Source organism: Cebidichthys violaceus, unplaced genomic scaffold, assembly GCF_023349555.1.
Source record: "Cebidichthys violaceus isolate CVI_PGR_0920_01 unplaced genomic scaffold, fCebVio1.0.p SCAF_9, whole genome shotgun sequence".
Classification (NCBI taxonomy): Eukaryota; Metazoa; Chordata; class Actinopteri; order Perciformes; family Stichaeidae; genus Cebidichthys; species Cebidichthys violaceus.
In genome coordinates this window covers 4,859,725-4,979,035 of record NW_027176975.1, presented here as the reverse complement: position 1 = coordinate 4,979,035, position 119,311 = coordinate 4,859,725, and the positions used below count along the sequence as shown (strand labels likewise).

At 41.3% G+C, this 119,311-nt stretch overlaps 9 protein-coding genes and 1 long non-coding RNA gene across 13 annotated transcripts; 6 read left to right on the top strand and 4 right to left on the bottom strand.

Moving 5' to 3' along the window:
* Positions 1-18,288: 18,288 nt before the first annotated feature.
* smarcad1a (SWI/SNF-related, matrix-associated actin-dependent regulator of chromatin, subfamily a, containing DEAD/H box 1 a) lies at positions 18,289-31,191 on the top strand. The gene is made up of 23 exons (XM_068703961.1): positions 18,289-18,747; positions 19,595-19,733; positions 19,818-19,962; positions 20,177-20,246; positions 20,554-20,648; positions 21,130-21,222; positions 21,663-21,741; positions 21,863-22,551; positions 23,080-23,276; positions 23,487-23,577; positions 24,047-24,146; positions 24,971-25,030; positions 25,471-25,546; positions 25,689-25,824; positions 26,251-26,382; positions 26,662-26,757; positions 28,122-28,239; positions 28,339-28,454; positions 28,808-28,996; positions 29,091-29,209; positions 29,468-29,650; positions 29,790-29,896; positions 30,075-31,191. Exons 1-23 carry the CDS (start codon positions 18,639-18,641, stop codon positions 30,134-30,136), a joined length of 3,201 nt encoding a protein of 1,066 aa, XP_068560062.1. The 5' UTR covers positions 18,289-18,638; the 3' UTR covers positions 30,137-31,191.
* Positions 31,192-31,763: 572 nt separating this feature from the next.
* On the bottom strand, positions 31,764-35,323 carry prf1.5 (perforin 1.5). Its single transcript, XM_068703516.1, has 5 exons — positions 35,029-35,323; positions 34,420-34,695; positions 33,945-34,216; positions 33,060-33,201; positions 31,764-32,956 (listed from the first exon to the last, which is right to left on the bottom strand). Exons 2-5 carry the CDS (start codon positions 34,687-34,689, stop codon positions 32,069-32,071), a joined length of 1,572 nt encoding a protein of 523 aa, XP_068559617.1. The 5' UTR covers positions 34,690-34,695; positions 35,029-35,323; the 3' UTR covers positions 31,764-32,068.
* A 948-nt stretch (positions 35,324-36,271) lies between these two features.
* mpeg1.1 (macrophage expressed 1, tandem duplicate 1) lies at positions 36,272-39,692 on the bottom strand. The gene is made up of 2 exons (XM_068704040.1): positions 39,218-39,692; positions 36,272-38,827 (listed from the first exon to the last, which is right to left on the bottom strand). Exons 1-2 carry the CDS (start codon positions 39,665-39,667, stop codon positions 37,151-37,153), a joined length of 2,127 nt encoding a protein of 708 aa, XP_068560141.1. The 5' UTR covers positions 39,668-39,692; the 3' UTR covers positions 36,272-37,150.
* Positions 39,693-43,911: 4,219 nt separating this feature from the next.
* LOC137867469 (uncharacterized) lies at positions 43,912-44,447 on the top strand. Its single transcript, XR_011102177.1, has 2 exons — positions 43,912-44,122; positions 44,305-44,447. It is a non-coding gene; the product is annotated as an uncharacterized lncRNA (long non-coding RNA).
* Positions 44,448-46,255: 1,808 nt separating this feature from the next.
* On the bottom strand, positions 46,256-47,108 carry si:ch211-103n10.5 (histone H1/H5 family protein). Its single transcript, XM_068703490.1, has one exon. The coding sequence runs from the start codon at positions 47,036-47,038 to the stop codon at positions 46,490-46,492; it is 549 nt and encodes a 182-aa protein (XP_068559591.1). The 5' UTR covers positions 47,039-47,108; the 3' UTR covers positions 46,256-46,489.
* Positions 47,109-49,813: 2,705 nt separating this feature from the next.
* tspan36 (tetraspanin 36) lies at positions 49,814-56,807 on the top strand. Its single transcript, XM_068704133.1, has 7 exons — positions 49,814-50,033; positions 52,904-53,095; positions 53,282-53,356; positions 54,311-54,406; positions 55,010-55,156; positions 55,289-55,372; positions 56,134-56,807. The coding sequence occupies exons 1-7, from the start codon at positions 49,974-49,976 to the stop codon at positions 56,212-56,214; spliced, it is 735 nt and encodes a 244-aa protein (XP_068560234.1). The 5' UTR covers positions 49,814-49,973; the 3' UTR covers positions 56,215-56,807.
* Positions 56,808-63,204: 6,397 nt separating this feature from the next.
* Positions 63,205-79,782, top strand: mapk4 (mitogen-activated protein kinase 4). 3 transcript variants are annotated; one of them, XM_068703970.1, is made up of 9 exons: positions 63,205-63,334; positions 64,735-66,270; positions 66,824-66,999; positions 72,786-72,930; positions 74,516-74,598; positions 74,903-75,005; positions 75,271-75,490; positions 75,660-75,825; positions 76,021-79,782. In XM_068703970.1, the coding sequence occupies exons 2-9, from the start codon at positions 65,904-65,906 to the stop codon at positions 76,975-76,977; spliced, it is 2,217 nt and encodes a 738-aa protein (XP_068560071.1). In that variant the 5' UTR covers positions 63,205-63,334; positions 64,735-65,903; the 3' UTR covers positions 76,978-79,782. The 3 variants fall into 3 exon arrangements, with proteins under 3 accessions (XP_068560071.1, XP_068560072.1, XP_068560070.1); XM_068703971.1 differs by having other exon boundaries at positions 64,732-66,270; positions 74,903-74,981; XM_068703969.1 differs by having other exon boundaries at positions 64,732-66,270.
* A 1,090-nt stretch (positions 79,783-80,872) lies between these two features.
* me2 (malic enzyme 2, NAD(+)-dependent, mitochondrial) lies at positions 80,873-96,574 on the top strand. Its single transcript, XM_068703240.1, has 15 exons — positions 80,873-81,029; positions 84,824-84,977; positions 88,017-88,150; positions 88,317-88,466; positions 89,335-89,410; positions 89,701-89,862; positions 89,949-90,162; positions 90,631-90,728; positions 91,084-91,197; positions 91,324-91,435; positions 91,627-91,769; positions 91,929-92,031; positions 92,305-92,375; positions 92,944-93,042; positions 93,370-96,574. Exons 2-15 carry the CDS (start codon positions 84,864-84,866, stop codon positions 93,529-93,531), a joined length of 1,752 nt encoding a protein of 583 aa, XP_068559341.1. The 5' UTR covers positions 80,873-81,029; positions 84,824-84,863; the 3' UTR covers positions 93,532-96,574.
* A 2,393-nt stretch (positions 96,575-98,967) lies between these two features.
* Positions 98,968-106,738, top strand: elac1 (elaC ribonuclease Z 1). Its single transcript, XM_068703241.1, has 5 exons — positions 98,968-99,186; positions 99,628-99,831; positions 100,421-100,479; positions 104,409-104,619; positions 105,587-106,738. The coding sequence occupies exons 1-5, from the start codon at positions 99,030-99,032 to the stop codon at positions 106,060-106,062; spliced, it is 1,107 nt and encodes a 368-aa protein (XP_068559342.1). The 5' UTR covers positions 98,968-99,029; the 3' UTR covers positions 106,063-106,738.
* Positions 106,739-108,380: 1,642 nt separating this feature from the next.
* mier3b (mesoderm induction early response 1, family member 3 b) lies at positions 108,381-119,027 on the bottom strand. 2 transcript variants are annotated; one of them, XM_068703918.1, is made up of 13 exons: positions 119,023-119,027; positions 118,167-118,191; positions 117,756-117,901; positions 117,214-117,336; positions 115,612-115,735; positions 114,678-114,751; positions 114,496-114,568; positions 113,907-114,055; positions 112,847-112,928; positions 112,353-112,447; positions 112,133-112,260; positions 111,843-111,997; positions 108,381-110,838 (listed from the first exon to the last, which is right to left on the bottom strand). In XM_068703918.1, the coding sequence occupies exons 3-13, from the start codon at positions 117,852-117,854 to the stop codon at positions 110,363-110,365; spliced, it is 1,578 nt and encodes a 525-aa protein (XP_068560019.1). In that variant the 5' UTR covers positions 117,855-117,901; positions 118,167-118,191; positions 119,023-119,027; the 3' UTR covers positions 108,381-110,362. The 2 variants fall into 2 exon arrangements, with proteins under 2 accessions (XP_068560019.1, XP_068560018.1); XM_068703917.1 differs by lacking the exon at positions 119,023-119,027 and adding an exon at positions 118,354-118,413.
* Between the last annotated feature and the right edge of the window lie 284 nt (positions 119,028-119,311).

The window sequence follows — 119,311 nt, the reverse complement described above, 5'->3', positions numbered from 1 at the left end:
TGAGTTCAAATAGCCCAGAACTGCAGTTACTGAAGTACGCAAGTTATGTGACAGAAACATCAACATTGACTTCTCGTTTTACATGTGGATCAAACAGTGGCCTCTTGGCCGAACGAACGCCGTTCGTTGGACCCATCCGCCACCCCTTCTGGAAACCAGTGTGTGTGCCGTAGCGGTCTTTATATTTGCTCGTTCGTCATTACGTGGATGACATACGAAATCATTTCGTGGGGGATCTACAGATTACGGCGCATTCTTTTTCGGGAGCTTTTGCTCCGAATGCTGGATGAGACCAGCCTGTCGTGTGCTATGTGTTGCATTTGCAACATGAGCCACAGGAAAAGAGTTAAAATGACAATAACAACATTAACAAGCAAGACCACGCCAGTGTCACTTCCCTTGACAAAATGTGCTTTGGAGACCTCGTCTGGGATTTCCCCCCAGTGAAGGATCTCGTAGTGTGTGACCCCGTGTTTCCGGTCGGTCATGTAGTGTGAAAAACACAACGACTTGAAGACTCACGATTACAAGACAGCAAGTTGTGTAGTGTCAACCGTACAGCGATCTGATGACTTTGAAAGTTGTGTAGTGTGAACTTGGCTTAAGACGAATAAGAGGATGATTGATGTTCAACCCCCAAAACAACACAAATACGTCACTGTCTGATTGCCTCTATTCTCTTTTTCACTACACCTTGCTATTCTTGCCCCCCACTCACCTGTTGAATTAACTACATCTCTCCTCTCCTCTCCTCTCCTCTCCTCTCTTGTCCTCCCTGGACCCATTGTACAGTTGCCCTCGCGGATCTCCTTTCAGCTCGCTGCTCTACTCAGATGAGGGATACAGTATATTGAAGGAGATTTTGCTTGTATTTGATTCCGCTCCTTTTCATAGTGGCTGAAAGCCTGGCCTCCATGCTGCCCCCACCTCTCCCTCCCTGTCCTGTCCAGTTCCCAGGGGACCCCCACTCTCTCCCGGGCTGGCCTGGGTGGAGCGGCCTCAGAGTGGGGCAAGTAGGGAACAGACAAGGGTATCGTTTACAGCCTCCCTCCCGCACTCACACAGCACACAGACAGCCACAGCGCACCCCCTCACCTTGCCTGTCTTCCTCTCTATAAGCTGCACATAGACACACAGTGCTGTCTGTGCGCACTCACACGTACCTGCACACGCACATCTTTTCCTCCATCTTACCAATTAGAGATACATGTCCTATCGTTTTCACCCCCCCCTCTCTTTTCAATCTGTCCATTCAGCCACCGATCCAGGAAGGAGGCAGACCACAATGGAGTTGTGGAAAGCCATTTCTCTGCACTGAAAAGCAAGCAATTGAGATTTGGTGACTAAGAGTGACAGAGGAGTTTAGATGGAGAATGGCACAAGTGCATTTGCGGGGACAATAACTTGATGTAGAGGCACTCGTGCACACACACACACACACACACACACACACACACACACACTCATGCACACTCACATGCACACAATCACATAGAGAATGAGCTCCGTCTGGGCTCCCTTCTTGTCAACACGCCATGTACTCACACACCTTTGGCCTACTGCATAAACCAGCCAGGCATATCAGATAACACCCTTTTCAATGCTACAGCATTAAGCTTTAAACAACACCAATGTGTTTAACTGTCCTGCTTCAAATCCAGAATCAAAGTTCAACTGGTTAACTGTTAGATATTATTCCACAAGACTCAGGACTTTCACTTACGTCTAAAGTTAAGACATGGACTGTTTGTGCATTACTTTCAGTGAAAATGCAGTTTAAACAATACTTATTTCTGAATAAATAGGTCGCATCATGTTATGTAACATTTTGATACAATCATGCTTACAGTCAAATTTTAGTTCAGTTGGACTTTTTTTTTTGCATTATTAAGTGCCCAATCTGTTAAACAGGTGTTAAAATATTCCCTGAATGATGTAGTTAAACTCTATAGCCACTACCGTCCCACTGTCACAACTATAATACAGCCACTTGAAATGATGACACCGTGTATTTAGGGTTACTTAAGAAATAATGATTGGTTAAGTGTTGCTCGTGAACCGGTGCCCTCAGTAACCAGAGAAAAAGCCCACCCAACTGCTCACATCACTCACCCAACAGAGGAGCAGTGCTATCGTGTATTCCTTGAGTGGTCTCTTTACGCACAACAAAAGCTGCAGGGCACATTCGCCAACAACAGGCCCCCTGCTAGATTAAAACAACAGCACACCAGTTCCCACAGCGATGGAATTGGATTAACACGGATCTTTTTAACTAGACAGGAAATGGAAACAGTGGGTCGATGAACCTCAACCCTCACGGAAATAGCTTAGATACCTCCACTCAAGAGCTGCTTTAAAAATATATGTATATATATTAAATCTTTATAATATTAAAATATAAACATCTCCAAATCATCACATCACTATGCATTACAGGGCTGTTTTTTTTAATTAAAATGTAAGCCATACAGTTCCTTTAGAAGATCTTAACTCTATCCATTTCTCAGTATATGTGTTGTCTGTTGGTAATACTGCCTGTAGGGCATATTTAAGAGCAAAGTACCCTTACTGGGATCAACATCCCAGCAGGATAACACAGCTAATACAGCTAGACATTTCCTACTGCTGTAATGGATTAGCAAGCCTCTCTGTAGGGGAACACACACACAAACACATAAGATAAAATAAGATAAGGTAATCCTTTATTAGTCCCACAGAGGGAAATGTGCAAGGTTAAAGCAGCATAGAGGCTAGTGCAAACAAACAAACAAGAGACATAAGCAGAAAAACAAGATCAAGACAAGTAAAATAAATACATAATCACACATAATAAACAACACACATAATAAATAAGTAAAACACGTTTAAAAAACAACAAAAACTAAAATATGGTTATTAATATTGCACAGTGGATTGAACATATTATTTATATTGCACAGTGGATACATTGGATTTATATTGCACATGACTAAACAATGGCTGTTTGACTGACTGTGAGAACAGGCTCATCTATCACCTCTCACTATATCTTTTAGGGAGACATTTTACCTTTCCTCTTTTAATTAATAATTAATAATAATAAATTAATCTTGTTCCCCAATTGACGTTATTCTTGTTTCATCATCATTAAAAAGCTAGGTTATTGATCCCTTATCCCAGGGTGGTGCCCCGTTATTATCGATATATGTTAATAGTCTGATTGATATTTATAATAGTAATAACATCAATAATTACATTTTCGTACTTGTTAATAACCAAAGACGCTTCTGCCAGATCCCGACACTCTTGGTTGTTTTTGGCTGATCTGGCCGTCCTTATCTTCCTCCTACTCCCAGATTAGTGCTGCCGTCTGCCTGTTTCACACCATTAGGGCCAATCCACATCCACTTCATTTTTTTTGGGGGGGGCTCCCCTGGAGATCAGTGACGCCTCACTGCCCACATCAATCAATCATTCTCTCTCTGACTACCTCACTCTCGCTTCCTTTTGTCTCTCTCTGTATGTCTCTGTCTCTATATCTCTCTGTCTCGCCTATAGCTTTAATATCTGTCTCATCCCTCTTTCCCACACATGACATGGGAACTACTTATCATAAAAAAAACACAGACGAATGTTGCTGTCACAAGGAATTCATCGACAGGACCTATCTTCGAAGATGTTTTGGTTAATAGATCAATAGATAATTCATATTTTTTAAAATGAATTGCCTGCAGAAACTGCTGTATTCATCTTCTCTATTCATTCGCTGATGTTCTGATATTTTTCAAATTTTTTTAGAAAAAAATAAATAACCCCCCCACTCTCCCCCAAGAAAGTGGCATGACGTAACTTGTCTTCATCATGGGGTCAACTACGTAAGATCTGTAAGAGGACTGAGGCCACAATAGAGATCAGTTCAACTTGTGCTCCTTGTATAGCAAAGACTTTTTGTTCCTACATTGGCCTCATGGGAAGTCATGTACTGTGACACAAAGTTCAGGCCACATATGTGTCACTTTTATTGTGATAATAGTATGGGCCCTTTCAGTGCTTCTGGGCAATCCTAGTCTTGGATGAGATGAAAATCACCATAGAAAGCTCACGTCAAGGCTAAGGTTTTAGTTGTTTTAAGTTATTGAGGTTGGCATTAGGATGAGGATTAACAAAGCCTCTGCCTTTCCTTCACTTTCCTATGTGCCTGTCTGCCTCTCTGTATGAAATGTTAAGTATTGTATTAGTCTGTATAGTCCAATAGAAAGACTGAAAAGAACAATGCAGAATCCCATGTGCGAATCCCAGGTTGCTAGTTCGAATATGCCAACCTACCTATCTATCTGCACACCCATTTTTCCGCAGTTTTGCAAACTGCTGTTGTTCTGTTGACCTAGTTATCTGCAGCCCTGCAAAAACCTGTCATGCTGTCTCTCACATGTCTGTCCGCATACCAACCTGTCTGCTACCCAGTGTGTCTTTTTACCTCTCAGTCTGTATGTCTGCCAGCTATGAAAGGTCAGTACTAAATGGGCTGAGTGTAAACAATGCCCTCGGGTACCTAGGACAGGGACAGCCAGTGTCCCACAGCGGACATGTTGCATGTGATGTGTGGCCAGCCCTCCCTATTCATCTCTACTCCTCTCCTCTTCCTCCTCGCTACATTTACTGCATCAGCTTCTGTTTTTTGCCGCCCACTTCTACTCTTCTCTGCTTTTGGCCACTTTTCACTTTTTTTTTACTCTCCTCCGCCTTCCACATCGGTGACCGTCCTTCTCTGCCTTTCTCTCCTTCCCTCCTCTCCCCATCGGTCCCCATCAGGAGGAACCTAATAGGAAATCAAAGTTTCCAGGGGAAGAATGGAGTGGGGCTTAGCGTTACCATCCCCTGGGTCCTCCCTGCTGAAAGAGGAGTGCAGAAAAGACTCTATACTGGCACTGTGGAGGCGAAGGTTAATGCAGCAGATAGTCTTTCCCTTACTCTCTTTCCGTGTCTCTTTATCCATTCTTTTTCTCTCAGACACACACACACACACACACACACACACACACACACACACGCTCTCTCTATCTTTGAGTTATTTTCCCTTTTCATTCTCTCTCACCCACACACATAGAAACACTCACACACACACACTCAACGCACACTTTTTCCTCTCAAAGAGTGAATAGCAAAGCAGGTGAACTCAGATGCCCCTTGCCGGATGGTGTTTGGCGAGGTCCGATTTGCAGCCCGCCGCTACACGATGCGTCCTTTGGGATGTGGTGTGTATGTGGATTGGATTGTGTGTGTGTGTGCGTGCGTTTGTGTGTGTGTGTGTGTGTGTGTGTGTGTGTGTGTGTGTGTGCCACCCCCAGCACGGCACAGCACGCACCCCTGCCCTTCAAAGCACTGCCTATGTGTAGCAATTGACTCCATGGCCCCTGTGAGCTCAGGTACTGCTGCCCTGTCAAGCATGTCAAGGAGCATTTACAAAGGCTACCCCTGTGCATTGCTACATATGGAATGATGTTTCCCATTAAAGTCATGAACTGATTATTGAATATAAATCATTAGAACCCTTACATTTCTAGTTTTTTCACAAATTGAGAGTGTAGGGTAGAAACCTTAATCCTACATTTTTCTTTTAAAAAAAATCTAAAAGTTAATGTTTATTAGGAGTAGTAGACTAGAACAGAATGTAAAGCTATATTTTGAAACTACGTTATTTTTTAGCATTTTTTTCAGTCTTTATAAATCAATCGAGGACTTTTATATATTTAAATAACTTGACTGATTGCATTTAGTTGTTTGAATAACATTGGCCTCCTGCAGTAGCCCTAACAATCAAGCGGTGTCCCCGTGGCCGAGAGGCTGGGTTTGCACTAAATATCTCTCCCCTTATTATCTAATAGCATGAGATGCAAAAAAAAACCATTAACACATGGAAAAACCTCCTCCCAATAGATACCCTTTGAAAGCAACTGAACAAAGCAATTCATCAATTTGTTAAAGGTGAAAAGATCACCTTTTTTCCCAGAGTTGAAGGGGTTTAGAATTAATTGCCGCACAAAAGTGTGTTGGAGTGTGTATTTGTATCATTCATGCTGTATAGACTGGCAGAAAGTGCCATGTAAAATGGAGAGCTAAGCCTAGCATTAGTCTTGTATTAGCTGTCAAGCATCAGCCTATACTCTGGGCTGAGCAGTCCAGATCCTGCGGTGTTAAGCCGCTTAAAGACTCAGAGGTGGGAAAGATTAAACAGCGTGAATGCCTTGGGGCGCGAGGGAGCGCTGGAGGAGATGGTAGGGGAGAGAGACCTATGGAACAGTGTGGGGTGAAGGAGCCAGAACTGGAGGTGGTGTGCAAAAGAAAAAAACACACACAGTAAGGAGTCAGGACAGAAAACCATCTGAGGCAGACAGAGAGAGAGATGGTGATGCTGTAGCTGATTTCAACCCCTTAGAATTCTGTCCTCTCTGGTCCCTTCATACCTCCCCACCGCTGCCTCTTCACCCCTCCTCAACCCTCACGCCTGCACACCACCCACCTGCCCTCTGTACTCCCCCACAGAAGAGTTCGGATTCTTGGAAGGTGTTGGGTGTCTACAGTGTCACAACTAAACAAAACCATTTGAAAACAAAGTGGGCCGGTGAATGTGCCGTCGCAATCCGACCCCTCTCCCTTTGTGGCCGTAGAGAAAAACGGCCTCTCAGAATCAAGGGGATGGAGGGCGGGCAAGAGGGAGGCACACCATTTCAATCCGCAGGTTTCCCCCCTGTCCACCCACCCAGACCGCTTTTACCGCTTCCTCTCCACCCCACACACACCCATACTTTTAAGTGCACCCTTCAAAGGTGAACATGCTATCTGAAACAGAGCTGTCTGTGTTACAGTACTTTCAAGAACAAGATACTCCCTCTCTTTTCCTCTCCCTGATTTCTTTCTTTTTTAAGTCACTTTTTCTTTGCTCTTTTCTTGCAATTTGTTTGATTACATGTTGAATGAGAATTAGATGATATCAGAATATGTAATCAGAGTTTGGTCAACCTGTAATTCACCTTTTCAGAAGTGGATAATACAAAATTTAGCCATAATTTATATCAAATGTGACAGTTTGACAAGAAACTATCACAAGAACGAGTAGGATGAAAATATACACCTATGAGTAAGTGACTATAGACCTACATGTGACATTAGTACAACAGGGTGATGATGAGCTAGTGAGTCATTCCATTATATGTTATATGAGACATTTTGAGATGAACACACAAATGCCAAAACAGAAGTGATTACTCATAGTCATGTGGCTACACAATGTACGTATTGTTTAATTATGTGAATAGCATTCTGTTATGTCAGGAGAGCATGGGAAGAAGAAAATAGATGTTTTTGCACATCATGAACTGCAGAGGTAGAGGGGACGACAACTGCAAGCTGAGCATGTGGTCAGAGAAGATAAACCACAACTGTTATTCATAGTGAGTATGGACTAAACATCTTTTACCTTTATATTTGTGGTTTCGATATTTGTCTTACTATGACAATGTTGACATGCATCATTATATGTATTATTTTACAGTCATTTATTTTACTCTTTGGAATGCTTTTCTTCATTTTAAACTATGAGCAAACACAAAGAAGTACACAGGTCATCGGTCTCGTCTGCGCTGCTGATTATGGGAAAGTAATGCCCCCTGTTTGTGTGTGTGTGTCAGTGTGATGAACTGTCTGTCAATCATAGTCAGAGTTAATTATTTTGTCGCCCCGTTGGGTGTGGAGTGTGTGTCAGGAACTCTGACCCGGAGACCCGGGGTTCGGTCACAACACACACACACACACACACACACACACACACACACACACACACACATTCTTCCCCCAGAGAGTGAAGAGGTCCACCCATGTCCTTCCAAGGATGGTCCATTGGCCACCTGCCTAATCGCTTAGCTGACCAGGTAGTAAGTGAACTAAGTATGTGTTTGTGTGCACACACACTTAGCAGGCTAAAACAGGAAACTGTGTTACCCTCAGTGGAGAATCTTAAATCTTTTTTTAATCCTTTCTCAACATGTCTTTCGTGTTATTTGTGTCACTGCACACTTCAAGAGCAAGACTTTTTAGCAACTATAAACATAACATATTTATATGTGTGTGTGTGTGCGTGTGTGTGTGTGTGTGCGCGAGTGGGTGTGTGGGACAGTGACGAGTGGAGACGGAGAGGGGCAGGACCCCTGGGAGATCAAGTAACCCTGCAGGCAGCACAATGGACACCCCTGGCTAGGGTCCTTTCTGTCAGACCATTGGAGGCAGGGGGCAGACAATCACGCATGCAGTGTAACAAACTGCCATGTTTCAGTGGCTGGTTAAGTCAGCCTGTGTGTTTGTCTGTTGTTAGTCACAGGATTGATTGCAGAAGCAGCTTGGATGAATTTAGCAAATGAGATTGAGGGCTTTGACGAGAGACGAGACATTTCTGAATGTTCCTTCAAATAGAAGATCACATGTTAAAAAGTCCCTTCACCTACAGTGACCAGATGTTTGCTCTGTGCCTGGTTACCACTGTATACAGATATGTTCTTATTTTAAAAGGAACTGATCAGTTTCATGCTTTGATTTTCTATTGCTTCCTTCAAAATAGTTGTTATATCCCTCACTGTGTTTGTTGCCCTATTTCCCTTCCCGGATAACAGAGGCCGGTTATCTTTCCCACCACAGTGGAGTAGCATGGTTTTCTGAAAAGCATTTATTGTACACTGACCCCACTGACCGACATCAATTGTCAGCACCGATCCGCCAGGCTTGAACAAATCTCACCAGTATGATCCAATAGACACTGCCTCTGTGAATAAACAATAACAGAAAGCTCCTATTTTAATCACATCTAAACCAAAAACGCTGCTCTTCATTCTCCCACAGGAGAGAAATACAAGCTTGTACAACAACGTGCACCTCCACGTGTCTCGCTCCATAAACTCCACCACGCGCTGCGAGCTAAATTGATGGAGAGTAACCCGAGAAGGAAAATTAAAACGCTGTCACCTTGTTTTTGAAGATGAAAGATGCCGAGTAAAAGAGAAGTGAGCAGGGTCTTATTGGATTAGCAGCCGACACAATCGCATCTGTGCAGATTTGCCTCTGTGCTGTAAATGTGATTGTGGGCAATAACATGTCGATTAAGGGGCCGCGGCTGGACTATTGGAGGCTTTGTGTGAGTCTGCAGAGGAGGTGATTGGATTAGTGAGGGCCGGAGTGGGAAGCCTGAGGGAGTGAATACTGATGAGAAGGTCCAGAAGTAACCACTCGGAAAGTAACACTTTTTTTGCACATTGGCTTCACTTCTCCTCAAGAAAGCACGGGGAGCAACGATTTGTGTTGTTTTGATGCCAGATATGCCCTTTCACCGCTAAGTTAAAACATCCATCTGACCTCTGCAGCACCAATCAAGGATAGACACTCAGTTCAGGAAGATTACAAGGACCGACGTCATAGTTTCTAATATTTTTTTTTCCTCTTGTCCTCTAGCAGCAAACACCATTCTGCAGAGAGGCCAGAAGAGATCCTGATCAGAGTGAAACGTTTGCTCCTGTCCTGCAGAAAGTTCACATATTCATACTCTTTGGTACGTGATGGCACATTGAGTTCAACGTGGGGCAATAATCTCCCATTGAAACAGTAAACTGCTAGATCCAACAATGCAATTTAATTAACAAGATGTGTAAAATGGTTGCTGCAACCTTCACAGTATCGACTAAAAATGTTGGACAGCCAAGTCAAACTGACATTGAGCAAAACAAGTAGCTTGACAATTCATTTTGCTGTTTACACTACAAGCATGAAAGTTACCTTGACAAGCGACACAAAGGTTTTGTTAGAATTATTCTTAAATATGTTGTACTGTTGGTACAATATAGGTTTCATTAATTAACCTCAACTTTGATTTTGCTTTGCTAGTAGACTCTGGGGCCGGTTACACCACCTCCCAAGGTGTGTCTGTCAGTCATAAAAGTGGCTTATTCCAACTTAACTTGCTAAGTTGGTTGATGATATAAGTACTGTGAATAACAGACTTACACTTAAGACATCAATATTCCCTTTTGGCAGTGATAAAAACATCTACCTTTCTCTCTACGTGCTACCTTGTGTTACTTCTTCCCCGTCTCCATCTCCCGATCTCCTTCCTCCATCTGTCTCCCCCAGACAACCAAGAAAGGGCCTCTCTGATTTCCACCTGACAAATTGTCTTATCGGTCAGCGAGCCGGTTGGACCGAATGAAAACATGACCTTCTCAGACGGGGTCCCTAACAGAGAACTCCGGGTACACTGATCGGGACTGATAAAAGCTCAAGGAAGAGGATACTGCGCACTCACACAGAGACTTATCTCCAGGTACACTGATCAACGGAGATAAAGCCATGGGAGGATAAGGGAGAGCAGTGGAGTGGCAAACAAGCACCATTAGGGTTATTCTATTCATACTTGGAGAGAGAGTAGGGTAGGCAGTTAAGTGGCTAACAAGACCCATTAGTACTACTCAGACGTTCAGAGTGATGGTCGGCAGACTGACTGACTGACTAACTTGCTGATTGACAGCAGTGGATGGGGGCTGAAAGGGAGGGGGGGGGGGGGGGGGACAAGGAAAGACTTGAAAGTAGAGCGAGTGAGAGAGAGAGAGAGAGAGAGAGAGAGAGAGAGAGAATGTCATTCACCTATTCTTTCCCCACATTTCCGGTCCCTCTTCACTATCAATGAAGTACACACTTAACTCGACTTCACCTGGTTAAGATGTTAATGTGACTAAAAGAGAAAATGAAGCTCTTAGGAATAAAGGATCCAGGATGGAGAAGAAAGGCAGGTGTAGGCGGAGAAGGATCGGTGGAGGGAGGAGAATGCATGGATGCGGCGCAAAGGGCTGGCTAACTGTTCAGATCCGTCCCATTGTCCCACATTAAAAGCAATGCAGCGTCCATTGTGAGAGCATGTTAGCATGGTCTAGTTAAACAAAGAAGAGAGAGGACAGAAATAGCGAACGACAGAAAGTTGAGCAGAAAATCGGGTGGAAACAAAAAGTATGATGGGGAGAAAGAGAGAGGGGGGGTGAAGGTAAAACAAGTTTGGGGTGTGTGCATAAGATAAACGTCCCCTCCTCTTTACCTCATGCTTGGCTGCTCCAGGATGGAGAGAGAAGGAGAGAGGGAAAGAGGGGATGGGGGAAGAATAGAGGGTCACACTAGACAGTGGGGGCTTTGTGGGCACTTATCAGAGACTCATGGCGAAGCAGTGGACACGGAGTGGAGCCACAGTGAATAGAAAGGGATGCAGGTGTGTGTGTGTGTGTGTGTGTGTGTGTGTGTGTGTGTGTGTGTTCCTGTGCGTGCGTGTTGGACTGGGTATGGGGAAGATAAGTGAGGAAAGAAAGAATAGAAGGATGACGCAAAGAGAGATGAGACAAGGAACTTGTGAAGCGCAAAAAAAAAAAAATGGTGAAAGAGAGGAAAAGTGGCGAGCGCAACAAGCAGCAGCAGAGCACCCTGTAGATCACTTTACCGACCTGAATGCACCTTTAGGAGAGACTGAGGCAGAGAGGGAAGGAGGGAGCACAAGGACAGCAACAAAGAGTGAGAAGGTCAAGAAGAGGTATATGATATGGAGGGAGAGAAAATGGAAAGCGGAGGAGGTAAAGGGCCAGAGAAGATTGGGTTGCACATCCATCAAGGTGGTGTTTCACAGAAAGTCGCTCTGCTGTGAGTGTCAGAAGAATCAGAATTATTTTTGAGAAGAAACTTCGATTGAGAAGAGAAGTTTGTTTTTACACTCTCACGATTCCTGTTTACTTTTCTTGTTGCTTACTTTCCAACTCCATCGCTCACTTTCACTTTCCCACCTACACACACACACACACACACACACACACACACACACACGTAGACACACAAACACACTCAGTCAGCGGCAGCTCCCAGCTCCCCGCGGTGCGCCCGCTGAGAGGGGTCATGTCAGACATCAACTCCCGTCGCGTCAGCTCTTTTTCTCCCACAATTCAACACAGCTGAGGCTGTCACCGCAATAACCTCCCTTCCCCCCGAAAAAGGCCCAGACACTGGCCCCTAACATTCACGGAGACACGCACATATTTATGATATATACACACATAAGTCAAAATGCACACACACACACACACACACACACACACACACACACTTAAACATGCTCATTCACACGCCTTATCAAACACACACACACACACACACACACATTTCATGTGTTTAGGCGTCCCAGAGGAGACAGACCCCCAACTGGTGTTCACCAGCAGGGTTGCTGGTCCTGTGCTGACATTCCCATCTCAGTCGTCTCAACCTCCCTGCCAGCTTACAGAATAGAGACACCGGAACACACACACACACACACACACACACACACACACACACACACACACACACACACACAGCTAGTCTGACAGCTAAAAGAAAAGCTTTTCCAGTTTTTCACTCTCTTCCTGTCCTTCTCTTCTCTTCTCTTCTCTTCTCCGCTTCTCTTGAGATATTAACTTTGTAAATGAGTAGGTGAATGTTTTGTTATCTCCATTTGCAATTATTAAAATGGAAGTGACCCCCCCAAGAAATGGTTATACACGTTATTTGCAAACTCTCACAAACTGCTGTCAAATATGACGACATGTCGTTATAGTCACTGTGATATCCATATATTTTTGCTATCACCAAAAATGAGACTATTTCAGACAAATAGTAATTGGTGAACAACTAACAAAGCTGTGAAAAGAGTTTATCTGCAGTGATCAAAGCCAAATATTGCAATATGTTTGCCTGTGTTTCAAATTTGCTTTTGAAATTCTGAAAAAACAAATTCAATATTCAGTCAAATCTAAGGCCGCCATTAACTTCATGTTTGTCATGCATTTCTACATCTCAAGGCCAGTCTAAACTGGAATGAAGACAATTAGAAATCAATCAAAATGAGAGTGAACATGGGTGTAATTTTGTAGTTGTAGATATCATGACTCTCCATATTTTGAGCATGATTACCAAGCAATCCAGACCGCTGTTAGGCACTTTTAATTTTATATATATATATTTTTACAAACCTTCCTGACAAAGTGGAATAATGAATCATATAGCTCACAATATATTATGTGTCTAAATGACAGAGACATAATTGGCATCATTTGGCTCAAACACTTGTAGACAGGAAGACAATGCAAAGGCATGCAGAGCCAACAAAGCTCTGTCTGAATAAAGTTCTGTTAGGCAGCCTGGGGATCGGTCATTGTCCTCCTGTCTTTCTGCACGTCTCCTTCTGTTTAATTAAAACACTGTGATAATGTGACAGACTCAACAAAGTTGACTGCGGCCACTGATCTCTGCTGCCATGGAAAAGACTGGATAACAAAGGGCAACCTCTTAGTTATACCAAACTTTTTTCTTTTCTTTTCTGCCACGATTGTAAATAATAATAATCCACAATCATAGCTAAGGACGCTGTCATGATAAATGAAATGAGCAGTGTACAGCATCAAAACATGAATGCATGACAGAAATGTATGACATAGATGAAATTAACGTTGTTTGATGAAGAGAGCAAACAGGAGGACAATACGGAGGAATGCTGCGCTAACAAAGCTCAGTTTGACTGATGTTCTGTAAGGCGGCCAGGAGGATCAGTCATTGTCTGTCTGTGATTGGTGGGTTGTCTCGACTTCTCCGCAGCATCATCTCCAGCAACATGGGAATTCTCCCCCGCTGCTGTTTCTCTTCGCCTGCAGAGAGAGAGGGGTTACATGAGTGACGACTAAACAAAAGCAGTACAATAGAAGTCAAATGAGTGTGTGATAAGTAATCTGACTGCAGATATCGAAGAGGATTTGAGGGTGTTTCGATGGTATCAACACGGAACTGTACAAATTATGAAGCTATCCAAAGGAAATAGTGCTGCTTCTATCGACTATACTGTGTATGTGCGCTACATTGCTACATGCCCCAAACTCTCTATTAAACAGGCCACAATCACTTCGGCCAACTTTCTGCACCAAAAGTAAAATCATATTGGTTGTTCTTGCAATAGTTTTGCCTACTCAGCTAGTGTGCAGCAATGTCAACAACATGTATCTAAAGTATAGTTAACTCTGAGTTAATGAACAGAAACTGACGTTCATGTTAGTAGACTAGTTTTTGCATTAATTCATCATGAGTCGTGAATTGGCTATGCATAAGCTGGGCTTATGTTATGTTCTGTTATGATATTGTATGCCAAAAGTGAAAGTGGCGAGGTAAGACTCTTTATTATCTCTATCATTATCAAACACTCACTTCTTTATGCTTGAAAGTTGGTTGGTGAAAGTTAGTCGTTCCCTGCTTCAGTTGAAAGAACAGCAGTTGGGCTCAGCTTGATTTTGTCAGCTACAATGGATTGCATTGGTGAAAAGTTTTCCCTGCAGAACAAAGAGTCGCCACATCTGTAAAAATGAGAAAAATCTTGCAGCTCCTGCAGCATCTATCTATCTATCTATCTATCTATCTATCTATCTATCTATCTATCTATCTATCTATCTATCTATCTATCTATCTATCTAGCTGTCTGTCTGTCTGTCTGTCTGTCTATCTATCTATCTATCGCTCTATCTCTCTATCTATTTATCTATCTATCTATCTATCTATCTATCTATCTATCTATCTATCTATCTATCTATCTATCTGTCTGTCTGTCTGTCTGTCTGTCTGTCTATCTATTGAAGACATTTTTCCGTTGTCTCTGCTCTCCGTCTGTCTCTCACCTCGTCTCACCATATCAGTTATTTTTTTTAAGATGAAATGTCCTCTGCCCTTAATAAGAGCCTTCATATGGGTTGGTGTGTATTTGTCTCTCTGTGTATTTCTCGGTGGCTGGGGGTGGTTACATCCCAGACGTGTTACCACGGTGACAAGGTGCTCCCTGCCGCCGTCGGGTCTCGGCCAAGTTGGGCGCCATGGTGACTGGGTGGTGACAGACTTTGTGACGAGTCCGCTGGGACACCATGGTTGGGTCAACCTTAAAAACGCACACATAAGCAGACACTCATGCAAGGCATGCACGTACACATGCACTTGACTCGGGCATGTCAGAAACGTTACGCAGACAGAATTAACACACGGGATATGCAGATGCAAAGCTTTTGCATATTACATGCATGTACAGTATAGTATGAGAAGTACTCACACATACAGTATGCACGCTGAACGCCAACCCGCTGGAACTGGCTGTGCAAGTGTGTGTGTGTGTGTGTGTGTGTGTGTGTGTGTGTGTGTGTGTGTGTGTGTGTGTGTCTGTGTGTGCATACTGATGTGGTTGCATGCATTTCATGTGACTGCTGACATTAAATTGAACATTTGTTTTCAAAAGCAGCAGTGTGTCACGCCACCTGCTTCCCTTTTGCAGTGTAAATGATTTCAGGCTTTTATCTCAGTTACCGCCTCTAGCCAAAACATCCATTAAAACATCCACAGTGTTCATCACTGCGTGTGTGTGTGTGTGTGTGTGTGTGTGTGTACATGCTAATGACTTGCCTCTATATTGGGACAGCCTGGTAATTTATATTTCTTTGCATGTACGCCTGCTTCTCTGTGTGTGTGTGTGTGTGGGTGTGTGTGCGTTTCACATAGACATCCATGTCAGCATACACACATGCCACAACCCTGACAAAACAAAACAAAGGCAAAAAAAAAAAAACGACAAAAAAAAAAAACGTGCATCCTAATGCAGATGTAAGACGCGCACATACATACGCACACACAAAAACCTTGACCAGGAGGACAGGAGAAGGCAAGGAGCCACAGTTTGAGCCTCCTGCTGTGAGGGGTCATGACCCCTATCAGACTCTGTGTCAGTCTGCCTATTGTGCCCCGGGTAGAGCACAAACACACACACACACATACACACACACACACACACACACACACACACACACACACACACACACATACACACACGCATTAACTTACATGGTCTCCATGACGATGGTAGGGGGCGACAGTAAGGCGGCACGATGGCGCTTTGGTGTTCTGATGAGAGGACCCAACCTCATCATCATAATACATTCACTGTATCTGGCAAAGTCTACAGGTGTAAGTACATAAGAGGGGTTTAGGACAGGGGGCTCATGCAAGCAGTGTGATGTGTACTGTACATTGTGTATACATGTATATTAGAGTTTGATATTTCCTTTTGATCAGCGACCAAACCCTAAATGTAAAGACTGTTGTTGTTTTTTATTTATTTTGTGAATTTTCAATAAAAATGAGGAGTAAATTGTACAAGACAGTGAAGCTGAAGATGTGTGAGTGAGTGTGTGTGAGTGTGTGTGAGTGTGTGTGTGTGTGTGTGTGTGTGTGTGTGTGTGTGTGTGTGTGTGTGTGTGTGTGTGTGAGTGGCTGGGAAGGGGGGTAGCTGCCATTGACTTTGACCATCAAGAGATACAATGGCCGTGGTGGCTCCTGGGGGAAGTCACGCGTTATTGTGAGTCTGTTTAAAATTAAAATGTACACGTTTTCTCTGATGCAATCCTGTTTAAAAATGCCATTCATTTGAAAATGTGGTAATTTTTAGCAACTTTGACAGACTAATCTGTGTCAGTGGACATGCACAACTCTTTCCGAAAGCCAAGAGGCAAGAGAGCCAAGACCACGTGGCGGGTGAGGATGCTGTTTTGTTTTGTTTTCAAGAAGACATGAAATTTGAGTCTTTCACTAAAACTTTAAAATAGCCTTTGAACAACTCTCATTAGACCTTTTCCAGATTAAGTGGCAGTGACTTCAATTGCATATCTAGTTCTTGTCTTAATCCTAATAATCATGTTCTATTCTTTTCTGTCCTGCTATATTCTCATCTACTCCAATCAATATTTTGTGACTCATCATCATTGTTTGAATTAGGAAGGACAAAACTTGCAATGAGACGCAGAGACCCAGCACAAGAGCTTGTTATTAGAGGAATAGAAGGACCTCAGACGCAGCATTAAAGTATAGTTGTTCTAGTCGGTAAAAGCTGTATTTGTCCACACAAAACACACCCACACACAGATGAAGAACTTACAAAGGGGCAGTATTCAATACTTGCAGGTGGACCTCTTCACATACCCTTATTCCATCCCAGAGAATATGTATTTGCTGCCCCCTTTTGATCAATAAATGTATGACAGTCTCTGACTCACTAGAAAAATAGTGGAATAGTGAATATTGAATAGTGTCTAGTGGACAACACACAGAAACAGATGATTTTGACTAAAATAACAAGGAAGAAGAAGTCCGTAGCTTTGTTAAAGAACGTTCTATTTTACTTTCCATAAACTGACCTGTCAAACAGGTGGAACTACATAACATTGATAATGTCTGAATTCCATTCAAGGTTTGCTATCGGTATTATAGTTTGCGGGCACACCTAAATGGAATGCAGCCATTAGTTAATGCCTTTGCTTTCCCTGGTTTGACAAGTCAACTGTCAGAGTGTAGGCACTGTGCATGATGTCCACAAGTCGCCTGGTTACATCGGAGGTTATCCAGTCCAACAAGCTGTGTTTAGCTTCATGTATTGTTAGGGTCTCAACTCTGACGCAGACAAAGGGAGGCCGCATGTCTCCTACTGCTGCGTCTTTTGTCAGCAGAGCAGAGCCAAAAAAATCAGCTCGTCCAAGTTAAAATGAAATCAAACGATATTTAATAAGTACAGAAGCTAAACAATTACAAACTGAAGTACACTATTGATAACAAAACAAACATTAATTTCGTGAAAGAGAGGCCACGTCCAGGCCACGAGACAGATACGTATATCTGCATCATGGCCAGGAGAAGGTCTGATTCTCTCTTGGGATTTACAGTTCTTTGTCTCCCAAGAGTCATATTCCTCAGCCCATCGATCTGCTCCACGATTGGCTGAAGTCCAATGAGCTCCTCCTTGGCTCTTGACCCATTGTCCTGTTTCTTCCCCCGCTCCCGGCACATTCCTCAAGCCCCCCCTCATACTCAATATACATACAATTCCTCACAGTATAACCTCTCATCCATTGAATGTATAAAAGAAGATTTCATAAGCGATGTTGGACCGACTGGCAAGATAGTTCCCCTTCCATTCTAATCCCCGCTGGTGGAATACACCCTTTAGCACAGTGTAACACCATAAGACCATAAAACCTCATCAGAGGCCTCGGAGGAACAATAAATCAATGAATGTATCGCTTTTTACTATTGAGCCTGTAAAACCGAATTTGAGCAAAACCGGAAGTAGGCTACACTACATTATCTTGACTCATCCGTGCGTTTCCGCCAACCCTTCACTCCGACCAATGAGTGGAACCGGCGTAGCATCCTCCAGGGCCGATGGAGTTCGCGGGAAACCGGTTGTAGTCGAGATACAAAAGCGTAATTTGACCTCAGATTACACAACCTCCTTTTATACTAAATCAGTGTGTAGTTAATCGACCCATTTCAAACTGTCACGGTTAAAAACCGAGTAGTGACACAGCTCAGAATCGCCATCTTTCAAGAAGTGCTGCCCTGTGTGCTATGCTAACGTCGGACGTTGTTAGCTAGGTAGTCTCATTGGCTAACCGGAACATTGTGCTTCATGCGACAAGACACAGAAGATACTGCTGACTAGAAAGAGACAAAGGGCTGCCGCTGCCAGACACGAACAGACTGTTGACATGTTCAACTTAGACCGTTTTCGTTTTGACAAGAAGGCAGCGACGACAACGAATAAAGACCAGGATAACGGGTCTGAAAGTCCCGAGTCTGAGAAGGAGAACAAGCCAGGTAACTAGCAGATGCTAAGCTATTTTGCGATGCTGTTAGCCAGATGTTTCAAGTATGCTATCATTAGCAGTAGTTAAGTAGCATGGCTTTTTTATCAACATGCCGTCATTTGCTGCAGGACAGAATGACTATTTCTCACAGATATATTTGGGTGACCCCCCCATGGAACCAAAACTCAAGTAGTTTCTGATGTAAATTGAGTTTCAACTTCTTAATCATTACAGTGAGATTGTGTGCCTTTGTTGTAGCTGGGCAATATTGGCAAATTCAAATATCACAGCTTTTTGAAGTCAGTGTGTCGGTGTCAATAATGTGAAGGTATTTTAGAAATGGCCTTTGAATCTTTGAGACAATGTCATTCTACTCTGTATCATTTAAGACCAGAAAAAAATATACTCTCGTCGTATATACGTTTACAATATTATGATGAGATCACAAATGTCAATATATCCCCCACCTGTAGTCCAAATAGGTCAAAAATAGAGGTGTCTGTGGGCATGGCACAATTTAGCATTTGCTACATGGTCCTAAAGCCTACCAGAGTTCTGGTCATTATCCTCAGGTGTTACTCTCCTTGCCCCCACTTGTAACATAGACACTTGCATAAAAATTGTAAGTAAGGCTAGCTTAAAGTCTACAGCATTTGGATGTCATGATAAGGACATATTTTCATATGTCGTGCAAGCAGCAGGACATGGACACATGCCCTAACCAAAGTAGCTGCACACATTGCAAATGACAAGACAGCATACTTGTATGAACACATTTTGAAATGCATTCCCCTCATTTGCATCCGATACTGCAGCGAATGCATCGGCTAACTTGTTTTTAACATTTGGCTGTCCAGCTCAAATGAAACCGGTCAAAGCCACACCAAAGTCCCATGCCCGAGGAGTGGTTTTTGAGGAAGTCATTACAATAGACCTGGAGGAAGATGAGCTCCTCTCTGAAACAAAGACCAAAACAGCATTAACCAGGAAGTCCAAGTGAGTGTAAACTGAAATACACACGTTTTTTCACATTCATACTGAATCGCACTGCTTGACAATATTGTTGTCTGTCTCCTATAGGCACCCCATAGGGAAGTCATCCAAAAATGTGACATCGGATCACACAGAGGAGGAGGAGGATTACGACGACGACGACGAAATGGATGAGAAAATGAACACAATTCTGGAGATGTTTCCTCAGTTGACGAGGACGGAGATGCTGGAGGTGAGTCGAGATAAGAGGCGTTGCGACTTCTCACTATGGAACACTTCAGTGTGACTGCATGGAAATCCCAAGACAGCTTGCAGGATCCGTATTGATCCGTTAGTTGCTGTCTGACAGCCAGCTATAATTTGGATACTGTTCATAAAACACAATCCCTTTTTTTAAATCTCCTGTTTTTCTCTGTTTAAAGCACCTTGTTCTGTTCCATTTTCAGGTCATTGGGAGCACAAGCACATTGGAAGATGCTGTTGCTGTATGCCTTATAAAGTTTGGTAATACAGAAGGTAAGTAACAACTTTCTTATTAGCACATTAGCTTAGCTGATAATCTGAGAAAAGTCATCAGCTTCCCTTTAAAAAAACCTATATAGTAAGTAATGAGGAAAAGTTTGCTTTTTTTGTGTTCAATCATGTTCGGCTCATTCTCAGTACCATGAAGCAAATTCAAAACTAGATACAAGAAATTATTAACGAATTTAATAATTCGATTCAAATATGGGAAAATGTTGCAGCAAAAGCCCAGTGCTGTGAATTACAGATGTATTGCTACCTAGTCGGCTACCTTTGACAGCACTGTCTTCTGTCTTCTCAGCCCCAGACCAAGGCAGGAAGAGAAAGCAGGATGGATCCAGCTGTTCTCAGGACAGCGGTGAGCTTCAAACCAGCAAGAGGACCAAGACAACCGTGGTGAGAGTACTAATGATAACTTCATGGTTTAAAACAGCGGCTTAACATGTGCTTATGTTCAAGAGCCTGACGTTTTAGCTTAGAGTACAACTAAAGCCATTTTAAGTGTTTGATCTGCAATTTGGCATTTTTCATCAGTAGATTTTACACTCATCCTGCACTGCACACATGCTACTGTTGGGTTTGTTGCTTCTTTATGTCCAAAAAACTTTGGACAATACAATTTACACAGACCAAAAACACAGATAAATGTTTTGAAATTATTATTTGATGAGGGCCGATGCATAATAAAGACACAGCACATTCCAAATAAGGATTATAATAAGAATCATATGTTGAGGGCTATGAGGTAAATAACCAGTATGAATATTTTGTCTTTCCCTTCAACACCAATTGCAAATCTCAGTAAGTTTTGATTGAATTTATTTGGAAGGTGTTCCCCTCAGCTGTGTATTCACCTCGCTTGTCTTAAAACCAAAAGGTTTCCGTTGAGGACGACACAGAGCCAAGCTGGGAGAAGCAGGAAGGAATGGTCCGAAAACTACAGAAAAAGTTTCCTGACCAGGACAAGGAGGTGAGGACGCACAGACATGTGTCCCTGTCTGATTCTACCCTCTCAAACGGGTTATACTCTGATAACACAACACTGGGTTTGTGATTTCACATGATACAGTATAATGTGATGTTACACAAGTCCAGCACCAGAAGCCTTGCAGCTTCAAAAAAACTCTTGAGCACTCTCAGCTCTCTCTAGCTTTACGACAAATCATGCGGTACTTAAGCCATATTTCCATTTAATAGTGTCCAAAGTATAACTAAGCTCATTTCCTAAATTCATCAGAACTGTTTAAAGCAAAAACCAATGATGTCCCAAGTCGTGTATTTGTCCACTAATAATCAAAACGGAGTGTCTATCATCTGTTCAAGACAACACCAGCTCTAAGCAGCTTATAATACATCATTAGAGCTACTAGTGCGTCCTGTGTTTTAGTTCTGATGTCTGTCTTGTTGCAGGAGCTGAGGCTGGTGCTGCTGGAACACGACTGGAACGTCGAGGATGCTCTGCAGGTTCTACAAATGTTCTCAGACCCAGGTACAAACACAACGGCCGACTCTAGCCACCTTTTCGCTGACCTCGTGTATGTGTGTTCTTAACTGATTCTGACACAGACTCAGGCTCAAGTTGTTTTTCTTTTCTTTTTTTCTGTTGTCAGATGATACCAGTGTCAGCTCACCTGACACAGAAGAAAAGAAATCGAGTAAATCGAAGAGTAAAAACAAGTCAAGCCAGGACCACAGGAAGTTGAAGCACCACAAAGATCACAGAGAGCGTAAAAGCAGGAGAAATGAAAAGGACCACAGAGATATTAGTGAAACAGAGGAGGAAAATGAAGATGACTCAGACGCTACAAAGGACAGTGAAGAATCAGACTCGGGCCACACTGAAGATGCAAAAAAAAAAAGTAGCACTTCCACTTTGTCTACATGGCTTGAAAAAAGTTCTGAACCGGTATCCTCATCCTCCTCTGTCAAGAAAACAACTACCTCTTCCTCCCTCAAGCCGTCCTCCTCTTCCTCCACTGCTCAGATGCTGTCCAGATTCGCCAGTGGGACCAGTATAGCTAAGAAGCAGGCGGCCGAGAGAAAGAGGAAGGCGCGTGCCTCAAACGAACACGTCAGCTCTGAGGAGGAAAATGACGTTGGAGAGGACGCAGTGAGCAGCGAGTTTGAGGACTCTGACGAAGAGCTGGATCCTAAAGGCGCCATGACGGATCTGAAGAAAGAGATGCTCAGTTTCTTCCGGGATTCATCGATCGATGACCTGACGCTAATCGCCGGGTGCTCTGTTAAAAAGGCCCAGAAGATTGTGCAACTGAGGCCCTTTAATGGCTGGCAAAGCCTGGTGAGTGTGAGACAAAAAACATGAAATAGCCATCACGCAGGTGATTCCTTCATGTCAAATAAAACAGTTTGCACAAGTTATCAATGGGAAAAGTTGTAAAAACAAAGAGCGAGAGTCAGTCAATCCTGCTACTGAACACCTGGAGGTGACCTGTTCTCTTTTAATCACACACTATTTACTTATTGAGCGCCCTACACCGCTGTCCTCCGTGTAGACGAGACATTCTTGACAAGCTATTGAATAGCAGAACTCCTGACATATATAATCTCATCACATCTATTTGTCAACAGTCATTTGTATCTGTTATGGTGCATAATAATTATGACAGGGTGTCATGTTGCAATAATAGGGCACTGAAATATTTATTATCTTTTGTATAAACCAAACTCGACGACAGTGAAGTAATCCAGTGATCCACTGTCATTCAATGACTCTACTACTAATATAGATTGTGCAGAAGTAGTCAATGGATTCTGTCCAGGTCCTCAACATTTCGTGTGAATTCTAACCGTGTTCTTTCCTCTTCAGCTCAATGTCTTCATTAAGGACAATGGATTGTCAGAATCTTTACTGCTGGGCTGCAAAGTTGTTCTCAGAGAGCGGAAGGTCGTCCTGGGGCTGATGTCCAAATGTAATACCATTTCCTCTAAGATGGTCAAGCAGGTCACTGAGGTGATGGGGAGGGGCACAAAGACCATGAAACAGCCCGCCTTACTCAACAGCCAGTGAGTAAAATGTACTTTAACACTTTGCACCCGGTAGAGTTCAGATCTCTGCCAGGTGAGTCTGTGATGACCACTGCTTTAATGATTGAATGCATACAAACCACAATTTTGTAACCCCCCATTTAGACTTATTGGTTACCTACAGTATGTGCTTTCATATAAATGAAGGATCCGATTCTTTTTCTCAGTCTGTTATTGGTTGTCTTTCAGGTTGCAGCTGAAATCCTATCAGCTGATTGGTCTAAAGTGGCTGCAGCTTCTGAATGAGCACAAACTCAGTGGTATCCTCGCCGATGAAATGGTAAGACAGCAAGCCTATGACGTGTGGGGAGTGACGAGGCTCACCACCAACATTCATGAGGCGTCAAAAACAAACAAAACGTTCATTCAGCCAAGCAGGCGCTTACAGCTTGTTTAAGTCCCCACTTGAGGAATGTTGCTCTGCCTCTATCAAAGAGGGTTTTGTGCGGCTATGTAGCCATCCTGCAGGTGAATAAACAATCAGACAGTACAGGGAAGAAGGAAGTGTACAAGCAGCAGAGAGCTAGAATTGTTGTCGTAGCCCCAAGACGGTGAGAGAAGTGTGAACTTTGGTTTGTATGGTTTAGTAAAGCTGCTGTGATGTCGAAGTTTGGGTTATTGCTGTTTATACTTGTCATATGAAACACAGATGTTCAAATATCTTCTTTTTTTTTTGTTTGATATCTGACTGACTCTGTATCTCTCTGACTCTGTATCTCTCTGACTCTCTTTTTCTTCCCTCCTCTCAGGGTTTGGGGAAAACTATCCAGGCTATAGCGTTTCTGGCCCAGCTTTACGAGAACGGAATAGAAGGTCCTCACCTCATCACTGTTCCGTCCTCTACTTTGGGTAATGATTGCTTTCTCTAACAGAAATTCTCTTATCACCTCACCTGTTTCTCTGGTGTATATAAACTAATTGCTTCAAATTTGCTATAGATAATACCGCATGTCTATTCAGGCTAGGCCTGAGCAGCGGCTATTTTTTCCACACCTTCCTGACATTTCACCGGGTCACTGACCCTTTCACAGCCGACCCCATGATTACGTCTTGGTGTTAGCTGGAGGCAAAACAAACGAAAGACTGTTGGCAAATGTATAACACTGGAGTAGTGGGCCAAAGTTACACATCGAAAATGTCATCTTTCTGTGTTGTTTGGTCCCAGAATCGATATCCCTTACATTTGACATGACGTATGTGATTCGAGGCTCTAGCGAGCTTTTTAGAGATGGAGATAAAATGTTGCTAACAGATTAGCTGAGCCTTCTGCTAACCTCCACAGCCGCCACAGCGAGGAGCTCACCGCTCATGCTTCAGGCTGAACTATAGAGAACATGTTAATAGTTAAGTCTTCTGCTTATCCAGACTGGCAGTTGAATATGATCATGTGGCTATAAACTGCTTTTGTTGTTGGATGAAGGTTGAACCCAAAATACCTCCAAAAAGTAGAGACAGTAGAGATTGACCTCTGGTGGCGCATGCTGTGCCCCACAATACATCCATCAATACAGCATCACAGACAGCAGAGCGTCGGTATGATTTTCAATACGGTCATATTTACAGTCGGACTGCAGTATTCAAGTGTGTTGAACTTCTTGAAGCTCATTTTTCCTTTGTAATATGAATACTAAATCAGACATTCATCTGATTTTTCTGCTCATTCCGTCTTGCAGATAACTGGGTCAGAGAGCTGAAGCTGTGGTGTCCAACCCTCAAAGTCCTCGTCTATTGTGGTACGACTCCTTTTTCTTCTTTTCCACATTGGAACCTCACGTGTTGTTTTCCTAACCTGAACCCTGTAGTTGATGTAGGAACCTTTAAAGGGTAACGTTGCTATTTTTTTCTACCTGGACCCTTTGTTACCCACAGTTTTTTATATCGGTCCAGTATTGAGGGATAACTCACTGTTAACCGTAAAACGAGCACCTAAAAGTGTTTGCTTTAGTAAGTGACAGACTCAGATTATTGTGTGTCTGACAACATTATGAAAAGGACCCTTCAGAGAAATGAACCACCCACAGGAACACTACCAGTGTCCCCAGCTTTCCAGCCTTGCAGTAGCTGGTCCCCCCTCCTCTGCCTGTGGCCCCTAGACACAAAGTAACCCCTTTTTAGTGTTCAGTGTGATCAAGCATGTTTTTATGATGCTGTGATTATGATATGTTCTACGCAGGATCTGTGGAGGACCGCCGCTACCTCAGACACGACCTCCTCAATGATGATGTTGACTGCAACGTCATCGTGACCACGTGAGCGAACGCACACTCCGCCTGCATTATTTTTGAGTGCTTGTGACTACAGGGGGCATCGAGAGCCTGAAGCGACTTGTCACTCCCGCCTAAACGCAAGCTTTTGTTTTATTCCCTTTTGCTTGTGTGATTTGTTTTGCAGGTATAACATGGCCATAGGAAACGATAGCGACCGCGGCCTTTTCCGCAAGCTGCGTCTGAATTATGCTGTGTTTGATGAAGGTCACATGCTGAAGAACATGAACTCTCTGCGCTACCGCCACCTCATGGCTATTAACGTTAGTTCACTGACATTTTGTAATGTATTTTCCTCCACCATCATGCGCCTATTTCTGTGGTTTCTTCATATCTCTTATCATTATTTTTTCTCTCTCTCTCTCTCTCTCTCTCTCTCTCTCTCTCTCTCTCTCTCTCTCTCTCTCTCTCTCTCTTCCCCCCTCTCTCTCTCTTCCTCCCTCTCTCTCTCTTCCTCCCTCTCTCTCTTCTCTCTCTCTCTCTCTCTCTCTCTCTGTCTCTTCCTCCCTCTCTCTCTCTCTCTCTCTTCCCCCCTCTCTCTCTCTCTCTTCCCCCCTCTCTCTCTCTTTCCCCTCTCTCTCTCTCTCTCTTCCCCCCTCTCTCTCTTTCCTCTCTCCCCCCCTCTCTCTCTCTCCCCCCCCCACCCCTCTCTCTCTCTCTCGCTTCCCCCCCCCCCTCCCTCCCTGTAGGCAGAGCATCGCTTGCTGCTGACAGGAACTCCTTTACAGAACAACCTCTTAGAGCTGATGTCTCTCCTGAACTTCATCATGCCTTCCATGTTCTCCAGCTCCACTACACAGCTCTCCAAAATGTTTTCTATGGTGAGTTAAGACAACTATGCTTTTCAAAGCTGGATAGACGGAGACCTCCGATTACAGCAACACTCCTTGTACTTCATTAAAGCAGGCTGTGAGAAGACATCTTCACTTTGACATCTTATATTGATTGTATCTTGTGGACTTCCACTAACTTTTTGTCCCTTTTTTAGAATCATTTCTTTCCCAAGTATAGAAACGACAACAACAAATGTTTTACCTTGTAATTTAATTTAAAAAAAAAATGTTTTGCTCATCTGACCTAAGTTTTCTGTCGTGTCTCAGAATTCCCGTGAGGAGCAGAGCCGCTTTGTGAGGGATCGTATTTCTCAGGCCAAACTCATCATGAAACCTTTTATTCTCAGAAGAGTCAAGAGCGATGTGAGTTGATGACGTTCAAGTTACAGATCTGTATTGTGTAAATACTATGTATATGGAAAGTAAGTGTGTTCTGTAAGGAAATGTGGCGTAATAAGGATTTTCCAGCTATGTTACAATATAGAATATGGAATATTTGGATTCATTCTGTTAATTAGAGAAGTCACTCGTGGTTAAAAAAAACATACAGACATTTGTTCCAATGTTTCCAAGTTATTCATTCGACATTTCAATTTGTAGATAAAATTCCTCAACACAGCACGGAAGGTGGGAACATTACGAGTCACAAACATGTTACTCGCACTTGTCCATCTTGGAAGCTTGAGCAAGATTCTAAAAGCATCATTAAAATCCACCTGAATCTTTTTCATGTTTGCTTTACTATAGCTGCACCACAAGAGGGCTGTATAGAGCGGAGTACAGTAGGCTCTGAAGAGAGCTGGTAAACATCTTCTGTACACATGTGAAATGTACGTGTCAGCATATATAGCTTCTGATCCTCCTTGGTTTTAGACTCTGAGCTGTAAACCAGCACTATAAGGAGACAGGACCACTAAGTCATCAGCGTACATCACATGGTTAATAAGACTTTTCCCCCACCATACATCCTGTCTTACACTCTTTTAACTTTTTAGAAAGATCATCCATATATAGATTAAAAAGAGCAGGTGACAGTATTCCACCTTGTCGGACGCCATTGGTCACTAGGAAGGGTGCGGATACACTCTTACCCCATTAAGCTCGCATGGTTTGATGTGAATACCAAAAGAGCAGAATCCTAATCAAATATGGAGGGACCCCTCGCTCTTGTAGTCTGACAAACAATTTACCGTGATTAATTTGGTCAAAAGCTTTAGACGCATCCAGGAAACTTATAAATATTGAAGTGTTATCTCTCCTGTACTTACTAACAACTTCCTTCAGTGCATATATACACAAGTCTGTACTATGTTTACTTTTAAAACCAAATTGATTATCAGTGGTTATTGTGTATTCTTGAAGCCGATCTAAAAGAATTTGTTCTAATACTTTAGAAAGTACGCTAGCCAGAGCAATTGGTCTGTAATTTTCAATGCTGGATATTTTACCGGTTTTGTCTTTGATTACTGGCACTAATAGAACAGCCAGCATGGAGTCAGGAAGTACGCCGTGCGTTAACAATCCAGAAAAACACACAGCGAGTAACACTGCCAATTTCCCAATGGCATACAACACTTCATCAGGTCTAATGCACACACCAGCATCATTAGGAACATCACCAATATTAAATCCATCACTCTTCACACTGTTGAAAATATTCCAATAATGTTTACTCCACAGATCTGCATTATGAGTAACTTATGGTCTTTCCCTTTTTCTTTTTCCAGGTCCTTAAGCAGCTGCCAGCCAAGGAAGATAAAATTGAGTCGTGCCCAATGAGTGAGAAACAGCAGCTTCTCTACCAGAACCTCTTTAGCAAATGCAAGGCTTCTACTAATGGCGAGAGTAAGGCTGATATACTGCTCCTCGTTGTACGTTACAATCATGCTTTGTGCAAATCACAGAAATAAGCAATTCCCCTCATGCTTTTTTTTTTTTTTGCAGAACGTGAGCTGTGTAATGTGATGATGCAATTGAGGAAGATGGCCAACCACCCGCTGCTTCATAGACAGTACTACACCACAGAAAAGCTCAAAGCCATGAGCGAACTCATGCTCAAGGTCGGTCTTACTCCCATCTTTTCTGCTGTTTCAAGGCTTAGCTTGCTGGAGACACCAAGCACTCAAATGACTCTTTGCCGTCTCAAAGTATTTGGATCGTGGGGAATTGTATTATCCAAACAAGTCGAATAAAAATGACCACGGAACATATTCAGTCTAGTGAATTAGTGGCATCTTTATTGTACCACAACAAGATGTTTGTGTTAACACTATACTGCATTTTCATTGTGTATAATCTGTTTATTTCACACTAGTGTCCCTCCTTTTACTCTCCCCTCTGTACCATATTTGAGGTATTTCTCTGTGTCCTCTTGTTAAACGTTTCCTCCTTTCTTCTTTCTCTCCCTCCACAGGAGCCGACTCACGTGGATGCAAACGCCGCTCTGATCCAGGAGGACATGGAAGTGATGTCAGACTTTGAGCTGAATCGTCTGTGCCAGCAGTACTCCTCCATCAGCTCCTACCAGCTAGAAAACAATCTCCTGCTGGACTCTGGGAAATTCCACCACCTCACGGAGCTGCTGGCCTCGCATAAAAACAAGGTAAATACAAAATGTGCAGTGTCTGTGGTTCATGCAACAGGAGTGCAGACTGCACGTACTGAGGAGGTCAACTTTCCTTTTTTTTATCTTCCAGGAAGACCGAGTGGTGTTGTTCAGTCAGTTCACCATGATGCTGGACATTGTGGAGGTGCTGCTGAAACATCTTAAGCATCGTTACATCAGACTGGATGGATCCACGCCCATAGCAGACAGGTCAGCGTTGTGCAGTACATTGAAGGCAGTATCATGAAGCATAACTGCATTAACTCTCAACTCTATTTAGTCATCCCTTCTGCAAACAGCTAGAATAAAAGATGCTAAATATTAGCTCAGCATCAAACTATGCAGTTACTTTGGGGTGAAAAGTACAAATTTCAGGTTCAAGCAATGTTTGGTATTGAACTCCGGCAACATAACATGAATTGTGTCGCATGTAATTGCAAAAAAAAAAATGTTTTCTTTGTCCTGCAGGATTGGGTTGATTGATGAGTACAACACAGATCCTGACATATTTGTGTTCCTGTTGTCGACTCGTGCTGGTGGCCTGGGCATCAACCTCACGTCAGCCAACGTTGTCATCCTACACGACATCGACTGCAATCCCTACAACGACAAACAGGCGGAGGACCGATGTCACCGCGTAGGCCAGACCAAGTAAGACACGATTCTGAGGGAATTCAAATCTCACAATAATCCCGTGGGTGTTCGTTGCAATTACAGAACCTCCTTTTCAGAGCGGTACTTATTGTAATAAAAACCTGTAGTGACTAATGTACCTCACTGTGGCTATCAGGACTGTAAAGGTGATTAAGCTGATCAGTAAAGGCAGCATAGAGGACTGCATGCTGCAGCTGAGCAAGAAGAAGCTAAGGCTGGAGCAGGACATGACTGCTGCTGAAGGTAAAGACATGTTGCACTCACACATACGCTTTCTTAACTGCGTGGACACAAGTTACATGATATGTCTAAAAGTCAAAAGTATAGAAAACTTGTGTTTGAACCAGCTAACCTGCGTTTACCTTAACCGTCTGAATCCTTTTCAAATGAACAAATGAATAAAGCATCATGTGTTCTTTAGATGGCGAGGGGTCCATACCTGAAGATATGGCATCTTTGCTCAAAGCCTCACTGGGACTGTGATCCGCCAACATGAAACTTGAGACCGTAGAAATACATTTATGATGGCATTCCTTTTTGATTCTGGCTAGACTTCAGTGTTGTGACTCACGCACACTGTTGTGTCTATTCTGGAAAAAACTACTGAGAACCATACGCTGCCATGAAAAAAAAGTTCTGTAGCTGTGCCTAAAACACTATTTTTTACATGCGCACAGTTTTTGCTCCTACATTGACGAGATCAATATATAAAGGCAGAACAATAATTGTTGCCTTTTTCAATGTAATGCATTTGACATGTTAACACAAGGACTCCCTGTAGAAACTTGAAAGAAAGTGTTTAGAAGTTCAGATTAAGCCGTCGGTAATGCAGCATGCGTTGGGAGTACACCAAGGCGCGTGTTTGAACAAAAGTCAAATCATTTCAGTTCACATAACCCATGCAGTCGTATTTTAGTCACATTCAGATAATGTATGCTGGCATGGACATTTGTGCAAAGCGATGGAGCGGTGGATTTCTATACCATCCTTCGTACCTGACGGCGTTGCATCGTTCCAAATGACATCGTTGACAAATGTTGCGATTCCTCTGATACCATACCTGATCAAACGTTGTCGACAGCTGTGGTTGCATCAGAGAGTCGGCCAAGTATCTGACAAATTGTATTCTCTGGTAGTGTGTCGACTTTCATCCTGATGTCATATATTTTTTTTTTTGCAAAGGCAGACCGATTGACCTTTCTAGACAGAAACATACATGGTTGTGTGGGTATAGTTAATACATTTAGTACACAAAAATACCAGTTTTAATTGGGTTTAAAACAACAAAAAACTCAAAGATAAAATAGAATGTCTTGAATTGGTTTCTTTGCTGTTTCTACTCCTTTAAATATGTTGAGCTAAGCCACACAGAGAGGTTGGTGAAGCAGCTGCTGCATCCGTACTGTAGAAGTGGCTTATGTGTTGTAAGTGTTACGTGTAAAAGCTTTTACTAGGTCATTTGTATGTTTCTAAGGTTCCCGTTTGAACTGAATAATAAAAATTGGAATAAAAGTTTGCGTGGTCGTGCCTACAGTGATTCAGCAGGAGGAGCTGCCAATAAGAAAATCATCTCTTAATCTTTCATCAGGTAGGAGTTATTGATATGATTACACTGGCAGCAGATGAAAGACCTGCAGCTTTCTTACACCAGGTTTAGCATCAACACAGTCTGTGGTTTAGACTAATCTTTTTAAGAAATATGAAATGGAACATTACCCCCTTTTGAGTTGTGTTGTTGAACAGCAGTCTACTAAGAGCATTATTTAATGGTAATTTAAAGAACAATGTTCTGAATAATGTAAAATGTGAAGAACTACAAATATTAACCTTTTTAATAAGGTTTAATGATATTTAGATGGAGACTGTAAGATACAAAATAGTTGGACTTAATCCAATTGTTTTGAGTTACATGAGCGTTCATATTTAATTTTTTCTTGAATTATTAAGTGTGTTGCTTTTGTTTCTGTATATGGCACATCTGCCACTTCAAAGAAAAGAGTAAGTTTGTAGGAATGGTGTGTTTGTGTTTCCCTTGTGGTTGTCAATGCATTATTTATGTATGCTGCTGAGTCAGACTTCTTCAAGGGGACATACAACAGTAGCCTAAATGTCCTACATCAGAATCACTTTATTTTGTTATGTGTAGCGGATGCACAAAGACTTAAACTTTGGTTAGTTAATGCTGAAATATTAAAAGTCATTTACATAAAAAAGCAACTGACCGACAACTACAGACGCATGTGAGAAAAGGGGGAGTTTGTTTGGCATCCAAAATGTTGACAAATGATTCCAGTTTAAATAAATGGGAAATGACAGTTTACTGGTTTTTAGCCCTTAAATCTGTTACTTGAAAGTTTTAACATTATGTGCGAAGAAAAAGCTGAAATCTACATTAACATGTTGTGATCTAATAATCTACTCGGCATTGGGGGAGTACCGTCCACACCTGAAGCCTGTCAAGTGAGCATCGCATTTGATGGTGTAGGAGAAATAGAGCACTCCTTTGCTCAGCTGACAGCTTAGCGCGTGAGTTCCTCGCTCGGGGAACACCACACATCTACCCGCTACGTCATTGTAAAACACGTCTCTATCCCAGACTTCAAACCTCAACACCTGACCCAGTTCCACGGATCCAAAGTCATAAGTCGCATTCCACACTGGGTTGTTGTTGTCCATCACCGTCTCGGTCTCCTCGTACATGCCGTTGTAGAAGATCTTCACATAGGCGTCTGTTTTCGTGAAGGTGTCTGCCCTCAGACCTGCTCCTCTGTGGATCTCCAGTCTGAGAGTTCCTCTGCCGGCCCGTAGAGGACAGCAGTTGTGGTCTAGGTTGGGAGTCGGTGAGCAGTTCTTGGAACCGACCTGGTCCTCCTGCAGCTGGTTCTCTTTAATATAGTCCGTGACGATGCTTTTCAGATTAGCACTGATCTGGGAGTCCTCCACCAGGTGGTGCAGAGGGAAGATGGCGTAAGAAACCACGTCGGGGTTGTTGTGGAGGCTGCTCATCCACCTCTGGTACGCTTCAGATGGGTCCTCCTGGTAGAGGATGTCGGGGAAATACCTCTCCCCTCCGATGACCTCAATCTTATGGGTCATGAAGCCTTGGTAGAAGCCCATGCTCATGTTACCCTTCAGGAGGTCATCGCACTTGTTGGAAAAGGAGGCATTGCCGGGGAGGAAACCGAGGGCCATTCGGAGTTCAACATTCAGGCAGTTTTTGATTTCTGACTCGGAGAAACCCTTCAGTGTGGCCAGGCAGGTCCTGAAGGCAGTGATTCGCTTCACCTTACCACCTAGCTGGACCTAGGAGACGCAAACAAATCATGTCATTATTTTCAGAAAAAAGCCTACAGTATATCAAAAAGACAAGGAAGGCAGGAAAAGAACACTGTGTTAAACCACTGACCTGGTGTATGTAGTGCGTTCCATATGTGTCTATCAGCCGTCTGTATAGGGCTCTGTTCTGGCTTGTGTTCAAGCTCTGTGGGAGTCTGTTTAGATGCTTCGTGAACTCTGCACTCAGCTGGGGATGGTCAGCCAGTCTGTAGCTGAAAAAACAAAAGGCATGTGGAGTTCAACCATAACACTGTGAAAATGTATTCTTCACTTTTAAACAAATAAACAGTCAAGTTCACCATACCGTAAAGATGTTTTAACTGCAAAACTAATTCATTTGATGTGCTGTTTATTCCTAAGGTCAAGCCCTTTTCTTAAATGATGCTCTTTTCAAAGTTTAGACCGTAGGAACACCTGCACACATCTGTGACCTATAGATGTCAGTGATACATTTAGTTTCTTTACATGCAGGGGACGTCAGCAATAAACAGAACTAGTATCAGCAGATAGCAATCTACGTAATATTAATTTTGTAACTGGCATTTCCACAATAATATCCATGTTGTCAACATGAATTAGATAGATAGATAGAAATTTGTTTGTAGCAGCAGCAAATGAAGTTACACAGTAAAATAAAATTATTAAATACGGAAAATGCACAATATATACAATAAATAAAGTAACAGAGCAGAATTACATTTAAAGAAAATAAAGTAATAAACAAATGCATAGTATATACAATAAAATAAAATGGTATTAAATGAACTACTCGGATGTTCCTCTGCTATGCTCTACTACGTATATACTAGATGGAACAACAATTTATTCAAAGCCTTTTACCTCATTATACGAATATATTTTGTAGTCTAATTAATATTATAATCCCGGTATGCATCAATCAGCAAATTACATATTGCTGCAAAGGTCCATTTTATCCAACCCCACTCCTCTTTACCTGTAGTAGGTGCAGCTGATTTCATGGATGGCAAAAGTGGCTTTGTCCACGCTGTGCTGCGAACGGGCAAACTTTGCCAGGTCTGAGCGGCTTCCTCCCACCACTGCCCTGCCAATATTTTCTAAACTCAAGCCCAGGCCCCAGTTGTTGTTAACCAGGGAGCTGGAGCTCCGCAGCAGGGAGTCCACAGAGTGGTGGAGGGCACTAGAGAGCTGCTTGCTGCAGCGGCTGAAGGGACGCCAGTCGAGCACTGCGGCTGGGAGCCTCTGAATCTGAGGAGGAGAGAAAAAGGGCAGGATGTTGAGTGGGATGAATATAGTTAAAGCAAGTGTGGAATACAGAGGGAGGAAAAAACACATGGAAAAAAAAGAAGAAAAAAAAGCTGGTTTGGATGGAATTAAGTGAAGTGAGTTTAGACTGATTGAAGACACCATGGAAAGAGTGAACAGAGAAGGCTGAGTTTCATAGTTTTCACCTGTCCTCCTTGGAAGCGGTTTGGACACAGTGTACAGGTGTGGTTGTCGGCCAGATGTGCTTTGACATTTATGACATAGGCCCCTGTGCGACGCATCCGCACCACATCGAAACCCTCTCCTGCCAGGTTGTGACCCGGGACAAAAGGGGCTTTCTCACACTCGGACCCTGAGCCAACCCGACAGCCCTGGACCCTGCAGACCTCCAACAGGACCAGTAAAGTCAACGTGAACACAACGACGTTGCTCCGTTGGCATCCTTTAGCTTCCATTGTTGCCTAAATGTAACAACGAACAAGGGATGAGAAAATGGTCGGTTAAGTCTACTTCTTGGCTATAAAACAAGTGGAGTGTCTCATATGGAGCCCATTGTATAGGCAGTCACATTTCTCACCTATAGTTGTGATGAATTTCCACAGATTTACCAGTGAGCAGACCACAGAGTGGTTGCTCATAATTAATTCATGATCATAGACAAATTATGTCTGTTACACAGTAAATATAGATGATCTTTTAATCCTCCCTGCTTTATAAACTGGAGTAATCCTACCACAGTGGTGTCAACCCTAAAAACGTGAGACATACACCACAGCATGGACATGCACTCTTACCTTGGACTGTAATCCGTGTATCGTTCTTCAGATTGTGTCCTCGTCTTTTTTTGGGGGGGGGGAGTTGTCAGGCTGTAGATTTCTCTGCCTGCAGAAATTCCTCTCCAGATTTTAACAGCCAAGACAAACACATTGGTTGTGCCTCCCTCTTTTTACGAACCCCATCGATGGCGCAGCTCACTGTAAAAGATGAACTGCAAACGGACTAGACTGTTGATCCTGCTGGAAATCAAATCACGGTGGAGAAAGCTTTGGCTTTACTGGCAAGCTGTGCTGAAAGCTCGCTGGGTGCACACTTTTGTCCGTCCTATAAAAAAGACCAAGGGAGGGAGTTCCCCTCCTTCAGGGCTGTATATCTGCCTCTCTCTCTCTCTCTCTCTCTCTCTCTCTCTCTCTCTCTCTCTCTCTCTCTCTCTCTCTCTCTCTCTCTCTCTCTCTCTCTCTCGCCCCAGGCCTTAATTTCCTCAGCATGAGTGGGTTTGTTTTCATGTTCATGACCCAGCTCTATGAATCCCTCACAGCTGTGTGTGTGTGTGTGTGTGTGTGTGTGTGTGTGTGTGTGTGTGTGTGTGTGTGTGTGTGTGTGTGTGTGTGTGTGTGTGTGTTCGCATGCATGTGTGGGGGAGGGAGATTCCTTTATAGTCACGAGAGAAAAGATGCACATTGGTATGAGCACTCTTTACAGGAAATGGCTATGTGCATGTGAGCGTACAGTACGTGTGTGTCTGTCTGTTGGAGTGAGTGTGTGTGTGTGTGTTTTGGTGTATATAATGTCTGAGCCAGCCTGTCTGTGTACTGGTAACCTTACCAACGCCATGAGGTGAACTTGGCCGCTGTCTATTTATGAAAGTGGCTGGAATGTTGGTGGTTTTCTCAGAAAGGTTAGGGAGGAGAGGTGTCCCTTTGTGCAAGAGGTTTCATTCAGCGTTGTTTTATTTAGAGGACCAGTATGTGCTTTGGTGCCACGTTTACAGATTTATGCAACCTTAACGTTTGTATTCACGTCAGCTGTAACTTTTGCTTATTGTGCAAACCTCAACACTGTGCGGTATAGATACAATTTCAGTCATCATGTGTTTGGATTTAGCGAAAAAGATTTAACTCCATTTATTTAGTTTGCAAGTTAAAAAACACTCATAACTCCGTTACAATGGCGATTATTTTTGTTTAATTGACCGCTGACGGAGGTATGTGTAAGACATGCAAAGCATAAATACAATATAAATATGAAGACATAGATCCATTAAATTGTTGTACACAACTTTAATTAGTAGTTAAGAGCCATGCGGAAGAGTTTAATTGACATACAGTACATTTATAAATCCTTTCAATTTTAGCAGCATAAGACAAAACGTTATATACAAAACATAGAAAATCATTAATCTGATGCTTCTTTTATTCATATATTGTAGGAAAAAAGGCTTCACTAAATGTTAATCAATTATCTGTAAAAAATGATTTATGAAACATTACATGTTTTATGAATGGTTCTAAGAACAAAACATACAGGTTTTTAAACGGGGTGCACAATGTTGATGTACTACATGACATTATGCATCTTGACCTCATGAGGGCAGTATTGATTCACCGGCCTTCGGAAAGCACTTCTGTGTTCAGCTCTTTGCTCATTTCAAAGGCACATGGCTCTGGAGTCACATTTGTTAGAGCTAACATAGTATGATGAAGTTTTTAATGTGGAAACTACAAATTCTACTTATGCTAAGTACACATCATGATAACTGGAAAAAAAAATGTCTCCCAATACATGTGTTGTTATAACTATTATATCCATAGCAGTTGTTAAAATGTGAATTACTAATTGGTTTCATATACATTTCAAAAGAATAAGGATAATTAGTGCAAAGTCCAACTGATTCACTCTAGGAGCCCCTAAACAACATATTCTGCTCCTGTGAGATTCATGATAGTGATTTCTAGTTAAAAGCCAACTCTGTCACACCAAAATTGACCTCCATCTCTTGGGGTCAAGCCTTTAAACTATGTGCGGACTCTCGAAAGCCTTTAATCAGACGCTTATTTCTTTGTGAAACACTAAAAACATACAACCCAACTGAGCGGCACAAGCAGCCGTCCTCAAAGTGTGTCTCATCTGTGTTTTTTCTCAAGCCTCATCTTGGTGTCTCTCTCCTTCATCACGTTCAACCTCACCACGTATTTCCTCATAGCCCCTAGCTGTCCTAAACCCAGACAGCCTCCTCCTTCTCTTCACCAGGACTACTGCCACTATGACCACCAGCGCCATCATGCCCATCACACCAAAGGCTACCCCTGCCTTTTCACCACTAGACATCTGATTCATTTCTGGGTTAAGCTTCTGAAACATTTCCTTGATTTCCTCTGGTTTGGCCCGTTTCCACGCCTTGGTCTGCCCCACTCTGATCCAGCTCATATCTCCCTCAGTCATCACCATGACTGTATTTGTGGCTTGCATGCTGACAAGTGGAGGTTTAGTGAAAGGTGGCAGATGGACCGGAAGCAGCTCCCCACCTGTGAACAGTCCTGACTGGACACAGTAAAGAATTTCACAGCCGTCGCTCACTGTGGCGAGGTGCTGACTGAAATTAGGAGGGCAGCGACGCTGATTTACTGCCAGCGGGTTGTTTGACTGACAACTGAAGAGGCCTCCGAATGGCACTGAGTATCTGCTGCCAATTTCATAGTCCTTGCTCACACAGATCACTTGGCCATCTGAGAGAAACTTTACTGGAATGAAGCTCTGGGGACAGCTTTTTGCATTGGTGACGGGGTTTTGGAGGGAGGGGCTGTATATGCCTCCAAACAGATACCCTGAGTTGTCTGGGGCCTTCCCGCTCACAGAGCACCAGTAGGTGGTGACGTGAGCAGAGCGAACGTGGTAGTTGTCCTGACACACTTGACGATTGCAACGGAAAAGGCCCAAAAACCCACACGAATAGCGTTGGTCATAACAATCGTAAGTAGTGTAACCCATCTGTCTCACCTCCGATCTCAGTAAAGTGGCAAAGTAAGGCGAACGACAGGAGAAGTCCCCTGTTTCAGGGTTTTTCTGGGCCAGGGCATCACACAGTGGACCTGCATCTGAGCTGATAGGAATACACTCTTGGTACACACCACCAAAACTGAGGTTTGTAGCGGGGCCCTCGCAGGAGGAGTCATCAATGTTGGCTTGGAAGTTAAAGTTCTTGGATTTGACGTCGACGCATCCAGGCCGAGTGTTGATCTTGTAGTATCGCTCTACGGCCTGACTCACCGCGACGGCCATTTTGCCAACCGTAGGCTGGGGAAGATCAGGGAAGGTGTTGATGTTTATGAAGTAGTGCAGGGGAAATCCTGAGCGGTCAATAGCAACCAGGTTGTTCCTGGTACTTTCCTGCCACTTCTGCAGGGTGATGCCAGGATAGAAAGGCATGCCGCCGCCATGGCTTTGGATAATAGAGTACTGAATGTTGGACTGATATGTTTTAAGGGATGAGCTCTTTTGGGCACTTTCACTACTTATGTCAAACTTAATTTTGTCAAAAAAGTTTAAGCCTGCCTGCACCTTGACAGAGGAACTCTGCGACGCACTGTCCGACACATATGAAGAACTGAGGTAGTCTTCCCCCACCAACGTGGCCCCAGCATCGACACTAGTGATAACATGGGTTCCATAGTCCAGCACCATCTTCTCTGAGAGATATTCTACGTTCCTTGTTTGGTTGTTTTCAATTGCATCGGCTATCTCTTTGGCTTGTTGAGCAAAGCGTGCGTCCAGAGTGAAGTCTGGATAAGCCTTGACTGTGTAGATGAAGTTACGAACCTTTGAAGAAAAAACATTACATATCATGTTATAGTTCATTTGTTATTCCAGCTCATTCATTTTGTTTTATTTTGCTTATTTTACTTTTTAACGTGACATCTGTAACATCTGTCCAGGAACTACAGAGAAGGAAATAGGCTTCTGGCTTACTTTGGCACATGTACGGCAATGTTGTTTAATGTTGAATATACACTGTTTAAGGGGCATTCAACATTTTTATCAACCAAATCCATCCATCCAAATAAGCCACCATAGAGTAGTACCTTTATATTTATATATATATACACACAAACTATTTATGAGATTAATTTAACTCATGATCCACAATCACTGCCACAACTACATGTGGGTTTTATTTTGTTATTTTAACTATGGAAAATAGAAACTTACTTGTACTCTGGCTGTGGATGAAGAGTCTTTAACCTGATGAGTTTTCATCCTCTGGTTCTCTTTCGAAAATTTGCCATTCAGCACCGAGTAGAAGGAAACGTCTGCATTTATGGAGTGAGATGTAGAGCTTTTCTGCTCCAGCCAGGAGCTGATTATCTCCGAGCTCATCTCCACACCCGTCTCCTTGTGGGGGATGACGAACACCTCATCTGGGATGAGGTAGAGTCCGTCCTCGGAGGTCTGGCACTGGGAGTAGCTGAGGTTCATGACTCGACCCGTATCAATGTTGCGGAGGTTGTCCCAGCCTCCGCCCGGCAGAACCTCCAGTGCTGTGATGGAGAGGTTGGTGGAGGCACGACATTGCCTGAGCCAGTTGATGGGGCGGCTGATAGGGGCCGCGGAGCAGACATGAAGGAGAGAGAGAGACAGGAGGGTCACTGCTACCTTCATGATGACTGTGTCAGAGAGGGCTGAGACCAACGACTATAAGGTGCAAACCAAGTTCCTCCTCCTCTTATGCAGTTGATCATATGACAAACAGGAACATCCAGTTTAATAACTGGTGGGGGAGGATGAGGTTTTACTTTCATTTGCAAGTCTGCTTCTTTTAACCACAAAATATATACATCAGGCTACTTATTAACAGAAAAAAAATAACTCAGCTGGGCAAAATGTGATTTAACCTGAATACTCTTCTTAAATTATGACTGAGCTTATATTCTGTCAGAGGAAAACAACTCGACAGAAACCATATTTGAAGGCAATATCATAAAACCTCCAATTAGTTATTAACATAGTTTTATTGCTGTGATTCGTGTTATCTAATCGTTCAAGTGGTTTTCCAGTCAGTGCTTCCTTGGTTTGACATGTAAAACCATAGTGTGCTGAACTGAACTATTGACTAAAGGGTGCAGAAGTCATGAAAACAAACATGTCCACTTGTACTGTAAGTAAAGGAGACCACCATGCAGTCTGAGGATGAACACCTCAGCAATGATTTATTTATTATGATTTATATACTATAAATAAATAATAACACACTTGTCAAGAGTTATCCCAGGTCGGTAGAGCAGTGCACACACCGGAAGAGTTTGAATACACTTACCTGTCATCTACAGTATGTTAATGTTCAGTTTTGCACTTTCTCTTTTATTTTTCCCCTACCCAACACAAAATCACAAACTTCAACAATTTGAAAGTAAAGTGACAAAGAAAAAGAAAGAGAGTTGAAGGATGGTTGGGAAAAGGGTGGAAACTAAACATAAGCTCAACGTAAACGCAGCAAACCAAAGGTTCACCGCTTCGGGCGGTAAACGCTGTCTTTCACATAGTTTTTCTACTTTTAAGGTAATGGTAAAATGATCTGACGACTTCCTCCTGTCAAAGGGAACAGAAAGTAGATATGAAAACAAGATATATTTAAAAGGAAGTTGTGGTGTTTTCACGTGATTGAGAACAATCACATGAGTGTGTGTGACACTGGGAATGTACTGAGAATTTCTGACTCTGAGTCACCGCCGAACCTCAACACCTGTAATCAAGCCTTGGCTTGAACGAATGGCACTACAAAAGTGAAAAACAATGCATGTAGAGATAAACTTAGAATCAGAATTCAGAAAAATGCAATATGAATTTCGAGCAATATCAGGAACATCAGAAAATGTTTTGTCTCTTATCACCAATGGGGAACTTCCTTATTACTACTCATTGTTTATTTGTGGGTTAATATGTAACATGGCAAAGGATAATGTTGACTTAGGTTCACCTTTGGAAAAAAAACACTGTAAGGCTGACAGGATCTTGGGTGGTAACACTTTGTAAAGTAAGCAGGAGGAAACTGATTTTGGGCTGATTTTCATCTTCCAAGTGACTGAATTACTGATGTAGAAATACATGAATACCAATCAAAAATACCAGCAAAGAGTTGCTGTTTTTAAAAGCAGTAAAACATATTTAAATGCACTTCTTATTTACATGTTCTATTAGTTCATATGAATTACCCTTTTTACTACATACTTTATTTTTAGTGGAATCAACCAATAACTGTAACTGTAATTAACAGTTTAACTATCCTCAATACGCTATTTTCATTTGTGTTACTTGTTTTCTATTCAAAACAATATTTCACCACATATAAAGGATTCTGTGTATTACAGTTGTGTGGAAATGACAAGTTCAATTTGGGCTGCATACAAGGAGAGCATCATGTTATCAAAGTAGCTCCACGGTTCTCCACAACTCTACTTGATGACGTAAAGTACAACCTTAATGAAAAGTGACCCGAGCCGTCCATCTTCTGAGTTGTTTTGACAGTGTGGATTTTAGACTCACCTGGAGGGGATGCAGTTATTGGCAGGTAATAAAACATAAGCTATCTGCTGCATCGATATTGTAACTTTATTTTTAGAGATCTGTGAATCACATAAGCTGAAATAACTGGGGTTGCGTTACTGCGTAGCTACAATCAGGTCCACCTAAGAATGCATTATTCTCTTAACACCCAGTAAGGACACTTCAGATCAAACTGTGGTGCGAATCAGATGGTTTTATCAGCACTTCCTGTATTTGATCGACCTTAACCGAGTCACTTTGACATGACTTGTTCTGCATTTTTACAAACTCATTTTAGAAAAACAGTTTCTGTCTGAAGTGCTTTAAAACACAGCGAAAAGAAGAACATCAAAGAGCTCGCGCCTCAGAAACATCGGAAGATGAATCGAGGAAACGTTGCACATTTCAGACCTATGGTTTCAAGGAAATGCTTCCTCTAGTCTATCGCCGTTGATGAACCCCACAAAGAAGATTGTATCGCATTTAAACAGTGCGTCCACGTAGAAATCATTACAACGTCTGGTAGTTTTCGCTTTCTGCTGTGCGCGCTCCCGCGAGTTGCATGCGCGTCTCAGCGGCCAGATGCAACTCGGCACAACACCATCCTACAGTGCTCGAGTCTGCGGTTGATTCTCCAGCGATCTGATTATTACTGAATCTGGCCAGTAGATGGCAACACGAAGCCATACAACTGATGAACTCTACACAAACCACACTGTATAGAACTTCAGCATTAAGTATCAAAGGGCTCTTGAATCGTGTAGAATAGCCTGTAAAGTGTGTGTGTGTGTGTGTGTGTGTGTGTGTGTGTGTGTGTGTGTGTGTGTGTGTGTGTGTGTGTGTGTGTGTGTGTGTGTGTGTGTGTGTCAATATGTGATTGTATGTACCAGTATCAACTTTCATCATCTGTGTTAATTCCACTTTATTCCCATGATACCTTGAGTGAATTATGCACCCACTTTGTGAGGGTTAGTGGTACGCTACAGGTGTCTTCCCTCTTATTAGAGATTTTAGGGAACAATGTTTGTGGGAACACAACCTGCATGTCTTTAATGGGATAATGTGATCATACAGTATATCTGTCTTCTACCACTGAGGGATGCAAATACAAGTGTGTTTCCACCCATTCTCCCAGAACCAAGACACACACTTCTCAATGAATCACCAAATAAACTGAATTGAGCGGGGACATTTTTTTTTCTTCTTCAAAGGAAGTTATCCGTCAGATCGAACAGTACAATATAATACGTCTCACGTTTTGGAACATTTCCAATATCACCAGCCATGGCAAGAGGAGAGAGCGGAGCCAGCAGAGTAAAATGTTCAAACCTCCAGACACTTCACACAATGTATCCATCACTGCACTTATAGACGAGTGTACTTTTGTTTTTGAATGTGCTCATATTGCTTGCCAAAAGCTTCAACAATTACAATTGATTTGATTGAATATATAGCGATGTTATAGTCCCTACCAGTTATGAGTTATATCTCACATTTTGTCAGATGGATGGATACCTGTGAGGGAATGACTGGATACATATCTCAGATATTAATATTACAATACAATAAATTAAGGTTCATTTAAAGTATGTTTAGGTTAAAGAAGGGTTTTCCATTTCGGTGTGTTTATGTATTTATTGTATTGATTTTGCACAGGGCTATAAAAGGGAGATGGAGGACATGAGGAAAAATATGGATGCTGAGATGAAAAATATGGAAGAAAAAAAACAAACTGATTGTCAGGGCCAATGAAAAAAATGACAAGCTCGTACCAACGCTCACATGGACACCTTGGCCCGGCTGAATGAGACACAGTCAACTCTGACACAGCCCAGTGAGCACTAACCCATATTTCAACGTTGATTTCTGGTTGAAAACGCGTTGAAATGGGGTCTGAACGTCTAAGACCTATTTTCACCGTCTTTTCAACCGGCTAAATTGCGGTTACAATATCAACGTGTCACAAAACACCAATTTGTTTTAAAATATTGATGGTCTGTTCATTTGTAGGTTGAAAGAGACACGATATTGGTTACTTTTAACGTATTTCTCCAAAGTCATATTACGCTGGCCGGTGAAATGTGGTCTACGCGAAGACGTGATTTCAACGCATTTAATGTTTCATATAAAACGTGATAAATATGTAACTATAGACTGTGTGCTGTCAACAAGAAGCTCCCAGGACATCGTAATGAGAGCAGAGTACATTCTTTCTGTATGTTCACGTAAAATACGAGTGTCGCGTTTACTGCTGGAACACGCATGCGCAGGGACATACGCTGTAAGTACTTGAACTACTGGACTCCAATATTGCAAACCGAAATATGCACCATTTGTATCATTTTATGCTCACCATGCGGCCGAGGCTGATAGCTTGTAGCGTTAGCTTGTAGGCACGTTAGCTTGTAGCGTTAGCTTGCAGCTACAGCACTACGAACAGTAAACATAAACACGTGTGTTAGTTAATGTTGAAGACTCTTCATGGACTGTCGCTGTAGAGTTTTTAGGACAGTTTACATGTGAAATACACGACGGAGAGCGCGTGGGGCTGTACACAGTTTAAATGTGGAGGAAGTGAGTAAAACAAAGTAATGTACACATAAGAAGACGGTCAAGACATTGTTGTTTGGCTTATAGCAATATACAAAGAACATAAAGTATTATACTGTGTAATATCCAAGTCGCATCTTTACGTTGAAAAGACGTTCAAAACTGGTCTAAAAGTGAAAATGTTTTTCTAATACTTTTATTTACAGATGTCCACCTTGAAAATATGGCAGATCTTCTGAAACCGGCTCCTGTGTGACAACGACATTTAAAGGACAGAGAGACTATGGTTGTATATGAAGAATATTGTTTGATATTTATATTGTTGCTTAATAAACACAAATTAATTGTTGCCTGTGTCACTTGGTCTTTGTCCTGTAAGTGGAAACTGCTGATGTGTTATGAGTATTTATTTAGTTGCTACATATTGAACTGTGAGCATTTCGACGTTTAAAACACGTTTAAAACACGGTGGCGTTGAAAAGACGTTGAGAATTGGTTCAAAAGTGAAAGTTTTTCAACGTTCATGTTTAGACCAGATTTCACCGGGATTTGCAAAATTGTCTTTCAACTGATAAATGTGGATGTAGTTTCTTATTAAGCCTCTGAAATGATGATTTACTACTATTAGCTCAATGTAGAGGACGAACATTGTAGTATTGCAAATCCCGGTGAAATCTGGTCTAAACGTGAACATTGAATCAACGTCTATGAATAGTCGGCGAAAAAACGTTCACTTTTGAACCAATTTTGAACCTCTTTTCAACGGTGGACGTAGACGTCTTTTAAACGTCCTTTCAACGGAAAAATGCTCACTGAGAGAGCAAACTAAGATGTGATGCTCTTGAGGCAACACTCCAAAAGCAGCTGGCTGAAAAAGAGGAGAGCCACCGCAAAGAGCTCACAGAGAACAATTTGAGCTTCAGGAAGGAGCTCTCTAAGAGGGAGAGAGAGAGGAAAGCTGCAGGAAGCAGCTGGCAAAAACCGAGAAGGTCTACCAGAAAGAGCTCTCTCAGGACAAAAAAAGAGAGCTTACAGAAAGAACTCTGTGATAAACTAAAACAGTCCAAAAAGGAGCTTTCCAAAACTCTGTGAGAGTTGGGAGAGGAGAGCACGACAATAGGAAAAATTAAAGGAGCGACCTGGAGGAGACTTCAGGTACGCTGCCTCAACTCATCGTTTTAACTTCTGAAGTTAAAATGAAAAAATAAATATTTTTATTTTCAGGAGCTCACAACGGAAACCTCATAGGGAGGATCTCTGCCCCGAATGCCCCCAAATCCTAGAAACGCCCCTGATGCGGATGGTGCACCTATATTCTCATCAGCCGGGCATGTGGGGTTTTTTGTGTGTTGGAGATAAGAGGAACCCCAACGAACACGGCTGGTCACGCCCATCAAGCCTCACTGTTTTCAGTGATGATTAGCAGTATTTGGCAAGGCACCAGCTGCTGTGTTGTGACCGGCTGGTTTCACCCGGTATTCTGTTGATATAAATCTTCACTTGTGTAAGGCAAATTCTGATAGCGTTTTCTCTTTCATATAAGTGCAGACCCACACAGAACACGCTTTGTCCTAAAATATGTGTGACCTCATTCGCTGATTGTGTTGAAATGTGTGTGAATAAGACTGCTGAAGGCAGTGGTCCCCGTGCGTAACGGTGCGTAACGGTGCGTAAAAGCGCCACTTAACAACGTTCCGCGCGTTCTACTGCGTCAAAGCTGTATCGGAAAATTCCCCCCTTGTCCACTCAGTCGTTGATCCGCATGGAAACGCAAAAGTGAGCAGTAAATTCAGATTTCTTACAGTGATCATTTTGCGTCATTACTGACAGTCGAGACGCACAACATTGCATTGTGGAATTGTGAGCAGGACACGCCATGGACACTCACCCACAGTGTTCGGTTATTCTGAGACACTGAAGTCAGTAGTGCTAAATGACAACATCCTATTTTCGACGTAAATAATGCACTTAGTCACGTGGTGTATAGCTGACAACAGTAAAGGCCCAATGAAGTTGTATTTTCCTCATTTCATATTGTCTAACAGACCCGTTGTAGACATTAAGAGAGAATATCTCAAATGCTATGTGCTATATCCAATTTGTCAAAGACATGTTTGTTGCTCGAAACTGAGCTAAAAATCATACAGACACGCGATATAAATTAATATAGGTTTATTATTTCGAATCAATTGCAATTCAGTCCTTTACAGACCACAGCAGGTGGAAGGGGTGTATAATAAAACAGCAGGCTCAGTGTTTTCTATTATGGAAAAAATAGTAAAAGCAGACTCAAGTTCTTGGAATGAATGCGGCATGTTGGTCCACTCCTTAGCGGAATTAAACGCAACCACAAAGGCGTTTAGTCGCATTCAGGTTTAATTAAAGAAGTTGTCACTTCTTGCCAGCAGCTCTGGTCCTGGTAGACTTAGCGACCCTGCGTTTGGCCTTTTTAGGACTCCTGGGCTTCTTGGCCGCAGCGGGCCTCTTGGCAGGACTCTTTGACTTCCTCTTTTTCTTCGGTGACTTCTTGGCTGCCGGAGTGAAACCTCCAGCTGCTTTCTTCGGGCTGGCCCTCTTGACCCTTTTTGCCTTTGGCTTCTTCTTTTTCACCGCCTTCTTCCGAGGAGTAGGGGGGTTCTTGTTCAGCTTGAAGGAGCCCGAGGCCCCGGTGCCCTTGGTTTGGACAAGGGATTTGCTGGCCACCAAGCGTTTGATGGCGGTGAGGATTCTGGCTTTGTTCTTCACCACGTCGTATCCTCCGGCCTTCAAAGCCTTCTTCAGGGCTGCCAGGGACACGCAGCCGCGCTCTGAGGACGCGGACGCGGCCTTCAGTATCAGGTCGGACACTGTGGGACCCGTCTTCTCCCTCTGAGACTTGGCTCTCTTCTTGGGAGATTTGGCTGGAGCCGCAGATGGTAAAAAACTCACAGCAGACGACATTGTAACAGCGCTATAGCCAGGATCAAGTGAGTGAGATTGACAGAGAGAAAAGGACAGAGTGATGTCTCTGCTTGCCCTATTGACAGGTTCACGCTTGATAACGCCCCGATGAGAACCGTGGAGAGTGAGTCGCGCCAACGCAGTGCGCCTCTTCTCTCCTCAAACTTGATGAAGTCTGTGTTTTCTCCAGCTGGATTATTCTACAAAAGTCCTGTGTAAAATGTTGAACATCCGTATAAAAAGTACAGAATAACAATCTGCGTAATTTAAACTGTCTATAGCTATATTTGTATTTCGTGATATAATAAAATATGTTAAAGTTTTTTGTGTAATTATATGTTGGCAGTTGTAAAGTGTCATTTGAGGCGTGCAATATTTTGAACATTTTAACATAGTTTCACTCTTTTAACAGTCAAGTATCGATTTTTATTACTGAATAAATGTAAATAGAAATGTGTCTGAAACAATGGCTCCAAAACCTGGTTTTATTACAAAGGTTTGTGTTAAATAAATTAATTTAAAGATGACCAAAGAAGCACATTTGCATTGCAAAACCCGCAAGTGAACTCAGCATAAATATAAACTCATGAAACGCAGAGGCAGGACAGGTGTATTGAGAATGTGGGATCAAAAAAACGTTAAAAAAGCAGGAATATAAGTTTTATGTCATCGTATGTTATAGGGTGATAGATCATATTACTGTAGACTAATGTGTGTCTGCTCTGTGTGGAGGGAGATGGACATCAGCCAGAATGAGAGTTATCAGTTTGTAAGGAGCGGCCGAAGAAACGAATTTAAGATTCATTTCCCGGGTCTTTTTAAACTGTTTCACTCTTCATCAAATGACCAGTCACATTAATACGCACGCATTTATATTTAACTTTAACTTAAAAAAAACATTTCATAGGACATGAAGCCATAAATAAAACGCAGTAATTACATTATGAGCTTTTAACAGCATTATCCTCTGCATATAAGTATATATTACACCAAGCGCAAATTAATCAATGAAGCAAACGCATATAGTCATCTGACTCACTCTGTAGCGCTTTTGGTAAATTAACAACAGTATAGTGTTAAAAAAGAAAATTAAAGTTATATTATCTGTCACGAAATTACTTGTTTTTTCGTGAAAACAATAAGTAATTTCACTTGGTATATTCCCAAAGATGATGTGATTAAGTTTGACTTATTGATGACATTTCCATATTTTTGGGGGATTCTACAATCATTGGAATTATTATTGTTACTATAAATGTACGTTTGATGAAAAACACCTCAAATTAATTAGTTGTGTTAGTCCTTAAAGTTCAGGTTATGCCTTTAAAGCCCTCTGAATTGCAGGACATTGAGAAAAAGAAACTTTAAATCTTGACCTTAAAATGTGACCCAACACCTGTGTTTACTCTTTGATATTATGTGTTTGTTAACTTTTCTATTCAATCCAGAGACAAATTGTACTTCATCCATTTTCTTTTAAGAGCAATAATGTGTGTGTGTGTGTGTGTGTGTGTGTGTGTGTGTGTGTGTGTGTGTGTGTGTGTGGGAGGAGATTGGCAAATGTAGTCCTGCCTTCTGTAGTGCACTGATAGCGCCACCTCCTGTTACACACACACACACACACACACACACACACACACACACACACACACACACACACATAACAAATATACAACAGAGTGAATACAATTAACTTCAATACGCGTTTAGATGGATGTCCATGGTAAGTTGCCTACATTTAAAAATGTCCACTGAAGGGCAGAGGTGTCAATCAGGAACTTGAACAGAAGAGCCTTTTAACCTTCTGTATCACTACATCAAGCTTGCATCGGATTCTGTTGTGACTGTCAAATCAATCAAAACTTTTACTTTCTTGAGCAAAGAGTTTCTGAAACTGTTAAAGGATTCTTGTGTTTCTTCCCCTCCGTTTGTCTAGTCTACATCAACCGGGACTTGCAAGTTCCTCCTTTTAGATTATCTGCTGTTGTGGTTTGAAAAGTATAAGGTGCGTTCACATGTGTCACGATCAGAAGAGCAGTTGTTACCTTATTGCGCTCCCTCAAACTTCCTTATAACTTGAGTCAAATGAGTCAGCACAAATATCTTCCAGTGCCACTTTGAGACAACCAAGGCCTTCACTTCAGCAGATAACAGGTCTCTAACCCTACAGAAGAAGTGTTAATACAAACAATTGTTTAGTAGCAGTGAATGTCCCCTGTGATTTATTCCCATAGTCCTCTTTTGTCTGTGCCAAAGGAGATCATGGAGATTTTTGTTATTTACTGCTGAGGAGCAGAAGAGGGGACTGTTGTCAGCCGGTAACCTTTTTTTAATGAATCCACAGATTCATGACAGCCTCACAATTCCTGTGAATTGCAGTCATTCCTGGATCTTGATAAGATACCGCAGGATTGTAAGTACAATTGTTGGGTCATGGGTAACTTCAGATAAAGTTGCACACCAAAGATGCAATGTAATTCATTTTGAAAAACTGACCAAACAAGGTCATATTTTCAAAATCAAAGCGGATCCTAAAGCACATTGAATTAAGTCAAAAGTATTTTCATAGCTCAATGTTAAAACGTTTAGAGTTAAAGTCCTTGGATTGAAGATGAATTCGCCTGTGTGTGACTGTTTCCCCTCCCCTCGGAGGAAGTGGTGTGTGATGTGATTCAGTGTGTGTGTGTGTGTGTGTGTGTGTGTGTGTGTGTGTGTGTGTGGGCGCTGAGAGGTTGTAGGACTTCTGCTACGTCTCCTCCCCAAAGCATGTGACCATGTGATCACAGTCACTGCAGCCAGACAGACCGAGAAAACTTGTGACCAAAGCCAGCAGGAGAAGCAGCAGCGCGGCTTCCTGCGACATAAAGACTCTGTACCGCATCGCAGACCCAACGGTCCCCCCTTTCATTCAACCTCTTCATCTCCGCCAGACAACATGGACTGCGGGATTTTCACGTCCAAGACCGTCCTCCTCTTCCTCAGCTTGGTGTTTTGGGTAAGGCGCGGTGTTATTCCTCCACCTGCAGGGAATTGAATTCATACCGATGGCTCTTTTGGAAGGAGAACTGAAAACGGCGCAATCCTCGCCTTTATTTCTGTCGCTCGTCGCTATTTGTTGTTATTCTGTAGTGTAAGTTTACACTCTGCAAATCACGCAATGTTATGTCCTGATAAACATCTTCGCCTGCCCCAGTTTTCTGACTGGTGGACTCGTTATCACTTCACCGTACTTCCTCATTTTGACTTTATCTTGGCCATCAAAAGATTCCTTACAGGCTATGAGTAACACATGTTCCAATCATGTGCATTTACGTCCAGCTGAGTCAGAGTTCAGGCTGATAGTGTGACAGCTAAACCCTGTCAGTCACGGATCACCCTGAACTCTGACTCATTAGCGAGGTTTGACCAGAGTTCATTATGTGGTTTTGTTTTATTGTTTTGCTCCTGTCAGTCGATTCACCACGACTCTCCCCAGCTGTCAGCCACCCCATCAGAGGAAAAATGGGTTTTAAAGGACCTAAACTGTTCTGCTGTGCGGTGGCTCATGTCTGTGTAATTTGATTACTGTGAGAGAGAGAAAACATGGAGCTGGCTTATCCACTTTTTACTTCCACATTCTCAGACTTCTCTCCAACCTGCAGCTTATTTCTTTCTCGTAGTCTGACCCTTCTGGTTTCCTCACCTCGAACAGGTACATTGATTTGATTGAAGGTGTCTTTTCTTGTTTTTCTCACCAGTCAGGCATTTAACACACAGCATATCCGTACAACAACATTATGTGACACACATTGAAGCGTTCTTGTTGCAAAGCAGTACAAATGTATTGAGAGACCTCCAAGCAAATATCTCAAAGCTTCACACACACACACACACCTGGATTGGTCCTGTTTTCTCAAACGGCCCAGTTATGTAGCCCGCTAATCTAAACAAGCTAAATCCATGTATTAGAATCTAACAGTAAGCAGGCTCAGAGTAACCAGTACGGTAATTTCTTTAGTCAGCTTCACCATCATTATGGAATCAAGGATATCAAGCAACAGTGCTGGTCTATGCTGTGAGAGAAAGTGCACATTTTGAACAAGGTCAACTGTAATTTGGGCATAGGAGAGAGTTATTGGGAATTATTTATTGTTTTATCTTAATTCAAACAAAATATCAAATTATTCTTTCACTGTAAAGCCTCCCTTCCTTACTAAATCATATTATGCAGCTTAACGTTGTTAAAACCCCCCAAAAAGGTTATTTTACATTCAGAATTTTCAAAAGATTGCAGATATTTCATCGGGAAAATGTGTTCAAAAGCTCCACTGAACAATTAGAATATTTTCATATGATGGGATTGTGTAAGAAAAATTTCTTTTTTTTGTTCTATTCAAATTGGGTGATTTAAGGCGAAGATCACAAGTTCAAAGGTCAATGTGCTATGAATGTTTGGAAGCACATGAGCAGAAATATCCTGCTTTCTCCCCCAAAACTACCATCAAGTCCTCCTCTTGGAATTTGGCCCAAGATACAGTACTAGTACATCTGTCATGTGGGTCCTGCTAACATCATCGAGAGACATCGCCTCAGAGGTTTCTCACATTCCAGAGAGGTGGCACCGTGCATGGGCGCTGTCTGATGTGTAAACCTCTTTGTGCTGCTTCTTAGGCACAGGATCAGAATTTCTGGAAAGATTAGGGGTGAGCGGTGGGGGGGGGGGGGGGGGGGGTGTAGCGTAACAACCCCACAGGGATCCCGTGACTTTGGAGTGATTAACAGAAGTGAGTCATGTGGCTGTAGTGGAGGATGAATGATTGTTAGGCCGCACATAACACAAATGGAAACAAAAGACAAGCACACAATCTATAACTCCCACCATTACGGGGGAAGTGATACTGACACTGACGCCGATCCGCAGACGCCATGAAGGGGGATTTCTGACTTTAAGTAAGAAAGGATAGCGGCGTGGCTTTTGCCACACATTTACCGTCCATCGTGCAGATTTGCCTGACGACATATTTTCATATTCTAGCTGAATATGATTGCAGGATTCACACAAACAGTTACAGTATATAGTAAAATCTCATTTGCTGTTTCGATTCTAAAGTGTTATTTATCTAGTTTTCTTTACTCAGCAGTTGATTTAGTTATTTTTCCCCACCCTACTGGGCTTCTTTTATCACAGACTTTAGTTTCAATACAGTGAGTTTGAAAGTGGAACGAGTCAAAAGCACTGTTGATGGGATAAATACTGAAGAGCCATTGTTTTCTTAGCAGTCATCTCTGTTCTTGAACTTTCTGTAGCTGTGACTGTCGACAGACTTTGGGGTTTTTAGAAGCAGAATTGCGTCATTTTACAATTACAGGAATTATCCGTTTCAAAGCGGCCGCCGTGATTCCAGTCTGTACTGTGTGCGTGTCAAATTGGCCAACCAACACGCAGTCTTGTGATTGTTGAGCTCACTGCTGAAGTATGAAAAGTATAACTTAATGCCTCACATATCTGAAAACACATCGGTGACCTTCACAGCCTGTGTTCATCACATGAGATCACAGCAGATGATGGAGGGAGAACAAACCGCTTTGTGATTTATGGTTATTTTCCTAAATCTATGTCATGTCAGCCGAACAAGACCAAACTGACTCAAATCTAACATCAGTATTCATGAATGGAAGATTTAAAAACTTTTCTCTCAGACGTTGGCTATTTGATGTACAGAATATGTTCTTCTTCAGCTCTTAACTGATTATACATGTAATAGAAAAGCATTCTGATCTGTATGCAGGCATGTTAAATCTTTATTCTCACCATAACCATATGGCTAAATTGTCAATTGTGAGTTAACACCTTGATGTGCAACATGTCGTTTCTCCTCTCGGCAGGTTGCAGGAGCGGCGTTGGCCTACGTCGGCGCCTACGTCATCAAGAGCTATGACAACTTTGACAGTTTCATTCAGGACAAGTACACCTTGGTCCCAGCTGTTATCATCATTGGCGTCAGCGTGGTGATGTTCATTTTTGGTCTGGTGGGATGCTGCGCCACACTGCGGGAGTCCAAAGTCGGGCTTAGCTTCGTAAGTGTGTGTGTGTGTGTGTGTGTGTGTGTGTGTGTGTGTGTGTGTGTGTGTGTGTGTGTGTGTGTGTGTGTGTGTGTGTGTGTGTGTGTGTGTGTGTGTGTGTGAGAGAGCGTTCATGAGCTGTTGTTTACCTTTTTCAGTTTATTTCCCGCACTAACTTTCTCCTGTTTTCTCCCACTGCAGTTCTTTCTGATCATCGTGGGGATCTTTGCAGCGGAAGTGGCTGCTCTGGTATTTAGCTTCATCTACCAAGGCAAGGTGAGTCACAGATGTGTGTGTGTTCTGTCACACAATGGGCCTCATTCACCAAATCTCTTTTTGAAACACATTCACACGGTTTTCACTGTGATCATGACATTCACCAATGTTTTTCTTATTTTGTTTAAGTTTGTGCCAAATTAATGGTTATTGAATTTGATCATTTTTATCATTTATAATATTTTTAATAATTATTTTCATTACTGCCTATAATGATTACGGTTACAGATCAAAAAGCTTGGGACAGAATTTTGTTTAAATAATTTACTTATAGTAATAAAGTAGCCGCTTACAGTGTTCATTTGGGGTCTTTTCATACATTGACAGGATATAGTAAAAAATTATACTGTGACTCTATTTTTATATTAAGCAATGATGGCTGGATGATTATATTCAGGCTTGTTAAGAATTTAGAAATGCACTAAAACATCCGCCAGGCTGTGGCTTAGTCGACTATTTGCACTACTGATGTAACTGTACAGTATATGTAAACAGCACAATACTGTGTTAGGCTATAGCTTGATTATAATTTTAAATACAATCATTTCAAATAATTATATATAAACATCAAATGTAGATATTTGAATAATGTACAGTAATTTATTGGTTACAGTCATTTAAAAAGCTTTTGAAACAGTCAATACAATTCATTAAATAGCAAAGATGTCCATTTCATTACTTCATAGAATAAATGTCAGTTAGGTGGTAATCTGCATGAGAAATAAAGAAAAAGAAATGAATCATTATAATAATCATCTGCTTATAGTAATCAATTCGACCCGGACAATCATGATCACTACAAGAGGTTTACACTGTATTTTACAAAGCATTATGGTCTATTACAATATAAAAAACCACTACACTGACACGTATGAATTCAATTTAGTTTAAATTCTGTTGCGGCACATTTGTACGCGGCTGCCAACATTGTGTTTTATTCTTATGTCTGTCCAGATAAACGCAGACCTGGAGCGCTCCATGAATGACGTCTTCATGAAGTACGATGGACAGGGAGCTGAGACCAAAGCTGTGGACTACCTGCAGACTCAGGTCGGTGTCACATCCTACTGTCTATACATAGCTTTGGTTTCTCAGTATTTGCATTCTCTCTCGCATGCTTTCATTTCCTACTCTTGTGCTTTCATTTTACTCCTCAGTCTATCTTTCTCTTGCCTTTTTAAGACACAGATACTAAAACACAGTATACTGTTCATTTTGTTGGTGATAACTGTATTTCGATATCCCGGTATATGGTAAAAAAAAAAGATAATGTTCTGTTGCTCATGCTGGCCTGTGAGAGAAAAGTCTTCAACAATACATACAAATAAAACAAAGAAGTCCATAAGCAACTTCTGCGCTCTCCACCTACGTGTTCTTAATGCACCAACTTGACAGCTCTGGGTCTGTCAGATGTCATTCTGGGAAATGCAGTAGTAGTAGAAGATTAAGCAGGTCCATTGAAAGTGTGAGGGTCAGAAAATAACCAAGACGTCACACATTCCCAAATATCTTTCTGCACCGTACCTCTCTTAACAGTATTGATGACGTAACCTTTTCATAAAGTGTCAGTCTTTCCTTTTCTCTTTTTGACTCATTTAGTTGTCTTTTAGTTCTATATTCACTCCCGTCTGTCCCCTCTTCGTCTTTGTGCAGCTGCAGTGCTGTGGTGTCATGAATTACACCAGCTGGTCCAACACCACCTGGTTTAGCAACAACAACAACACCGTACCTGCGTCCTGCTGTAAAAACAGCACTCAGTGCACTCGCAGACTGGACCAACCGGACCAACTTAACACACAGGTAAACATTCCTCTATTTGACATAAATGCTGTGTGTACATGCGGTTACATTGAGCTGTTTATTTGGTATTGATGATTAATATAATAATGATATACACTGTGTGCACTCACTGTACTTGTGCATGTATTTTAGGGCTGTGAGGTGAAGCTGGATCACCTCCTACAGGGTGTGTTGGGTTACGCCATGATGGTCATTCTGGGCTTCGCCATCATCAAGGTAAAGACGGTCACATCCAGTTGAGCAGCTGTGAATGAGCGTTACTGTAATTCCCACTTTCTGTTATCAGTGTGCAGTGAGCGGCGCGTCGATCGGTGCAATAGATGGTGTATCTACGAGGAATACCCGGCTGCATGTTCTCCTCACTGTGCCAACCGATACTAATTGCAGATCATCAATGATCCATATTGTTGTTTGATTATAGAACCTGGTCTACAAGGTTTCGGATAAAACATTTTTGCCACCGTCCCGTAAATATTTTCAACCACTCTGAAGTCTGTAAACCATAAAAAAATTCAAAATGTTTACTTTACTTATAGTTTTTTTTCCCCACTCATGAAAACAAACAATGAAAATAAGGAAATTAAAGATTGTAATTTTAATTGATTAAAACAAGTCTTGTCATTAGTAGTTTTAATGATGCATTATAAGCTGCTTTGAGCTAGTGTTAGGAAGTTAAACAGCTCATAATTTATCTCTTAATATCTATTTCATATTGCTGTGAAAACATTTCCTTCAAACAACTGGATTTATTCAAGTTTCTCACCAAAGCTACATTTTATGGTTAATATTAAACAGTGTAATGAATCGAACCGTACGGATCATGGATCAACAGTGGTCCGTTACACCACTACCTACTAAATGTGTAATATGTTGGAAAAATGAAAGTACATGACCTGGTCCCGTCACATATCATATGAACCTCCAGAAAATAGATTTTAAGAGCTTGAGTCTGACTTCCTTTATCTTTTCTGTTGCAGTTCTTCGGGATGCTGAGCGTTTGTGTGATCACCTGTAAAACCAGCAGCCGGAGGACCGGCTACCAGCCTCTGTATGCCTAAACCAATCACCGACCACCTCTTCATTTTGCTTGACTAGGTTTAGCTGACCACTCACTCAGCAGTAACACATCCAAGCCGAGTTTCATTTAAATAATGGCATGTATAGTACACACAAATGGCAGACAGTGTCTCAATATTAAGGGGATCTTGCCAGAGCATTCCTCCACATATGAACGCAGCACGAATGTTCCTCTGCCTTGTTATATCACTTTGCTGAATGTGGTTTTCAATTTTGAGTTATTATCGTCTAAATTTTCCACTTTGGATATTTTCCATAAGGTTAAGTGGCCCAAGGTCTCTGTGCTGTTTCAGCCCAGCTACTGTATTATTCTTTGATGAAGGACTTCAAACTATATTTGAAGCTTTTTGTGATTGTGAACAAAAGGACAGCGATTTTATGTTTTATTTACGGTTGCAATATTTATAGCCAACTGAATTTAATATTCAAAATAATATATACACACACACACACACACACACACACACGTTTTATGGTCAGTTAACTGTATTGAGTTATGTGACAATTAAAATAGCTGGACTTTGGTTGTGTTTATTATGTTTCTAAATTAAAATGGGTGAACATTTCACAATAATTTGGAGTTTGGAGCAGTTCATATCACATCATTGTGTTGTTGCCTTGCCTTCAGTGTTTTTTTTGTGTTTTTACAATCTATCCATCAGCCTATAGAGATGGGTCATACTGGCAGTTGAACACATGTATTATGTGTAATTATGAAATTAGGGGGAAACAGCTGTGTTTAACAGCAGACCAGTGTTGCAGAGCATCACATGAAACGTGTCCCATAGTGCAGTGGTTCTCAACAGGTCTGGCTGCGGGACCCACCATCACCCCTTAATGAGAAGCCACGACCCAAATTTTTAACTTCTCAAATGTATTTAGTGAAAAGATAGTGCAAATCCATATCTCATGTAGTCGGTGTCCTACTTGCGTTTCGCTCAATTAGCACATGAAAACAAACTTTGTCGGTGTTCTTCTATACTGTGAAATCGGTGTATATTAGCATTAAAAGCATTAACACCGAATACTGTTAAGGAGTGTGAATTACTCTTAAAAATCCCCTTCAAAATAAAAGCACAGGATTATTATTTATTTATTAGTTTTTTTCTTCTTTTTTTTCATTTTTATTTTTTATTCAGGCAAAGGCCCGCGACCCACTGAAAACGGGTCCGCGACCCACTTTTGGGTCGCGACCCACCAGTTGAGAATCACTGCCATAGTGGGTATTGCTCTTCTCTTTCCTCTTGACTCTGCTGATAAAGAGGCCCTCAGTGCTGTACCTACAGAAGACAGTAGTGTTCATCTTGCATAAACCTTGTCAGTGTTCAGAAAGATTAATGAGAGTATATGTCCATGCTCATTATAGTCATCAATCATCGCAGAGCTCAGATTACAGGATAGGTCACCTGTTGATGAGGCTGTGGATTCAACTCATTTAAACCATTAGTTTAATTCAAATCTAAAGTGTTTCTTTACCGTTTTAATTTGCGATGCATTCAAACCAGCTATGTATCAACCCTATTGTCTCTCCATTTGCCATTCCTAATCCCTGTAATAGATAGATATCCATTAGCATCAACTGCCACACTTATACTTATCATGCGTTATAGCCTGAGTTGCTGTTGTATGTGTAGTGGCAGTAACAAAGAAAACCCTGCAGGTGGTGTTAAAGAACCTGCTCTGAGTTTAGAGTCAAAACCAGCATTTGTGGTGGTGGAGGGGCCTAAAAGACAGCTACTCTTGTCGGAGGTAGTAGAAGATAAATTAGTTATTGTTTTTGTATATTTAAGGACAAATGCATGCAGGAAGTTTTTTTTTCAAACAATGGTACACATGTAATTTGTAGATGTTTCAAAACTTGACAAGCCACACAATTATTTATCTGCTTCATATTGACAAAACTTTTCACGTGTGTGTGTGTGTGTGTGTGTGTGTGTGTGTGTGTGTGTGTGTGTGTGTGTGTGTGTGTGTGTGTGTGTGTGTGCGTGCGTGCGTGCATGCGTACGTGCTGCTGTATTAATGACCTCCACTGAGGTCTCTGTAAACGGCCTCGCTGCCCTGCCTCAGTCTGTGTCCCGCTCGTATCTCTCGACTGCATGTCTTATTCAGTGCATATCGTTGCTGCTCCGGCCTGTGTTGACATTTAGACAGGCCCGTCCTTTTCAGAGAGGACTGTTGGCACACACAGGACAAGATAACCTTGTCAGCTCCCTCCTTCCTTAAGCTGTCTGTTCCGTCTGTCTGTCTTTCACTCTCATGTGTGTTTATCTCTGTGTGTCTGTTTCTCAGCTCACCTTTTCTCTCTTGTCATGCATCTTTCTCTACCTTTTTTTCTAATTTGGGGTATATTTGCATCCTTATCTCCTACCGAGACCACCTATCTGTTTTGTCTTCTGTGCTTTTTTTTTTTTAAAAGAACAAAAACCAAGAAGATTTTTATTGATTATTAGTCTATTTTTCTTGCTCTATATGGGCCAGTAAGATGAATGCTTACTTGGGGGTTCTTGTTCTTGATTGTGTTGTGTTGTGATGTTTCCCTTGGTTTAATATATTATTAAATAAGTTATAAATAAGGTTGCCAAAAAAAAAATAGACAGAAGAAAGTAAACCAAGCCTGCTAGAGGAAGCTCATACACCTTGATGTCTTCTTCCCCTTCAGTTAAAGGGGTGTTCCAGTGATTTCGTTTTAGACCTCTATAAAGTTGGGGGACCCTTCCTCCCAAATGCTCATCTTTTTTAAACCCCACATGACCAGTTTGTAATGCTGGCTTTCTGTCAAAAATGTAAAGTTTCAAGCCAACTCTGAAATAACACTGATGATACAATCAGGTTTATGCTTTACACTTTTAAACATATTCAACAGGCCTAGTAGTAGCTTTCTTGTAGCAAGTAAACTGGACTTCATATGTAAAATCAATGGAGTGTATCTTTAAATATCAGATTTTTTAGTCCTTCAGATAAAATAATGGGATATCATGAGGTGTAAATCCTATGTTAAGCCTCCACTGTCTGTCACCTTAAAGGTAAAAACAAACAGCTGAAAGGTGGTAAATTCACTGGGCTTAGAGCTACTTGTGCGTATGATTTTCTCTTGTAGCATTTACTATTCCCTTATGAGTTATCATTGCACACCTACAGATGTGCCCTCGTCTGTTTGTCCGTCTCCTGTTTGGGCTGTCACATCTCTGGAAAAGTATTCCTCACGCACCCATTGTGAGTGGACTAAGCCAGATGTTGTCACATGGAAATTTCAGCCTGACCTCTAATTTATTTATTTCCTTTCCTACTTAGACAGGGGTCTGTTTGAGGAAGGTAATCTGAGGAGGACGCATACACAATACTGCTGCTCACTCTGTGCTGAAGGTAGATCAACAGGCAGTTTCTCTGTGACCGTGTCCAGTGAATTCCTTCATGACTGTAACATTTCTAAACTAAGTGTATTTTCTGGATTTGTTTAGTTCCAAATCTGCCAGATTTTACATCAAACAAGTAACAAAGAACCCGGCTTACAGTTCCAGTTTGTTTTGGAACTGTAGCACACAGTGGATAATGTGGACTTTTCCTCCTTTTTATGAGGCAGTGATGCAAACAAACAGGGAACAAGTGCGGTTTCAAGGTTTTATTTTGATTCCACCTTTCTTTTCAGGGCAGACTCACAAAAAGTAATATCACACATTGTCTCGATCAGGAGCAGGTCCAGTTGACAACATACTGTGTGTGTGTGTGTGTGTGTGTGTGTGTGTGTGTGTGTGTGTGTGTGTGTGTGTGTGTGTGTGTGTGTGTGTGTGTGTGTGTGTGTGTGTGTGTGTGTGTGTGTGTGTGTGTGTGTGTGTGTAAATAGACACCCACCACTGACACTGTGATGTCTCCATTCGTCAGATGGTATCATTGTTAATTAGAGAGGGCAGAAATGCAGCATAAGTAGCTTGTCTACTGCTGCCTCTTCTTTTCTTCCTGTACTTGTATTTTTCCTTTCATCATTTTTTTCTGGTTCTTTTCAGTGTTTCTCGTGAGCAGAGTTATTTAAAAGATGCCAGTGATTTGTATCTAGTTTTTGGCTAACCTCCAGTGGCTAATGACTTCCCCTCTGTCTCCAGCTACTATTCCATTTGAAGTACTTATAAAAGAACCTGTGTTACTGCTCCCCTGGAAATAGTTTAAGGAATTTAAATCACAGATGTCTCAAATTACTTAAAAATGCCAACAACAAGTTATTTTTGTAACTTTCACCTTGGCTGGTACATCATAGCACAGTTTTATTTGCTGCCATCTCATCTTTTAGTTGGAAATAACAGCAGGTTGTGATGTTGCAGTGCTTCAGAAGCTGTGCCAGTGCAGTAAAATCAAAAATGCACACATAAGACAGTAGAAAGTATTGTTTCGTGCCTTTGTGTGGCACCACTGTAAGTCCCAGTGATGACTAAAGCATATCAAAACCCTGACATAGAGACAGGAAGACTGATCGGTCAAAGGCGATACTTTGATGTGAGCTGGTTGGGATGTAAATAGGACGATGAAATAGCTTTAAGCCAGTGGTATGTGATTTCAAGATCACTGTGCGATTTTGAAAGGGAAATAAAGGATTATTATCTTTTTTAATGCAAAATGGTCTTCCATACGTTTTCTGACAGCTTTCCTTGTCACCAAAAAAAAACGTAAAAAAAAAAAAAGACTTCTCTGATGCAACTGCAACAAAAGTATTTGACAATTTCCTCTTCTCTACATTCCATTTAGTAAGCCCGTCTTATCTGGCCGACTCACAGGAAAAGGTGTAGATACACACCTGGAAGACGTCAAGTCTCTTTGAGAGCTTCACAGTTGTTGTTTGGTAACGGGTGAGCATTTGTCTGTCACTTTCCTTTTACTAACAGCACCAGCTCTCTGATTACAACCTGCCCTCTGTAGTTACAAAGGGATCACTGACCCATCGTTTGATGGCTTGCATTTAGTAAATTATTCATCAGATTTCTGCATAACTTTTGAAAATTGAACTAAAAGTTTCCAATGAAATAACAAAAGTAAAAAGACAGTGCCGTCTCCAGGTCGGTGAGTGGACATCTTTAACTCTGCTGTCAAGGTGACAGGATGCTGTGGATTCCCGTGACCTGAGATGTCTTCCACACAATATAATTTAAATAAGCCGAAATAGCACGCCAGAGCCATCCCTGTAACTCTCCTCTGCTCTACTCATTGATGGAGCCATAAGATCAAGGTGTCACTTTACACTGATTCATTACATTAGGTGCCTCGTGGGTCTCTGTTAAGTCGACAGTCTCACTCCTCTCTATTACTGTAGCACCTCTGCATAATCGTTATTACGTCCTCCATGACCTGCCTTCTCTATCTTTCTGTTTCCCTCATTGCCCTGACTCTCATGATAACCCTACAAATAGCTCATCAGGATTGAGCCTGGTCACAACCTTCCCCCAACCCTAAAGCCTAACCGGCATCCTTTTAATATCTTTTTATATTAAGATATATTTGTATGTTCATAAGCTAAACCTTTGGGATGTAGACCGCCTCTCTTTTAAACTAATCACCTTCTACTAACCACAGGCTGTGTGATTTTGTAAATCAACAGACTATTATACAATACAGCCATACGAAATCAGCAAACATTGGAGAAACTTCTGTTTCTGCTATGCTCCTGTTATGCCCTCTCCATCTTCACCTCCCACCCACGCAGTGCATCATTTTTTTGGGGGGGGGGTTGTAAGACGTTTCTGGAAAAGTAGGAAATCACAAACTCAACTGAAACACTTCATCACAAAATTAGTCTTCAAACTTAATATAGAATGAGACAAACCAGGGATGTATCAAAACACAAACTGCAGCTGTGAGGTACACAGCAGTGTGTGCATAAGTAACAGTTAGCAAACACAAACACACAGCAAACTGTCTCCCACTGTGAGCACAGAGCAGCAGATGGGGGGGTCGGGGATGCGCTTAGCTTTGACCCTACTGGTCAAGGGGCCGGTTACGAGTCATGAGTGAGGAGTCAGCAGGCTGTATGAAACGGGCGATGAAAGGTGTTTTGAGAAAGCGTGAGTCACCGCAACCTCGAGAGGTCCTTGAGCATGCAGCCGTTACTGGCCACGAAAGTATTGTGCAGTTTGCTTCAGCAGAATGCGAGATTAGCCGAGGACAGACGCCGAGGTGAACAGTCACTCACTAACGGACACACACATGGACCCTTCGTGACAATTCTACCAGAGAGAACAATAACCTCAGACAACGCACAATAATTGTTGTTTTAATTTTTGCTTTATTTGAATGGTAATAAATGAATTTCCAGTGTAATCAAGCTGTTTTTAAGTAACTTTCTACATATCTTTTGTACAACTTGAACAAACCTTTATTTCTCATTGGGGGTCCTTGACATGTCCCCTCACATGCCATCCTTGCTGCTGTAAAAAAAAACATTATTTCTCTATGAACAAAGGATCCTCTCTTGGTTTCTCTCTGGGGGAATCTCAAACACAAATGCTGCATGTGCATGTCAGGATGGTAGATGACTAATGATCACACTTATTATAATCCAGCTAGAATAAGATGGAGGCTGATTTGGACTGTCCTTAAATAGAGTTAAAATGACCCCTTTAACTTTCATATATTGTTACTTTATTTCATCGGTGGGTTTGGAGAGGTTAAGGGTGAGGGGGAGAGAGAGAGACAGAGAGAGACAGAGAGAGAGAGCGAGAGAGAGAGAGAGGGAGAGAGGGAGAGAGGGAGGAGGGGTGGGGGGGGATTGGTACTTAATCATCTATGGTGCAATGTGATAGTGTGTGAAGCCACTGAGGTCTGGCAGATGTATCTGTATCGGGGTGATCCCTCTCTCCTCCCTCCCTCTGATCACTCCTCTGACAGAGAGCGGACAGAGTCGCCCACAATAACCGGCTCTACAGCAGCAGCCTCTGGCTTATCTCATCTCGACGGATCGCCCCCGGTGTATCATCCAAATCACACAGACATAAGAGGGAGAGAGAGAGAGGGAGGGAGAGAGAGATGCGGCCGTGTTTCACTTTTCTTTCCGTTTCTCTCTCCTATCTTTTCCCCGGATCTTTGTTTCTGGACGGCAGGCTGCGGCTGCCTGATGTTCCGGTGAGTAGCTACTGACGGTCGCTGCTGTTATCTTTCTTTCTTCTTCCTCTTGTTATTCCACACCGAACATAGACTGACATGGATAAGACAACGTGAAGCTGGTTGAGAGCGAAAAGCAGCACGGATCTGTTTGTCGTTGGTATACTTTTTTCTTTCTTTCTTTAAAGAAATGGGGCTTTGTGTTTTAGTAGACTCTCTCCCTCTCTGTTTTTGTTCTGTCAGATGGGGCGTCACTGTATGTAGACACAAAGGCAGCCGCATGAAGCCAGTGTGCAGAGAGGATGCAGCGGTTCCCATCTTAACCAAAACTGCTTGAACGCCTGTTGGGAAGTAAATTAAATTACAAAGGAGAAAGAGAACAGAAAAGGGACGCAGAAGCAGATTCACACAGCCAGAGTACAACAGGATGGACCCTTCTCTGTTCCCATCGACTGTCATTGGTTCAGTGTAGAAAACAGTTACAATTTAAAAAGGATATTTAAAAAAAAAAAATTGACAATTGGCTTCACATTTGAAAATTAATACATTTTACTGCACTGCATCGAAGAAATGCAAATTATTATTATTTGTAACATGTATTCTAATTGCATAACCTAAAGAAATATGGAAAACAAATGCACAGAGCGAACACCGAGCACCATCTCCAGTGGTTATGCATTATATATAAAGTTAGCCCGGTGCTGCGCCTCCCACCCAGCAACACTGTCAGCGCTTCCTCTCTGTCTCTCTGTTCTCACCTCACACTCTTTCAGCCTCCGACAGTCAGCCCGACGGAGGTTAACGGTAACGTGGAGTGTGTTTGTAAGTATTTTGAAGGCTGTTAAAGACTAGTTATTGTGAGCGGGAGAGAGCTAATACTCAAGCCTGCCCTCAGGCCTTTGACAGCAAAGGGATTTGTTTTATGGATTGATGGACTGTTTGAGTTCTTACAGCCCAGGGATGTAAGGCTGAAAGTGAATGCGTTTGTTTTCTACCACTATATGACCCTTTCAAGGGGTTGACAATAGAACTAAAATATCAGGTAGGTTTATTAACCTTTAATCAGACAAAATTAAAGTTACGTTGTGTGATGCGAACGGGAAATGCAACAAGAAAAGTGTTTTTCATTGAAAACATTGCTGCCCTGATAAACTACTCCGTCCTGTCAAATTGTCCCCCATGCTTGGAAATGTCAGAAGTGTCATACAGCAGATCATAAAGTGCAGATATTAAAAGCATCATTGAATTGAGGTGATTATGCATTAAGTTGCTGGTGTAGATTAGGTTTCACTGCCGTTCAGTGTTATGTAACGGTAACCCTTCTGGGACAGACTCTGTTAACACACTGGCTCTGTTGCTGTGTCACTTTCATCTTTGTCTTCTCTCCTGTTCACCCCAGTTCCTCTTTTCCTCTCCAGCAGCGGCGGCGGCAGATGCGTTGAGCGACTCACCTAATGGCAGCATCTTTCCACGGTGACCGGCACCTGATGCTGAAATCCCTACATTCACGAGAAGGCAACAGGAAAAGCAGATTACTGAGGGATTAAAGGCATGCACACTTATTCACATGCACACACAGAGAGTACCACAGTCCCGGGATTTGCCCGCTGTCCAACTGTGGATCTCACACTGAATGAACTTGTCTGACTGACTGACTCATGGAAGAAGAAGAGGATGAGTCTCATTGAATATAGCTCATATAACATCCACCTCCTTTCTTCTGCCTCACCATCGAAGGCTTTAACTGGTCGATGATGATTACAGGTTTATAAAAAGAGAGAGAGAGAGAGAGAGAGAGATAGAGAGAGAGAGAGAGGAGTTCAGAGCCGGCCGTCCGCCTGCTGCTGTCCCATGATGCATCTACACATGTAAGAGCAGGATCAGCCACACGGAGGGCTGTTTCTATGGATACCCCAGCCCTGGGTAGTATTACAGTAATAAGACTCACTGATAATCTGACTATCTCTTGCGCATGAAGAAAATACGGTGAGGCATCAAATAACATCTTTGGAGCAGAGAAAGATATCATCATCAAGTGTCAAGAGGAAAATGTTGGAGGAAAAACCTGTTATTTTTAAACATGTTCCGTGGATGCTCTACACTCCTTGTCCTAAACACCCCAAATGTTGTTATGTGAGTCCCAGTGGATTCTCCTCAGCTGGTTCAGTGAAAGGCTTAATAAGCTTTAGTAAGAATCTACCCACGCCCACGGAGGACAGGAGGAGGAGGTGAAGATGATGCACAAAGACACTACCCTGGCTTGAAGGAAATACCTTCTTTTTTTAACCTGCTTGCAAGTACAGCTCGAACTCCTCGGCCCCAAATCTTGATAAAATAATCCTACTGCAATATTTGCGGGTCCCTAAAACTGCCACCACCTCTCACCGGATAAGTTGTGAAACTGAATTTGGGTCTTGTCTACATGAAAAATCAGGTCTTAAGTTAGTTCTGGACTCACCAGAAAGATGTAACATCATGCGCATTAGACAATAACAAAGCATGTTTAATCTAGATATTGTGGGGATCCATCAAGCTTGAGGTACCTAGAATCTCTCTCATCTGTTCACTAACACTTTCAGACTGAGCTATCATGGCCAGACAGGACACCCCCCTCTTCCTCCATGGATTTGACCTGGGTGGTCACTTTGTTGACCTTCGACCTCTTGGCACGGGTGTTACAGGCCTGGTTCTCTCAGCTGTGGACCAGCGCACCGGACTGCGTGTGGCAATCAAAAAGCTGGTGATGCGGGATGCTGTGACGGTGAAGCACGCTCTACGCGAGGTCAAAATCACCCGGCGGCTGCACCATGAAAATGTGGTGAGGGTCCATGAGGTTTTGGCGCCGTTTGGACGACCACTGCCCAGAGACCCGACCCAGCTGAGTGCCCTGTACATCGTCCAGGAATGCATGGAGACGGACCTGGCTCGGCTGCTGGAGCAAGGTCCGCTAACCACAGGTACGGGAAACAAAAGGGACAAAATGTAAGCTATAAACAAACACACAGTATTATTTTTCTTAAATTTGGACAGTTAAAGTCCTTTTATATTTACACTACAGTGTGGGCACTTCATGTTGAAACACTATTGTTTTGTTGCTGCACTGCTGCCTTTGTTTACTCTGGGATTTATTGGATTTCATGGCAGTCCTTTTGAGACACTCTCTTACTGAGACTACTTTATTCACAATTCACACATTTGAAAATCACATCACGATTTTTTTTGCCCAAAATGTGTTGATTCATTCATTCAGCTTGTTGGCTTCCTTTTCATAAACATGCTTGGTAAGTATTGGAATGATGCAAACCATCATTTTGACATATGTGCCATAACAGCTTTGCCCAAATCCACAAGTCACTACCCAAAACGTGCTCTTGCACCGACTCCTTCCTTCACTCGTTCATGTTGTGTGACAAATTACTGAGTTAGGAATAGGCATCGTTCTGGTAATTACACGAGTGAGAATAGAAGCGCTGCTGTGTGTCCTGACATCTCATTTTTGTCCTTCAACAGGTCACGCTACTCTGCTCTTCTACCAGCTGCTGAGGGGACTGAAGTTCATCCACTCAGCTAATGTCTTGCACAGAGATCTGAAGCCTGCCAACATATTCATCAACACAGATCAACTGCTGCTCCAGATTGGAGACTTCGGGCTGGCCAGGATAGTCGACCCTCATTATTCTCATAAGGTAAGAGGGGAAGGAAACCCACCACACAAACACATACCGCAAGCAGATTCACACTCACGCATACAGAAATGATGATGGTTGCCTTGGTTATAAGCATTATGCTGGATGTTGGATGTCTTATTTCTCAAAGTGAAAAGACTTTGACTGATTACCAAACATGAAATACACATTTAAAATAATTAGCAACACTTGTACAAATATTTCCAGCCTTTACCCAAAATACTCTTTGTGATCTTTTTGGGGGCATCTGTGTGTCCCAAATGTGCCAAGTGTTCTTTTGACCAGAGGCCAATAAAGGCCTGTGATCATTATTTTCTTTTGGCTCATGCTGTCTTAACAAGTTTTATATAAATTGAATTTAATTCATAATCGTCAGAGGACAAGCATAAAAGATTTCTGTCCACGTGACATTGGCTGCATTATCTTGTTTTGGTACTTTTTGATACTTGTTTTGCAAAAATGTATTATATTTTCAATATTCAAGCCAGGAAAGTTGATTCGGCAGTCTAAAGCAGTGTGGGCCGTTCTTCTGCTGAAGGATGAATCTATGGGTATTGTCATATAATCATTATCTCTGCTGCCTCTCATTGAGGTAGAGCTGTTATTAAGAGGGAGAACTCCTTGCACTCCGGTCCTGTGTGGTTATCAGACAGCAGTGCACAAATCCTTGTCTTTGTGTAGCGATGGAAACACTGTAGGATGGCTATTACTATTGCGAAAGAATCCACCTATAGAAAATCAGTAAGTTTGCACACATGTTTTGTCCCCGTCACAATTGAAATGTGGAATAATTGATGTCAGCCTGGTGTCCTCTCACTGTGAGCTCAGGTGACATCTAAGACATCATCAGCCTGATTCTGACAAAGATCCAGATTCTAAAAAGTCCACCGCCTCACCAAATACTGCCAGAATAACAAAATCTCAAACTGAAAACTGAAAACTGTTTTAGGTGTAACTCTTTCACCTCGATTGCAGTACAGCCAGGCGTCTTTTTTTTTGTTGCATTGCATCTCTGATTGCACACCCCCATGTCTGATGTTGCCGACCTGTCTTTCACACAAGGCCTCCTCTCCATCCCCAAACCCTGCTATTACAGTAACATCTTCACAAACCTGGTGTCGAGTTTTGAGCTAATCAAACCCAGTGATTAGCCTGTCTATTGTACATAAAGGCTTCTGAGAGATTAATGTGACAATTTACTGCTCCATTGTTCTGCTTTATTATGCACGAAGATCCCACAGAAATACTGTAACACTAGCAGGGCAGGATGTGTGTGTGTGTGTGTGTGTGTGTGTGTGTGTGTGTGTGTGTGTCTGTGTTTGTGTGTTTTTTGGGTCTGTGCATGTGAGAGGAGCTCTTGCGAAAGGCGATCATTGTCAGCTCAGAACACGGGACCGGGGATCAGCTGGATGCAGACACAGGGGGTGCGTCTAGAGGGAAGGAGGAGGGGGGAGGACAGATGAGGAGCAAGGGTGATAAATATTGAGTCACGGAAGGGTGAAAGGAGGGGAGGTTAAAAGTACAAAGGCAGGGAGAGAAGGAGGCTGAGCAAAAGACAAGACAAGAAAGAGATCTAACAGAGAAAAAGTGAGAGAGACGAAGGTAGTTTGGGTCATGCAGGAACACGGTTTACTTCTATCTCACTCTGCTCCCCTGTGTGTGTGTGTGTGTGTGTGTGTGTGTGTGTGTGTGTGTGTGTGTGTCTGTGTGTGTTTGGGTGCATTTTTTGTTAGTTAGTCACATTGTGTACAGAAACTGCTCTGCCTGTCATAGAACACAATGTTCAGACTACTGCACTGTCACAAGGTAGGTATGTCAAGAGATAGATGGATGGATGGATAGATAGATAGATAGATAGATAGATAGATAGATAGATAGATAGATAGATAGATAGATAGATAGATAGATAGATAGATAGATAAATGGATAGATAGATAGATAGATGGATGGATGGATGGATGGATGGATGGATGGATGGATGGATGGATAGATGGATGGATGGATAGATAGATAGATAGATAGATAGATGGATGGATGGATAGATAGATAGATAGATAGATAGATAGATAGATAGATAGATAGATAGATAGATAGATAGATAGATAGATAGATAGATAGATAGATAAATGGATAGATAGATAGATAGATGGATGGATGGATGGATGGATGGATGGATGGATGGATGGATGGATAGATGGATGGATGGATAGATAGATAGATAGATAGATAGATAGATAGATAGATAGATAGATAGATAGATAGATAGATAGATAGATAGATAGATAGATAGATAGATAGATAGATAGACGGATAGATGGATAGATGAATAGATGGATAAATAAATAGTAAAGTAGTAAGTCCTATGCTTAAATGTTCAAATGTGTCTGTCGTGTGCATATTTTATGCCTATAAACATTTATAAGTCACTTGAAGCTGTTGTTGATTTATTGAAGATGTAATGCCACAACAAGTACTGCGTCTCAGCTCATTCAGATAGTATTTCTCTCTTGTCTGGTGCTGCAGTATCAGCCTCTTCCTTTGCAGACGTCAGCCTCAAAGCTTTGATAATGGGGATGCATTAATAACCAATAAGACTGCTGGCTGCACATTACATTCTAATTTTAAACTGCTGACATGGTTTGAATTGTTCTGTCGTGGACATTGGAAGTTAGTTAGGAGTCTGGCAGCTGATGTGTTCGTAAGACATCAGTTTGTCATTGGTCATTAGCGTTAAGATTGTATTACCGGAGTGTGTGTGTGTGTGTGTGTGTGTGTGTATGATGATGAATGTGTAAGATGATGCTGGCCTATTTGTGATGCAGTGTTGACACCAAAGCAGATGCCTGCAGTGAATGTGCTAGCATCCTCTCTCTAATTTAATAATGCAGAACCAAAGCGCTGCTTTTTCAAAAAGAAATGTGGTAATTGGCGTGGGTAGTATCGACTTCAGCTGTGATGGGAAACTCACAGATAGTGCTAACTTTCATATTTGGCCATAAAACAAGATTGATGTCTCGTTGCTATTGCTTTCAAATAGGGTTCTTGCACCACTGTTGAACTTTATGAGGTTTTATATTGTCATATTTGGATGATTGCTTATAAACTGCATATATATGTGTGTATGTTTGTGTTTATGAGATAAAGTTTACAAATTCATTGATGAGAAGGAATAGGAAGAAATAAGTGTATATATATATCCTACTCCTTTTCAAACTTATTTATTGAATTTATGTATAGGTTTATTGTTCATGTAATTTCAAATATTAGAAATAAGTAAATAAAATAACAAATAAAACAGTAACATTGGCTAATTTTGATTGAACGACTTCTTTTCAATGAATTATAATCACTCCAAAGAAATCACTCTTACCTTTTCTCATTGCTCTAACAGTGTCTTACATGGTCTGTGTTTTCTCACAGTGACTCTGCAGTTAGAGACGAGCTGTCTAGATGAGCGCCTCTGACTACACAGACATTTACTCGGGGAAAAAGAGATGACAGAAAGGTTGAAAGGAGAGAGAAGGGAAACATCGGCCGAAAAAACATTATTTGTGATGCTGTTTTCTGTCAACGGCAGTAGGAACTTAGAGTGTGTGTGTCAATGTCACCTGCTGAGGCAGCGCTGGATCTGCACAGAAATTATTCATGACCTGGATGAAGGAGAGGAAAGGGGAGGTAAGGTGAATGAGGAAAGATTATTGGAAAATAGAGAGAAAAGAAGGGAAGCAAGTGAGGGGGAAGGGAGTAGGAGCAGACAGGTATAAATAAGCAGAGTGGAGCTGCACCTGACAAGAAGAGAAGGAGGGATGAAACAGGTGAGAAAGGAGGTGAAGCAAGCAGGGTGGCAAAAAGAGAGAGATGGGGTGAAGCGTGAAGAAAGAGGACAGGTAGGGGAGACAGTCGTAGTTGAAGGTGAGAAAGAAAAACACTGAGATGAGTTGAGATTAACGGAACAGATGGAGAGGAAAGTGGGAAGTGATGATGGGGGGAGAAGGTCGAGAGGAAAGGAAAGGAGTGAAGAAGAAAGCCAACAAGCACTTTATAATGTTGAATAGCTGTGAATAGTCAGAACATGAAATCTGAGAGCGCATCTGTGCATCATTTTGTGAAACAGAAACCTAAATATCTTTCTTTTTCGGTTCAAAGCAGTTTCCAAAGCAGCTTCACGATTAACATCAAACCATTTTCCATCCTTAAAATGTTGTCCTTTTGACACAAAACATGGCTACTCCCTGAAAGACACTGCCTTTCAAATGCTTATGGGGATCCAGACAGGAGAGCTCACATGTAGAGGCTTATCAGCAAAGAGGGACAGACAAGGCGAGTGTGTGTTTGTCAGACCATCATTGAGCACTCAGCATCAGTTTCTGCTCTGTCATCTGCTGGCACACAGTCGGTGATGAGGGAGGACATGGAGGGGGAAGGCATTAACTAAGGCTCAGTGTAGGGTTCAGTAGTAGAGAGCAAAGAAAGAGTAGATAAGCAGGGCACACATGATGTAGGGGTAAAGAGGAAAGGAGTGATTGGAGAGGAGAGGTGGCACAAGAGGAGCAAAGGGAAGAAGAGAAACAGCAGGGCTGAAGTTCAATTCATCTCTCCTTATTCACAAATTTAACATGTTGTATTCTTTGAGTGACTCCATAGAAAGCTGGCGCGAAAAACCCCCCTCAAAGAGCCGTTTTGATGCAAATTCTTCGGCCAGGCTGAATTTTATGGGCACATTGCTGGAAGTGATGTATAAGAGGGAACATCGGCGCGGGTGGCCCGCAATGAGTGAAGGCTCTGAGTCATGTCCTGAACCTGCTGATCGAGACAAAACTCACAAAAATGATTTCACCTTCTTCAAATATGAAGAGAGAACTAGCTTTTCAGCTGTCAGATGAAATGTAAAACCATTTTGGACCAGAACTAAAATGTAATCACCACCGGGGCTGTGCCCTGCTTAGTGGGATGACATGCTGGTTGTTACAGATGGCCCAAGAAACTCACTGAGCAATTTCGTGTTGTAAGCGCAGGGAGTTTGAGATTTTGTATGGTCGGAGTGGAGCGATTACAGAAAGTGAGAAGCGGAGCGATATATAAGCGGCGACGAGAGCATTGATAATAGCAACAGGCAAAAAAGGTATTGTAGATTAATCTGGTTTGTATGTGAATACACTTGCCTGTGGCTCATCTCCATGCTCAGTGTTATTCGCAAAGGTGAACATTTACAAAAGTAAAAGGCAGAAGGGAGTCTTGTCGGAGCAGCCCTAATGAGAGGACGTGTGCTGTTGAACAGCAGAGCATCAAAGGCTCGGTGAAACTCAGTAACTGCAGGTGGAGATTCATGGGAATGCTTTTAGTTTCCATCCTTGTGTAGCTGATGTAAAATGATGATGTCTTTTTAAACATATTTGTATAATATTCACCTATTTCTTTCACATACTTGTGATAGTCCTGTCTATTCTTTACCTTTATTTGTCCAGCTTTGTTGTCTCTGTCCCTAGCTGTTATGTCTTTTTGAGAGAAATGCAAAAAAAAAAAAAAAAAATGTCTTGCTACGGGTTCACACATACTTGGCGATAAATACAATTCTGATTCTGATTCTTGCTCTACCACTACAAAATGACTACCAAACAAGCTGTCAGTCAAGTGCATGCATGCTTACAAGTACACTGCTAATGGTAAGGACTGCTAACAAGCCAATCTGCTGCATGTTCATCACGAAGGTACTATATCATTCTGTCTTTGAACTTCCCTCTGTCACCTATTCTTCTCTCACTCACACCCCTCGCCTCCCTCTCCAGGGCTATCTGTCCGAGGGTCTGGTAACTAAGTGGTATTGTTCCCCCCGTCTGCTCCTGTCCCCCAACAACTATACCAAGGCCATTGACATGTGGGCCGCTGGCTGCATACTGGCTGAGATGCTCACTGGACGCATGCTGTTTGCAGGTACCTCCACTGTTTGTCACACGGTGTCCACAAAAACACCCATGACCTTGATGTCCTGCAGGAACGTCATGATTTTGCTCATCATTTATTTTGATGGCATATTCAAAAAGGATTACATCACATTAGTATTCAGGAGAAACATCTTATTAACAAAAGTCCTGCATGGTCTGTTTCTACCGTCTTAACAACAATTTAAACACAACAGGCTTCTTTGAGTGAACACAGCAGTACAATCAGGTAAATCAGTGGTATTCAAACACATCCTGTGAGCCTCTTTTTAATTTATGTAAAGTTCTTACTTGCAAAAAACACTGCTTATGGATAAGGTAGCATCAAGTGAGAGCTAAGGACATTTTTTCTGTCCAGAGTGTCCTCCACCAAAGATGCTTTATTCACTTTCTTCAGGCTACTTCTTTGCCTGACCAGAATAACAATGATGATAGAGAAATTCTCGTTGTCTGAAGCAGATGTAGTTCTTCCTTACAGGCTTTTTTGACCTCCACCAGCCCTCTACACCGCAGGAGAGACGGCGCCATGAACTCGTGTTCCCTGGTGTTCCTCTCTGCTAGAATTTCACACATGGATTGTTCGAGACGCTTGCCTTGCTGTTCACTTAATCACCAGCGATTACATGTCACAAGTATTTTTGTTTACCATAGGGGAAGCAATGCACTTTCATCAAATAAATACACTACCGCTGCTTGTTTGATGCTCAGTGGTGAATGTGTTGATATAGCACCACCTACTGGTTACCACTGGCTTTATGGAAACATTTAAAGGGCAAATTCCTAACTCTATCCAATGGGTGTAAAATGCTGCACTGCTCTGCTCTGAGCCGAAAGGGTTGAGCGAGTTGCATTTCTGTTTACGCCACGGTCAGCGACTTCAAAATGTTTTTTCTCCAGTCATCAGTTGTCAAAAGTCAAATTGAGTGTTGAGCTCTACAGCATCTGAGTCCGACCCCCAACAAACTCGGTTGGATGTTTTAGGTTAGAAAGGTTTTTAACATTAGGATCGGGCTGTAGTTGGGGGTAAATGTATGCCAATGTTATTAGGATTTTTATATACGACCTGCAAGTAAGTGCTGGTAAACAAGTTGTATTGCAGAAACAAAACTTCCCTGGTGGATAAAATGCTATTTGTGGCCTCATAGTTAGGGGTGTGACCAGGAACAGGAACCTTTGCTATTCTACCAGTATTGTATTCAGGGTGGATTACCTCTTCAACAGATCATTTATCAAAGGGAGGAGAAAAACATTAAGATGCAAGAGGGGACATTTTATGTGATTTTAATTACTGTAATTAAAATGTAAATGGCTGTTATTAAGGGTCTTAGAGTGATGATTTCTAGACACAGTTTAAATTGAAAACCATTTAAATAGTTGACTGCAGAGTTCCATCCTATCTGCATATTTTTATTGAACCTCATAACTAAACCATTTCTTTCACTTGACAGCTCACACCAGTTATTCCTGTGTTTGACTTTAATTGGTCACCTTTTTTTTTTTCTTTTTTTTTGTTGCTTATGTAACTGATCCTCTGTCTTTTCTCTACTTGCCTCTGATTGGCCGGTTCCCTCTCCCAGGAGCTCACGAGCTGGAGCAGATGCAGCTGATTCTTGACACAGTGCCGGTGTTGAGAGAAGAGGACAGGCAGGACCTGCTACAGGTGACGCCTCAATGGCTGCTGCTTGTCCTATGTCTGCAAACTGATCGTTTAAATATGGAACATTGTGTCATTGTCATGTAATGTTTGCAGCGTCAGTCTAAAAAAGATTCAGTCTCTACAGACAAGGTTAAATGTGCTCTCCATTTTTTCCATCATGGGCCCTGGCTGTGTTTTGCTTTCTAGAATACGATTTATAGTAAGCATATTCGAGCTAACGTAGTGGAGTGTCTTGAAATGTACAAAAAGAAATAACCGCAGCAGAATTATGCACATATTTCAACCTCACTGTCATCCTTTTCCCTAGGTGATGCCTTCGTATGTCAGTCATGGGTGGAGAGTCAAGAAACCCTTTTCTGAAGTGCTTGCTGAAGTGGATGCTCAGGGTGAGCAGAGGGAATTGAGTGGTGGTAAGAAGAGGAATTTCAAGCAGTATGAAATAGAACAGGGACCATTAAGAGTGAAAAATATACAGAAGACAGCCGCTTCTCTGAGCTGTGAAGGATGAAGAGATGATTGGGTAGGCTGGAGAGATTTAGAGGTCTAACACAGATAATTTAGCCCTGAGAGAAGATGGTGATGGCATGAGAATGTTTTTTTTTACACTTCATGGACACTGCATATTATTTCTCCTCCTCTTTCTCCCTCACTGATCCCTTGTCCTTCTCCTCTCAGCTGTGGACTTCCTTGAGCGTATCTTGACCTTTAACCCCATGGATCGGCTGACAGCTGAAGCGGCGCTATCCCATTCGTTCCTCCAGCAGTACTCCTGTCCAGAGGACGAACCCACCTCTTCGCATCCCTTCCGTATCGAGGACGAACTGGAGGACAGCCTCGTCACCGAGCAGAGCCTCAGCAACAGCAACAGTCAGGCCTCCAGCATCCATTGGGAGAGGTGTGGAGATTTTTGTTATTTGCTGGAACAGAAAAGTCTCGCAAAGCATAATGAGACACAAGAAACTACCAAAGATTCTCTACCGTAAATACGTATATCAGACTGAATAAACTGCACAGCAAAGTTATTATAAGACTAATATTAATACTTCATTTCTGCCCATCTGCAGGTACGAGAGCAGCTTATCAACAGATATTTCATGGCAGCAGTCAGGCGGGAGGTGTCGCTGCATGCCCCCTGGCCACACGACTTCTGACCTGGGAGACACCACAGAGGATGAGGAGGTGCAGAGAGACCCCCGGGCCAGTACCACCTCACAGTTAGAGGAGGCGCAGGTTGGATAAGCTTTGTCATTTACCCCCATACAGATTGATTTATAGAACCATTATCTTATTTTGATTGAAAGAATACTTATTCTACACTAGTAACAAATTAGAACGAGTCAAAGCACTGAAACATGAATATGTCCTCCTTCCCTTTTTCTTTACCTTCTCCATCTTCACTTGCTTCTCCCCATCTATCGTATATAGGTGGACCCACGTAAGTATTCCCACAGCAGCTCAGCTGAACGCTTCCTGGAAAACTCTCACTCCTCTCTGGAACGGGCCTGTGGTTTGGCGTACGGGGAACTGGACTGTGGCCGCTCCTGTGACTACAAAGTGGGCTCTCCTTCGTATCTGGATAAAATTGCCTGGAAGGAGGGCAAGCCTCAACACTACTCAGAGCCTAAGCTGATCCTGGATCTGTCTCATTGGAAGCGTAACACTAGCAGCCTCCCCGTGCCTGCTGAGCCTATTGGTAGCAGCGTAGAAGACCTGGGAGAGATGAAGGGGGAGGAAATAGAAGAGAAGGAAGAGGAGGAGACAGGGGATTTATTCCAGGAGATCTCTCGCTGGGTTGAGAGCACCCAGTCTCGCCTGCACTCACCCAGTCCCAGTCCTTCTTTGGAGCCGCGTTCACCCTCCTGCTTCACCTCCTCTCCCCCTCTCCCTCTCTCCCCAACTGACCTCCCAACTCCAGTCTTCCACTACACGGAAGTTGTCCGGCGACCATCAGATGAATATGATGAAGACAGACTGAGCTCACTTCAGCCAGTCATGCCTTCCTGTAATTCCCTTCCCTCGCTTCTCCCCTCATCTCCCACCTCTCCGCTTCCTCCTCGGTCACCTCAAACAGTGTCTCCCCCGACCTTGCCACTTTTTCCTTCCCCAGAATCTCAACCCCTTTCCTCTACTTCCTCCACTTCTCAGCCAGTAAATGATGATTCCTTGGAGTCACTTCCTGTCAAGCAAAAAGAGCGTCTGTTCGACCTGGACGTGTTCATATCCCGAGCACTGAAACTGTGCAGGCAGAATAAGGAGAAAGCAGAGGGGAAGAGAGGAAAGGAGGGAGGATGGAGGGAAGAAAACAAACAGACGAATATTAATCGAAAGGTGCCCAGGCTTCCAGAGCACAGGACTCCACCACCACAGACTCCCAACTCTTGATGTTGAATTTAAACTTCAGGTCCACCACAGTATAGCTTCATAATGGGTAGCACTTCCAAATGCTCATAGTGCTTTAGGGGTTCTCATGGTTGAATATGCTGCTTAAACATTAGACTTTAGTGTTTGCAGTCTTTTTGTCATTATTGCAATGACACGCTACACGCTGTGACTAAAGTTGCTCCTAAACCAACAGTCCTGTAGCTTTGTCAAGAGGAGCTCTCAAGCAATACAGGAGAGCAGAAAGCATTTGGATTCAACTCCATTAACCATGCTTAGCATTGCAAATATCTAAGATTGGTTCTACATGAGAATATTTAGAAATGCTTTTCTAATTAATGATTGTGGTTTTAGTGGTTTGCGGTTATTTGGCAAGTTAAAGATGGATCAGACCTTGACTCGATAGTTCCTTTTTCTGTGAGATCATCTGCCTATCTGACTATAACGAGAGCTATAAAGGCTATGTTAGACTGGATGACAGTAACAAATGGTGAGAGAACACTTAATCTGTTTTAAGTTTGCGTTAGATTTGTGTTTCTAAAGATCCCTTGCTGTGTGTCAGTCAGTCAGTAATTTTTTTCAAAATGTCATACAGTCTTCCAATGGTGATGTTCACCGAATAATGATAATGACACGGAAAAAGCTTTTTCCAAATTTCTCTGAATGTATAAACCGAAAACAATCAGTAAAATGATGCTACCAGGTGAACCATAAGGATTTTATCTGTTGCTATTTTACCAGTCTCGCACTGACTGAGCTCCAGCACTGCTACATGCTACTTGTATAAAACTGTTGTCATATTTAATTCCATAGTATAATTCCTAAATTAATAATGTTATTGTGTTTAAGTATTCTTTGCTGAATGTACAATTTCTTTATTGTTTATTTGGAGTGAGTTGTATTTTGTTTAAATGTGAAATGCTCTATCGTAATAATTTATGATCTAGTTCAATTTTAAATAGTTTCATATCCTGTCGGCCTGATGCACCATTCAAGGTCATCATCTGCTTTACACTTAGTGAAAAGATGCTATCCTCTGTAGACAGTCAGATATCTGTCACTATTTTGCTCACTTAATTGTTAGCCACTGAAAGATCTGAAAGCTATAATGCTAACAACAGTAGCCTATATTTTGGAGAAAGTAGATGCTTCACAACCTTTATAGGAAATTATTTGTACTCAAAACTCCTCAATGCTGCCTGGTCACCATATTATATTGTATATGGTAAAGGAAATAACCAAAACATGTATTTTGAAATACTTTTCTATCCATCGTGGAAGACAGTAGACCCTCAGAATGGCATTTATTCTGACATGTGATGTCTTCCCTTCAAGGTACCGGAATCAGGTAAAAGATACAGTCAGAGTTATGAACAGATGTCGGCTGTAGGCTTGTGCCTCCTACTTTCTCAGTCAAGTGCATCTGACATTCACTTCACTCCTCGAACTAAAAAGCTGATAGTGAGGATATGGAAACAACATTAAAATGATCAAGATTGATTGATTGCTGCTCCAGTGCCAAAAAGAAATGCAGTTCTAATCATGTGTCCCATATTCTGTAACCTAGAAGAAATAGGCTTCCACCTGCCTACCTGGTTTCACTGTTTGACATGCGGGTGTGCATGTATACAGCTGTTGGGAATGACAGAGGCACAATACTGAGATGCATATAACACACTGCCAGCACAGCTACAACACCTCAGAATAAGACATGTTTTATCTGTTTAGTTATCTTTCAGTCCAGCATCTGATACCCATAGCAACAAGTCTTTCATACCCTCTTACCCTCTATTCATTTCATCCTCTATCCACATCATTCAGTCTACACACAGAACAGTAGGAGAGCGAGTCTGTCGCAAGAGCCGAAGATATTCACTTTCCCACAATGCAGCAGTACATGTATATCTTTCTCTGTCATTACAAGCTGTTAACTGCTCATGTGAAGTTGATCTAAAACTGGCGACTCTCATAATATTTGCACCTTCACTGAAGGCAACATTCACCGGTTGTGAGCAGATCATCACTTGCACAACATAGGATGAGCCATACGTGAGGATTGATAACAGTACAATACAGCAAGGCCAGGTACATTCTTTTATATTCTCAATAGACAGGAAGCACATTCGAGTTACTAGCACATTCAGAAATACCGTTTTTCCTCAGTGACAACTGATACTCCACTATTGTCAATGCTGATTTTTATTAATATTGTACCTCTAAGGTTCTAATCATACTTAAGCTGGACTGCTGGACTAACTGATAAAAGTGTTCAAGTGAAGTGCAAAACTGTCCATTTTCTGATCCAGAGCCATTTATCTATTTATAGAAATGGATAGAAGCTGTGCTGCAGTCAAACTAATGAAAAGGAGTCTAGTTTTTACCTGTACAAGTCTAATGATCACATTTAGCAGTATACAGTTTCCTCTGCAGGTAACCTAACCTAAGCCAGCAATAACATCATTGACAAACAACACAAGCATACTGTAACACATGTGGTTACTGAGCTTAAGTTCATTTTTTTAAGTGTGTGAAGAAATGTAGAAAATGTGCCTCAGTTCACCTCAATGCTTCCAGCTTGCTGAATGTAACATATTTTCTCCCCTCTGCATGGCTTTCAAAACTATTCAAATAGCTTAAACTTTGTTGTTTTTATTATGTGTCAGTTTTTGGGATTCATATTTCTGTGGGCTCTTATCTATTTTGTACCCGCGGAGCCCCTTGGCTTTTTACTAGATGCTCAATATTGATTAATAATATCTCTTTTTGCAGTTTCTGCTGAAGAATTAATAAAACATTACTTAAACTATTGTTTGACCTAATGTGTTCTATTGCTGTGGTGTTTGGATAACAAATATTGCTGTAATTATTTATTCAAGGATATTTTGTATTTGTTTAATATAAATATTGATTTTTGCTTTAGACACTGCGACACCACAGTGTTTAAAGACAAAGAGCAATGTCCTTATACAATGGCCCCCACACAACAACAGAAGAACATAAACATATACAAAACAGCACAGAGCACAAAGAGAAATACAAAAAATTGAATAACCAATGAAAATGACTCATCATCATGTGGTCATCCATGACCACATGATTGATCCCTTTTGAATAAGCTTGAGTTTGAAATCCATAACGCAATATCCATTTCTCTTAAGGCCCTTATAATGCGTGATATTGTACTTTAGTGGTGCATATTCCCAAACAACAGTAATAAACCAAATTACCACAAAACTAACTAAAATACAGAAACTAGATCTGGGAGTCTGAAGCAGTTGCACACTTTGCCGGGTTGGTATTCCACCCCATACCATGTCACGTCGCCAATTTGGGGCAAGATTAGCCCAATGCATTGTGGAATCTGAGGTTAACCAATTCAAACCAGACCTCTTTTGCCTTCTCCTCTCTAGCAAGTAATTATATAATCTTGTTCCACTCTTCTCTACTGCATTTTTTTCTTCTTTTTGCTTATTTTGAACAAACAAAACAACAAAAAGGCACAGCATCTTAATTGTGAGGGGAAAAAAAGTCAAAATGGTTTACAGATGGGATGCTAATGAAAGTTAATTTGTCATTTCAACCCATATTCTATCTCAACCATCTAAAAAATACTGCTGATTAAATCAGGACAATATTTCAGGACAATAATTTAAAAAAGAACAAAACTTCAGATGGAGAGATCAACAGAACAACGTGCAAAAAAATAAATAAAGCATGAACATTTTCTTTCTTATTTAACAAAAAAAAAATCCTCAAAATGAGATGACTGTCTGTTACAGTACTTACGACAGTGCCTCTCCAAAAAAACTTGCACTTGTTGCAGTCTTTACGGTAACCAGGAAAGAAATCTCAACATGCGATTGGATGAGCGGGTAAGTTCCTCGACACTGCGTGAGTCTCCTCACCACCACCCTGCTGCGTCTGTGGCTGCCGTGAAAGGACAAACCAAGCGGTCAGACAACAGCATTTATACAGCAAACCCCTGGAGAAATATGCTTTATAAACAGTAACATATGCGACGGGAGTAACTGCAGTATTATACTACTTAAGAGCAGGTAAGCCGGGTCGCTGTTCTCTTATAAATCCCAAGTTTGTGTGTCATCTGAGAACTTTCCGTTTCTGTAGCAAGAATGAATGCGTAGGGAGGTGCGAATGAATGACAGCGTGTAAATCATCAGGATAGCATCATCATCATCCGGTGATGGAGTAACGTTACCGTCTCAGTTTAACAAACGTTGGTTCTGTGGCGCTCAAATGTCCTCACAGCTCGGTCCGTTTGACTTCTAAGCTAGTTAGCGTTTTAGCAGGTTGCACTTGTTAGCTGCATGTTTGTTTGTGGCTGAAATTGCGAGGCTAACTAATGAGGCTAGCGGACAGTTTTGTTTTTGCGTATACGTAACGCTACTTGTTATGCTCACAGTTATATTCCCTCCCCACTAACATCTCCTAACTGAAGATGAAAGCAGACACTGAAGGGGACATATCTCTGTCATTCGTATGAGTTATGCATTAATGAGAACATGGAGACGTAACTGATAAGACCATCGGTTTTACAGTACTTACTGTGGTTATCACCACATTTGCAGCACACCGGATGTCAGTATGCAGCACGGCAGACACTCAATGTCAGCTTTTGTCTAAATCTAACTGCTACAAATGGGCTTTGATACTCAACACTGTTAATAATGAAAACCAATAGATTGACACGTCTTTGTGTCAGAGACAGGGAGAATAAAACACCTGTGAATAAAGCTACACCCTGTGCTGTAGTTGATGAATGTTTGTCAACTCGAGGTAACATAATTAGACATATAAACTTCCATAAACAGTAATGCAATACTTAATTGTCTGGCTAGATCGTCTCCTGTTTTCCTCATATGATTAGAATAATAATAAAGAACATGTACTAGTAACACGTAGGCCTATGACGTGTGTTTGTGTTTCTATTTCCTTCCTGAAGTATCTCCAGTCAGGTGTCTATGTAGTTAATTCAGACTTGTTGTTCCAACAATGAGACAAAACTGGTTCATTACGGTTTCTGTGCCAGAATTATTTTGCCACTTGTGCAGATCTGAGCATGTTTGATTCCTTAGAGCTGACATGCTGCTTAAAGTCACCTCATCAGGTGTTCAGGCTCCATGTGTTCTAGAAACAGGAAGCTAATAAGACGTTGATAGGAAATATTCTTTTACACATTCATAGAGGTTGCATTTAGGCTGCCCCCCCCCCCCGAATATCAAATCACACACTTCGGCACAGCTTTGATGCAGCTTTCTAGGCAGTGTGTTTCCTGGACATGTAGTTGTAAACCAAGACTCTGCCAGCTGGTTGTGCTTGTAATTTCTTTCATTTGATTTTCTGGTCAAAGAAAGTCTGCACATGATCACGCCACAGAGCGGCCTCTTAAACTGGTCTGTCAGTGCAGGCTAATGGAAAATCACATTCATTGGTCAGTTTGCTAAGAACTCTTTAAGGTCAGTGGTCATTTATAAACTATCTTAGTTTCTCATCAAAGTAAATCAGTTTAGTGATTCAACACAGGGAGTGACATAAGAAAAAAAGAACTGTTGCAACAAGCACCATTGGATGTAGCATGATTAGCATCTTATTTATCTCCATTTATGTGGTCTTTCTGTTTTGTGTGGGGGGCATTATCGCTATGATAACATTGGTAGACAAGCAAGAATAGTGTTGGTATACAGGGTTCTTACGGTCATGAAAAACCTGAAAAAGTCATGGAATTTTAAAATGGTTATTTCCAGGCCTGGAAAAGTGCTTGAAAAAAAATAAAATCCCAAAAGTTTTGGAAAAGTCATGGAAATTTCTTATATTCATATTTTCATGTCGTTCATTTACGCTGAGTTTTAAATAATTTCATATGCTTTTAAAAGAAATACGCTCAAAATTTAAGCAGGCATACGCTCTCATCAGTGGCGATTTTAGCCTGAAATTTCTGGTGGGGCCATTTTGTATGACGTCATGTCACTGTCACAAAAATAGAGGTAGCTGATTATTATAAGCAGTGGGCCTATATAGATTAAAGGTATACTGTATGCTTTGGAATTCTCATTGTTAGTTTTAAATACTAAATTTTCTCACTTTTTCATGTATACACCGAGATTTCACAAAATGTTTGGTCATGGAAATTTGGTTTAAAGTTATTGAAAAGTCATGGAAAAGTCATGGAAATCCATTGGTCAAAATGTGTATGAACCCTGAGTATAGTGACGACTGGAAGAGGACAGGAACATGTGAACAACACAGATGACTGAATGCTGTTTGTTACATAAACTGGCCCCAGGTTTGTTCTTTTGCCACCTGAGCTCAGCTGCATGTGCTTCCAGGCCATCATCATTAAAAGGAGTAAGATCTCCATTCTTTTCTCCCCCCCAGTGTAACCGTTCTTTTGGTTTAAATCAGTATTATTTTTTTGGTAACAGCTGACGACAATTGACTCCCGTTTCCTCATGTATTTGTATTTCAAAGTAATATTGATGTTACCATACTGCTAGTCTCGGGCACTAAACTAAAGGGAACTAAATTAGAAACTGCATGCAATAACCGTCACGTTGCTGTTCCCCACATAACTCGCTTACACGCCCAGTTGCATTTCCTCAGGGTCAGGTCTTGACATTAAGGAAGTCCAAACAACGTAGAGCTGGATAATAGAAGGAATTAAAACCAGAGCCAGTGCAGAAATCACCGTGTGTAATAGTTAGATTGAGAAATGATTCTGGCTCCGTTCCCCTTGTGGTCTCCTGTGAGCAATCTTCCCTTAATGTATTCACACTCACCTAAAGCACAATAACGCATTATATCTAAATCATATGTGGCAATTTAGGCTTTTTTTCTCAGTCCGGTTCGGTGGGAAAGTTACACTACGCCTCTTCCTGCACCCACCATAACCTCAGCGCAGCACAAAATAGCTTCAAATCACAGGTCACATGCATGACATAGCTCTTACAATGATGAGTCTATTCCAGGCCACCAGCAACAACAGCTGCAACTACAGGACAGGGGCTCTCAAGTAAAGCAAGAATACAGTCATGATTGTTGGTGTGGCATCGTTTTAGGAAATTCTGCCATCAGATGTGGTTTTGTGTATTTATCGATGAGCTTGTTTTATCTTCTTCCTCCAGGTATGGCTCTGCAGAGGCCGCATATGATTTGTGCGATCGTTCGTTGGAGTCTTCCTCCCAACATGTGATCTGCTACATGTTATCTGTCTTTTCGATCTTTTCTATATCTGTCGACTGATTCCGCTCGTTCCCTGCCTTCATGTGGAGCTCGTTGGGAACAAGGATTATGACAATCTTTCAAAGCTTTGTTTTCTCAGGTCACGCTAAATCACTCCAGATTAATGACGAGCCGCTGCTGTCAGCATTTGTAATCCTGGAGTGCGGGACTGTCCGTGATTAAGTGTGTGTCAGTAGGCTGACAGTCTTCATAGCAGATAGCCTAATGTCATACCGGGGTGCGATAAGGGTGCGATGATGTCACATGATCAAAGGTTGTGGCAGCGGTGCACTTCAGGTTTTGACTGTTGGGAACAAGAATAGCTAAACCTTAAAGCAATAACTCTTAACAACCCGTTGACACTAAAGAATTGTTTCACATGCATCCACACCGTAAACATTTGTGAGAAGCGAAGTGTAATGGCCTCTGGCAATATAAACTACCCTACATAGATATTCAGCATCCCAGAACAGCTACTCACTACGGACAACTGTTAATTATCAATTGTAATTCTCCCATGCAGGAAGAAGAAGAAGATGGAAATAGATAAGCCACGTCTCCACAAAGCAATGGGTTATTTTGTCAACTTTGTTTCTCTTTCCTTCCTCGGCAGCTTTCCACCAGTGTACCTCCTAGACCAGTGACTGACCACCATGTTGTCCAGGTTGAAGACAACCTGGTCCCTGAGGCCCTGTGTCTCTGTGTGCAGATGGGCACACACCAAAGAGAAGGGCAAGCCCCTCATGCTCAACCCTCGCACCAACAAAGTGAGTGGATTACTGACAGAGTGTGTGTGTCTGTCTGTCTGTCTGTCTGTCTGTCTGTCTGTCTGTCTGTCTCAGCAGGGCTGGTAGAAACTTGAATTGATCCTCAAAGTACAACATTTCTATAAGAAATTGAATATGTCGTCATTTGCATGTAATGATCACCAAATGCACAGTTACCTGTCATGCAAGCACACGCGGTTACTCAGGACGACATTATAAAGGACTGTCGAGAGCTGCACCAGTTAATCCTACAGTAAGCACATGATTGGCTCTGCTGAAAACGAGAAAAACTTGCCCATCAGATTCAGTTGTTTTCCTTCATCAGCCATCATGTAATTGTAATCTGTCCAAAGCCGCTGTACTTGTGTTTAACAAGTGAATACAATTTAAAAACACATATTCCTATGTCTAAATAGCTCCCTAATTAATGTCTTAATTATTGACTATACACCTAACATGATTTTTTTTTTTTTTTTTCTTTACAAAAATTGCTGACAAATGCACAAAACACAATCTTCTTCCAAAAGTTCACATGATACCATTTGGCATTTGGTGCCAATTTGTGGTTAAAGAGTCGCTTTGACAGAAGGCTGAAAAGCAACGCTTGAAATGTTCAAGTCTGTTGGATATCTGATCACACCCGGCATCACTGTTGGGTGTGATCTGTCTGCGGTCTGTTGAATTGTTGCCACCTTTCTTTGTGCAACAATTGCTTCCTATTACATTTTTGTTTTTTCTATGCTGCAATTGCCTTCACTTTTACCCCTTTGTCTCATGTGTATAGTTTCTTTCTTTCTGCTTTTTCTATTCCTTATCACTGCCTCTTACATTACGTGTGATTCTTTATGTAAAGCGCATGTTGAACTACCTTGTGTTGAAGAGGTGCTAAACCTGCCATGCCTTGCTCGGCCATCCCCGTGTAACCACACCTAACAACTGTCACTTCTGCATTCCCGCAGTAAAGTGGGGGGACTTCGATCGACACAAAACTCGCCACTTTTTCAGCTGGTGTAACTTTCTCTTTACTTGTATTTAATGCCTCTACTGACATGCATCACATTGTTCGATGTCTTGCATTTGACATTGTTGGATTGTGCTGTGAATCGTTTGCCTGGTAGGGTTTTTGTCAGCTTTTTACAACTGCTGAAAGCTACACATGACATTTGAAACATGAGGCTGTAGCTGCTTGAGGTGACAGGATCTCACTTTTTGCAGTTTAGGCTTAATTTAGCCTTGGACTACACATGCTATGCTAAATATAGACATTCCAACCAACATGTAAACTGGTCAGAGGCTTCAGTAGCTGTACACACAGTAGCTACATTTCACATTGCACTTTCGGCCTAATTCCTCATTGTTTATTTGATCTATTTGGGTCTAGTTTAGAAATGAATTTGAAGTGTGAAAAAAAACTTTGTGAAGAAGAAGGCCACAGGCGTTTTAATACTTCTTCTGTGAGCAGTATCACTATTGTGATTTATATTGAATTTCTTCCAGCATTTAAGTTCCCTGTGGCCATCGCGTCTTGCATTTTAAAAACACTTAAAACCGCATCAAGCAAGACAAAAAGAGCAGCGTGCTTGTTACTCTCAGGAGGTCTGTATTTGCCAGAGCGGATGTTTCTTGCAGACAGCAGACTGAATGGTCTCAAGTCTCATGACTCATCATACCTCAACAGTTGAGGTATAGTGTTGCAGAAATGCATTGTTAATGATATTAGACTGTCAGCCAGACTGACTGACTGCGTTCCCAAATTTCTCGGCTGAAATGTTTTGTACATTACAAATTGTCATCATGTGGATGCAAACTAAATACAAGTGTTGTCGGTCAAATTTGTCAGCCTGATGGATGATCTGTTTTTGGGAAATTTCATTAGCGCATTACAAATGATGATCTTAAGAGATAACTTAAACCGATTTACTGTCCAGTATATATTTAGCAGTTTTGAAACTGCATTGAAAATCATGTCAATTTATTAGCTTTGTTATCTTTGGAAACTATAATTAGGTGTTTGAATTGACTTTTAACGGACAAATCATAGGATATACAGTAACATATATTTATGAAAAGCATATGCAAACAGTACTGCAAATATCAGCTTTTTGTGAAATTCATAATTTTTTATTTGATGGATTGCGCCCATTTTTTCCAGCCCTTGAGTGAATCACACAATATACACATAAAAATGCATACCGATCTGAACAAACCAAGAAACATTTAATTCATAATTTAACATCCAATTCCATGTAGAATGAGAAAGACAAAAACTTGATTTCAGAGGTTTTGCAGCATGTTGCATTATGTTGAGAGGAACCGAGTACCAGAGCTGAGTGAAGTGAAATGCCCCCGTCAGCATGACTCAGCGTTTTGCCAGTGGGAGCCCCTAAGATTCATCACTCTCACAGAATAATCAGCCCTTTCCCCGAGCCCCAGACGTAATGCTTTCCATCTGTTGTGTCCATATTTCTTTCAGAGATGGGTTCATAAACCTACATACACTGCAGCATCATAAAAACCACTTTGCGCCCCTCAACCCCCCTCTTCTCTTCTATACATGGGGTGTTTCTGCACAGGGTCCTCCTTATTGGCTTACTTGAGGCTACTCCCCCTTCTTACCTCCTTTTTCTTTCCATCCCCAACTGTAAAATTGCTTTCATGTGGTCTCCACCTTTTAACCCAGCTGTCCTCCTGTTAAATGTCAATAGGTCATCCCTGAGTGAGGGGCATAGATAATAAAATCCGCCCTCTGGTGGCAAACAGACATCATAGCATGTGAACATATCCTGCAGCAAGGATTCTGAAAATTGGTTATTGCTATGAGTGATTATGAGTGATGAGTACACTTGTCTTAGATCAGAGTAAAACACGTTAGTGTAAAAAGTTAACATCCTGCTGAGTAGACATGAGTAGATAAATAAGATCTCTCTCTCTCTCTCTCTCTCTCTCTCTCTCTCTCTCTCTCTCTCTCTCTCTCTCTCTCTCTCTCTCTCTCTCTCTCTCTCTCTCTCTCTCTCTTTGTGTGTGTGTGTTTTCCTCCAGGGCATGGCCTTCACTCTACCAGAGCGACAGATTTTAGGGATACATGGTCTGTTGCCTCCCAAAGTGGAGACTCAGGACATTCAGGCAATGCGCTTCCAGAATAATCTCAAGAAGATGAGCGATCCCCTACAGAAGTAAGGACATATTTTGCTGAAAGCATTGGAAAGTATAGTCACAGTATGAGTTTCTCCGTTTTGCATTTTAGCATTTATTAATAATCATATCTGAAATATCGCCTTCTGACTTTTCCTCTCTCTCTCTCTCTCTCTCTCTCTCTCTCTTTCCTACTTTTTCACCCAGGTACATCTACTTGATGGGCATCCAGGAAAGGAATGAGAGGCTTTTCTACAGGGTGTTGATGGAAGACATCGAAGAATTGATGCCAATCGTCTACACTCCCACTGTAGGCCTGGCCTGCACACATTATGGACATATCTTTAGAAGACCCAAGTAAGCATGCAGTAAAGCTATCAAGACTCAAGGAGTAAAATAGAAAACGAATAAAAGTCCTGGGGTCTCATTTATAACCCTTGCGTACACACAAAACGGTTCTGAAAGAGGCATGTGCCACTTCCCACGTACAACTTGTGATCTATAAAAACAAACTGGACGATGCACATCTGTACAGAAACTCTGACAAATGCTACGCACATTATAGAGACTGGGGGAAATTGCCGATGCAGATGTTGAGGCGTTAAATTGAAGCCAGATTGTAGAAATTAAATGTGAGAGGAATCTCAAAACGTATAACGATGCCTCTCACGCACTTTTCTTTATATCACACGTTACTTATAGATCTGCTTTATCATTCAAACCAGCAGTGTTATTTATGCTTCAATGAGCCTATGACTATATGTAACTCTTCCATAAGCACCTTTTAATTGTTAAGGATATAAATCAACTCAAATCATCTATCCGATGCAAATATCAGAGCTCACTGAAGACATAACCAAACTTAATACATTGTGTTCACCCTGTCAAACTTCCATTTTCAAATGATATTCAGGCACAAGCCAATCAGAACAGACTCGTGTTTTTTCAGGAGAGGGCCTAAAAGAGACTGTCGCTAAAACAGAACATTTCAGGCAGAAGGTGAATACAGTAATATTCAGTCAGACGCTATGAGAATTGTAATGTAAACATGTTCTTATAGAAACCCCAAATGCAAATATGAACCTGAAGATGGGCACAATATGTCCCCTTTAAAGATGTTATTGTAGTGGAGATATGTTTTTTTTGTTTTCCTATAGTTTGTAATATATAAAATCTTTCCTTGATTGTTAAAGTTCTCATCCCGTCATCTTGTTTCTCTCACCAGAGGCTTGTTCATCTCTATTCGGGACAAAGGACACATTCGTTCCATCCTGGACAACTGGCCAGAGACTAATGTTGCAGTGAGTACCTGAACTCCTCACCACAGCAACGCCACTTATTAAAGAGTGTACTTAAGTCATTCATCCTTCTCAAACCCAGAGACTGACCATTTTAGAGATGAGCTGTGAATATGCAGATGTGGTTTAACAACTATACATTCATCCAAATCAGTTAAAATTGTCACAGTAAGTCTAGGAAAGTCTTTTTAATCAACCCAGCGCTGTTCACAGTTTCTATATTTACCTGGCTAGTCCAGTTCCATGTTTGCAATGTTGCCTACCTTTTTGTTTCCATCTCCCTTTTTCTGCAGGCTGTAGTAGTGACTGATGGAGAGCGTATTTTAGGATTAGGGGACCTGGGTGTGTACGGAATGGGCATCCCTGTCGGAAAACTTTGCCTGTACACTGCCTGTGCTGGCATTAGACCTGAGAGATGCCTGCCTGTGGCAATAGATGTGGGCACAAACAATGAGGTAGGATGGTTACGCGTATGTTTTCTGTATACGGTTTGCACGCACATGCATTATGCTTCATGCATTTGTTCTTGCCCTCCAATCAGACTCTCCTCAAGGACCCGCTGTACATGGGCCTGTACCAGCAGCGAGATCGCTCTCAAGCTTACGACGATCTGATTGATGAGTTCATGGAGGCTGTGGTGGAGAAATACGGACAGGACACACTGATCCAATTTGAGGACTTTGGGAACCACAACGCTTTCCGCTTCCTCAGGAAGTACAGGGAGAAGTACTGCACCTTCAACGATGACATCCAAGGTTCACGTTTACCCTTCACACAGCATATGCCATAACGTTTACATGAAGTTTGAAAAAAGTTCAGTTGGTGTTTTTTAAAGAACCATGTTTTTAGATTTTCTACCTTCCAGCCAGCTGTTTCTTTTCATTTCACCATGAAAATAGAATCGCAGAAACCTGATGCTTGAATTAAATAATCCATTTCATTGAACAAATTGTGACCTTTATTCACATTACTGCTGCAAGGTAATGCAGTTAGAAGCAGGAACCTTTTTGAAAACTCACCTGTGTTTTAGGTCGAGGAAACCGCTGAGATTTGGGTGCTGAAACACAAAGCGTTCATGTTGCCTGAGAGGCAAATCAAGAAGGCTGAACAACAAGCACAACATAACTAAATCATTAAGGGAACTCTCCGATCTAAACAAATAGGGATTCATCTGTTATCTGACACTTCAGGGTTTACTGTTGTGTTCTTCTGCATGTTTCCAGGCACTGCGGCTGTAGCCCTTGCTGGTCTGTTAGCAGCTCAGAGAGCCCTTGGCAAACCCATCACTGAACACCGGGTGCTTTTCCTGGGAGCTGGAGAGGTAAGATCATCTTCATCAATTAATCAGTCAACTCAAGTTCTCTTGGTTTTGTTTTATTTTTGCCTTTTTGCTCTTTTTTTGTATCCAATTTTTAATGTGAAAGTCCCTTATATCAAATAACATTCTACAGGCCATACTACCCCCTACTGACCAGAGCTGGTAATGTCAATAAGAAATGATTATCCAACATTACTTCAGAACTTAAAAGAATCCAAACTGTGCTGAACATTGACCAGAACCTTTCTGGGGATTTGCATCGGCATTCTGTTATTAGAAAATAAAGGGTAACATTGCATTAAGGATATGCTGTCTCAGCACTTTTAAGTGTAACTTATAGTGAATATGTCCTCCTTAGGCTGCCCTTGGTATTGCCAATCTGATTGTCATGGCCATGATGGAGAGAGGGTTGACCCAAGCTGAGGCCAGAGAAAAGATCTGGCTGTACGATAAAGATGGCTTACTAGTAAAGGTTAGTCGGTGTGACCGGAACATACATCATGTGTCTGTGTGGCTTCCTGTCTGGCTCACTGTTGACATCCTGTATTATTGATGAACAGAGGTTTTACTATATTTCTGTTGATGTTTGTGTTTCCAGGGCAGACCACAGGAAACCGACTCTAACCAGGAGGCATTTGTTCACGACAGCCCAGGGACTGTACAGAGCTTCCTAGAAGCCGTCAACACCATCAAACCCACGGCTATCATTGGTGAGGAACTTTCTGTATTTGTGTCTGTGTATTTTATCCAGATCAGGTCAATTGAATAACTTCATTTTATATTTAGGCTATTTATGCGCTCATTAAATCATCCTTAGTGTGCTGTAATTGCAGGCTCCGCTTATGCAGTATTGATAGATCACAAACACAGTCCGACCAACATTTCTCTCTCCTACTTGCAGGTGTGTCAGGAGCTGGACGTTTGTTCACCCATGATGTCATCAAGGCCATGGGAACCCTGAACGAAAGACCAATTATCTTTGCCCTGAGTAACCCAACCATGAAAGCAGAGTGCACAGCAGAGGACGCCTACACACTCACTGATGTACGCAGTTCTTTCCTTTCCTTTGTTTCTTTTTGACTAACTCCGAAATTAAGCATTAAAAGTTCCTGTGCTGTCAAATCACTCTTCTTGTTGTTGTTGTCCTTTCTATTTTTCCCCCCATCATCACTCTTTCACCCTTTTTGTTTCTTTGTCCCATAGGGTAGATGTCTTTTTGCCAGTGGCAGTCCATTTGGTCCAGTGACTCTGAGCGACGGCCGCGTCTACACCCCCGGTCAAGGGAACAACGCTTACATCTTCCCTGGTGAAATAAAAAAATAAAATGAATAATCCTCATTTACATTAATGACCACAAGAGAGTATGGATTATCTACAGATTCCCTGGACATAAAAAAAAAAAAAAAAAAAAAAATACTGTGAATAACTTAGATTGATACTGATAGATTGATAGATGTTAAGAAATAACCAACGCCTAGTGTTTATACAACGTTTTCACTCTGTGGAAAATAATTAGATGATAAACAAACTCTGCAAAAAGTGAAATGCAGTCTGTTTAAAACACATGTGTGCGTTGCAGGTGTGGCCTTGGCTGTGATCCTGAGTGGAGTGAGACACATCAGTGACACCGTGTTCTTAGAGGCTGCCAAGGTGAAGTCAACACTAAGTGTTTCTCTGTCCAGCTCTTCTTTTAACTTTTCTGAAGTTCATCTTGACCTTTCCCCCCCACCCCGTCCTGCACTTTCTTGCTGACTCGGTCATGTGTACATACGCTGTATATGGTCATAGAAACCCTCTTTAACCCTTTGATGTCTTCCTGTCCCCTCTTTCTAGACTAACAGCTAACAGATGAGGTGCTTTAAAACAAAGGCTGATGCTGCTTTGCACTTTTTCCATCGATGTTCTTCCCTCTTTCGTATTTGATTTGATTACACTGATCAATGAAATGAAATATATAAATCACAAGTATTCTTTGTTCAATATTTCAACATTGTGCATGAAGAAGACACTGTCACTTGCATGTCTTGTAATATGAGTAGTAGTGGTTTGGACTTGTTTGTTTTATATCTAGTTATGTTGTCTTATTTAAAAGCACATATTGTTTTTATGACTTCACACTTACGTAGATGGCAAACAGCAGAGGAATGTCTCTATGTCTCTGTTCTTTGGACCCCAGAAATTCATCTTAACTCTAAAAGTATTTTGTTACTCCTTCCAGACCCTTGCAGAGCAGCTGTCGGATAAAGAGCTGGAAGAAGGCAGACTCTACCCTCCTCTCTCCAACATCAGAGAGGTCTCTGTCCAGATGGCTGTCAAGGCAAGTCTTCTGAAAAATGATCATTTCTCTTGCTGACAAAATAAAGACCCCAACTGAATGTTTCGGCTGTTGATGAACCTGTTATCGTTAGTCCAAACCTTAACCGCTCCCGCCTAAACTTAGTCTGCTGTAACTTTATTCTAGTTTGCTTTGAGCATCTTAAGATGACATTTCGATGACACAGCATTGCTTCCCAGTCTTATTTGGCTGTAGTTGTGCAGTAACGTTTGGTCAGTTTATCTTCCATTGAAGTACTCGCGTCTGTGTTTTTCTATTTGTATCTGCCTCTCCAGTATTTCTCAATGCTAAACTTTCTTTTTGCTATAGGTGGTGGAGTTTGTCTATGCTAAAGGTATGGCGTTTCGCTACCCTGAGCCTGAGGACAAGGAAAGCTTTGTACGTGCAACCGTGTGGGACACCCACTACGACTCCTTCGAGCCGGATACCTACGACTGGCCAGGTGTCAGCTTCACCCCCAAGACTAAATAGAAGCAGCCCACTCTCTGCGCTCTTTGTTTTCCACGTACCTCTTAGTCACAGATAACTTGAGATGATCATAATTACCTTTAGTGCAAACATCTGCTTATGGAAATTAGGCAGTACAAGTCCCTTATTGCTGCCATGTGACTTCATTTGCACTAAACGCGTCTTATTAGAACTGTGAAAGGTTATAGAGGAAAGTGGAATTTGAATGAGGATATTTAAATGGGAAATGGACACTTTCACTTCACATCCCAGTTCTTTATCGCCTCTGCATCACATTTAAACCTGCACAGCACCTGGAGGGCCCCCTGGTGGTGGAAAAAGGCAGTGTGGGAATCTGGTTTCAGAGTTGCAACCTTGAGATGCATTTTAATGATCTATGCTGTTTCAAAAAGAAAAAAAATATATAATAATGCGGTATATGACAGTTGCTTAAGACAATAAATTCTATGTGATTGTCATAAAAAAAAAAAATCCAATTTGAACAATAGGTCTATTAGATTGCGTTGAGCAGTAAAACAAACACTGCACACTTTGTCTCTGATAAAGGTTAAGATCGGCCTTTACAAGGAGCTAGAGATGACTCCATGAATTGTTGTATGTTTGTGTTATCATCTACCACCTTTTTTTTTTTTTAGTCATAATTAAGCAGGGAATAAGTTACCCTTTTGTTAGAAAATGCCATTTACAATACTAACATCTTCTTCACCTATTTTATAAAGCAGTCACTCCATTTTGAATGTTTTTGTAACTATAATTTGATGCAAACCAGTTATTTACTACTACTACTACTATTACTATTATTACTACTCTGACCCTATGTAGCTACCTAAAGATTGCCAAAATGAATCCACACATTAATATGCAGTTTGGACATTAACATTGCCTTTTTTCACATCATGTGGGCCTCTGATGGCGTCACTAATCCAACCATTGCCCGGTATTAAACATGTGGTTAAAGACTCCTTTTTCACGTATGCTTAAATCGGGCAACATTGGTTATCAGAGGTCTAGTAAAGCAGAGGGTTCAAGAACTCGGCCTTTGTGTGCAAACTAGGAGAGAAAGAGAAGAAACATTGTTACTCAGGACAGAAATGGAAGGAAGATCTAAAAAAAAAAAAAGACCTCTGACAAATATGATTTTATGAAGGAATGTTAAATGAAAATATCTAAAAACACCAGAGACCAACGTCCACTCCAGCATTTTTTTTTGGTTTTTGTTTGGATGCTTTTGTCACATTGTATTTATTTCTCTAAATTAATTTTATTTGATGGGAGTGTATTTAGTTGTGTTGCCCTTATGCTGTATATTCATTAGAAAGTCTCTCATCAACACCTCTTATCAAGAATCCATCCCTAGAAATTACCCCTTGGATAAATGCAATATACAAATACGAACATAAACTATATTCTAAACATTTAAGACCGCAAAGTGCAGGACAAAAAGTGTGTTCTATTGTAATTCTATTTTGTGTACTGTGCATAAACGTTTGTAGAACCTGAGACTGTCTATGGAAAGAGTGTTTATAAAGTTGTGTTAAGTACATCCATGTTTGTTTTTGGCAGGTTGGTATATATTCAACAGAACAACAAATTTACAGGCTAGGCTTCTATTCACTGTTCGTGTCTATGATCATTAATAATAACGGATGACACAAACAAAGTCAGATTATGGCAGATTAGCACAAGAAAGAGATTCTAAATTCTACCATAGGCTGGTTTATATGTATGTCACAAGGTGCTGCATGAGACATGGAATGCATTAAGAAAAACACAAGTCATACAAAGATAAAAAAAAAGTCAAATGAAATAGCAGGTTCACTACATTCTAACAATCATGTTGATGTCCTTACTGGCATTTTTCTATGTACAGTACTTGATGCTGAAGGTTAACGGTGCCTACAAGATGATCATATAGATTGTTTCTGACAATATATGTTTCTGATGAAGAGACCAAGTAGTGCTATCAAGTCAACTTGAACTATTATACTACTAAGTGTCACGAGAAAAATATTTTTCTATTGACACAAACATTTGCTCGAGCTTTTCTTTTAGACGTGATGTGTCAAATCCAGTGAGTATCTCTGCAGTTCAGTAGTCACAGTTATGGCAGATGGCAACTTCCTCGAGGTTACAAAGTAAGATATATTTCCAGTTATATTTTCCTAATATTCCACAGCTGTAAATGTCAATTAAATGTACTGTACTTATCTTGTTATCTATAAGATCTTTATATTTTCGCTCTGTGCTGAGACCGACTGCTGCAGTATATTACAGTGGGTGATCCAAAGATTTAAACAAAAAGATGTGTTTAATGTGAAGTCTGAGGACCATATAGACCGGACACAGACGCATAAACACACCCTCGCAGCTAAAATGTGTTCCATCAAAACTACCAATAATCTACTTCATTCATAGTATTGCCATCGACAGAATCATGCGTTAGTCTTAGTCGATTATAGGCCACTCTCATCCTTAATCTCAGGATATTGTATTCTAACCACCTGCATTGCAGCGCCTGCACAATGTTCAGTGTTTATAAATAAACACTTTATGTTCCTTGATGTAGACCTCGCAGCAAGATGAAGGCTGAGCTGAGAAACAACTCAACAGCACTATGAGCGTAAAAGAAATGCTCTTTGTCTTGTGTAAAATGATTGTATTGTGTAGTATTCAATGTGCAGCTTTTCCTCTGATAGACTGTGCACCTTATGGTTTTGAAGGCAAAGTTTTGTACAATTTTTGAAATTTGAAAATTTCAAAGAACAGTTCAATCTCAGAAAGTGTTGGCTGGCGTGTCTATCAAGTTGTTGTTGTTGTTGTTGACTGTAATCGTCCAGTGTGAGTTTTTACTCGTGTGTAAGAATTTGGTGATTGTTTTGCTGACGTGATTCTTGTCGTACTCACACATTTATGTGCATTCATATAGTGCTGTCTCTTTTGTTTTGAGTTGTGTTTCTGAAGTTTATTTTTGTCACACAATAATATTGCCTTAGTGTTTGTATGCAGAGAGAATACCAATGTGTAGAATAAAGAGTTTTCCACTGGCTCCTTTGGCTGCAGATTCTAAATTGGAACTGGATTTAACCATTTATGCACTTATGTTTTATTTGAGTTAAATCCAGTGCGTGGGACTTTGATTAAATTCTGTGAATTTAATTTAAACCTCGAGAAATGTCACTGCAATGAAGCAGGAAACGGGTCTGAAAATGTCATCAGTGTGCCAGCAAAAAGGGAGATGTCAACACAAGCAGATGAGTTTCACAAAGATTTTAAATGTTCGATGTAACTGAGCTCTTAACTTTCAAATGGCGCAAACCAATATGCTGTATTATACCATAGTATTATACACATTTAAGAGTGACAGTTTTAGCATTATGGAGTTATCAGGTAAAGGTCCAGGAGACTGTCATTACTGATAGGTCTGATCTGATCAAGTCTGTACATATGTATATGAAATACATTCTCTCTCTCTCTCTCTCTCTCTCTCTCTCTCTCTCTCTCTCTCTCTCTCTCTCTCTCTCTCTCTCTCTCTCTCTCACCGGCTCTGAGTTGGCTCTTCATCAGTTGGGTCTGGGTTCCCTTCCCTTGTAATGATAATAAACCTGTAGAAGACGCCAATACTTGCGCAGAGCTGAATTATAACCCTGACTTCCTGATTACGATAAAGTGACCTTTATACTGGAACAAAGTGTGAAGTGATGTTCCAGACACCTTGTGTACAATATTTCTAACACATAAAAACAGACCCGACAGAGGTTACCTAAGGCCTCAGAACTCTCTAACTTCAAAGGTTTGTGTTTTTCTTCCCTTGACTTGCATTTGTCATCTTTTTTCTAGTTTTTGCTTCTTGTGAATTAAATTATTACATTTATTTAGTGATACAGCAACTTACAATAAGCACATTCAAAAGGGTACAACCCTAAAATGTGCAAGTATTACATAAGCACATCCACTTTATCAAATATGCTGATCTACTTCAAGTGTTACATTTAGAGACAGTAGGAGATTGAGGAGTTTTGTGTGTTTGTTGGATATGTGCCTTCATTATTTCCAAAGCTAATCTTGAGGCCCCTTGTATTATGAAGTAAGTTACAGACTCATTTTTTTTATATTGTGTTGTAAGTTGCAGCTTCACTACACTTTACTTTTGTAAATGAAAATGAAACATGTACCAATACACATCGTGTAGTGTTTGATTCAAAATAACATTTTAACATTTGAGGAAATCGAACTTTAGGATTTGTTACTTTCTTCCTGCCAGTAGTGGGCAAATTGACATCACCCACGTCTGTGTCCCAATCCAGCGGCTGCATCCTTCAGAGGACCCAGCCTTCACGGTCCACGTCGGCCGGACCGAGTGGTCTCTGAAATGAGACGGTCTGATCTACAGAGGACTTCCTGTTTGTGTCATTAGCTGCATATATATATATATATATATATATATATATATATATATATATATATATATATATATATATATATATATATATATATATATATATATATATGATGAAAAGAGAAACCGTTATTAATAATGTTAATACAAGGATGCAAACTTAGAAGATTGACAAATTTTACACAGCAGAATATACACAAATTCACACAGAAATAATTTACATGGCTGTCTTATTGTGGGTTTAATTAAATAAAAGAAAAAGGTGAGAGTCACAACTGTCATCTGTGTGACAGCAACAACAACAAATCAGAAGTGTATTGTCCTCTCGACTGGTTGTCTTATTAGTGAAGGCTTTGTATAGGATGAGAGGTAATGTAACTGTAACCTTAACTACAAGATGGTCAAATGGAGATATTACAAAAGGACTAATGTCTTTATTCCAGACTACGGTTGCTGAATGTTTGTCCCCGGTGAAGAGGCCGTCGTTCTCCCTCCTCAGCTTGATGAACTGAGCCGTTTGCTCCTGGCTCCCTGTAACAAAACAAAATGTAGAGTTAGTTTTATTGAAATGGTGTAAGTATGAATGGGACAGCACTTTGCTGCAACATATCACATTACCATGAAAACAACAAAAAATATGATGTATAATTGTGAGTATTTATTTTAATCTTTGTACTCCCTGATTTGAACGTCTTCCCTCTTTCCTCACAAGATGAGGTAATTTCTTATAATCTATTTACTCGTTTTTGTCAAGACAGCTTCAATGACAAAATAATTCCCTTTGGCAAAGTCTGCATCTAATGCTGACTTAAGGAAAGGGTTCATAAAGAGCTCAAAATGTCTGTCAGAAAGCCCTCAAACACTAGATGATTTGACAGTGGGACAGAACTACACTCTTACGGACTTTGCGGGAGCGCGCCTCAAAATCCGTGAGTCCGTGAGGGTGGACCTAGACGTCTCGAAAATCTGACTTTACCTAAACGCCGCACCGTCGCTCGCTACACGTCATCACAGTGTGACTGTTTACAGTACTGAGTGTTGCATACATGTCGCCCGAGTTCTACTCGTAGACTGTCTTCACCCGTCGGCTTGTAACTTTGGGAGGATGACCATGGATGTGACTTTCCTTGGGACCGGCTCGGCCTACCCGTCTCCTCACCGCGGTGCCTCGGCTCTGGTGCTGCGGACTCAAGGGGAGTGTTGGCTGTTTGACTGCGGGGAGGGAACCCAGACCCAACTGATGAAGAGCCAACTCAGAGCCGGTGAGAGAGAGAGAGAGAGAGAGAGAGAGAGAGAGAGAGAGAGAGAGAGAGAGAGAGAGAGAGAGAGCAATATTTGAGTTAATTCAAATTCCATTTAATTTAGGATGATTTTATGATGTATGTTCAAGCACATGAAAAGGATACAAATCATTTAAGTGTTTGTAAATACTTACTTTTCACTCCTGACTCTTTTAAACGTCATTGCTTTTGCTATGACTAGACCTTGACTTTTTCTTTTAATCTCAGGCGAACATAGCCTCTAATTAACATAAATGTCTTATTCTCTGCCAGAGCCTAGAAGATGTTGGACTCCTAATGACTGATGTGAAAACTACAAGACATTTTAACCTTCTTTATTTGCTGCATTTTAATCCAGCGTTTCACCACATTCCCATCGTACCACCTGTTGAATGTAAATGATATGTTGTGTTTTCTACCCAGGTCGAATCACCAAGGTGTTCATCTCGCACTTGCATGGAGATCACCTGTTTGGTCTGCCTGGTCTCCTTTGCACTGTGAGCCTGAACACCAACCCCGAGCAGCAGAACCTGAATTGTGTGGAGATCTACGGGCCGCGGGGCCTCCGCCACTTTTTAAGGGTGACACTTGGCCTCACAGGATCACAGCTGCTCTTCCCTTATGCAGGCATGTACAAAATGTACAACCTCTAATGTGTCCACACTGCTGATGCTCTATTAGTACCGCAGCCAATGTAACCTTTGGGTTGCACATTCTGATTGTACCGAAATTTCACTTACTTTGCATTTGTGAGTTCAGCTGCAACCTTCAGGAGGAGATATTGCAGTTCATTCAGATATTGATTTTTTTTTCTGTCTTTGCATACTAGTTAATCAGTTTAGTCCCTTTTATGTCAAAATGAGTATATCTACAACTTTTGAAAAAAAATGGATTTAGGTAGCAAAAATATAGTATAGTGTAGTTTTTACAGCAGAGCAAATCTACCTTGTAGGTTGAGTGTGTATGCTACACAATGGATTTCTACCCATACCAAGACAGATTAGTCAGAAACAAATCACAGCTATGCTGGCTATCATGTTTAAAAACAAATATATTATATGGAAACTACAACACATTTCCAGCCCTCTTTATTTTCTGTAAAATTGTCCACCTCCAGCCAAATTTACTTTATTCATTTTCTTGATAATTCTAATCGTTTTATTGTACTTGATTCTCATGTACTCTGCTCTCATTTACATTATGTATGTTGCTGTAGTACATGAGCTGGAGCCCACAACTGACCAGAGTCCAGAAGAGGGACAGCTCAGCCTGGAAGTAAGTGACTGATTTTCATGTTATTCCTGCATGGTAATAAATCACACTTTAGTTCTCTATATAGTGCCAAACCCTATTCCAGGGGTCTTCAACGTTGTTCAGGCCAAGGACCCCCAAACTGATAGAGAGATGGAGCAGGGACCCCCTACTATATGTAGTATATTGTATAAAAATGTGTTTTATATTAAACTGGGCCTATAGTGCCATGTATAAACATACTTTGTTATTGTGCATTCAATACTAAGCTATTCAAATAATACACAGGTTTATATATTCATGTTTTTATTTTAAACATGTGCAAAGTACAGTGAGTAGGGTGGCCGTGCCACTGCCATTTAGAAACATACCTTGTATGATAATCATGCATACAAGATACTCAAATTGATGGGTTTTTTAAACATGAATGTGGAAATGAAAATGAGTGATGGCCTATTAGTACCACTGCCATGCATAAACATACCTGTTATCTTGCATACAATGCTGAACTATTAAAATAATGGACAGATTCATGTTTGGAAAAAAAAAATAAAAAATTGTCTAATCAACCAAAAGTTTCGAGGACCCCCTGCAGTACCTCCGCGGACCCCCTGTTGAAGACCTCAGAAGAGATGGACATTCTGATGAAGCATTCCGAAATTAAAGCCCTTCAAAATCTCATTCACGAGCCAACTTCAAATCACATTCATGAGACAATTTGTCTAATTTCAGATTTGTTTTTAGAAGAAACGAAGCACAGTCACAAAATCATTTCACTAGCAGGTCACCTCAAGGTGTCAGTCAGAGAGAACGAGGACATTCTAATGGAGCATTTCAAAATTAAAGCCCACTAAAGCGGTCGTTGTGGTTCGATTGGTGTCGGTCCCGAGTGTCTAGGTCCTCGGGAAGAGGTAGTCAATTGAGATTTCTGAAATTAGGGTTAGGGTGAGAGGAAGGTCCCAGAGCCTTGGAAGTGGGCTCTACCCCCACTAAAGCGGTCGTTGCGGTTTGATTGGTTTTGGTCCCGAGAGTCTAGGACCTCGGGAAGAGGTAATAAATTGAGATTTCTGAAATTAGGGTTAGGGTGAGAGGAAGGTCCCAGAGCCTTGGAAGTGGGCTCTACCCCCACTAAAGCAGTCATTGTGGTTCGATCGGTTTTGGTCCCGAGTGTCTAGGACCTCGTGAAGAGGTAGTCAATTGAGATTTCTGAAATTAGGGTTAGGGTGAGAGGAAGGTCCCAGAGCCTTGGAAGTGGGCTCTACCCCCACTAAAGCGGTCGTTGCGGTTCTAAAGGTGTTGGTCCCGAGTGTCTAGGACCTCGGGAAGATTGAGATTTCTGAAATTAGGGTTAGGGTGAGAGGAAGGTCCCAGAGTCTTGGAAGTGGGCTCTACCTCCACTAAAGCGGTCGTTGCGGTTCGAAAGGTGTTGGTCCCGAGTGTCTAGGACTTCAGGAAGAGGTATTCTGAAATTAGGGTTAGGGTTAGGGTGAGAGGAAGGTCCCAGAGCTTTGGAAGTGGGCTCTACCCCCACTAAAGCAGTCGTTGTGGTTCGATCGGTTTTGGTCCCGAGTGTCTAGGACATCAGGAAGAGATATTCTGAAATTAGGGTTAGGGTTAGGGTGAGAGGAAGGTCCCAGAGCCTTGGAAGTGGGCTCTATCCCCACTAAAGCGGTCGTTGCGGTTTGATCGGTTTTGGTCCCGAGTGTCTAGGACCTCGTGAAGAGGTAGTCAATTGAGATTTCTGAAATTAGGGTTAGGGTGAGAGGAAGGTCCCAGAGTCTTGGAAGTGGGCTCTACCCCCACTAAAGCGGTCGTTGCGGTTTGATCGGTTTTGGTCCCGAGTGTCTAGGACCTCGGGAAGAGGTAGTCAATTGAGATTTCTGAAATTAGGGTTAGGGTTAGGGTTAGGGTGAGAGGAAGGTCCCAGAGCTTTGGAAGTGGGCTCTACCCCCACTAAAGCAGTCATTGCAGTTCGATTGGTTTTGGTCCTGAGTGTCTAGGACTTCAGGAAGAGGTATTCTGAAATTAGGGTTAGGGTGAGAGGAAGGTCCCAGAGTCTTGGAAGTGGGCTCTACCCCCACTAAAGCGGTCGTTGTGGTTCGAAATGTGTTGGTCCCGAGTGTCTAGGACAGCGGTTGGGAACCTATGGCTCTTCCGGTGACGGCATATGGCTCCCAGACAATTTTGAGTTGAAAAAAAAAAATCAGTTTGGAACTGATTTTAAAATACTTGTGATATTTCTTAATAATACTGTGTCATTTTAAAGTAAACAGAAATTAGTTTTGAAGATAAATTTCACGGGTCACCCGTGGGTCGAGGGAACCAATGGCTCGCGAGCATGTCCGGGTCATTGTAAAGGTGAAGAAATCTATTTTATCAGATAGCCAACTAGTTTATCCGCTTCAACCCTTGTAACGGAAAAGATGGCGAAAAGAAAAAAAGACGATGATTACCGTGCATTCCAGGCTGCGTGGACAGAGGAATTTGCATTTGTGGACAGAGCAGGATCTGCGGTATGTCTAATATGCAATGATAAAATTGCATCGATGAAACGGTCAAATATAAAGCGGCACTTCGTTACGCACCATGCTTCATTTGCATCGAAATATCCAGCGGGGGACAGCAGGAAAAGGGCATGCGAGGAGCTACAGTGGAGAGTGCAGACGAGTCAGCAGCAACTACGTGTGTGGACCAGGCAAGGTGACGGGAATTCCGCTAGCGTTGCGGGTGCTTTGGCAAAACGGGTGCTTTGGCAAAACCATGCAGCACCAGAACTCGCATTAAAAGTAAGACATATTTAATTTATTATACGTTAAAAATACTATATGGCTCTCAATGAAATATATTTCAAAATATTTGGCCTTTATGGCTCTCCCAGTCAAAAAGGTTCCCGACCCCTGGTCTAGGACCTCGGGAAGAGGTAGTCAATTGAGATTTCTGAAATTAGGGTTAGGGTGAGAGGAAGGTCCCAGAGCCTTGGAAGTGGGCTCTACCCCCACTAAAGCGGTCGTTGCGGTTGGATCGGTTTTGGTCCCGAGTGTCTAGGACTTCAGCAAGAGGTATTCTGAAATTAGGGTTAGGGTTATGGTGAGAGGAAGGTCCCAGAGCCTTGGAAGTGGGCTCTACCCCCACTAAAGAAGTCATTGCGGTTCGATCAGTTTTGCTCCCGAGTGTCTAGGACCTCGGGAAGAGGTATTCTGAAATTAGGGTTAGGGTTAGGGTGAGAGGAAGGTCCCAGAGCCTTGGAAGTGGGCTCTACCCCCACTAAAGAAGTCATTGTGGTTTGATTGGTTTTGCTCCCGAGTGTCTAGGACCTCGGGAAGAGGTAATAAATTGAGATTTCTGAAATTAGGGTTAGGGTGAGAGCTCAAGGTGTCACTCAGAGAGAACCAAGACATTCTGATGTAGCATTTCAAAATGAAAGCCCTTCAAAATCTCATTTACGAGCCAACTTCAAATCACATTCATGAGACAATTTGTCTAATTTCAGATTTGATTTTTGAGCAGGGTTCTTCAACGTTGTTCAGGCCAAGGACCCCCAAACTGATAGAGAGATGGAGCAGGGACCCCCTACTATATACAGTATATTGTATAAAATTGTGTTTTATATTAAACTGGGCCTATAGTGCCATGTATAAACATACCTTGTTATTGTGCATTCAATACTAAGCTATTCAAATAATACACAGGTTTATATATTCATGTTTTTATTTTAAACATGTGCAAAGTACAGTGAGTAGGGTGGCCGTGCCACTGCCATTTAGAAACATACCTTGTATGATAATCATGCATACAAGATACTCAAATTGATGTTTTTATTTTTAACATAAATGTGGAAACGAAAATGAGTGATGGCCTATTAGTACTTCCTCAGCCCAAGAGACGGTGGTAACGGTGTTCCTCACCCACACAGGAGCATGTAATCTTCAATGTTCTGTGTTGTGTCTCTTCAGATGACAGCAGAGTGTGGTCCTCTGCACCCGCAGGAGCAGCCGGGCAGGACCATCTTCCTGGATGTCTCCAGTGACTGTTACCTCCTCTTTGAAGACGAGAAGTTTGTGGTCAAGGCCTTCAGGTTGTTTCACCGCATCCCCTCCTTTGGTTTTTGCGTTCAGGAGCGTGATCGACCCGGAAGACTGAAGACCGAGCTCCTGAAGGAACTAGGTGAATGCACTTCATATATCTTTGCATGTTACTCTTCTATTTACTTGAACAGCTGTAGTGAAAGATGACTTAAAAGTATAAATCCACACCCTTCCAGTACCCGCTACATATTTTTAAATGATTCCTCAGTTAAATAGCACGAGATTTGTGTTTCTAATTGGACATGGAAAGCATAAAAGCACAACATGAAGATAATAAGGATATGACGTGAAAAAAAAATGGTTAAAGAAATCATTGATGGCGTTATAGGTTAGGATTTTTTTTCTGCACCACATGTTAAGTGCTAGCCACATAGATAAATTGTATGCAGACAGCAGGGACGAGATGCATACATTTCTGTGTCGTGGATTCACTGCTAAAACCGTGTGTATGGTCAAAAACCACGTTCAGGTTTGTTGTCAGCAGGAGGACGGTTAGCTCACCTCCAAGCCCCCTGCTGGAGGCTGACTTAGAGATCATCAATATATTACTGCTCTCAACACTTTTTCAATACCTTCATGCTGACTTCCCAATATACGTGACAATTATGATAAAAAAATTAAACTAAATTGGTCTCATGTAGCACACCTATTTTCATTACTAATATAGATTTTATTTATGTTACATAAATATTTTTAATAGAAAATAATGTCAGGTTTTGCAATAACTTTCATGTAATGTGACCCAGAGACTCAAATTTATTATCAAGACGTATTCATTTTTTGTGAATTATACTATGAACTTTTTAATGACTTTTATGTCATATTATATTACGGCATTTTTATGATTTTTTTAATTATATACTATTACACACTATACTGTAGCTTTTTTTTATGTTATTGTTTAAGTCAACCAAATTTAGATCCGATATACACACAAAGGTCATCCAATACTATGTCACATTTGTCTATATCATAGAAAGTAAATACTCTCCAAATGGTACTTGTGGATTATTGTGAATGGTCTAATTTTGTGTGTCCCCCCCCAGGCCTGAAACCAGGGCCGCTTTATGGGCGGCTGAAAGCCGGCAAGCCTGTAACTCTGGAGAGCGGGCGCGTCGTTCTGCCTACCGAGGCGCTGGAAGAAGCTATTCCTGGTAGGAAAGTCTGCATCTTTGGAGACTGCAGCTCAGTTCTTGGGGAAGGACCACTGAGGTTGTGCAATGAAGCGGACGTTCTGGTTCATGAGGCCACACTTGGGGATGAGCACCGAGAGAAAGCAGTGGACCACGGACACAGTACACCCGAAATGGCGGCGGCGGTGGCTCGGGCTTGCTGTGCGCGGAGGCTGGTGCTGTACCACTTCAGCCAGAGGTACAAACCCTGCTCCTTGCAGAAGGAAGGGGACGAGGATGACGTGTCTGAGCTCAAGAGGCAGGCGGAAGATGCTCTACAGGACAGTGGTGTTGAAGTGACTCTGGCTGAGGACTTTCTTACGCTGCCCATTCCTCTCAGAAGACCATAGTAATAATGAACTGCTAATTTAGTTTTTACATTGCCTACATATTGACAATCTCGGTTCAAGTTCAACTCACTTACTAGGTTAAGCTTTTAACTGTCATTATCAGCATAAGTGTGTTCACACTTTTTTTGTTATGAGACTGTAGATTTTTCAAAGTCGGTGAGTCTGAGCACTTTTACTGTAAAGTTGAGCTCGTCAGCTCACGCTTGAACTTGGAAACAGCACTCGACAAAACAATCTCTGCTCAAGGTCCGCTTTCTTGTCTTCGGCCGTGTCACACAGCCTTCATCAACAGATCCACTGTCAAGCTCAGACACTTGGAAAGTTCTATGCAGGATTCCATGACAACTGATCATTATTCTAATTGTTATATAACAATGCATTGATTAGTAGTAATCCAAATGGGACTCCATTGATTCCCCAACAAAAAGACCAAATTTCGATCTACTTTATTGAGTAGAAAGTCTTTAATTAAATGAAATAGTATGAATAATCGAGGGGTAAAAAAATAATCAATCTTTTCTGACATGATAAAGAACATGCAGCCATTTCTGAACCTTTCTCAGAGAGGTATTTCTGGATCTGTATTATGATATGATATGTACAAGGTATTTAAGTACAACAGAACTCAATGTTTATGTACAAGTCTTATAACAATAAAGATAACTTCTTGACCAATTCTCTTTGTGAACGTTTTGATTGTCTACATTTCTGGATATGTTTTTAAATTCTGTAGGTTTTTATTAGGTAGGTGTTTTTTGTTTTCATCAGTGGACTCGAGTTATCTTTTTTTCAAAACCATAAGTCATTTAATTTTTTTAAGCTTTAAAACCCAATACAAAATATAAAATTAATTTATTTGAGTGCTTTTTTTGCAGACAAGTCTCACAACAGAGATATTAATAAGATATCACATTTACGAGATTTCACTGAAAACCTACTACTTCTGCTACTTAATGTTCTTTACATTCGTTCATAAGTCAAGAACCGCTTCTCACAGACACTTGTGAGAGACAACGTTGGAGTCAGCAGATAGACATTTTGAGCATTGACTAACAACTCTCTCAATCGGTTTGCCCATCAGTTCATTGGTCCACGAAGCTGTGCCCTCCCTATAACAACGACGTGTGTGTGTGTGTGTGTGTGTGAGTGAATGAACGTGGTCCCAGCTATTGCAAATAATACTTATTTTGACATACTATACTATGACTTTTTTCGACATGCTATACGAGTACTTTTACGACTTTTTTCGACGTATACTATGACTTGTTATGACTTATTTTGACATACTATGCCATTTTCATTCCTTTCTTTGACATACTATACTATGACTTTTTAATACCTTTTCACAACATGCTATACTATGACTTTTTTCGACATACTGTACACAAAAATGTTTTTCATGACTTTCTTCTACTGTATATTTTGACTTTTTACTATATGACTTTCTCATTACATTTCATACACCTTTTTAAATGTTATTTCAATGACACTTTTGGTAAACTACAAATGCAATTTTTCATTAAGCTTCATTATAAAAAATAGTTTATGGCATACTTGACTTGGACTTTTGTATAGCGTCTTTCTAGCCCTCCGACCACTCAAAGCGCTGTACACTACCTGTCATCATTCACCCATTCACACATTCACTCAATGATGGCAGAGGCCATTAAGACCCTAAACTAACTCATTGATTTAACACATAACTCGGTACTAATCCAATCCAATATGAATCAGAAAAGTCTTCTAAAGTCTTTTGTGTGGCGATAAAGAACATGCAATCATCTCCGCACCTTTTCCAGAGCTTTATTTCTGGATCTGTACACAAGGTATTAAAGTACAACAGAAATACAAAATAATGTTCAACCAAAAAAAAAAAAAAAAAAAAAGAAACTCAATGTTTATGTACAATTCTTATAAACAATAAAGATAGCATCTTGAACATTTCTCATAGTGAAGTTTTTGATTGTCTATATTTCTGGATATACATTTGTAAGTTTTGTAGTTTTTTATTCACAAAGGTGTTTTTGTTTTCATCAAAGGACTCGAGTTTTCTTTTTCAAAACCACAACTGCTATATTTGTTTTTCCTTTTTAAACTTCAAAACACAATACAAAATATAAAATAAATTTGTTTAGTGCTGTCTTGCACACACGTCTCATACCGGAGATATCAATAAAATATCACATTTTCGAGAGTTCACAGGGTGGTGAAAAACCTACTTCTACTACTTAATGGCCTTTACATTCTGACAGTTTTTCTGAGTCTTTGTACAAACCACAGGTGAAATAAATATCACTGCACTGCTAACGCTAGAAGAGCTTTGAGGACCTACTGCATTATGCACATTGCATTAAAAGAGAAACTAGCTCTCTACACACTTAGAACAGCAGCCATCCCGTTACCATCAAGACAAATATAGATATGAAAGAAAATGAAAATAAAAAAAAAAAGAACGATGAGCGTCTTTTACACATGGCTGCAAGTTTTGAAAGCAAAATTGCAACACTGAGTAATATCAATAAGTCTTCAGGTAAAGCCGTTTTCAGTGGTACACTGGGGAAACAGACACAGCCGGCATGCGTGGTTTCAGCTGTGTCCTGGGGATCGTGACTTCCCAAAAAAGAGGAAGAAAAAATAAAAAATTCAAACACCAAGTCAACTGGTAAAATGCAAAACCCAAAATATCTGTACATATCTACAAATTATTGCCTTTTGTCAAGGAATCAAATTAAAACCTTTGTATCAACATAGATTCACAAGTGTAAGAGGTCAGTTCATAGACTTTTTAAAGGCTATTTGCTAATTATTTACATGAAATGCAGAAGTGATGCTGGGCTTGGAGAATGAATTACTCGATGGTTTAAAAGCATGAATCCTGTCTGTACACACGTAACGGTGAATTACTACATCGACGGACACGACAAACATGATGTACCCCTGAAACAAACTAATTATTCATAGCACAATGCATAGATAAATTAAGTAAACACTACTACTGCATCCAATCAACTGAAGATGACCCGCAAAACATTTAAAAATTCACAATTATGGACTTCAGTCAAGAGACGACGGCTCCATTTCTGCTACTAGACTCCAAGAAACTGTTGACTAGTTTACACAAGGCATTCTCTAGTCAGTACAGGTTAGGCAGATATTGAATACAAAATCTAAGTGGCTTTAAATAAAGAGAGAATACTGCTAAGTGGCCTAAAAATGCCGTTACTTGATGGGACATACACAGGACACGTACAGTCAAATTTGCATTAGAGTAGCATGATTGAAGGGATCAAAATAAATCTCACAAAAAGGAAAAAGTAAATGTAATAAATACACACTTTACAGCACCCGGAAATGTCTCAAGTTTAAATAACTATTCATTTAACCAATATCTTTGTCTTGCAGTTATGTTTTTCTGACCTTTTTAGAAAGAGGCAGGATTTTTTTTTTTTTTTTTTTTAAAGAACTTAATATCCAACTGCAAATCCTAGAGACACCCGTTATGTTACTCTGCACAGGTATCCTTCATTAGCTGTTTCAAAATGAAAAACTATAAACCAGGGAATTTAGTTTGGGTTTGACTAAATGGGATTTTCTTTAAATCACATTTTCCAGTTTTGCTATTTTGAACTGTTTAAAAAGTAAACAAGCAGACGAGCTTCCACAGGAGAACATTAGGAGAAAAAGAAAACCAAAGTAAAAGGCCTTAGCAGCTGAAACCACCACACCGAGCTAATCTCCATGCTAGTGTTGCTCTTCATACAATATCCAGCCAAGTGTATTTGGGGACTAATATAACCATTTGCGCCAGTCTGGTTACTGAAAAGTACCTGTAAACCAAACTTAAAGTTTAAAAAAAGTACCACTTCAAAACAAACAAAAGACAAGCAACTAAATACTGAGACTAGCTGATAAAAAAACCGTTTGGCAGCTGAAAAGAATGGCAGGATAACATACTGTAGCTCTGAAGATGTGAGGAAGTAAGATACACAACTCTCCTGCTGCAGCCTCTGGGCCCCTCCGTACACATGGACGTTACACATCTCAAGACCGCAAAACGAGAATAAAATAAATGGCTATAAACTCTTGAGAGAAATCAAGATTTTAGTTCTATATGATAGACATCACTGATGTCATATTAAACAAAAAAATGAAAACAAAAAAAGTAATATATATATATATATATATATATACATATATAATTTTTTTTTTAACAAATTGGATTCTCCAGTGAGGTCAGTCTTATGTACAAGTGGGATAGGGGGTTTCAAAAGGGAAGAACGAGGGATGACGATGAGGAAGATCACTCTGACTGAAGTGCTGCAGTGTGCTGTGTGTGGTGCCGTGCGTGTGCTCCCAGAAACCCATTGGGCTCGCCGCTGCCGGCCAAACTCCCGAAGTCTGTGACAGACACTGCCATTTTGGCGCCAGTGATCCGGTGGTGGTGCGTTGTTGTCCGTCGCGCTTCGAAGTCCACTCCAAGGTTACCCACAGACACGTCATTGATAAAGGAGTCCGGCAGGGCCATCTTGAGTCTCTTGGAGGGCCGCTCGCAGTCCTTGTTGACGCACACTCCTCCTAGCTGGCCAAGGTCGGAGTGGTAGAAGCCGGCGTCGAGCATGTTGAGGCAGTCGGGGTCCGAGCCATTAGAAGAGAAACCAAGGGATTCGTCATGGTTCAGGGACCCACGGTGGAGACTTTCCAGAGGCGGAAAACTGTAGGAGTCTATGCAACCAACCTCTGCAGGGTTGCACACTGTGGCTACAGTGTTACTCAAAGCTGCAAAGAGACAGGACACTTTAATGTTGTAGAACTGGAGGGAATAAGAGACTCGGGTCAAGGAACAGGCTGACTGAGGCTCTCCATCATATGCTGGCTCCCTACATTGGCACTCGGTCATTAAACTATTGAGAACCCCTGGCACAGTACCAGGGTAATAATACAATCTCACAGTATAGTATGCTATTAAAATGTAGTACAAGTCAAAAAGTCATCGTATACTATGTCATTGAAATAGTCACGGTACAGTTAAATAGTTTGTTTTAATGCAACCACTACAGATGACTATAACAAAGTAAAATGAAATCATTTAGAATTGTAAATGGTTTACACAGACTTCAGAGTGCTAGTGATAAAAAAAAAAAAAAAAAAAAAGAAGTCTGCAGCCTTGTCTACCACCTGCTATAACAAAGCAAACAAAAGATATTTGTATCTGCCAAATATTTGCTCCCGTTTTCCTTTGGTGTTGATCCGTTCTGTGAGTTTTATGATCGGTTGCTCCCCTGATAATAGACCATTGTCCATAAAATAATAGTATAGTGTGTCATTAATATGTCATAAAACAGTCATAAACTAGAATTACCACCTAGTTGGAGGTATGTTAGCAAATCAGTCTTGTTGCAGTTTACATTCATGTCTCTCCAGAATGTCATCATTTTATCGTTTGTCATGATTAGCATACACATTCTTGAGGTATGCTGTGAGGTCACAGTGATCTCAAACGCCAAGTTCTAATCAGTTCATCCTTGAGTGCAAGTGGATATTTGTGCCAAATTTTAAGAAATGCGCTCAAGGCATTCCTAAAATACCGCATACTTAAGAACAGGACAGACGGCTAAAAAAAAACATATTGCCTCTAGTCATTGTATAGCATGTCAAAGTCAAAGTATACTGTGACATAAAAAAGTCAAAAAGTCATAGAATAGTATGCCATTAAAATGTAATACTAGCGTTTGTCATAACGTAATTCAGTGCCGTGTGCAGAACCAAGTCCCGTTACTGACCTGTGAGGTCGCTGGCAGTGATGGAGTTGAGCAGGCTGAGCTGTTGGTCTGTGGTGGTCTCCAGTCTTCCTCCTCCACCTGCTCCTGAACACACAGAGGAGGAGCTATCCACCGCCAGACCCTCTGCTTCATCCACCAGCCTGTCCATCAGGTCACTGGGTACAAAGAATCATGTTTAGTTGTGGCTTTCTTCCAAATGACATTTTTTTTCCCCAGAGCTCACTTTATTAAGCATAAGCCAAAACACAAAATGAATGAAAACAGATGGACTGATTCTTCACTCCACTTACGTTACACCAGGATAGCTGCTGTACTTTTTCTTCCCAAATCTATTCTGCTGCACAAAGATGTCAAAGCGCTCTGACTTTTTCCACATGTAGTAAAACGCCACACATTCAGCTACTGTTCGTGTTGTGACCTGAGTGGGAGGGGGGGGGAATAATTAATTAATAAGAGACCGTGTACATTTTCATTATGTGTAAAACATCTTAGAAATTAATAAAGACTCACTTTATGTTTCTGTATGAGGTGAAAATTCTTGTCGTACATCTGTAGTGCGTGCTCAAAGCTCTTGCATTCCTCTTCTGACCACGGAGGTGACTTTTCTGAAATGAAACCAGAAACATATATCGGATTAGATGCAAAGATAAAAAAATAAAAAATATCCCTGTCCATTGTGTAATGCAATGACATAAAACAGACGTTTGTTGAAACTGATTTTTGAGAATGGGTAAGCAAAGAAAGTCTGCAGGTGAGGCTTTTCAATTAATTAGACTGTTAGGCAATTAAAATACACGACTCGGCAAATTCACGGAGAGAGCCACGTTTGACAAAATGAGCAATTTGAATGCTAAGTTATGCAACCGCAACAATAAAGAATTATTTTTGACAATGCTGAAAGAGCCCATAACAAAATGAATTACCATCAACATACTAATTACATTGTCAGGTAGGACATTACAGGTTCTACATGCATCCACTAGAAGCCCGTTTCCTGTGCTTACCTTTTGAGGACTTTGCGCGGATGCAGTGTCTCTCTAGTGCTTCACGGATGTTGTAGTTGCACTTGACAAGCTCAAACAAAGCCTATGTGGAAAGAGTGGATTATTGGCCAAATGAATCACATGGAACTCAGAAACAATTACTCTGAATCTAAATTGTGGCACCCCTATCATATACTGTAGCATTTGTGATGTGAATTCTTCAAAGTCCAAAATTGATCGAAATGAGCTTTCGATTTTTGAACCTGCTTAATCAAAAACAGGGTTAGTGATGCTCCCAGTACTTCTTTTTCTCTCCACCCCTGCCTACTTGCACGCGTCCTAATAAAACCACACTTCACAGATGACACAGAGCGGCTTACTGGGAGCCTGCAGCTGCACTTACCCAGGCAACATTGCCAATGCCAGAGACAGAAATGAATGAGGAACAACAGAACTGGGAAATCCCAACAAACGAGTCGCTGACAGAAACACTACAGTTTGTAGGGAATTCTACACCACAGGTAACCCCATCCTACACGACAAATATGGCAGGACATAAACGCAGCATCACAGGCATCATAAACAAAAAGATTTGACTGACTCAACTGCCCCAGGATCTGGTGGCTTGTTGCAGGTGAGGAAACTCAAAGCTGTTGCTGTAAAGCAGCTATTCTCAACCACTGGGCCAAGGCCCTCAGAGATTTATCTAGTCGGCCGCGGAGAACCGCTAAATGGTTGGATTACATTTTTTTTATTTATAAGTTAGTTATTTGTATATCAAAATGAGGGTACTCACTACAGGTGACAGTGGCAAAACACATATTTACAGTTTATCATTTTTTTTTTCATGTCTTTTCCCTCATTTATTTGGAAAGATAAAACATTGGTCTGTTGATCTTTACAAATGAAGATTCGATAGTTTAACAATGGCAACGCCTTCAGTGATGACAAAAATAAATAAATAAAATCAAACCAAAACCGTAAAATTTAAAATAAAATCGTGGATTTGGAGAATTTTGACACCCCTAGTATGGTTAATGAAAGTCGGTGAATAATGATGAATGATAAATACGGGACATACCTGCTCATCATCTCGAACGTGCATCCATGGTTTGTCACATGCCGTCTTTTCATTTGTAGTCCGTGACAACACGTCAGACAGGAAAGTCCTAACCTTGTTTTCTGGCAATTTAACTGGGCTCCATAATAACTCGTCTTCATCTTCATAAACTGCAAAACAAAAGTACATTACAGTAAGATTGGTCACCTTGTGTATATGATAGGGATGCACAAATACCGACACCAGTACTGGGTATTGTGTAGTCGTACTCCACTACTACTCCACTACTACTCCGATACCCACCCACCCACCCACCCACCCACACACACACACACACACACACACACACACACACACACACACACACACACACACACACACACACACACACACACACACACACACACACACACACACACACACACACACACACGATACCTTGACGGCAACGTGACTTTAACCTCCCGTCAGTTGGGCCTATAAAGCTGCTCAGTTGCAACTGAAGTACTTGTAATTGGTCTGAAAATGTGGTATTGGTGCATCCCTAGTATCTTTGTAAGCAATCCCATTAATTAAAGAACATGTCAGAAACACATGCTGAAGCTGTCACCTTTCTCCCCATCTTTGTAGTGACAGAGGCCAGAAGGAACCTCTGCTTGATACTGTGATCCCACCATTATTTCCTATGATAAAAAAAAACAAACCACAACACAGAGCAGTTTAGCAAACCAGTGGTGATTCAACTTAAAACATTCATCCCTCTTTTAATATGTTCCAAAATGTGTCATTTACCTTTCTGGAGTCTTCCGGGCTTGGGCCATCTTCATCACACTCCGACTCTTTATCGCCATCAGAGATAGCGTTGGCTGATAAAATGATAAACGACACATAAATACCTTGACTTGACGTACAGAATTGCATCAACACACGTTGTCCTGTGTTCTTAGGTTCCCAAAGGCCGCTAGCGCCTTTGGGAACCCCTGCCCGGAAGTACCAAGGACAGGGCGACGAGGGAAAGCAAGGTTGAGGCCCGAGCGGCCAGAGGCCTACAGGGGCACCGAACAATACAAACCGTGCAGACCCAGACCCAAACTAAAAGCCTCCTCTCCTACGATTCCGAACATTTTAGGACCTTGAATATCAAAAACTAAATTTATGATGCGACGAAGGATCCGCAGAGACCCGGTTAATCGATAAAAAAAATAAATCTGTTGTACATTCAGCAAATTTCTTTAACCACACACAAACGTTTGGGAATGTTCAACATTGCTAAAATAACTCTACATGTGTAGAAAAAGTAGCTTTTAGTATTTATATGTCTGTCATAATCAGCAACTAGTTTCATAATTTATTCATATTTAGGTCATTTTTCAAGCAAATATTCACTAATTGCAGCTTCTGAATTGTGAGGATTTGCTGCTTTTATTTGTCTTATGTAAAAGAAAACGGAATATCTTCAGAAATTAACTGCTGATCAGACAAAACGAGACGTTCGATGACGTCACAATGGCCTTTGGGAAACTGTAACGAGACACGTCACTATAATAAATTAATTTATCATTAATTAATCAATCAATCAATCAATCAATCAATAACGAAAATAATTGTTGCAAACCTAATGTCTAGAATCTGGTAGCATGTTTTCTAATTATTGCACGGCACTGTATCAGCTTGAAACCTGCAAAGCTACAGAGAAAAAATACTTTTTCTGGCTTGAGCCACTTACATCGAAGCGTTCTTGGGAAGAAATCGGTAGCCTCATGGGAGGTGACTGAAGGGGTCAGATCATCAGCTGAGGACTGGGTCTCCTCCTCGTAGTCCCCAGACAGCAGGTCTTTAGCTATTTCCTCCTACAAAGAAAGAAAGAAAGAAAGAAAGAATAATATCTATTGCAGGGGTCAACAATAGGCGGACTGCGGTCCGAGTCCGGACCCAGACGCCATTGTATCCGGACCTGGACCGTAAACCGATAGATAACTGTTAATCATTTAATTTTGACGGAGCTCTTCTATTTTAACCGGCGCAGCTTTTCCAGCCTTTACGGCACTCGTTCAGCGGTGTAGGAAACACACCGACCAATTACAAGCGTTGTAAATCACATCATGTGATGCTTCTCTATCTATTAATGTGATAATAATATGTGATAATAAAATAATTATTCTGATAAGCTTCCCGATTCAAATGAGTTGTACAAACACAGGGGACAGAGTCAGAGAATAATAATGTAATTTTACATGCCGTTCTCCGAAAAAAAAAAAAAAAAAAAATGTGGACAGCGAGAGCAGAGCCTTTAACCAAGAATGGTCCGACTTAAATATCCATTCTTCCCTGGGTAGTTTAAACCAGTGTGTCTCATATGTTTAGAGAACGTGGCGATTTTTTAAAGCGGTAATGTGAAGCGCCGCTACAAGACAAAAGCACAACTCTTTTGAGCAAACGTACCGACTCAAAGTCGAAATAAAGGAACAGAAAATAAATCTAAGAGCTCAAAATGATTGATCCATTAGGATCCTAACACATGAATTCACTGCCTAACAATGATGTAAACAGATGGGGATGAAGCTGAAACAAGTGGTTTCAACAGCCACAGATACAACGTTAGACCCAGCACACAAATTTCTCTTTTTAGAAGATGTGAAAATAATAAATAATCACTTCACACCTGAATGAACTGCATTTAAAGCTACAGGACAAAGATAATTCAGTTAAAGTCATTTTTCTTAAATGAAGTACTTTATTTTAAGATAAACATTTTTCAAAAGCTTTCCGTTATGTCATTTATTCTAAAATGCATCCCTTAGTTTACTTGAAACGAGAGAACATTTATTTATTATTAGAATATGTATTAATTATAATTCATTCAGTTTAATTTGAAATCTGACAATTAATATCGTTGAGATATTACTCAATTTAACTTTATTTATTTGATTTGACAGTCAGATGTTGACTACATACATTGATACTACTGCTAGGCTACTTCAATATATATATATATATATATATATATATATATATATATATATATATATATATATATATATATATATATAAAAAATAATATATATATATATATATATGAGACAAAATCATCGCGCAAGTTAGACATTACTGTGACGTTATGGACCTTTGCACGAGGAAATTCTCTCTCAATGGGCCTCGTTGAATTTTTAATGAATATCCCTGATCTATTGAATACTGGGGCAGACCAACGGGGATCAACTGAACATTTGAATTACATATTGATGATATTGTAATTCATATATTGTAATTTTTCAAGAAAAGAATGTCCCCAAATCTATCTATTCACCACATAAGAGCAGTTATTTACCTTGTCCAGAGTCATGTCAGGCAGCTCATCGGTCAGGTCTCCAGAGGAGCTGTCTATACTGGAGCCCGCTGAGGCCTCGTAGCGATAGATGGCCAAAAGTTCCTCCAAAGGCATGTTCCCCTCCTGTTAGAAAAACAGCAACATTTGTAAAATACTGAGCATTTTCCATGTGTAATTCAAATTACCGAAACAGCCAACTGGGGTTTAAAGCCAATTAACTGAATTTAGTATTGATAGACTCTTATTCACTTTCACCAAGAGACAATTTATGAATGCAATAATATAATGCGCATGTACAACTTTAATAATTGTAACATCTGCAGCTATGAATCATAGCCCGATCATCATAAAGGTAACACAAGCCATTGACATTCTGTTACTATAGCACACTTTGTCCAGTGACAACACAGTGTCATAATAAATAATAATAAATACAAATCTTTTATAAGCACACTTATTTTACGTTTGTAAAAATCACTTAATTTGTTACAGTTACGTCGGTAAATCCTGTTTCAGGGCATTTCGTGCACATATTACTTTACCTTTTCAAGATCTGCAATCTCTGAGCTGAAATTCCTGCCTCCCTCCTGAGACTCTTCCTCCTCCAGAGTCCTCTCGTCATCATACTCATGAACTAACATTTCTGCTGTTGGGTCAAAGTCATGGTCCTCCGACGATAAAGAGCCAACTGAGGGAGACAGACAATCCTAAATGTTTCAAATCTTAGAGCACAGATTAGCTTTATTTTAATGATGCACACTTAGAAAGACACATTCACATAGTTACTATTTAGCCATGAGAAAAGCATTGAATTTAGTCAATTTCAAAGCCATTTCATAAAAAAAATAAAATATGACTAATACAACTTAATATTGACATTGAAGTTATGCAAATCTGTCATTAAAATAGATACATTTAACACATCATACACTGTATACTAATCATATTCTTACCTGGACTTGAACTCCCTAGGGAAGCCTGCAAAAGAATAAAACCAGAGCTTACGTTAAATGAGTGAAAGAGTTGACACATGGGTTCAACTACGATGCCAGCACTTTAACCACAAATCAAGCGGAATGAAAAAAAAGGCCTTTAATAATTTGTATGATGACCACCGAGAATAGTTACCGCTAACGTTACCTAAAATAGGTGGCTAGTAGAATGTTAGCCGCTGATGAACGCTCAACACTGAGGACAGCTGTAAGAGAAACGTATCTTAATACCCTGGAATTAACATGACGCCTTTGGTAAGAGGCGGTCAGAGTAAAAACATAGAGGAATATCTTGAGGGGTACAGTAAGGTTTACGCAGTGTCTGCTACAGTTACAGTTTGCTAGCCGGCAAGCTAACCCTAAAGATTACCGTTAACGTTATGCATCGAAAAAAAAATGTAAACACTAATTTCGTTTGCTTTGAACTGTAATCGTTAGAGTAAAATGATGTTTGCAATATTTTTCCCGCTAACTTAGCCCGACTAGAGGAGACACATTTCCATTCACAACAAACACGATATAATCTGTTATTTCCTTTAACTAGCAAGCTAACGTAAAATTTACGTATCAATTTACACAGCCGCTACACCAAAGCAGCTGAGCGAGCGAGGCGCAGCGGCCTTGTAGTGAAGGATCAGTCCGGACATTCAAGCATTTTATAGAGGAATAAAAATGACAATTATGACATGAAACACGCCATACAGAAGGAAAAAACTATTATGTCTTCAATCGATAACATAGAAATGTAAAATACAACACACAAGACTTAGAAATATCGATTTAAGATCGATCGCTTCTCCCCTGTTTTCCCTCTTACCTCCGCCATATTGGTACCTTTAGCTAATGGGCTCGTTCTAGCGCAGTACCCGGATCAGCGCTCTGAGCCAATCAGAGATCCAGGTGACCGTTCTAGTCGTGACGGCGTTCAAACTGACCACTGATCAGAATAACGGCAATCTTTTATAAACGGTAACGTAGGGTTAAAATATAAGAAACACAGATGCAAATATAAAATTGCCAATAGAGTTCCTACATGAATCGTAGCATGGCGTTGAGCCGCTCACGCGATGACGAAATACCATAACATGCTTAGGATGTTCTCTGGA

What these genes read in the sequence shown, in the direction of transcription:
- me2 (XM_068703240.1), top strand. Translation starts at nt 84,864, where the DNA reads ATGTTGTCCAGGTTGAAGACAACCTGGTCCCTGAGGCCCTGTGTCTCT. An exon ending in CATATCTTTAGAAGACCCAA is followed by an intron (nt 88,467 to 89,334) that starts GTAAGCATGCAG and finishes TTCTCTCACCAG; the next exon opens with AGGCTTGTTCATCTCTATTC. An exon ending in AAGATGGCTTACTAGTAAAG is followed by an intron (nt 91,198 to 91,323) that starts GTTAGTCGGTGT and finishes TTGTGTTTCCAG; the next exon opens with GGCAGACCACAGGAAACCGA.
- prf1.5 (XM_068703516.1), bottom strand. Translation starts at nt 34,689, where the DNA reads ATGGAAGCTAAAGGATGCCAACGGAGCAACGTCGTTGTGTTCACGTTG. An exon ending in ACCGCTTCCAAGGAGGACAG is followed by an intron (nt 34,217 to 34,419) that starts GTGAAAACTATG and finishes TCTCCTCCTCAG; the next exon opens with ATTCAGAGGCTCCCAGCCGC. An exon ending in GAACGCACTACATACACCAG is followed by an intron (nt 32,957 to 33,059) that starts GTCAGTGGTTTA and finishes TGCGTCTCCTAG; the next exon opens with GTCCAGCTAGGTGGTAAGGT.
- si:ch211-103n10.5 (XM_068703490.1), bottom strand. Translation starts at nt 47,038, where the DNA reads ATGTCGTCTGCTGTGAGTTTTTTACCATCTGCGGCTCCAGCCAAATCT.
- smarcad1a (XM_068703961.1), top strand. Translation starts at nt 18,639, where the DNA reads ATGTTCAACTTAGACCGTTTTCGTTTTGACAAGAAGGCAGCGACGACA. An exon ending in GGCTTCTACTAATGGCGAGA is followed by an intron (nt 28,240 to 28,338) that starts GTAAGGCTGATA and finishes TTTTTTTTGCAG; the next exon opens with AACGTGAGCTGTGTAATGTG. An exon ending in TCCACGCCCATAGCAGACAG is followed by an intron (nt 29,210 to 29,467) that starts GTCAGCGTTGTG and finishes TTTGTCCTGCAG; the next exon opens with GATTGGGTTGATTGATGAGT.
- mpeg1.1 (XM_068704040.1), bottom strand. Translation starts at nt 39,667, where the DNA reads ATGAAGGTAGCAGTGACCCTCCTGTCTCTCTCTCTCCTTCATGTCTGC. An exon ending in CATCCACAGCCAGAGTACAA is followed by an intron (nt 38,828 to 39,217) that starts GTAAGTTTCTAT and finishes TTTTCTTCAAAG; the next exon opens with GTTCGTAACTTCATCTACAC.
- elac1 (XM_068703241.1), top strand. Translation starts at nt 99,030, where the DNA reads ATGACCATGGATGTGACTTTCCTTGGGACCGGCTCGGCCTACCCGTCT. An exon ending in GAAGAGCCAACTCAGAGCCG is followed by an intron (nt 99,187 to 99,627) that starts GTGAGAGAGAGA and finishes TTTTCTACCCAG; the next exon opens with GTCGAATCACCAAGGTGTTC. An exon ending in AGGGACAGCTCAGCCTGGAA is followed by an intron (nt 100,480 to 104,408) that starts GTAAGTGACTGA and finishes GTGTCTCTTCAG; the next exon opens with ATGACAGCAGAGTGTGGTCC.
- tspan36 (XM_068704133.1), top strand. Translation starts at nt 49,974, where the DNA reads ATGGACTGCGGGATTTTCACGTCCAAGACCGTCCTCCTCTTCCTCAGC. An exon ending in TGGACTACCTGCAGACTCAG is followed by an intron (nt 54,407 to 55,009) that starts GTCGGTGTCACA and finishes GTCTTTGTGCAG; the next exon opens with CTGCAGTGCTGTGGTGTCAT. An exon ending in TGGGCTTCGCCATCATCAAG is followed by an intron (nt 55,373 to 56,133) that starts GTAAAGACGGTC and finishes TTTCTGTTGCAG; the next exon opens with TTCTTCGGGATGCTGAGCGT.
- mier3b (XM_068703918.1), bottom strand. Translation starts at nt 117,854, where the DNA reads ATGTTAGTTCATGAGTATGATGACGAGAGGACTCTGGAGGAGGAAGAG. An exon ending in CTACAAAGATGGGGAGAAAG is followed by an intron (nt 114,056 to 114,495) that starts GTGACAGCTTCA and finishes TTTGTTTTGCAG; the next exon opens with TTTATGAAGATGAAGACGAG. An exon ending in CACTGCCAGCGACCTCACAG is followed by an intron (nt 110,839 to 111,842) that starts GTCAGTAACGGG and finishes GTCTCTTTGCAG; the next exon opens with CTTTGAGTAACACTGTAGCC.
- mapk4 (XM_068703970.1), top strand. Translation starts at nt 65,904, where the DNA reads ATGGCCAGACAGGACACCCCCCTCTTCCTCCATGGATTTGACCTGGGT. An exon ending in GCAAGGTCCGCTAACCACAG is followed by an intron (nt 66,271 to 66,823) that starts GTACGGGAAACA and finishes GTCCTTCAACAG; the next exon opens with GTCACGCTACTCTGCTCTTC. An exon ending in GCAGAGGGAATTGAGTGGTG is followed by an intron (nt 75,006 to 75,270) that starts GTAAGAAGAGGA and finishes TTCTCCTCTCAG; the next exon opens with CTGTGGACTTCCTTGAGCGT.